Here is a 134,403-nt window from a genome sequence, read left to right as displayed (position 1 = left end):
GGCAGTACTAAGGATAAACCTGGAGTACCTTACCACAACCCAGGGGTGCTCTACCACTGAACTACATATCCCCAACCTGTTTTTTTTTTTTATTTTGAGATAGGTCTTGCTAAGTTACCAAGACTGGCCTTGAACTTGCCCAGGCTGGCCTCAAACTTGTGATTCTCCTGCCTCAGTCTCCCAAGTCACTGGAACTACAGGCATACATTACCACATCCAGCATGTTAGATGATTTTTCCCAACTGTAGGCTAACATAGTGTTCTAAACACATATAAGGTAGACTAGGCTAAGCTATTGACATTCAGTAGGTTTCAACTGAATAGTATTTCCAACATATGATGAGTTTATCAGGATGTAACCCTAATCATAAGTCAAGAAACCTCTGTACAGAGTTCCCCCTTAACTATGGATGATGTGTTAGAAGACTCCCAGTAATACTGGAAACCATAGATAGTACCAAACTCTGAATATATTATGTCCTTTCCTATACACACATAGATAAATGTAATATCTTTTTTCATCTTATCACACTATAGCCTTAACTTTTGCTGTTTGATATGCAGTGGCAAAACTGCCATGAATTTCTTTGTCCTTGTTTGTCTTTATAATTTCACAGATAGAAGATTCATTCTGGGGCTGGGGATGTAGCCAGATGCTGATCAAGAAAGTTCTTAGAATGATCCCCAGCACAACAAAACAACCACAAGATTCATTCTTCCGTAGGATCTTAGCCTCAGCATAAGATTTTTTTGCTGTTTTTAACTAAGTTAACAACTTTTATCTTTTCACATAAAGAAAACAGTTCACTGCTACTCTGTCATTTTCAAATTTCCAGCCAAACCTTTTCGCTTTGGGACATCATTAAGTAAACTAAGAGTTACATGAAGATAAGCACTGCAGCACCATGACAGTCAATCTGATAACCAAGATGACAATTAATTGCCTAACAGGTCAATAGTGGATACAGTATAGATGCACTGGACAAAGGGATGATTCATTTTCCATGTGGGATGAAAGGGAACAATGGGAGCTTTCATCATGCTACTCAGAACAGCATGCAATTTTTAAATGTATTAATTGTTTCTGAAATTTTCTACTAAAAATTTTTGAACTGCAATTGACCATGAGTCATTGAAACCAAAGAAAGGGAAACATCAGGTAAGGAGATGGTAGTTTTACTATAGTCTTACTACTAGTAGATGTCCCACATCCCTAATCAGAACTTGGTATTTTTCAATTTTCAGATTTTAGCCATTCTCTTGAAAAGTTAATACAATATATTGAAATTGCATCATCATTTTAGTTTTTATTTTCCTGATGTTTAACAATAAATGATTTTTCATGTTTGTTGGCCTTTTGGATACCCTATTCCTTGAAATGCCAGTTCAGATCTTTTGCTAAATTTCTATTTTATTGACCTGTCTTTTTTGTTGTTCTCTATAGTTTTTTTTTTATACGGAATATGAGTCTGTTGTTGAGTATAGATGTTAAGAATGGCTTTTTCCCTCTATGGCTTGTTTTTTCACTTTTTTATGCAGTTCTGTTTATCAGATGTTTTCCTTCATGGTTCACTTATTTTGTGTGTATTCAGTTTAACATATTTTGCTGACTCCAGAGTTATAAGGGTATTCTGTTTTCTTATGAAAATTTTATTGCTTTACTGTTTACATTTAGATTTACAATTCATCTGGTGTTGACTTTCGTGTATGGTGAAAAGTAGAAATTGGATTTTGAGTTTTCCAATTCCTGCACCACTGTGATTTAGAGATGGGTTGAATATAGAAAGTGGTGAAAATGAATGCTAAAAGGCATATCTAGCAGAGTTAGGTGTTGTTTTTACACCATGAAACACATAGCTTCAGTCTGCAGATGTAACTTAGGGATAAAGCCCTTGCTTAGAATGTGTGAGGCCCTGGGCTTGATCCCTGGCATGGGGGGTGTGTGGAGTAGCTCCAATTTGTGAATTTTTTCCCCCTTCAGTTTGGGGACAGAAACCAGGGCCTTAGTACGTGCAAGGCAAATACTCTACCACTGAGCTATACTCTCAACCCTGTTATCTTTTTTCCAAATGTGATCTCCTAATACCCAGGTGCTATGGTATATGCCTGTAATCCCTATGATTTGGGAGGCTAAGGCAGAAGGATTACAAGTTTGAGGCCAGCCTCATCAACTAATTAAGACCCTCAGCAACTTACCAAGACCCTACCTCAAAATATAGAAAAGAAAAAAGGGCTGGAGACATAGCTCAGTGATAAGCACCATGGGGTTCAATCCTCTGTATCAAAAATAAAAATTGTTCTCTTCTGTGATTCTCACATTGCATACTGGCACTAGTTCACCTCCTGCAGCTGCTTTGCCTCTTCTTTCTTATCCAGCCTCTTAGAATGTCATCAGTGCTGCCCAGAGCACTGTGTTCTTTTTTAGAAGTTATGGCAAGAATTTATCTACTTTCAAATAAATTAAAGGAAGATCAGGGTTAGAGTTGGAAGAAAAGTGTGAATGTCAGAATACTTTTAAAGAAATGTAGCTGTGGGCAGAGGGTATAGCTCAGTAGCACAGTGCTTGCCTGGCATACTCCAGGCTTTGGGTTTAATACCCAGTACCGCAAAAACAAAAGAAATGTAGACTTTATTACCTCTTCTAAGAAAGTAAATACAAGGCATTGTTTTTAAAGGTTTGAAAAAAAGTTGGCTCTCCTAAATGAATGAAATAAACTCATCATCCTGCTTATCACCACTTATAGGCATAACTGCCCCCTGTAGGGGTTTTTCCCCCTTGCGAAACAATTGATGTCTTCTCAATCTTATAAGAGAAGCTATGCAAAGGAGGAGGTTTTGAAACAACTTCCTAGCTTCAATACAACCAGATTTTCCCCCAAAGGGTCCTCTAGAAATTATGAGGAGCCTACTAAGACAATAAAATGTATCTGGAGTAAAGTTATTAACCACCTTGCGCCTGAATCCCTGCTCTTTCCTTTGACATTTAGATATATCCTTTGATTCCCTAATAATAATAGCTGAAGTGGGTTGTGAAATATGACTTTTTTATTATCCAACTCAGTTTCTATTTCATGTCCCCATATCTCTGGGCCATTAGGAAGTCATTTCAGGGTATATTTATAAGTTGTATCACATAGTTTTAGGAGTTTATTGCCAAGGACCTGGAATGGGGCAGGCATCTTAGTCCTTAATTGGTTTATGATGATATGGCCAAAACTGATATACATTGTAGAATTCCCATGGCCCCTTTGTAGGCAGGGCCTTATATTGTTTGGGGGTTACTAGAAGTGTAACCATCTGCACAGCCCTTAGCATCTTGCCAATTCCTACTTGCCAGACAGTGTATCATTACTCTATGTTCATTGTCTTATTTAATCCACATAATAACCCTATATTATAGTTGCTGTTATTATTCACATTTTATAGATGAGGACATTTAGGTTAGGTAATATAGCCAAAGCCCTCGTATCTCATTAGCGGTGAATCTTTCGCTGTGGGTTGATTCTCTTAACTCTTTTGTGTGAATGCTCATTAATAATCCATTCGTCCACCCTTGCTCTGCCTCTCAGATTTTATACAAACCTCTTATAATCATCTCAAAGAATTCACCTTTGCAAAGATCCATTACACGAAGGCATGTCATCTTAGTTAATCTTTTTCAATCTATGAATCAAATATTTCTGGGCACTGGGTATACATTCTATACAAGTTCTGATGGCTGAATGGGATAGGGAGAAAAAGAAGTACAAGAATCATAGGAAACACAAAAGTTAATTTTTCTAAGTTCTCTCTCTTATTCTAATGGAATTTAAATTGATTATAGAAAGCTGAGTCTTTCTGTCACTCACCCATTGATTTGATGCTCAGATATATGAAAACCTATTTTTGTTTTTGATGGCCCTTTCTTTTGGGTCACCTCCTAAAGTGTCATAAGTTTCCTTTTACACTCATCTAAAGGCTACCAAATCCAAAAAAGGGCCCATCTGCTACCACTGGTGTTCAATAGGTCTCAAGATTTAATTTTCCTTTTTGCTAAAACACTCAAGGCTTCTACTTCCAAGATGAAATCTTGAGAAATTTGGAAATGCTATTTAAAAGTAAATATAGCCTTAAAGAGTTTATGAACCCCTGTACTTAGCCTCTACATGTAGTTTTTGTAGAAAAATTTTTCTACTTCTAAAAAAAAAATGGAACTCAATCTGGATACAAAACTTAGTTAAGAAACATGTTTCAAATTCCTTGCATTTCTTGTGTCTTAATCATTATTAACCTGGTCACTTAAAAGTAGAACTTCTGATTTATATTTTCTATAGTCTTTACTCTTTCAGACTGCAGCAGATGTTTCTGTCCTAACACCTGTTCTTAATTTGAACAAATATGTGCTTCTAGTCAGTCCAGGACAGAGAGAGCTCTCTGGTAGGGATTAAGACTTCAACAGCAGTGTTTTATCAAGTTCTAACTACCCTTAAAAAAAAAATCTGAAATCTCCTAAAAATTAACCCCTAATTGGCTGAAGGTAAGATGATCAATTATGGGAGCTAGTTTTCCTGAAATTTATCTTAGATTTCGATGACTATGACTTTAGTCCTAAAGAAGGGAAAACCAGAACCATTTTCTCCACTCTTTCGGGTATGTCTGGCCAAACACTTCATGATCCTGAAGGAAAGCAGAATGTCAAGGCTTCAAAAGAAAAGAAAAGGAAAAACAACAACAACAACATTGAATTCCTAACTCCAGAGAGTGGTAAGTTCATCTTGTTGCTTCCCTTCTAGGTTAAGAGTCATTTCAATAGGATGAGTTTCCTGTACACCTTACCTGTTGGAAAGGAAGAGTATTGAAATGAAAGATAACTGTATACTTTGTCTTGAGCAATTTTAAAACCTCCATCCACCATGGTTTTGTTATCTGTAAATGGGGTCATAGTACCTATTTAACAAGGCTGTTGTAAAAGCACATGAGATATGTGAAAGTGCTTTATAAATTTAAAGCTATACAACATTAAAGATTTTTGAAAATTTATTTTTATGTTTCCTTTGCTTTTTAACCTAGAATGTACCTGACCAACCATAATGACTACATTATATTTTAAAACCATTACTAGCCTGGCATGGTGGTCCACATCTATAATCCCAGCCACTTAGAGGCTGAAGCAAGATGATTGCAAGTTCAAGGCTAGCCCTCAGCAACATGGCAAGACCCTGTCTGAAAATTTTAAAAAATAAAAATGACTTGGGATGTAGTTCAGTGGTAAACAGTCCCCGGATTCAATCACTAGTACCTAAAAATAAAAAATAAAACCATCACTAAATCTCAGTGGTAGTGATATAATAGTCACAATAGAAAAAGAAAAAAAAAAACAGGAGGTTGGAGTGAGGTGTGTTTATGTCCATGCCATATACCAATTTTTCTATATGCCCCAAGGGGTTTGTGAAGGCTGCCCAGCGTTCAGAAGGAAAGGAGCACAGATCAGCTGGGGAATCTACCCAAGTGTCAAAGAATCCATATTAATCTTACTGCCAAAATAGCTGTCCATCCCAACCAAGTAATTTCATTATTTCTTTAAAAATAACCATTGGCTGGGCATATAGCTTAGTGGTAGATCATGTGCTTAGCATGTGTGAGGCCCTGGTTTGATCCTAAGCACTATTTTTTTTTTTTTTTGCAGTGCTAGGGATTGAACCCAAAGCCTCAAGTAATGTTAGACAAGTGCTGTACTACTAAGCTATACCCCCAGACAGCCCAGCACCACCAAAATAAAACAAAGCAAACCAAGTTTATATTGCTAATACTTTTCAAAGATTTTTTTTAGTTGTTGATGGACCTTTATTTTATTCATTTATTTATATGTGGTGCTGAGAATTGAACCCAGTGTCTCACACATGTGAGGCAAGCACTCTACCACTGAGCCACAACCCCAGCCCCATTTTTCAAAGAGTTTTAGAGATTTTTTTCTCTCTTCTGTAAAAGTAGTTAAGATTTCTTAAGGTAGCTGCTAAGTCAAGAATTTGAGATAGCTTTGTCTTAAGAGACAAGGTCAATTCCAATTTGGAAATAATAATGACCTAGAACAGATGCCCTTTTCCATTTTCACTCCAACAAAATCTTTAGGCTGGACTCCACCTCTTAAAAAAGAATTTTTTTTAAAAAGCCAGGATATGTATGGACTCAGGAAGGGTGGAGAAAGGAAATGGAGAGTGACTCACTCCAGTTTGTAGAAGGATTAAGCATACACCCCCACAAGCCTGATGCTGGGAACTCCCACTTTAGAAGATGAGGCAGATCTTGACATGAAAGCAGTTTACAGTGTCTCAACCTAGAAAAGAAGCTAAATTCATTGTTAGCTTCTAGATTGCATAGTTAAAATGCAAGAACATGCACACCCATGCTTACTTGCTTACAGCAGCACTATTCACAATGGCTAAAATGTGGAATCAACCCAGATGCCCATCAATGGATGAATGGATAAAGAAAATATGGCATATATACACAATGGAATATTATTCATCCATAAAGAAGAATAAATATCCCATCATTTTCAGCAAATGGATGAAACTGAAGGGCATTAATTAAGTGAAATAAGTTAGACAGAAAAACAAGTACCCCATGTTCTCTGTCAAATGTAGAAGCTAAAAATTGTGGACTTGAATGTAGAATAGTGATTACTACAGCTTGGGGTTGGGGGAGAATGGATAAAGGAAAGCTGAATTTGATTAATTCATGAAGTATACATGTGTTGAGGCTAAGCTCTTTTAATATGTATGATTCATACATGTTAATAAAAATATTAAATAATAATAAAATAAGGTGTAAAAACAGCAAGTGCCCAGTATTTTCAAAGACCTTAACAATGCGTGCATAGCAGGAGCTATGTGGTGTGGTTCAGTAATAAAGCACTTGCCTAGCATGCATGAGGCCCTGGATTTCAACCCCAGTACTGCAAAAAACAAAAAAATAAAATAAAAAGCACATATTGAGCAGGAATGTAGCTCAGTGGTAGAGTACCTGCATAGCATGCCCAAGGCACTGGGTTTGATCTCTAACACTAGGGGAAAAGTATTTATATCATTTCAATTTTATAACTCTATTCTTAGGAAGCATTTAGGCATGTATACAAAGATTGAACTACTAAGCAGATCATCCGAGCTGTGTTCATCCTACAGAAACAATAAAAGTAACCTAAGTGTTGAAAAATAAGAGCTTAATTAAATACATACATACAGTGATATATAATATAATATATGATATGATATAAAATGTATATATAAAATATATATAAAATATATATAATATAAATGATATGATAAAATATCATATCATTGTATGTATGTATTTAATATATATGTAAATGTTTATTAATGTGATAGGATATCTAAAATGTATTAAAGACAAACAGATGGTCAATCAATATGTGCTCAATGATTCCCTTTTAGTAAAGTAAATATGTGTGCATGTGTATGCATGCTCTTCTAAAAGCTCTTAAAGGGCTTTGGGCTCAAGATGATAAATTCAATTCATACTTTTAAATCCCCCTTTAAGGGCTGGGGATGTAGCTCAATTGGTAGAATGCCTCACATGCATAAGGCCCTGGGTTCAATCGCCAGCACCACAAAAAAAAAAAAAAAAAAGAAAGAAAGAAAGGAAAAATCCCTGTTTACTCTCCAAATCCCTCTAAAATGATTTAAAACACACATATAAACAGTCACAAAGAATATAATTATAAAAGTGCAAAAAGAAATTCCCCTAAGTTCACCCCACCCTATCTCTGGGTCTTGACTTCATCTCTGGATGTGGGAAGAATGCTGAGGAGTAAGAATGGGGAAAAAAGATTTTTACTTTTTATTTTAGATTTTTATGCTATAATATTCCCCCCTTATCAGCAGAAGATATGTCCCAAGACCCTTAGTAAATGCCCCAAACCTCAGATAGTACCAAACACTGTATACTATGTTCATTCCTATATACACATGCATATACAAATTTAGTGCCTTTTTAAAATTATTTTTTAAATTATTAACTTTTTAAATTAAATTATTAACTACTATGATAATTTATAAATTAGGCACAGTAAGAGATTAACAACATAACTATAAAGTAGAACAATTATAATAATACTATACTAAAGTTACTAAAAACTTGTGAATTCTTTATTTTTGAAACTTTCCATTTAATATTTTTAGAACTCATTTGACCATGGATAACTGGAACCTCAGGAAGTAAAATCACAGTTAAGGGACAACTACTGTATTTGAATGTTCTCATTCAGACTATGTATTTTTCAAACTTTAAAAGTTATTAGTGAGACATTTAAATTAAAATATAAATTAAAATTTAATTTTAAAAATTAAAATGGGCTGGGGCTGCATCTCAGTGTTAAAAGTGCACCTGGGTTTAATCTCCAGTGTGGAGGAAAAAGGTATTGAAGGCTAGATACAAAAGTAGGAATAGAGTAGCAGTACACTATTTTGCATTTAGCTTAAGTAGGATTCAAGTTAACGTGGACAGGATAAAAGGCAAATGAGAAAGAATAAGGGAAAGAGAAAAAGAAGAGAAAAAAGAAAAAGAACAGGAGAGCAAAAGAGGACATTTGAGTGGTATGATGAGTCCTGTTTTACCTCTCCTTAAATTAACATGAACTTAGCCAAAAATAAATCTGAAAGGAATGATGTAAATATGATCCATTTCTGGCCCCATGTGCTTTTCATATTTCAAATATCTGCTCATGCTGAGTGTGACTCTAGTCTTAACAGAATCTTTTTTGTTTGTTGTAAATGTTTGTTAATAATTAAATAAAATGGCTTATAATTACAATTTTTCTTTATTGCTTAACACACAAAACAACATTCTATTTTGACACTAAGTGATTTGAGGTATTTTAGAGGGTGATTCTTAGTGCCCTCTTTTGAACCTAGGGCCTTGCACATCTTAGACCATAGCTCTACCACCAAAATACATCCCCATCCTATATTCTCCTCTTACTTTAGAAATTAAGTCCCAAGGAGATGGAAAACCAGTGCAGAAATTAATAATCCTTGGTAGTATTGAGGTGTTTTTTACTCTCTCTGTGTCATCAATTTTCTATTTGGATAATGAGGAAGTGTTCGTTTTGTTACAAGAAAACTCTATATTGAGTATCCCTTATCTAAATGCTTGAGACCACAAGTATTTCAGATTTCACAATTTTTTAGACTTTGGAATATTTGTACAAACTTCACCAGTTGAACATCCCTAAATCAAAAATCTGAAATCCAGAATTTAGATTTTGGAGCATTTCAGATTTCAGATTTTTTGATTAGTCGGGTTCAAACTGCATTAAAGGGAGAAGTAAAAAGACAACATGTTGAAACAGTAGCTGCAGCTCTCAGTTTACCTTCCTCTGGCCTGTGTGCACCCAGCAAATCTCAGTTTCCTTCTGCCGTCCCAAATGGAGCACTTTTTAGTGACAAAACACCACAGCATCACAATTTTGCACCAACTATTCACCCAGATACAAAACTCAATCTCACTCTGTGCCAAATAGTATTTGTCACTAGCCCCTCAATTGTTTTTCTCTTTTTTCTTGTATAAATGCTTCATGAATTAGAAACGTTAAATAGGCTACACTTTTATCATATAAATTAAAAAACTATCCAAGAAACTTTAGATGGTATAGAAGAAGAACTCACATATGGATGATTAATATGTGACTCTGCCTACAAAATTGAGCAATCAGGGTTGGGCTGCCCCCAAACAACAACTCTGAATTCCTGAAAGACGATCAGTCATTTCTCTCAGAAGCCTGTGGGTAAAACAGATCCTCTGGATCTTTTTGAAGACAAGGGGTAAGAAGCAGCTAAGTCTTTCCCACTTGTAGGGGGACCAAGCCCTGCAGAAATCTGTCCAATCTGGGAGCCTGACCAGGTTGTGAGATTAATAGTCCCAATCAGTATTAAGTAAAAGGGCAAGACTGTATGTTCTCTGTGGAAGATTGACACTTGGATAGATGCATAGTTATAAGCAAGGGACCCAGTTTTAATACGTTTAATCTCATATGTTCTTTTAATTTTATATATTTAGAGTGGAAATAATACTGTTTATTCTGCAAATTAAATGAGAGGTTCCCTTTGGGCATATATAAGGAGTATGTTATGGTTCTAATGTGTAAGAAAGGATTTAAAACAGTATTAAGAAAGAAAAAACCCAGGCACAGAGTCACATGCCTATAATCCTAGTGGCTTGGTAGACTGAGGCAAGAGGTCATAAATTCAAAGCCAGCCTCAGCAATGGTGAGGCGCTTAGCACTTGGTGAGGCCCTGTCTCTAAATAAAATACAAAATAGGGCTGGGGATGTGGCTCAGTGGTCAAGCGCCCCTGGGTTCAATCCCCAGCACCTCCTCCCCCATCCCACTCCCCACAAAAAAAAGAAAGAAAGGATAAAACATAACGTATCCATAGCATAGTTGTTAGTCCTTTTAGTGTAGGAGTAGTGTCAAATAGTTGCCACTTGCCCAGTTTGAAGCCTAAAAACATCTTCATGTTCCCCTTTAGCATTTTGCAACTTGTTAAATTAATACCTTGGCAACAAGAATAGCTTTTTTTTTTTTTCAAGAAATTCATCTCTAAGAAAACACACACTTGGAAGCTGTCAAAGACAATAAGCTTGCCTAGCTGGAGTGAGTCCATTGGCAGAGTTGGCATGGATCAGCCTTAATCCTTTCTCAGAGCACTGAAGCAAAGTACACAAGAGAGTACCTGTCAGGGGTTCCCAAGTGAATTCCATTCTGCCTGACCATCCATAGAAGACCATAACCACTTCCCCTCTCATCTGTCACCCTTAGGACTGCTAAGACTTTTGTAGTAGGCCCTGAAAAAACAATTTAGAAGATCTCAAACTTTGGAATATTTGTACAATATTCCAAAGCACAGGTCCAGATAAAAACTCTGAAAATATTTCAGATTCACTGAGGTGCCTCACAACACCCCTCCCTAGGTCTCTTTCTTTATCACCTCCAAGATTTGAAACTTGCTGCTAAGCCACCACAGCAACCTCCTTCCCTGATTTCACATTCACATTCTCAAACTCAACACATCTTCTCTAGAACTTTCTTCTGTCCATTGCACCATTTTATCCAAAACTCTTAGGTACACTAAAATTTCCTTCCAGCTTGGATTGTGCTTGACAATTCCAGTGCCAGCCCTACCCCTACCAAGCCTGCTGGGTTGGATCTATCCTGAATCTCCACACCACCCTCACCTAGTCCACTCTATCCCACTGTCTTCTTCACTTGCAGAAAGCCAAAGTATAAATACTGCCATTCTACACCACTTTTTTGGTCTTTAATCAAATATTATAGAATTTTGACATGTCTCTTAGAGTTTACAATATTTTTAATGATAAAAGAGGTAATTGAGGGCATAATTTATGCTCCTTCTGCCTCTTTATTCCTTCCCTTTCACTACTTCCAAGATAAGTATTAACTGGAGAGTTACCAAAATGATCTGGAAAGAATGAACTAGATGTACTTAGATTATGGAACCTGGCCTCAGTGGGGAAGAATTGGAGTCCTAATCCACCAGTCTAACTGTGATGTCCAATTTTATGTGTTAAGCATTGAAAATAAGGACAGTTATGAAAATACCAATCTCTTCGTGAGAGTCAGATCAAATGCAATCATGGATAGAAAAGCGCTTTGCCAACTCTAAACTATTTTTAAAGCAATCAATCATGTTAACAATCATTATAATGATTCTTTTCAGAGATGTAGCCAAGACTTCAATGAATGGAAAAGTCTGTAATCTACACTTCCTGCTGCTTCTCCTACATCCTACCCCTAAAGCCTGACACTTAACTGCCTTCTACCAAATCCAAATCTACTTCCCCTTCCTTACCCTACATTTCCTTATGGTGGAAACTTCTGTTAATCTCATTATCAGATCATAGAAATTCACAATAATGTGTGAATGAGGATTCATTGTCTGGAATATAAATTTTAAAACTTGTTAATTGAAAGGATTTTATATTGATGGAATGTTGCATAGAGAGAAAAAGGAAATTGATTTTTTAAATTTCAGGTTTATCTTTCATAGTCTAAATGAACATATAGTAGAGTCAGCAAAAATGATACAAAATGTACAAAGTGTTCATAGGTGCATTATTCATAATAGTGTAACCAAATGTGATAGGTTTGCTTTTGATGAGTGCAAAGCCAAAAAGCACACCAGGAGGTAAGAGAGTGGAGATAGTTTATTGCCTGCATCAAGTAAGAAAAGCACTGGGGTTATCTGAAAGCAGTGCTCTCCTCAAACAAAGGAAGCATGAGGATTTTGTTTGGGGAATCTATACATATTCATATAGGAAAGTACATGTGGTGGGGGACAACAGTTCTGGGCATGCTCAGTTCAAGGTCCTACAGCACATGTTTAAGAAGGAAAAATTACTGGACAGGAATGTTTCTGAGTATGCTTAGCTTAGTATAGACTGAGCCAAGTTTAATATAGGTTGCCTAAAAGAGTGAGTCAGTGTAACTGAGTGACCTTGGCTGGTTCTTCCTAAGTTTTTCCAAAGAGTTTTTGCTGCAACAAAAACAACTTTGAAGGGTCATTAACAGTCTTTTAAAGAAGTGGCAGTTTTCTCCTCTATAAGTGTAAAAGTGCCTGCCTTGCTTATCAGCTAACAATAGCCCCCAAACCAGAAAAAATCTGAATGTCTATCAGCATTAGAATAGACATTATGTGATCTACTCAGATAATGGAACACTACAAAGCAAAGGGAATGAAAGAACAGAATTTTATGTAACCATATACATTAATGATAGCCATGATAGCCAGACACAAAAGAGAACACACTATGAATCCATGATGCTGCAAGGCAGGATAGTGTTTAATAAAGGAAGGTGGTTAGAGTGACAAGGAAAGAGCCACAAAAGCACTTTGGTTTAGGTTCTATTCCTTGATTTGGGTCTTAGATACATGGTATGTTAATTTTGTGGAAATGCATTAATCTTTAAACTTCTATACTTTTCTGCATGCATGTTATACTTAAAAAGTTTACTAAAATTAGTAACATATTTATTGTAGAAAACAATAGGTATTTCCTAGAATATAAGAAATACTTAGTATTAAAGAATGATTCTCAAAATAAGGCAAAATTATTACTACAGAGAAATATAAAATAAATACATCAAATTTTTTATTTAAGACATTAATTAATGAGGGAATCACTAATATGCTAAAATCAATGGGAATTTGATTTATGAAGATTTATATTATCTACTAGACAAAATTAATTTGTGTTGGCATCACAGAAACAGAAATCATAGCTATGGACAGGAAGCATTTGTATTATTATCAATTTTCTATATATTAACCTTTTCTCTATGAAGTTGCAACATAGTCTAATCAAGGACTAATTAAAGACATCGAAAACAGAGCACAACCAGAGGAATGTTAGTCAGAACATGCACTAAATTTCAAAAACTTTTTTTTTTCAGTGCTGGAAATGAAACCTGGCATATGCCTGCAAGAACCCTACCACTAAGCTATAATCCCAACCCCTCAAAGACATAAATTTTATACAATAAGTAAAATTAAAACAATTATAATTCTATTCAGGGATACCTATACATACACAATTTTGTGGCATATTTTTAAATATTATGTAAGAATTGGCTTATATGTGTATCAAAACTTATTTAATTAAACTTAAAAAAATTTAACTGCTTTTATGCTGAATAGTGATATTTTCTTTGTTTCAAAAGTTTCTGTTCACATTTCTGGTTATTTCCTCAACATACTTTTAGAGGAAAATTACTAAATCAAAACACAATCATTTTTAAGATTTGTAGTACTTATTGCCAAATATTTTAGGAATACTTTGGAGCACACAATTGGGTTGGAGGGCAGGAGGAAGGAAAACAAGCTGCTTGCTTTCTTCAGGAATTATTCCCACCCATAAAATTTCCTCAAGTAGAATTAATGTATACATTCTTGCAACTACCCACCATCTGTCTTCTTCTCTTCTTTTGCTTTGGACTTCAAGCAAAAATCCAGTCCATGTGTGAGGGAAAAGCGAGGGTTAGCACAGCAAACCACAAAAATCTCAAATTCAAACCAATCCAAGGGTACAAGAGATCTCTCTGCACTCATGGTTTCAATCTATCAGGTTATAAGTCCCTTAAGGAATTTTCCAGAACCTAACTCAAGACTCACTTTCTCTATAGGATTTCCTATGATTATACATATTTTCTGATCTATTTTGCCAGTCTTGATTTAAAGTATTCTATAAGCCACATATATTTTACTATGATAGCTGACTTATTCAGTTATTCAATAGTATTTATCAATTTCCTACTAAGTGCCAGGTGCTGTGGTATAGTAGGCCTGAGGTAAATTGTGTGCAAAACAATCTTATTCCTGTCCTGTAGGTTCAGAAAGTATGATTTTCATATAATACTGTATATAAAATATACCCATACACATGGAATGAACATCATATATTTTAATGTCAGGCTGTTAATTATTTTGTTGTATTGGTTGACAGTTCTTAGTAGGTAGGTCTCTTTCCAAGTAGATAAGATGATCCTTGAAGGCAGGAGATATGTCTTCAATTCTCTGGCATCCTCCAATGCGCTGAGTGCTTAATAGGCACCCAATAGAGAGCAACCCAGTTGAAACATTGGTGCCTCCCTCATATGCACATGATTCAAGCCTTCCTTGTAGCTCCTCAGTTACTCTTAGAATCTCTGTGAGAATAAGTAACAAATGATTGTAAAACATGAAATGACATGTCTGTGATAAGGTTACATTTTATATCATCACCAATAGGTGGCACCATCATTTTTCAATTATATTTTATATTGTTATGGCCCCAAATTATAAGTATTTATGGTGTTCATTCATTAGATTTTTTTAAGAGAGAGTGAGAGGAGAGAGAGAGAGAGAATTTTTAATATTTATTTTCTAGTTCTCGGCGGACACAACATCTTTGTTGGTATGTGGTGCTGAGGTTCGAACCCGGGTCGCACGCATGCCAGGCGAGCGCGCTACCGCTTGAGCCACATCCCCAGCCCCATTAGATGTTTATTGGACTCCTTTTGTGTGGAAGTTGCTCAACTGACTGCCACTAATGGTATTTCCACTTTCAGGTTAATCCTTATGTTAAAAAACAACAACTAAACCTCGATTTATGATTCAAAAACAATTTCACAATTGTGTGTATATGTTCTCACACATGCCAATGCAGCCTAAAATCTGATTTTAAAAGGGAGAGAAATGTGATGGCATACGCCTATAATTCCAGCAACTCAGGAGCCTGAAGAAGAGGATCACAAGTTCAAGGCTAGCCTCAACAATTTAGAAAGACTCTGTCTCAAAATAAAATGAAAAGGGTTGGGGATATAGCTTAGTGGTAGAATACCCCTGAGTCCAATCCCCAATACTAGGGGGAGGGAAAGGTGGATCAGGTGGGGAGGATACAAAATTAAATAAAAAGCACATCATAAAAATCTGGATTTTGGAGGGTCTATTGGTGGAATTTAATCTAAGTTGGTTTAAATTAGTTAACACAAAATTTACTATTTCTCAATGAAAGAAATTTAGTTCCCTTTGGGAAGATAACAGAAGTTTGATCCAGGCAGAGCAGAAATATTTCAACAGCTTCCAAGCCTGTACAATCCCATCTGGAGATAATAAAAAGTCCTGTTCCTCTGTGTTTATTTCAAGAAGTTCATTCACTGGAACAAGCTAAGGTTACAAAAGTAGAGTACTTGCTAGCTGAAGAGGGATGCCACTTGAGTATTACTCAAGAAGTCTACACTGCCCTAGAGAACTCCTGAGATTTCTTAGACTAGGAAGAGGGAGTCCCCTTTGCCCTTCGTTAGAACATACCCTTTTCCATAGGCTGAGAGTATGAGGGCAAAAAGAGATGGAGAGTGCTGGGGCAATGGAGCTATAGTATTTGTATCAAATACCATATAAAAGACACCAATTTACTCAGTAAGGAGAAAAAAAGAATTTTTAATGAACTCTCTCCCTTTTCTCAGAACTTTAAAGTGACCTGGGTGTGGTGGCGCATACCTATAATCCCAACAACTGGGGAGACTGAGGCAGCAGGATCACAAGTTGAAGGCCTGCCTTGGCAACAGAGCAAGACTCTCAAAATAAAAAGAAGGGATGCTGGGTATGTAATTCCATGATAAAAAGCACCTGGGTTCAGTTCCCAGTGCCATAAAACCTACAAACAAAAACTTCTTTAAAGTATAATGGATGGCATTAGGAATCAGGGTTATTACCATCCAGGAGCTTCCTGTCTAATAAACCAAAATAGTGTCTCATGCAGTAGTAGTTAGAAGTCTGAACTCTGGAGGCTGACTGCTAGTTCTCAGTGGACACAACACCTTTGTTGGTATGTGGTGCTGAGGATCGAACCCGGGCCACACGCATGCCAGGCGAGCACGCTACCGCTTAAGCCACATCCCCAGCCCGTGGAGATTATTAAAACTAGAGCTGAAATCGATGAAATTGAAACAAAAGAAACAACTGAAAAAATTGATAAAAACCAAAAATTAGTCTTTGAACAAATAAATAAAATTGATAAATCCTTAGCCATGCTCATAAAGAGAAAGAGAAAGAAAACTCAAATTACTAACATCTGTGATAAAAAAGGAAATATCACATATAAATAATTAGAAATTATTTTGAAAATTTGTACTCCAATAAATAGAAAATATCAAAGGCATTGACAAATTTCTAGAGTCCTATGATTTGCCCAAACTGAATCAGAATTATATACACAAGTTAAACAGATCAATTTCAAGCAATGAAATAGAAGACTCCATCAGAAGCCTATCAACCAAGAAAAGGCCCAGGACCAGATGAATACACAACTCTACAAGACCTTCAAAGAAGAACTAATACCATACTCCTCAAATTATTTCATGAAATAGAAAAAGAGGAAAAACTTCGAAACTCATTCTATGAGGCAATATCACTGTGATTCCAAAACCAGGCACAGACACATAAAGAAAACTTTAGACCAATATCTCAAATGAACATAGATGCAAAAATTCTCAATAAAATTCTGACAAATCAAATACAAAAACATATCAAAAAGATAGTTTACCACAATCAAGTGGGGTTCATTCCAGGGATGTAAGGTTGGTTCAACATACTGATTTCAATAAATGTAATTCATCACATCAATAGACTTAAAGATAAAAATTATATGATCATCTCAATTGGTGCAGAAAAGGCATTTGACAAAATACAGCACCTCTTCATGTTCAAAACACTATAAAAACTCAGGATAACAGGAACATACCTCAACATTGTAAGTTTTCTATGCTAAGCCCAAAGCCAACATCATTCTAAATGGAGAAAAATTGAAAGAATTTCCTCTAAAAACTGGAACAAGACAGGGATGCCTTCTTTCACTACTTCTATTAAATATAGTTCTTGAAACTCTAGCCAGAACAATTAGACAGATGAAACAAATTAAAGGGATATGGATATTTGCTGAAGCCATGATTCTATACCTAGAGGATCCAAAAAAATCTCACCAGAAAACTTCTAATACGTTAATTCAGCAAAGTAGCAGGATACAAAATCAACACCCATAAATCAAAGGCATTTCTGTATATCAGTAACAAATCCTCTGAAAGAGAAACTAGGAAAACTACCCCAATTACAATAACCTCAAAATAAAATAAAATACTTGGGATTCAAAGAGGTGAAAAAGACCTCTACAATGAAAATTACAGAACACTAAAGAAAAAAGAAAGAAAGAAGACCTTAGAAGATAGAAAGATCTCCCTTGTTCTTGGATAGACAGAATTAATACTGTCAAAATGACCATACTACCAAAAGCACTATACAGATTTAATACAATTCCAATCAAAATTTCAATGACATTCCTCAGAGAAATAGAAAAAGAAATCATGAAATTCATCTGGAAAAATAAGAGACCCAAAATACCAAAGCAATCCTTGGCAAGAAGAGTAAAGTAGGTGGCATCACTATATCAGACCTCAAACTCTACTACAGAGCAATAGTAACAAAAACAGCATGATACTGGCACCAAAACAGACTTGTAGACCAATGGTACAGAATAGAGGACACAGAGACAAACCCACATAAATAGAGTTATCTCATACTAGATAAAGGCATCAAAAACATATATTGGAGAAAAGATAGTCTCTTCAACAAATGGTGCTGGGAAAACTGGAAACCATATGCAGCAAAATGAAATTAAACCCCTATCTGTCACCAGCACAAAACTCAATTCAAAGTGGATCAAGGACCTAGGAATTAAGCCAGAAACCCTGTGCCTAATGGAAGAAAAAGTAGGCCCAAATCTTCATCATGTCAGATTAAGCCCTGACTTCCTTAATAAGACTCCTATAGTGCAAGAAATAAAATCAAGAGTCAATAAATGGGATGGATTCAAACTAAAAAGCTTCTTCTCAGAAAAAGAAACAATCAGTGAGGTGAAGAGAGAGCCTATAGAATGGGGGCAAGTTTTTACCACATGTACAACAGATGGAGCACTAATGTCTAGTATACATAAAAATCTCAAAAACTAAACACCAAAAAAAAAAAAAAGCAAATGGGCCAAGGAACTGAATAGACATGATATACAATCAATCAACAAATGTATGAAAAAATGTTCAACATCTCTAGCAATTAGAGAAATGCAAATCAAAATTACTGTAAGATTTCATCTCACTCCAGTAAGAATGGCAGCTATTAAGGATACAAACAACAATAAGTGTTGGTGAGGATGTGGGGGAAAAGGCACATTCATACATTGCTGGTGGGACTGCAAATTGGTACAACCAATTTGGAAAGCAGTATGAAGATTCCTTGGAAAACCTGGAATGGAACCACCATTTGACCCAACTATCCCATTCCTCAGTTTATGCCAAAGGACTTAAAAACAGCATACTACAGTGATTCAGACACATCAGTATTTATAGCAGCACAATTCACAATACCTAAATAGTGGAATCAATATAGATGCCCTTCAATGATGAGTTGATAAAGAAACTGTGGTATACATACACAATGGAATATTATTCAGCATTAAAAGAGAATAAAATCATGGAATTTGCAGGTAAATGGATGGAGTTGGAGAATATCATGCTAGGTGAAATAATCCAATCCCCCAAACCCAAAGGCTAAATGTTTTCTCTGATATGTGGATGCTGATCCATAATGGGGATGGAGTGGGGAGAAGCATGGGAGGAATGAAGGAATTTTGATTGGGCAAAGGGGTGGAAGGGGAAGTGAGGGGCATGGGGGATGAAAAGATGGTGGAATGAGATGGTGTGACTCTACTTTGTGTACAACCAGAGACATGAAAAATTGTGCTCTATATGTGTACTATGAATTGAAATGCATTCCGCTGTCATGTGTAACAAATTAGAATAAATTTAAAATTTAAAAAATGATAATTACATATTTTATGACCAATTACTATTAGATTCAAGTAATTTTTAAAAATCTGTGTACAGATTAAAAAAAGGGGGGGTTATGGATACTGCTCATTGGTAGAGCACCCCTGGATTCAAAACCCAGTACCACCCTCCACTGAAAAAAAAAAGATACACATTCAATTAAATAGAGAAGAATGGTTGCTTCTGGTAAAAAGGAAGTAATTTGGAAGGAGGGACAAATACTAGATAGATAGATAAATAGATAAATAGATAGATAGGTAGATAGATAATAGATAAAATAAGAGAGGGGCCTTGAAGAGACTAAAGAGGAGGCGTACTTTGGAATAAGGAGTATAATTAATTCAATCTCCCAAACTTGAAGTTAAAAAAAAATTTTAAAGGCTGGGGACTTGGCTGGGGTGAGGCTCAGTGGTAGAGCACTTGTCTAGTATGAATGAGGTCTGGGTTCCATCCCTACCACTGCAAAAAAAAAAAAAATGGAAAGGAAGAAAAAATATTTTAAGTATGCAGAATGGGTTAAAACTGTGAATCTATGGGCTGGGGTTGTGGCTTAGTGGTAGAGCGCTTGCCCTAGCATGCGTGAGGCACTGGGTTCAATCACCCTGCCCTCTGGCACCACATAAAAAATAAAGAAATAAAATAAAGGTATTGTTTCCATCTACAACTAAAAAAGTTTAAAAAAAATTAAAAAATAAACTGTGAATCTACCAGGAGCAGAGAAAAGACATAAGCCCATCTGTTTGGCTATCTAGAATGTCAATTGTTGCAGAAGACTTTCAATTCCTTCTTTTTATATATATATTTTATTAGTTGTAGATGGACACAATACCTTTATTTTTTATTTTTATGTGCTGCTGAGGATCAAACCCAGTCCCTTCCACATATGAGGCAAACACTCTAACACAGAGCTACAACCCCAGCCCTCTCAGTTCCTTCTTAAGAATCAAGCGTACCAACTTGTCAGCCAGGGTCCTTGGTCTTGGAAGTTCTCAGGGAGCAGTCCACCACCTGTGATCTGGATCTCTGATTCAGAAGTGGATGAATTCTTGGGAAGGATGTTGGAGAGAAGTCCCATGCCGGCACAGCCCAGAGGAGTCTTTACACACACACACACACACACACACACACACACACAAATTGGTTAAATGATTTATACTGTATCACTGCACTGGGGTGAGACACACAAAAAAGAGCAATCATATCTATATGTATTAATGTATATCATCAAGATATATTCCTAAGTGAAAAAAGCAGATTGCAGGAGCTGGAAATTTAGCTTAGTGGTAAAGTGCCTAGGATATAGAGGCCTTGGTTTGATCCCCAGAACTGCAAAAAGAAAAAAAAAAATTGTAAAAGTGTGTGTGTGTGTGTGTGTGTGTGTGTGTGTGTGTTTTCAGATAGCAAAATAGGGCTGGAGGTGTATAGGTTAGTGATAAAGTACTTGCTTGCCTAGCATGCATAAGGTTCTGGGTTAGATCCCTGGCACCCCAGGGTGGGGGGTGCAGGGGGAACTATTGCCCTCTGGTGTTGTAGTTCAGTGGTAGAGTGCTTGCCTTGCAGGTGTGAGGTACTGGGTTTGATTCTCAGCACCACATAAAAATCAATAAAATAAAGGTATTGTGTCCATCTGCAAGAAAAAAAAGTATTTGAAAAAACTATTGCAAACTAATATATATGGCATGCTATATTAATATTTTTAGAAAGAAATGGATCACATATGCACTTGCATACACAGTTGTTTGTCACCTACAACATATTTGTTATATATATATATATATAAATATGTTGTATTTATCTTGTATATATCTCTATGGATATTTATATATATAAATATTCATATATACAAGAAGATATATACAAGAAGCTGGAACTAGTGGTTATTTCTGTTGAGCAGACCTGGAGGATGGAAGGTCATGACATTCATTCACAAACATTTAATGTTTGTGGTGGGTGTTATGAGCTATACAAAACTAAAGATATTGCTATCATTTCTTCCGTCAAGAACATATGAAGGGGAGAAAGACATACATGGTTAACTACATCACAAGGCAAAAGCTGATTAGTGTTATGCAAAAACTGTACATACCTTTTTGTACTTTAAAATTTACTATAATCAGCACAAAATAATTTCATGATTAAAAAAACCAACTTTATATTAGAAAGCAACAGTTAAAAACAACTAAAGTAGGGCTGGGGATGCAGTCAAGTGGAAGTAGCATGCATGAGGCCCCAGCACTGTCAAACAAATAAATACAGCTAAAGTATCTTTGTACTTAAGGTTACCAATTTTCATCACAATAATGAAAATACTTATAGGAAGTGTACTAATGCCTTCTTTTCCTGAAGAGTAGTGACATTTATCTGAAGGTTATGTAACAACAACACTTACCAGAGTTCAGCAGGATGGGAGTTTTGAGATTTCATTCAGTTATGATGTCAGATTTCCTGTTGTATTCGTGGCTCTTCATTCATCCTCTGTGACCAGTGGCCCAAGTCTGCATGACCATTGAGCAAGATTCTCTGCCACGAGTCAAAAGTCAGCTAACTGGTCCCAAAGAGGGGAGTCTTTGTTAATGGAGGAATGAAGTGCCTGGTTCTCCCTAGGGATCCTACCCACTGGCTGTGTTAGAATAAAGCCTTATCCAGGGAGAGGTGATGACCAGGCTTGTAGTAAAGGTAATTTGAAGCCCCAGGCCTGTGTCTCTAACCAGGTCTGCACAAAGAGAGTGTAGTTTCTGTCTGCATGTGCAGCTTCCAGGGTTGCAGTGAGGTTTCAGTCTCTGGGTACAGTCAATGGTTCCAACTGCTCTGGTGGTTTGAGTAGCAAATGTGTATGTATGCTGAAACCATTTGGGGAATGTGTGTAGCAATAAGCAAACAGGCAAAACCTACTGCTTTGAGATGTTTTGTAACAGCTGTGTGCTCCCTACAGAACAGACTTTCCTTATTACCTAGGTCCAGAGCATCCCCTGAGTTCTCCCTATTAGAATGCCGGGGCCCACAGAGAGTTTGAGATGAAGAGGGACTAGTACAAGTGGCCAACTAGATCAGGCAAGAAAAAGGCTCAGCAGCTGAGATGAAGTAGTGCAGAGTACCCACGCAGGTATCAACTCCAGGTGAGAGATTCCTCCAGCTTTTTAGGTGAATGTGCTTCCGCTGTGCAAGTCAGTCAGACTTGAATGTCATCGTGACTTGTGCTTATGACATCTTTGCCCAAGAGGAGAACTTTTATGTTCTTTGTAATATGGAAGGAAAGATATTGACTGAGCCATTCCTTCATGCTTTGAGACATCTCATCTATATGTATATGCATACATACATAATACGTATAACTTCTATTACAGCAATATGTTCTATAATTATTATTTATTATAGTATGGTGTTAGGATAGGGTAGATAGGCTACATCAACACAAAGCCCTCAAAATATTATGGACTTGACATGATGAAAGTTTCTCATGCATCACAATCTAGTGTAAACTGGGAGCTTTCCCGGGTGACACCTCCAAATGGTGACCTGGGAATTCAAGCCCCATTGATCTTAAAAGGCCAACATCTTCAACACTGACACAGGGGAAGAATAGAGTGTATATATAAGACCTCACAGCAGGATCTGTGGCTAAGTCTGCAAGCACCACCCATTATTACTTCTGCTATATCCTGTCAGCCAGAATCCAATAATATGGCTCTATCCTAACTTTGCAACAAAGGCTGGAAAATGTCCTTTTTGTATGCCAGGAAGAGTAAATGAAACTGAAAAATATCTGATCAGCCTTTGCTACAAGTTCCTACAGGTTGGAATTAACTAGTATTTTTCTTCTAATTATGTTTGGCATTTGGTACTATTATGTAGGCTGCCTTGCTGCCTCAAACAGTACTCTGTGACATCCCTTTCCTCACTACACAACTGAGTTGTCAGGAGAGGTTTTATTATCCACATTTTATGGGTGAGGATCTTGAGACTCAGGGTAGTTTCATGACTTGTCCAAAGTCACCCTCTATGTGACAGAAATTTGCTTCTATCATTCTCAATTAGTAATCTTTCCACTACACCATGAGGCCATCCCCAGAAGTTCAAACCAGATGCAAAGATTTCAGTGTACAAACTCAAGTATGCAAGAAATATTTACTTATTCCTTTGTCAATCAACCTAATGTATGTTTCAAGTCTGATTTTGGAGGAGGCACCAACCAAGATGTCTATGGTTTTTTCTAGTCCTTCTTTACTGACAGTGTTAAGTCTGTGCCTCTTTTCAGTTCACAGTAATGTTCAACAGCTCCCTGCTACCTTGGGGCCCACTCCAGGTGTTTGGAAATTCTGTAGGCCATCAGCACACAGCCATTTTTCTCCCTAGGCTTGCTACCTCCTCTTAAAGTGAGGTAGTAGGGAAGGACCTACTCATGCTTTTATCCTCTGGCTTTTCATCCATCTTTCCTCCCATTAGCAGAGGGAAGTGTTTCTAATCTTTCAGGAAAACACTACTCTCCTCACACCTTTTTCCCCCAGAATACTTTGGCTGTACTTCAAATCCTGTCTAGACCTCAGAGAGGTTTTTTAACATAACATACAACTCACAAAAGTTGTGTTATTCTTGTTTTGCTTTTTATCCTAATATATCATTCCCCCACCTTGAGGCAATGCAACAAGGGCCTGCTGTCCAAGGTATGGAGGCAGGGAGGAGGGGCAGGGGAATACCAGGAAAAAAAACATTTCTCAGTCACATGTGTATCACATGTAACTTCACCAGGTCCTCCTTGTGAGGCAAATATCTGTGTCATTGTTCTGAATCTAACAGTGAAGAGAAGCACCGATGAGAGTTATTCCATTTGGAAACTAACAGATTAGGCTTCTTCTGCTGGATGCATCTTTAAATGCCCAGCTCCGTGCACAAACCTAAACCCCTATGGCTCCATCCTTCATGGCTTGATCCTACCACCTTGGTGATCAAGTTTTCAGTTAAGAATTGGGACCTGAAGACACAACCACAACCATGAAAGTCTGTTCATGGACAACTGACTCTTCTTTCTCCTCCTTCTTTTTTTTTTTTTTTTTTTGCAGTGCTAGGAATTGAACCCAGGGCCACCATGCACATGATAGACAAAGTGCTCTACCACTGAGCTACATCCCAGCCCTAATTAGTCCTCTAAATGTGAAAACAATGATTTGTTTCTCTGGCTATTTAGCTGTTTATCACCTCCCCTTACTCAGTTGTGAGCACATGCTCTGGGGAAAGTCAATGGAGTAAGCATGTTGGCGTGGAAAGACATCCACACTGATGAAGGGACAAGAGACAAGGAGGCATTAATGCCTCAGATGAGAGATCACACTGCTTATTAAAGCTGAAGGAACTTACACCAATTTATAGGCAAAGAGATACTTCCTTAAAGCAAAACCTTGTTTAAAAACAACAAAAACTGACTTTAAAAAAATCTAGTTTGTACCAAACCTTATAAAATGGATTTTTAAGATCATTTAAAAGCACACTAGGCTTTCAAAAGATGTTTGTTTTAAAGAGTACAGTTGGCTTTTAGTCAAAACTGAAGTTTCGGTAATGCACAGTAACAATTGTAATATAATTATTGGCCACAAATGCCAGGTGCCCAACCAAGCTTTTTCTACCATGTAAAGAGCCAAGCCAAGTAAAAATGCCCTGCCTAGCCATACCCAGAAGTTCAAAAGCTCATTCTTTGTCATCAGTGAGGAATTAATTCAAAAAGCAAAGCCATTATTAGGAACAGCCAGGCATTCTGTTGTAAACACCTTTTGTTAATTCAAGTTGAGAACTGAACTTTCTCACATTTGAAAGAGGTTAGCTTGAGAGGGAGAGTTTAAGCCAAGCCAAGTTCAAAGCTCTTTTCTCTTTTAAATTTCTGACATGACATCTGGGATCCACACAGTTGGAAGAACTGGCCTTGGAGTCAGCAGAGTCTCCCTAGCCATCATTTGATTTAAGGACTATAGTGTCCCCTGTTGAACAGATTATTTTATCATCAAGGGTATAAACTGGAAAAGATTAAACATAGGAACGTTATAGGGAACAAAAATATAGAGACCTAAAAATGCACTTCCTCATTATATGTAAGAGAGTTATTTCCTAGAATCCTTGAGCTATAAAAACCCCAAGAGCCTTTGCTTAAGTTAATAAATTTTATTTACTTAGATGAAAATACTACAGCAAGTCTTTTGTTTCCACTCTTTTTTATTGCTTCCTGTTAGTTATTGAGAGAAATCTATTGTAACTTTTTTTGTACTCTGATAATGACAAGCCTGTCATATTTGTGTGAGCTTCACAATGCTTATGCATTGTATGTGCATACAGTTAAGTTGTATAAGATGCGGTTCCTATAAAGATGGGGCCCAACAGTAGAGCAAGATCGCAGGATAAAAGACATTTCTTGTGCTTTGCAACTGATTGTCTGAACTGGGAAAAGGGATGAAATTTCAGTTCTTCAAACTACCTGAAAAACCTGTGGTATAAACCTATTCTTTCTTCACCTGGGATGAAGTTTACTAAGGTAACCAGATTTTGTTGGTTTGTCCATGTCTTCTATCCTAGTAGAGTTAGGCCCTCCTAGGTTCAGTTGATGAAGTCTAAAGATCCTGTATGCTTCTTCACTAGTAATGATGGTGGTGTCCATATAGCCAATGAGTGAGCAGGGACTGTGTGCCAGGGACTGTCTGACCACCTTCTATATCTTCTCTCACTTAGTCCTCCTAAGATTGGTATCTATCTACATTTCATACAGGAGGAAACCAAGAGAAGAAAGCTGGTTATCAGGCTGAACCATGTAGAATTGCTATTTTTGCAGATTGAAAAGGTCAAATATCAGTAAATTCATATGATTTAACCAACTACTTGCCCACTGTCATAAAGTTAGTAGGCGTTGATTCCTAGAGTTGAACTCTCAACTTCACCAGAATGATAGCTGCTTATTTGTATTTTTAGATGACAGACACAGGCTAGGAGCAAATGTATAAAAAAAAAAAAATAAGAGTGCTATCAATAGACTACTTCCTTTCTTCTGCAATCTCTGGTTTCAACTGCTGACTTTATTCAGGTCAGAGTGTGAAAGCTGGCTCAAGTTAGACAAGACCGCCCTGCCTGTGGTCTTTTCTTTCCCTGCTGCTGAAACCAGCCCATCAAACCAAACCAAATTTCCTGGTCTGGCTGCCCCCAAACCTGCCTGCCTAAGACTATCTTCCTCTTGGAGTGGCACAGAGCCACATACCCCATCCCCAGCAGAACTTCTCACCAGGAGAGCCACTTAGCTATGACCACATCCTTCCTCCCTGAGCCATTATTGAAATGCAGCTGTAAACCTATCAACCTCTCTCTCCCATTAAGTTTATCAGGTTATATGGACTTGGACTCAGGACTTGGAGCAAATGAATTTTCTCCAGGAGATAGGCTGTAGGTGGGCAAGGTCAGGAGCCTGAGAACAAATCACAGACTCACAGATATGATAGTAACCTTAGAAACTATGTCAGCCAATCCTAATAGATACAGCCAATCTTATTTTATAGATTAGAAAACTGATATTCAGGTGCCAAAGCCTAGGTACTTTGATTTTAGGGTGACTGGCCATCCTAGTTTGCCTGGGACTGGGGGGTTTTCTGGGGTATGGGAATTTCAGTGTTCAAACTAGGAAAGTTCCTGATAAACCAAAACAAGTTAACCACCCTGTTGGACTGGCAGCTAAAAACTCTTTTGCCTCTCTGAACAGGTCAGGTTTCAGCAGACCCTTGCATTGAAGTCCCCAAACTGCTTGGTACAAAAATTCTGGATAGGAAAATGACCATTAAAATGGTTTTGCTAAGCTGGTTCCCCTAAATAGTCAGTCTTAAGGCATAGACTTATATGGCACATGGAAACATTGTATTGGGTCTGACTTAAGACAGACCAAACTCTCATCCTCTCAGGCCACAGAAATTGGGAGAGCTAGTTACATAGAGTCAATCTCAGAAAATAAGGCTGTGGTCTGGTGTATTCATTTCATGGAGATAAAGCCTTTAGGGAGAGGGGGCTGGGGATGTGGCTCAAGCGGTATCGCGCTCGCCTGGCATGCATGCGACCCAGGTTCGATCCTCAGCACCACATACCAACAAAGATGTTGTGTCCGCCGAGAACTAAAAAATAAATATTAAAAAAAAAAATTCTCTCTCTCTCTCTCTCTCTCTCTCTCTCTCTCTCCTCTCTCACTCTCTCTTTAAAAAAAAATTAAAAAAAATAAAGCCTTTAGGGAGAGCGTTGTTGCTGTCTCTGCTATGTATGGTGGCATAAAAGCTAGGAATGGAGAAGTACTTGGGAAGGAAACATATCAGCAGGGTACCACGTGCTACCCTTACTTCCTTTTTCAGAAGTTTTGTCATATTAATCCTGCAATAAGCAATCATCCTTGACTAACTCTGGACTTTTTTCCTTAAACGTCAAGCACCTAATTTTTAAAAATTTCTTGGTTTTACTTCTCCTCCTGGGCTACTTTGCCTCCAGTACTCGGTTGCTTAGCAGTTGTTCCCTCCACAGCCTCTTCTGCTTTCTGTACTGTGGGATCCAGGCTCCAAGTCATGCTCTACACCAAAGAATACCAAGACTCCAGCAAGGCAAAACTGTCAGAAATGTTAATATTTTTTTCAGTATTCTTTTTCCTGCATGCATTCCTTTAAGCTACCCTGAACATCCCCACCTCCACCCCACCCTTACACATACCTTACAACATTTAATTTTTTCAATAATTCACCCTTGTTTTCAGCCACCACTGAAATGTCCTTAGTGCTAAAGTAACAAATTTACTGATCTGATTAATTAATCTCTGCAAATGGGGGTTAAAATTAAAATTCAGTTGGAAGTGAATCTCAGCTGTGACCAGTAGAATTAACACCCCTCCTGGGCTATCTTAAAACTTTTCTGCGGGTTGGGGATGTGACTCAAGCGGCAGCGTGCTCACCTGGCATGCGTGTGGCCCGGGTTCGATCCTCAGCACCACATATAAAGATGTTGTGTCTGCCAAAAACTAAAAAATAAATATTAAAAAAACTCTCTCTCTCTAAAAAAAAAAATAACTTTAAACTTTTCTGAAATTAATTCTGGGGGAGAAATTTTGGAGTTGGGGGAAAGGGAGGTAGCTGCAGGGAGCATAGTAGAGGATTATTTTGGGAAGTGCTTTATGACAGGGATTGACAAACTTAGCAAAGAAAAATACAGGAGGACCCGTCAACTTCAAGTTTCAGATAAACAACCGTTTGTTTATCTTATTTGATTTATATGGCACATGGAAACACCATATTGTTGTTTATCTGAAATTAAAATGTAACTGAGGGTTCTGTATTTTGTCTGCCAACCTCTCTGTAATCCATGATATCTCCCAAAAATGTAATCTACGAATAGAGAGCCAGGATTGCTATGGAGTTTGGAACAGTTTCCAAACTTCTGGCAGAAAAAGAATGAGCCTATCAGGGAAAGCATCAAGTGGTAACATCAGGTGAAATCACTAACCCCAAAACCAGGTGTGTTGATGCAAGGGGGCATCTGAGGTAGGACTGAAAGGATCACTCTTGGAGACTGGCCAAAGTGCCAGGGAAGTGGGTGTGTTCTGCTGGATCCTTCCCAGAAGATATAGTGTCTGGTACCTGGGCTGAAAATTGAGCCATGTGATATCCATCCCACTAAAACATAATTTTTAGGTCTGAGGAAAGAGTGAAAAGGTTTTTAAAATAAGGTAATAAATAGAGGGGAAATTATGTTCAAGACGCTCAATCCTAAAAGGGAGTTCAGGTTCAGGAAATGCCATTTAGGCCTGCTGACATCAGATCAGAAAAATGCTGATACCAGCAAGTTGCTATGCAAAATGTTCAAGATCATATAATTTTCTTTCATTTTCTCCCCAATAAACAAAAGTAATGCCATTAACTTCAAGAAGATTACTTTTGCCACCCATAACAATCTTTTTGTTTTCAATTAATGAAGAGAGAAGTTGTCTTGTTTTCTGTTACTGGCATCTATACTGGATATATTCTGTCTGTGCCTCCAGATCTACTCCTTTACCCTTCCCTGTCCTACCCTGGGCTCTAGGAAGCTGACTATTAGGAACTCCCTTTCCCTCTGGTTTCTGGTTAGGACCAGCTGTTGGAGACATGAACAAGGGATTGAAGGGCCAGAGAACAGAAAGGTCAAAATAATAGAATATTGTTGAGGGTATTTATTTAAAATGTTCATAATTTCAAGGACCTGATAGCAAGCACTCAGTAAAACAGGAACAGATGAATACTTCTTTAACATGATAAAACACACTTAGCCAGAGTTCTGCTTGATGGAGAAATGCTACAGACTGAAGTTGGAAATAAGACAAGAGTGCTCACTGTCACTATTATTAGTAAAATTTTACTGAATGTTCTAGAAATCATAACAAGACACGATAAAAACTTCAATGGAACTGGGGGGTGGAGCTCAGTGGTAGAGCCACACTTAGCATGCACAAATCCATGGGTTCAATGTGAAGGAGAAGAAGAAAGAAGAGTAGGAGGAGGGAGAAGGAGGAGGAGAAGGAGGAGAAGAAAAAGATTTCAAGTACAAAGTGGGAAAGGAAGAAAAATACTTCTGTTATTTACAGATGATATGACTATGTTTTTTCAACCCAAGACTCAACTGGAAAATTATCATAATAAGACAATTCAGTAAAATAAAAAGATACAAAATTAATATAAAGAAACTGATAAATCTCATATATACAAACAATAACCTCCTGGAAGATAAAAAGATGAAGGACCTTATTAATGTAGCAAGAAAAAAAAGGAAAATACTTAGAAATAAATTGAACAAAATATGTACCAGCTCTGTATGTAGAAAACCTTAAAACTGGGGCTGGAGTTGTGGCTCAGTGGTAGAATGCTTGCCTAGCATACATGAGGCACTGGGTTCAATCCTCAGCACCACATAAATGTAAAATAAAGATATTGTGTCCACCTAAACTTAAGAGGTAGGACATTTATTTAAAAAAAAAAAAGGAAAGAAAGAAAAGAAAGCTTTAAAACAAACACCCCAGAATTCAAATAATTTTTGAATGAGCAGAAAGACATACCAGGTCTGAAATTTTCAAATTATTAAAAATCACATCTTTAAGTTGATTTAATATTTTTACTCAATCTCAATTTTTAAATATTTTTTTTTGTAGTCAGACACAATACCTTTGTTTTATTTATTTTTATGTGGTGCTGAAGATCGAACCCAGGGCCCCACATGTGCTAGCCACAATCCCAGCCCTCAATCCTAATTTTCAAAAAAATCAATTTATTTTCCTTTTAAACTTGATAATTCTCAAATATATATTGAGGTCAGAGGAAGAATACCCAGGAAATGTCTGAAAAGGAGAGAAATATATATGTCTGTGTGGGAGAAAGTGGACTTCTTAGTCCTATCAGATATTAAAACACAATAAAAAGTCTCAAGAGGGGACATGCCTATAATTCCAGCAACTCCAGAGGCTTAGGTAGGAAGATCACAAATTTGAGGCTAGACTCAGCAATTTAGTGAGGCCCTCAGCAACTTTGCAAGACTCTGTCTCAAAATAAAATATAAAAATGGCTGAGATGTGACTCAATGGTAAAGCATTCCTGGGTTCAATCTCCAGTACAAAAAAAAAAAAAAGCCTCAGTAATTAAAACAATGTAGAACTGGCCCATAAATGTCCACAGAGATCAACAAAACAGATGAAATTGTAGACCCAGATGCATACAGGATTTTAAAAAAGTGACATTGAAAATTACCAGGTATAACAGAGGACTATTAAAGACATGGTACAGGTGTAACTGGGTAGCCATCTGGAATAAAACTGGATGTATGCTTTATACTGTATACTAAATTACGAAGACATCATACCTTTAAATACAAAAACTAAATAACTAAAATTAGTAGAAGAAAACTACGAGAAAATTTCTTAATAACCTGGAAAGTTCTTATAATTGTGACTCAAAATCGAAAATTTTTCTTGTGGGGGATAACAAAGGAGAAAGAGAGAAAAAGAAAAAAGAAACTTCACCATAATAAAAATCAGAAGATAAATGACAAACTGGGAAAAGTACTTTCAACTCATATCACATATATTAATATCTTTTATATACAAAGCATTACCAGAAATATGTAAGATTTAAAAACCCCAAAAACAAAAAGAAAAATAGACAATGAATATGAAGGTGGTCATTTATATTTTCCAAAATTTAAAAGTTTGATAGTTTATCTTATAAATTTATAAATGGGTAAAACTTTAACAGGACAATTTGGCAAGATCTGTCAATCTGATAAGTGTACCCATCTTTGACCCACAAACCCTTTTTAAATTAATATATCGAATGAAATGTACTTGACACATACAATGCCCTGGTAAGCAGCTGGATTAAATAATTCCACAATGTTTACAAGTATTGTGATATCACATTATACCCATAAATATATGTGATTATTATCTGTTAAAAATAAAATTAAAAATTAAAAACTGACCTAGGTACAAGGTTATTCATTGCAGCATTACTTGCAATATCAAGAGTGGAAACAACCCAATGTTTATTAATATGAAATGAGTTAAATAAATAGTGATTCATCCATGCAGTAGAATATTATGTGGCCTTAAAAAAATTTGCATAGGAAGAGAATGAGAATATACTATGTACCGTATTGATATAGAAAAATCTCCAAGATATTTTTAATGAAAAATACAAGGTTTAGAGAAATATATATTATGTGGTACCTTTTATGTGTAAAAGGAAAAAATAGAATATATATTAGTATTTTCTATATGTATTTGTCTGAAATGACTCCAAGAACTCAGTAATAGTGAATTGGGGGAAGAAAACAGAGGAGACCTATGAATGGAAAATAGTGTAGAGAGAGACTTTTTAATTTATTAATTATTATTGTAATTATATATATTTATGGGTACAGTTTGATAATTTGATACATGTATACAATTTGTAATGGTAAAATCCAGATAGCATCTCCACTTCCTTAATTTTTCTTACCTTTTATATTTTTAAAATGTTTGAATAATATGTATTTTAGCTTTTCACCACTGTGAACAAAAAAAATCTGACAAGAACAATTTTATAGAAGGAAAAATTTATTTGATGCTCACAGTTTCAGTGGTCTCAATCCATAGACAGTGTACTCCATTAGCTCAGGGACCACAGTGAGGCAGAACATCATGGCAGATAGTATGGCAAAGGAAAGCAGCTCAGGACCTGGTACCAAGAAGGAGAGAGAAAGGGGGGCGGGGGGTGGAGATGGCACTTCACTCACCAGGGACAAAGTATAAACCCCAAAGGCAGCCTCAATGACCTACCTCCTCCAGATACATTCTTTCTTGCCTACAGTTATTTTCAGATAATCAGTGGATTAGGCCATTGATTAGGTTATACCTCTTATAACCTAATCATTTCACCTCTGAAGTTTCTCGCATTGTCTCACACATGAGCTTTTGAAGGATACCACATATCCAAACCATAACAGTAAGTATTATTATTAAAATATTAAATGTATAAAAAGTCATATTAAATAATCAAGTAATACACTAATATATAAGGTAGGAAGTAATGTCCCATAACCCTAAATCTACCACTCAAGAAAATCAATGCCAATAGTCTGCTATATACCTTAAGGGATTTAATCATTGAAAAGCAGATAAGAACTTTAACATTAAAATTATTAGGCAGAGAATGTACTGTCTTCTGGGTCCCTAAAATCATGTTCTGGCATTGACAAATACACTTAAAGACAAGAAGCTGAGATAAATGATCTTCCTCAGGCTTAGAGTCAGTCACTAAGCTTATATAACATATCCTGTCTACATTGTCTATATGTCTATATTGAATGGGTTTAATTTTATGTAAAGTTTGAATAGGAAAATAATTCTGAATTATGTAGCAGTTTGAAAGTGAATTGTAGAGGTCATTAGCTCTAATGGGTTAAGTATTTTGTAGATTTGAAATTAAGACATTAGCATTCCAACAAATGAAAATGTTTATGCTGTCTGCTAATTATTGGCAGTAGTACCACAGAATTCAGCCAGCAAGCCTCCTTAGTTACAAACATAAAGAATTATTCCTTGTTTTCCACTGCCATTATTAAAAATATTTTTTAAATGGAGCCTTATATTCCATGAGTTACATTACAGAGATCTTCTTCTGGTCAAGTTCCTGCAAGTTGGAAAATTCCTCAGTAGGTAGAAAATGAGTGTTAAAAATATTTATCAACAAAAAGATATACAAGAAGAAATATTCAGCCTCCCCATTTCAATATAAATACCAAAGTCTCTTGCTAAACCAGTACTTGATATTTTCATACATATGTCTTAATGAAGCACAACAAAACAATCAACCATCATCTCATAGCAGAGTGTTGATGTTAAAAGAAACCTTAGAAATCAGCACATTTACTCAAGCAATCATTCTGTCAACTAATTAAACTTTATTGTTTATGGAGTGTCTCTGCATAGATAAAGTTAAAAGTAATAGGACTGAGAAGACGAATACAGTCTCCAGCTCTTAAGAAGCTGAAGTCTAAGCCAACTCCTTTATTTTTATCTTGAAGAATCTCTCAGTGTCTCAATTTCAGACCAGTATTTCTTTTCATTATGTCAAATATGCATTTATAAAAAGAACTAAATATTTTGTATTCGTAGATTGCCCATTATTATATCAGCATTATTCACAGTTTTTATTTTCAGATAATTGATTCAAAGGCTCTAATTACTCCTCATCTTCATAAGTAACTTTAAATACATTATACCAGTTAGCCTCACAATGACCCTTGGACTAGGAAGAGTGAGTAAACAACTTTCCTAGGTTGTGTGATGTACTTGGAGCTAGTAAATAACTGTACCCAGATCTGCCCATCTCTAAGGCTTACAACCCCCATACACTAATACACAGCAGGACTTATCAAAATGTAGGCTAGAGAAACTATAATTTGTATTAATATGGTAGGAGTATGTGATGGTCATTTGATTAAAAAAAACTCAATTACTTCACAGAAAATTTCTTGGAGATAATCAAACTAAGTGTAAACAATGTATTTCTGCAAACACAACCTGTTTTTCTGAGGATCATGAAAACCAAGACGACAATGGTAGCTAAGTTTTATTCCTTGCTTTAATAGGATCAATGTATAGGTGAAGTTACTGTTTTTTCTCATTGTATTTCTTTGGTTTTTCATCTTCAAACCTTCCTATAAGCTTACCTTTTGTTTGAACTGCTTTGCTGTATGTCTTTTGACTATCCATTTCAAGTCTTTTATCTTTAAAGATATCGCAGTATTTTTACATTAATTATTTTTTTAAAAAGTTATCTTGCCTTTCTACTTTCAGACATATTATTGTAGCTGTCCTCATGATACACTCTCTTCTATTTAAGCCTCTGGGAAGCAAGGTATTCACTCTTCAGTGAATGAAGAATGCATAACTCTCTTAGAGAAGGGTACAACTTTTTTAAATTATGAAGGTGATCTATAGTAAAATAATAATAATAATAATTTGAGTAAGGTCCCATGATTCAATCTAGTACTGATTGGCAGTTAACTATGAAAACCTTGGACCATGGAATCAGACCATAAAATTTGAATCATGTTCCTTAAGAGTAATATTCTTTAAGTTCACCCATGAACTACTAGCAATAATATATAGGTCATATGCTTCTTGGGGCCCTTATAATTTCTCCTTTATGCATTTACAGATTCAGTCAATGGTAGAGGGTTAATGGTAAGCAGCAAGGTGGAAAAAAGAAAGCATTTGCCTCAAGCTTTTCTAATATAATTTTCTCTGGTCTCTGGTAGATCTCCCCTTACTATGCTTAGAACCACTTACAACCACAAAAAATACAAAGATGCCATTTGCAGAAAAGGTAAAGAAAAATAAACATATGGATATCTTAAATTAAATGTGAAAATTATAGCATAGTTTATATAGCTTTATTATATCCCAATAGCATAAAATTATGCTTCACCCTTCAAATTATGTCATATACTTAAGTGAGATCAGTGACAAAAATTATAGTGTAGATCATGATTCCTACAATGTTTAATTATTCACAAACCATTGGGAGGTATTTTGTGGCCTAGTTTTGTCCAGTGAAAAGAGCAAAGGTTTCTGCAATGAGCTAAAGCCAGGATTTCACATGCATTCTGCCATGGAACCTTAGCTAAGTTACTGAATCATGGCGCTATGTAACTTTGGCCAAGTTCCTGAGTCAGTGAACTAGACTTTATCACCTATAAAATGGTTATTGTAAAGATTGGTAATGACATATATAAAGTATCTGGAAGTAGAGCTTTGTATATAGTCTGTGCTCAATAAACTCATTTCACAAGAGACACTTCACATAGTACACAAAATTTTTTAAAAAAATGAATTGATAATAAGATCAAGTGTTGGTATTATCTGACCTTCCAATTGGAATAAGCAATTGAAAAGACATATTTACTGCTGCTGCCAATGCAGTACTTAACTCCAGGAGGCTATAGGATTTAAGCTTCAGCAAGAACTATTTCTATAATGTTCCTTTATGGAAAAGTCTTTAGTGAAACAAAACAAAAACCAAAACCAAATTTCTTCTACCTTATGAATCAGTATTGTCACAAAACACCTACTGCAATGAACTCATCAGGGTATTTATAGATGATTTTGGACAATTTAATTTAAAATGTTTATAGTAACAACTAGGATTTCAAAGGAAGAACAATTGAGGAAGAAAAAGAAACAGGTAATGGCTTTTGCTTCTCAGTGCAGTCTGGGAAACATGAATGGGTCCATCAGTGCATGGTAGCAGAGGAAATTCTTTTTATTTTTTTCTTGCTAAGGATTGAACCTAAGACTCGGAACATGCTAGCACATGCTATACCACTGAATTACACTCCCCAGCTGCAGAGGAAATTCTGAGATACCAGTTGAAAATAAAAACTTAGTATTTTATACTTTCTGTTTTTAAGAACTCAAATTTTCATGAAGCTGCATATTTTATATTTTCTGAATATTTTGTCATCTTACCATTAGCTAATGATATTTTCTTACCATAATTCCTCTTTGATTATCTAATAGCAAAGTTGTTAACAGTCAAGCTTATTGTAGAGATACAACTTCTCCTCTCAGACAATGTATAGAAAATATTACATTATACATTAAAATCATGGTGCCATAAAAAGATAACCAGCATCCTTAGTCATTAGGAAAATGCAAATTAAAGCCACAATTCTGTATGTATATGTGTATATGTATGTATATATGTAACTAGAATCTGTATAATATTGGAGATATATGTGTGTGTGTGTATGTATATATAATTGAAACAACTATGCCAGCTTGTTTTAGAAATGTTGGGGAGGATCTTGAACTCCAATAGACTGTTGATGGGAATGTTAAATGTTATAACCAACTTAAGAAAAGGGTCTGGCAAATTCTCATAAAGTCAAACATATGCTTATCACATGACCTAGCCATTTACTTCAAAGAGAAAATAAATGTTTGTTCATATGTACATGGGTGGTGCATGCCTGTAATTCCAGTTACTCAAGAGGCTGATACAGGAAGATCACAAGTTTGAGACCAGCCATAAGACCCTGACTCAAAATAAAAAATAAAAAAATATAAAAGGAGTGGGGATACAGCATCCCTGGGTTAAATCCCCAGTACCCCCCCCCAACACAGAGAGAGTGAGAGAGAGAGAGAGAGAGAGAGAGAGAGAGTGCAAAAGAGACCTGTGCATGAATGTTGAAAGCATTACTTGTAATAGCTAGAAAATGGCAACAATTAAGTGTCCATCAACAAGTGCACGAATAAACAAGTTCTGATTCATTCACACAACGTAATACTATTTAATGAAGAGGAATGAAATATTGAGATATATATATAAATATATATATATATAAAATAATGTAGATAAATCTCTATTATGCTGAATGAAAGAAGCCCGATAAAAGAGTCTTTATTATAAGATTCCATTCATTATTAGAATATCAAACAATTCATATTACAGAAAGTTGATCAATAGTTGTCTGGTGATAGAAACCAAGGTTCTTCTTCCTAGAAGCGGAATTAAAATTGAGGCAAAAGCAAACTTCCGGCATGATGAATTTATGCATTATCTTGATTTTGATGATGGCTTCATGAATGTGTGTATGTGAATTTATGAAACTCTATACTTTAAATATGTGTCATTTATTGTATGTCACTTATACCTCAAAAAATCTGAGATTTTTTTCTGTTTCCTTAAAGAAAAATTGCCTAGTAAGTGTGAAGCACTGGTTTCAATCCCCAGCACCAAAAAGAAAGAAAGAAATATAAGAAAAAGTAATAAAAGAAAAAGAAAATTGTGTCAATTTTGCATAAAAGCTTAAAAAGAGAAAACTCTAGTCCTCTGCCAATATGCTGAATAGATCAACTGTCTTCATCTTTGTTACTTCCTTAAGATAGTCCATTATGATGTTTTATTACTGGACTGTAAGGACCTTGAAAACAGAATGTGTATTTAACTCAACTTGGTCTTCATTGAATCTCCAACATAGTGCCCCTAAGTATTCAACTATTGTTTTTTTTAAATGAATAATAAAATGTCTGGATTTGGGGGGGAGGCACTATTTTAAATACTTCTGCCCAAATATTCTAATTAACCTTGTATTTTTTGGAAACATACCTTAGACATGGCACATTTTTAAGAACTTTAAAGTCAGTGACTGTTCAGCTACTTATCATTGGCTTGCCCATAGATAAATTATCTAGTATATTTGGACCTCAGTTTTCTCATTTCTAAGGTGGGGGTAATAATGTACCTGGACCTTTGGTTTTCTGAAACAATTAAATGAACAAACTTATGCAAATATTTGTTGTATTTGTTTCGGTTGTTGTTGCTATTCAAAGACCTAATATGTCATAGAGAAGTAAAAATCTGAAAATTAAGGTTGGGATACAGAGTAAGCATATAATAAGTGTTAGCAGAAAAAAAGGCAAGTAAATCAATATATTATTCAATACAAATTTTTAAAGTTTATGAACTCCTGAAATTGAAATATTCTATCTTTCATCAGGAGAAAGAAAATGTGATGAATAGTTGCCTGAGTCCTCCCTGAAGTGAGGGATAACTCTAAACTGACGTTAAAGTTAACCTGTAGGTTAGGCTTTTTAGATGCACACAACTAGAGGAATTTAATCTATTGGAAGAATTGCAAGGGTTGCAATAGCTTATAGTCTTGTCAGTATATTGTATGCCTTATTATTAGACCTTTTCATTAAAAGATAAAAATAGAATCCTTGCCATTAAGTGAAGGGGCTCAGGTTGCAAACAACCCTCCCAGCATTCATTTGGAAGTTTTTAAATTCAGAAATCCTGTTCCTGTATTTGTTTGCAAGTTTTCTCTCTAGTGAAAAATACATTATCATTCTGTCCACAGGGAATTAATTAAACAGAATGTGGAAAAATGTAATCTTTAGGGAGCTTTGCTACAAGTACTCTCTGCAAATACAGCACAAGCCAAGAGACTATCTAATGATACCTGACATGGAATGGACTAAGCCTGGGCTTTGGATCCAGTGATTTTCAGATAATAATTTTCTTGAGCTTTAAGCAAGCCATTTTATTGTTTTGTCACTATCTGATTTATAATATTGGACCAAATTACATCACTTTGATTTGCAGGGAATATGAAATATATACAAAAATAATAATTATTGTTAATAACTTGGATTATTAATCCCTTTCAAAACCAATGTGCCAATTTACACTTTAGGTATGTCTCGATATCAGATTTGTCTGCAAAAGTCCAATTCAATTTGTTGTGTGAGAAGAATGTAAAACTAGGAGTCAGGAAACATTATTCTACTTCTGGTTCCAGCAATAGCTAGTTCTGTTACCATTGGTAACCACTTGACCTCTCAGTTCCCTCAAATTAAGAAATAGTAGCTTAGATTAGAGTAGGGAGTAAAAATACCCGATAAGTGCCACCAATCCCGTACAATCCTGTAACTCTGTGCCCATGGTAGACATTGTTATTCAAACATTGACATTTTCTACCAAATTGGGAAACTGCTTCTGAATACTTCTCAGCAAAGCCTCATAGGCAGCTACTACCTATAGATCAGAGTTATCAATCCAAACAAAAATTACTTGCCATATCTGGGTCAGAAATCTTAAGTTTCCTTTTGATTCTAACATTATTCAAAGGGCAAATCAAAAGTCCATGGAAATAAAAAAAATTAATTGTAGATGATAAATATCTTGGTGAATCTTATTTCTCTTTTCACTTCTCAGCCTCCAAGCATGTTATAAACTTTGTCTGCAAGGCTGGTTTATGAGGATGTTTTGCTCTTTTTTGTTTTTTAAACTTTTTTTAGTTGTTGATGGACATTTATTTTAATCATTTATTTATATGCAGTGCTGAGAGTTAAACCCAGTGCCTCACATCTGCAAGGCAAGCACTCTACCACTGAGCCACAACCCCAGCCCTGTTCTGCTCTTTTGTTCATTGCAATTTTTTTTAGAATTTATTTATTTTTAATGTTTTTTTAGAACCAATTAAATTTAGTTGGTTCTTTCTACATGACAGTAGAATCTATTTTGATCTATTTATACAAGCATGGGATATATCTCATTCTAATTAGGATCCCATTCATTGCATTCTGCTTTTTGTTTGTTCCAAATGAAGTTTTTCTTCCCCTTAATTCTTTTATGTGCGAGGAAGGGGGGAGTGCTGAGGATTGAATGTAGATCTTCACACATGCTAGAAAAGTGTGTGGATTCACAATTGAGCCACACTCCAGTCCCTTTTCCCACTAATTTAAAAGTACTTTCTGTAAAAGATTTAAACAATTAAGAAAAATACAAAGATGAAAGTGAAAAATATTTAATATTCTACTCCCAACACTAATATTCACAAATCAACCTTACAGACATAGTTCTATACCCAAGCATTTTTCTGTTTTGTTTATTCTCCCTATAATGGCAGTGTTATATATGGAAAACTTTGCATATAATTATGAAGCTGCAGTTCTTAGTTTCTACTCATAAAATTTCTTCTTTGTCTGGGAACTCCTATTCTGAGTGAAACTTTGCATATAATGGCAGTAAATTGGAAGAGGAAAGAATTTTCATACCCTTAACATAACTAAAATTAAAGGTGTGGATGAAATCTCTAGGCTCCACTCTAATAAATACAAGATGGAAAGATCTGCAAAGCATGTGAATGAAATTCAATTTGAAAATAAAATAGATCCAGTGGTTTGGGGGGAAAGACAAGTATTCCTTTCCCACCCCTGCACCTTATCTCCATGATGCTGCTGCTGCTGGTGATGTTTAAAATAATACATGTTTATTTAGTAAAATACAGACAGGCAAAAAATTATCAATTTATAACTAATTAGATTAATAAATAATTACCACTTGTGGTACAGACAGCATTTTTCTTATGCAAAAATATTTATATTTTTTATTACCACTTGGGGGTACAGACAGCATTTTTCTTATGCAAAAATATTTATATTATATCAACACACATAATTCAAAATAACTCTTTTAAACCTCCATTTCTTTTTTCCTTTACTCACTGCATTGCAGTTCCTGAAGGGCACTGTTTCTATTATGAACAGGAAACTACACCAGTTAAAACTGGCTTTGTAGATATGCAGCTCTTTATAGCTATAGTTTGCATAGTGAGGTGTGCAAAGTTTACACATAAATTACTTTGGACTCTACTATACTGGAGTTCAGTTTATTCAATGGGCAGTTTTCTCCTGAAGTTCAAATTCCCTCAGCAGATAGTCAGCAAGAATGTTATATAACTGGTGTAAATGAAGTCATATCAGGGTCAGAACCTTAATATGCATTTATATAAAAAATCTACTTAATTGGTGGAATGTCTGTATTCTTTAAGTGTATTTTAATAAGGAGAATATCTCACCATCACCTATCTAATGGTATAAAACTGATGTGTGGTGTGATGAGGTCATTTGCTTTGTATGTAGCAAAAAGTATGTATTATGGGAAAGACAACATCCTCATTGCCAGGGAAGTCAATTCTTTTCTACTGACCTGAGATGTTATTAAATCATCTTTAAACATGCTCACAGAATGCTTAACAAATATAAAGCAGGCTGGAGACATCCTGCTTTTCTATTCAATATTTACTACTTTTGTTTTCTAATGCTATGAAGTAAGCCATCTCGAAACAATTTATTATACTCCTGCACAGTTCTTTGGGTAGATTGGGCTCAGCCAGTCTTCCACTGCTTGCAGTTTCTCATAAGTGGTTGCAGTCTGACATTAGCAGGGCTGGAGTTCTGTTTCCCGACTAGGTGGGCTAGAAAGTCCAAGATGCAGGGAGTGTGGGGGGGGTGTGTGTGTGGGGTTGTGGGTCAGCAGTAGAGCGCTCACCTAGCACGTGCAAGGTGTTGGGTTCAATCCTCAGCACCACATAAAAATAAGTAAAATAAAGGTATGGTGTCCAACTACTATATATATATATATATATATATATGAAAAAAAGAAAGTCCAAGACATTCAAATATCAGGTCCTTGCGTTCACATAGCCTCTCTCTCCACTGGGAGTTTCATCCTGTGTGGCTTCTCCTTCATAAAGGTAGTCAGATTTCTAACATGATGACTAAATTCCAAGAGTATAAAATTGAAAGCTGTCAGGCTTTATTCAGGCTTAGGCTGGGACCTGGCATAGTGGAACTCCTGGCCTCCAATAACTTAAAGCAAACCCCAGGGCCATCCTTGATTCAACGTAGGGGTACTACTCATGTGCTTCAATATTGGGAGGGGTCGTTTTTTGGGGTATCATTTTTGGAAATTTACTTCCAATATGCTGTATGAAGTAAAATTTCAATTATAACTCCAAGAGAGTATGAATATTTTTTGGTTCCAACAAGGGGTATAACTGAGGAGGAATGATAGAAGCAGCAGCCTTGGTTCTTTCTTGGGTCTCGGAACTTGACAAGATGAGAGCAAGAGAAGCAGGTGGAACAATGGGTCACTGCATCACCGTTATCCAAACTTTGTGCACTCAGAAGGCTTCCTTCTTGATGCTTACCTTTTGTGAGATTTGGGGGCAAGGTATCACAGTTCTGACACTTCTCAAGCATGTGTGGAGAGCTGTCTGTCTTTTCAAAGACAGTAAAGAATTAATGAAAATTTACAGGGATCAGTAGAATGTGATACCAATTGGGGGAAAAATAGTAGGACTAGGGGTGTAGCTCAGTGGTAGAATGCTTGCTTAGCATGCAGAGGTTCTGGGTTGGATCCCAACACCACACACACACACACACACACACACACACACACACACACATGCGCACACTCATGTAATTAAGAGCTTGGCAGTATATTGGCTCTCATGGACACCAGAAAAGGAAAGAAATAAAAGAACCTCTTTTTTCTTGCTCCCCTGGTGCTTCTCAACATGTAGTTATCTGTGCCCCCATAGCACAGAGTGCAAGTTTAGAGGGCAAGGAGGGCTGGGGTTCTCCTTGGCCTTCTTTGAGGAGACAAGAGGACAACTGTATTTCAATATTTTCAAAGACTGGGAACCTCCTTGGCATGGTGGTCTGAGACTCAGATTTCCTTTTCTAGAGCTGAACCACCATTCAATGTCAAACAGATTTTCGTGTTTTATTTTTTTCTTTGGCATGTTCAAACTTATCATATTCCTCTCCTCCTTTTGAAAATATGTACTCTTCAGGTGCCTGAAATAATATACTCCCAGCAAATTGTAGTTTTGTAAAGGTAATGGTTATTTCATTCAGTCTAAACTCAGTGGAAATGTTGCTTAACAAGGAAGTACCAAAGACTTTACGAATGCCTTCAGGATAGCCACTGAGCATCTCCTACCTCCTGGTTAGCTGTCCACCATCTCTGATGTAGTAGTTTTAATAAGTGACCTGAATGGTTAACAATGTACTGTTGTTTCCTTTGACCCCAAAATTTTACTACGATGTCTGCCATCTTCGTATGAGGTTTTTGTAAATAATTTCTCCCAAACTTGTTTTCATTGTGGGGATCATTTTGCAGGATTTTTAACCCAACAGCTGAGGTTTAATTCAAGTTGGAGAAGCCTGCTTCAATTACAAGTAATTACACTTCACTTATCTAAAAGAATATTTGAACATGTAACCTACATGTAATTGCTGAGTGTGTCAAATTATGCAACCAAGGGAAAGTAAGCTCTTGCAGGGTTCTTTTTTTTTTGGGGGGGGAACTAGGGGGCGGGGCGGGCGCAGGGCAGGCGTTGATCTGCTACAGTCAGGTTTTTGAATGAAATAGTAAAACCTCTGTTGGTACTATCTGCTTCACCTGGTTTTAAATAATTCTGAGAAGCTAGAAACTGCAAAGTAGGCTTGCTCCAGAGTTCGTGTGTTGATGTGTAAGAGAAAAAAGCCCAAACCATCTAGCCTCTTTTAAAACTTGTAGGAGTTCACACTATTCTTGTTTTCAAATACTTTGTTATCTGTAGGTAATGATTAATTTTAAATGTTTTAAATGTAAAGACGTAATACAGATTCACAGTAGAAAAAGACATTTAAAGCAAAGAGAAAGAAAAATAATTCATTATTTTACAACTATTTATACATAAGTTACCATTCTTCATCCCTAGGCACAGGTTTTTACAAAACAGGTCTATACTATATCAATCATTTTTTTTAAAAAAATGTAGTTGTAGGTGAACAGCATGCCTTTATTTTATGTGATGTTAAAGCTTCCACCCAGTTCCTCACCCATGCTAGGCAAGCACTCTGCCACTGAGCTACAACCCCAGCCCCTCAATCATTTTATAACTTTATATTTTTTTAACTATATCGCGAGTACTTGAAAATTTCTAAAATTTTGGCGTGTTGTCCTGTTGAAGAACGCCATCTGTGGTTTGTGCGTGCTTTGGAGGGAAGAGAAAGGTCTTCGCGTTCCCGCTCAGCTCTTGGTGGCAACCCCAACCCACCCAAACACCCTTCCTTTGCCCTCGGCGACCAGAACTCAGAGAGTGCGAGCGCAAGGGAGTAAATCCAGGGCGTTCAGGGTGACTCGAGCACGAGCTCGCAGCGTGGCCCACACCTCCCCAGGGCAGGGCTCTGGCTCCAGCTCCGGAGGGGACCGAGGGCCAGAGGGCAGTTGGCGGTACGCACCGCCGCGGTCCAAATCCTCGGCCCCCGCCTCTAGGCTGGCGCCACATTTGGGCGGTGGGGTGAGATAAAACGGGCAAGGTTCTGCAACTCCAAATCAGCGAGGCGCAGCTCCGATACCGGCGCCTTTACAGGGGCTCCGGGCGTGTTTGTTCCAACTGTTTAAACTGTTTCATGCCAGAGCCCAAGCCACCTTGGTCAAACAACTCTTAATCTCTCGGGCAAGAGGGCCGCCCTTCTATGCGGGGAAGGGCAAATTGAGCGCGGGGACCCGGGGTCGAACACTACCTCTCCTCAGGCCGCTCCAAAGGACCCCAGCCCGCCGCCCCTTCGCGCCCCCGGACACCGAGCTTCTTGCGTCAGCCGGGGCGGGGGTGGGGGATTTTCGGCAGCCGGGCCGCCGGGGAAGGAAGGGCCCGGGATCTTGCCCCGCCCTCAGGGGGCGGGAGGCGGAGCGGGCCAGAGGGCTGGCCGGCAACTCGGGACGAGTAGCCGAACGGGGAGTGCCGGGGGCCCCAGGAGCTGCCGCTGCCGCCAGTGCTGCCCTGTCCGCGCCGCGCTTTGGCAGCCGGGACAGGGTCGCCGTCGAGGAGCCCCAACGCAGTCTCCAGCTCAGCATGATGGACATGGAGTTGCCGCCGCCAGGACTGCCGTCCCAGCAGGTGCTCCCTGGCCCCAGGGCTCCACGTTGGTGTCGGGACTGGGGCTGGGGCGCGAGGGAACCACGGCTTGGGAGGGACAGCCAGAGCCTGGACTGCAGCGGCCGGACACTGGAGCCGATGCGCGACCCTTGAGGCAGTGAAGGGTGTGGGGACGTCGCCAGACGGTCAGACCGTCAACGTACCTGCGGCCCCTGAGGATGGCGGGGTGGAAGTGTGGGGAGAGGTTCGGGGGCTGTGCCAGCGTGTGTGGGGAGAGGAAGCGTCTATGTCCGCTCCCTGGCCCTCGAAGCTGGGACCCCGAACCCTGGCCTGGTCCTCGAGTTTGGGCAGCCCAAGAGGCTGCGGGGCAGGAGGGGGCGGATGCTGGCAGTCTGAGCCGGCGCGGCCCGGCCCTTTCCGGGGCTGCGCGGCTCCCCAGACTCGGAGCCGGCAAAAATGTGCCTAGTCACGGGGCCGCTCTCGGGGGAGCTGAGGTCTCCTGCTGGCCTAGGCCCGGAGCCCCTCCTCTCCCGCCGCGTCCCTCCACCCCCGGCCCCCACCACTGAGGCGGGTACGGGCTGTGGCACCGCGCACTCACCCCGCTGGGCCGTCTGTGGGCGCTACTTTGCCAAGTAACCTAACCAGTGGATCCACGGGATCACGCGTTGGAAGCTCTGATCTAGAAAACCCAATCCCCGGAGGTGGGGGGGAGTCACGGAGTGCCCTGCGCGCTGGAATCCCTCGACGTGCGGCCGACGGCCGGGAGGGGTGCCGCGCGCGTTTCTGCGCGCTCTTTTGGGTCAGGGGAGAGGTTTGGGCTGGAACTCAGGGTTGGCCCCTTGCACCGCAGCAGAACGTGAGGGCCAGTCCGCGGACTGTGAGGTTTAAGTGGGCAGTGACCAGGATTTCTTGTTCGGGGCGCGGTGCCTCTCTGTGTCGATCCTAGCATTCGTGGCCTTGGCCTCAGTGACAGTGGCCGGTTGGCTGTCACGGCGGCCCTCAGTTGGCCCTTTCCTGCTTTATAGCGTGCAAACCTCGCCGCGCTGAGGCCAAGGGACAAGTTGGAGCTGTTGATCTGTTGCGCAATTGTTATTTTCCCCTGGGTGGCTTTGTCTTTGGATTTAGCGTTTTAAAATTGCAATTTCAAAATGTGTAAGACAAGGTATTCTGTTCTGTGCTGTCAAGGGTAAGAGTTGTGAGTGTAGATTAGAATTTCTATTGCTTTTAGCCTGTTACTAAATTTTTATTCCTTTCAGCTATTTATCCCATGAATCCTTTATATTTTTTATTTGAGAATTTGCCTCCTCAGTTTCTTATCGTGTTACCTTTTCTTTGTAAGGGCAGAGGATGGGATACTGGTGTTTCATAATATTTTGATATTGTTTCGTTCATTATTATAAAAGTTAAAAAAGTTTCTGTTCATACTTTGTAGGAACTTTTAAAAGAAGATTGTTCTTTTGTCAATGGTGGGGATAATTGAGTTTGTAGGGGGAAAAATTTATAGGACAGTAAATATGTTTATGCTCTTAAATGTAGAGTTTGAGACTGATCCCGAAGAGGTAATGTAAGCTTTTAGGTTACTGACAGCATATTAATTGTACATTTTTTTTCCCTTTTAAAATTATTTGTCTTGAACTTTTCCTCCCAGAAATGGTTGCGATCGTATTCTCCTGGTTCTGGTTATTAGGAAGAAGTATATTGTACTTTATGATTTTTTGTTGTTCGTTAGTAATCAGTAGGAATGTTTGAGGAAAAGATAGATGATGTAAATGAATTTTGGTTTTTAATATTTTTTCTTTACTGTGTAGTATTGCATTCCATATACAGAAGTGCATAAAATATGTATTCCTTTCTCATAAGTACAATTTTTCAGTTATGTTTGCAAAGATGGAAAATTGGTTATTTTTATCAAACACATCATTTTGCATATTTGAAAACAATGAAAAAAATGAAGTAAAATTGAGAATCAGTTTCATGTTTATAATTGTGATTCATATTAAAATCATTGCAGTAAGAAAGGTTTGAAGAGTCAAAGATTTGAACAAAAGGTCAAAGAAACTATCCAGGTGTGAAGTGAGTATTAGGTATTAATGGTATTACAGGTTTTTACTCTGCAAAGGATGTGTTGAGAAACAAAATAGTAAGAAGAGCCAGACTGATATTCTGTATCTTCATTAAGTAGAGAGAACCATCAGTTATTTTTCAAGAGTGTCTTGGAAAGATAAAGCACTTTTGTAGATGAGGGATGAAGTTGATCTTGGGTTAGACTGATAAGATTATTTTTAAAAGTCAAGCATAAAAACAAGACAAGCTTCTCATCTCTTGAATGAATGTTAAGCAAAGAACAGTCTGACTTTAGATATGTGGAAAATCTCTTGGGACATGTGGAAGCCCACAGGTAGGAGGATAACTGCACAACTCACATCAGTCTCTCTGCATTAAACATAATAAGGGCCATTTAAAAATATCACTTATTAACTTGGGTCATTAAAAACATTGCTGGGAGGTCTGGGGATATAGATCAGTTGGTAGAGTGCTTGCCTTGCATGCATGAGGCCCTGGGTTCTAATCTTCGGTATGGGGGAAAAAAAAAAAAACCCAAACATTGCTGGGAAACCAACAGCAACAGGAGAACTCCCAGTCTTTTTTTAGGGCTATGGAAGCATTGTAAGCCAAATGCATCATTTTTCTTAATATTTATTTTTATTCAAGATGACTTACACTTAACAAAGCTGCATGAGAAAGGAGTCTGTGACTACAGAACAGATGCTTTTTTTTTTTTTTTAGCATATCCTTCGTTCTGACTGAAAACAATTATAGGGAGTTTTATATATATATATATCTTGTTCACTTTTTCTTTAAGCCAGGTTAACCTTTCCGTGTTTAGGAAGAATTTGGCACTAAGATGATAACAGATTAAGTTATTGGACACCTCTGTGTGCTAGGCAATATGATAATTGACTCATAAATAATTTCACAGTGACTTCATGGGAAATACTGTTATCTCCAGTTTCCAGGTTAGGAAAGAGGCACAGAGAAAGGTCCAGTATTCTAAAGTGACCCAACTGTTGAGTGGTCCAGAGAGGATTCAAATCTATGTAGTCTGACACAGAGCTCAGAATCCCCACTTTCAATTCGAACAAAGAGGAGTTAACCTTGAAGCAGGAGGAAAAGCCCACCCTTTAACAAATTGATAGATTAAGAAAAACTAGCAGAAGAGCCTAGAATGAAAGATTCATATTTACATCTTTCCCACTTACCATGGAGCGAGGTGGATCTTGTTAATTTCAGTGAGTGTGAGTATAAGCCATCAATGAAATTGCAGCCTGTGGTCTTTTTCAGAAACAAACCTAGGTAGATTTCATTACAGAGGCAGGACTGTTTTAATATACTAATGGTTTTATAAGGCAGTTTCAACAGTGTTTGAGATTCTGCCTTACGTTTTTCAGTGACTGTTTTCCTTTTTTCTTAATCTCAGCCTTTGCCTTTGTTGGTTGGTATATTCTCCTATTCCATTGACTCTTTTGTTTTGAAATAGTGATCAAAAATAAGTTTGGGGGGCTGGGGTTGTGGCTCAGTGGCAGAGCGTATGCCTGACATGTGTGAGGCACTGGGTTCAATTCTCAGCACCGCATATAAATAAATGAATAAAATAAAAGGTTCATCGATATATAAAATTTTTTTTTAAAGTTTGGTAGTGAGGATGGTGAAAAATGTGATTGACAGAGTTAAATCAGGTTTAAGGAAAGTGGGTAGATGGGGCAGGGGGTAGGAATTTGAGTTGAAAACAGCTAGCAGAAACCTGCTGGCTCAAACACTAATTCCCTGTTTTGGCACTTCTGAATTGAAGCAAGCATAAGGGCTCAAGTCTGTTTAGTTGAAGTTTACCTAGAGCTTTGAGAACAGTACATTTTAAAATTAAACACTTTATTTCCTAGTCCTTATTGTTAAGCAAAGTGTTTTCAGAATTATGACTTGATTTGCCTGAATCAAGAATGCTGCAGAACTTATGATCCATGAATGATTTATTTGTCTAAAAGTTGATGGGGGCGAGTCCCAGGGTGTTTACCTGGCCCAGCCACTTCTGAAAGTTGATTGAAATGTGTTGGACATCAGGGTAGAGGAAGCAGGTTTATTAGATTCAGTAATTAGCTTGTCTTTGTCTATGACTGTAAAAATGCATCTGCATTTCAGGTTTACTATAAAGTGAGGAATAGAGGTTGTGGTGTGTGTGTGTGTGTGTGTGTGTGTGTGTGTGTGTGTGTGTTTATTTTTTGATACTGGGGACTAAACCAGAGGCACTTTACCACTGAACTACATCCTCAGCCCTTGTAGTTTTGAAACAGGTCTCACTAAGTTTTGCAGGCTGGCCTCAAACTTGTGGTATTCCTGCCTCAGCATCCTGGATCACGGAGATTGCAAGTGTGCAACACTATACCTGGCTATAGTTTATGTTTTGATGATCTGATTTCTAGAAATTACTGAAATTTTTTTGCTACTTACTTTTAAATAAGTATCAGCAAATATTTATTTAAAAGACTGAGATATAGGCCAAGCCTTCTTCAGTTGATAATGGTATGTTTTCTGGATATAAAAGCAAAAATATATTCCAGTATATAATATTTATATTCCCAAACAGTGTTGGAAAATACAAATACTATTCTTACATAACACCCCTACAAAACAAAATAAGACTGTTAAACAAAATCCCGCCTTGTCTAAAATTGGATTTTGCTGTTTGAGTGAGCCCCTGCCACAATAAACACCTTTTAGCTATTTGTATTAATTTTAAGAACTCTTGAGGGTAGGAATCCCTTTCAGTTCATTGTTTTCACAGCATGTATACCATAATACCTAGGTGTTACAAAGCTTCATATTTGGAAATTTTTGTATACTTTAGCACGTGAGTTTGCCTGAGACTATTGTAATGGTGAAAGACATATCCAGGATATAAGTCAGATTTGGATCACCAAGTAAGTCTTTCAAAGTACCTTTGGATTGTTGACTCTTGAATGTTTTTATAGTCCATCAACAGTTTGCATTCTGAAGAATTTGTAAAAAAAAAAAAAAAAAAAAAAAAATTCCTTGGCAATGCTGAGTGGTCATTCCTTTTTCGTAAGTTTGGTGAGACTTTGGACCTGTAGTATCCCTAGTATACTAAAAAGATCTGACCTCTTTGAATAAAAGAAAAATGATTGGGTAGGAAAAGAAAAACATCAGATTGCTTTGACTTTGATGCCTCATGAGTGTAGCTCTTTTTTTTTCCGTATTATTTGGGCAGTTCTTTTTAATGGCCTTTGAAAATCTTTCTTGATACTTGTCTTACCTGTGTATCTAGGATTTTTTATTTCTCTACAGCTGGATTTTAATCTCCTTGAGAGGTGGAAACACAATTTAAGTGAGGGATCATTCACATGCCTTATGATTCACCTACTTAAGCTAATTCAGTGGTTTAGTATATTCATAAAGTTATGGAATCATCACTATAATTTTTATCATCAAAAGAAAACCCTATACTCATCAGCATTCACTTCCCATTTTCTCCAAAGTCCCTTAGCCCCGGGTAACCACTCACTTATTATTTTTTTCTCTATGGATTGCCTAGTCTAGATGTTTCATATGAATGGAAACTTACAACATTGGTGATATCTGCCCTTTGTGTATGGCTTCCTTCACTTAGCATAATGTTTCCAAGGTTCAGCCATGTTGTAACATATATCAGTGAGTCTTTCTTTTTATTGTTGAAGATTTCATTGTATGGATAAACCATATTTTAGTTACCTATTCATTTTAGGTGATGGACGTTTTAGTGATTTCCACTTTTTTGTATTTCTTTTTGCTTCCTTATAATAGTGGTTCTTAAGCTTTGCCATATTAGATTTACCATTAGTATTCAAGTACTGATGCCCAGACTGTGTACCACATTGTTGGATTCCCTGGGGGTTAACTTGGGCATTGCTGTTTTAAAGTTTTCCATGGGATTCCAAGGTGCAGTCGGGTTCTAAAGCCAGTGCTTTAGAGAACCTAGCTTAGGACTTGGTACCCATATATAATATCTATATAGTAACTTAGCAAAGCTGATGCCTTACTTAAATCACGAAAATAAGTATTTTTATAGTTGGTCACTGGCCTTCACAACTTTATGATTGCTGCCTAAATCTGGGAGCTGTATTTCAAGGTGCTTGGTGAATGTTTGAAATTCAGTAGATATAACTTGAGCTCTTTAAATTCCTCGGGAAGATTTCAGTGATAATCTTATTATAAAAAGGTTTTCCCCCAAGTGAGTCAGTAGAATTTTTCCTTATTTTCTTGGGAATGTGGCCTGTGGGTAGATTACTTGGGGATAGCATATAGAAAAGATTGGATGGAATACTCAGAGACTGGGATTGGGTGTTGTCTGGAGGCCAGGCCAGGGCACTGCCTACCCTAGGGCTCTGCATTCCTGGGCTTCCTTATTGTCATCCTCTATTGCAGACAAAACCTGTAAATCTCCTAGGCAACTTTTAGCAACTCCAGTTTTTGGAGTTTTATCTGCCAAACAAAGTCCAGCTTTATAGCCTCATCACAGTAACTATTACTTGTACTTACCTGTATAGTTTTTGAGCTTACATATTTGGAACTGGGGGTTAACCTCCAAATTGTGTGCATATTGTATGTATTGGAGGCTTGGTACAGCACAGTAGTTTTGCTTGGGTGTGGTGTGTTACCTTCTGAAGCTGACTTAGCCCCTGCCCTGTATACTGTCTTTGTAACCACCCCCCCCACCACCACCACCAGGTTGCCAGAAGAGCTTTTGAGACCCAACTGTCATCTTCTCCATCACCCTTTGGTGGGGTGTGTGTGGTCACCTCAGAAAGCTGCTGAGCTTTTAAAAATTCTACTGGCAGTAGTTTGAAATTCTTTTAATATGACCTTTTGTTTCTTTAATATTTCAAAACTATGTTATTCTTTTATTTGTTCTTGTGACTTTTGTATCAAATGATTTATGTAGTAGGTGTTTAAAGGTCCTCAGGACAGAAAGATTTCATTGTTAACATTTATTCTTATGCAGTGCAGACTTATATTTTCTTGAATAATTTTTTCCATTAAATGCCTTTTCCTTTCTTGTCAGGAATATAACTGGCAGTAGAGGTGGGTTAGTGCCTCCAATGTCTCTGAGAGAAATGACCTGAATTTGAGGTCTGTATTGACTGTGTGTACAAGGGGACTGGCCCACTGATAAAGGTGTATGGAATTGTCCTTTGTTTCAGATCTGACAGTTCTTTCTCTGCTCTGCTTAAGCATAGAATTAAACTATTACTCGTGGATGCAGAATCCAACCCATTACTTGCCTAAGAGCTTAGAACAGAAGGGGAAATGAATACAGTGCTTTGTTGCTTCCTTTGTGTAGGACAGGCACAGGGGTGTGACTGCTACTTTGGGCTCTCAAGAGTTTTCAAAGAGTTGTACTCTTTGTTGGTTTGTTTTGTAGCCAGGGACCTTTGCTGCTGTGACTAGAGAGTGTTGAAGAACTATGGATTTTTTTTCTTTAACCTAGTCCCCCTCCTGCCCTTTTTGACCATTAAAATCCTGGTAATGAAAATCATGAAGAATAAAAATTATTATATTTTACTTGTGATAGAAAAAATTACCAAGTTTGGAAGAAAGTGTTTTTGTTCTTTGTAGTCCTCAATGAAACATAACAAGATATACAATCTCAAAGGACTGGGATGGGATGAGTTAGTTTCTGCTGCTGGGTAGGCCCCACTGACAATTCATATGATGTTGTTCTCTTGCTGATTCCCAGATTGAGAATGGCCTATGGGTCCAGGGTCATCATTCTTCAGACAAGAGTTTCGTACTCTCTAGAAACTTCTTTACCAGGCTCTATGTTTGGGGAATTCTCAGGTAGTGGCTTCCCAGCTGTGATGTAGGGACTGCCCCGCCCCTTGCACAGGTCGGGTGAGGCATCCTAAGGAAAGTGGGGCAACCTCATATCTCTTCTCATTGACCCTGACAAGTAAAGTCTGATCTCCAGAGAGGACTGTGGTATCCAGCTGCCCGTGGCTTTTATGTCCCTCAGGTTTCCAAAGTTCACTTAATAATGGTATAATTGTGCTATAAATTATAGCTCAGTGATTGTATGTGCTACAAAATATAATGGAGGTTAAGGAAACAATTATGATTTTATTTTGGTTCATGTTACCAACTCACTGCCTGTGTTGTGAAGAGAACCCTTTCCATGTTAAAAGCTATCAGACATTGTCTCATTGGTTCCAGGACCCCCTTGCAGACACTGAAATCAAGTCTGTTGTATAAGATACCATATATTTGCACAAAATCTATTTACATAGTCCTTTGTACTTTAAATCATCTCTAGATTATTCTTAATACTAACAAATGCAAATATTATGTAAGTAGTTGTTGTTCTATATTTAGAGAATAATAACAAGGAAAAAGAAGAGTAAGTATTCAGTACAGAGGCAGTTTTTTGTTTGTTTGTTTGTTTTTTGTTTTTTAAATTCAATTTGGGCTGCTTGAGTCCATAGACGTAGATTCTAGGGATATGGAGGGCTGACTATACAGCAGAATTGGCAATTCATGGGAAAGAAAAATGAACATTTACTGACAACCTGTTAATAGTATATTAGGCCCTAGACATGTTCTCTTACTTGATCTTGACAATAAGTTTATGGAGGTTTCTCCATTTTATGGATGACAAAACCTATTCAAAGAGGTTAAGTCATTTGTTCAAGGCCACCACTGGGGATGGTAGAATAGGAATTTTGAATGTCCATAATCTTTACTCTGCCTTGCCTGTTTTACTGCTCCTCCTCAAGTTCTTGTCTAAAGACTATGGCAGTTTATTAGATGCTAAAGAAAAGGGGCTCCTTTTTAAAGAATAGTAAGATAGCGCTCTGTTTGTGTTTACCAAAGTGGGGGCTATGGGTTGAAGTGGAGGGCTGTCCCACATTACAGAATACTTAGCATCATTGTCATTACCAGAAAGCATCCCATCCAGCCTCCATATATTTCAAGATACTCCTAGGTGGTGGTTTCTGTCCTAGCAGAATGCCATGGTGTATTTACTTCTAGAGACCCTTTGAAGCCTGGGTTTCACTGCATTGTCAGGGAGGGGAGATCATAGAAGAGAGATCATAGATAGTAGAGAAAATTCTAGACACCAGAGGGACTGCTTACCTTTTTTTTATACAGGTAGTGACTTGCCCAGATCCCTCCATACCACACGGAAAATAATATCAGTTGATATGGTCATTGTGACACAGATAACTCAGGTCTACAACTATAAGGAATTAGTCCTGAAAAGATACATTAAACACAACTATTTTAATTTTCAAGGAGATGAAGTTAAAAATCATAGCCAGGTGCAGTGTCACGTGCCTTTGATCCCAGTAGTTTGGGAGGCTGAGGCAGGGAGATTGCAAGTTCAAAGCCAGCTTCAGCAACTTAGCTAGACCCCGTCTCTAAAAATATAAAATAAGGACTGGGGATTTGGCTCAGTGGTTAAGCGCTTCTGGGTTCAATCCCCAGTACCGCCCCCCCCCAAAAAAGCTATATTTCTGTTTTTGTTTTTTTGTTTGTTTGTTTGTTTGTTTTGGTACAGTACTGAGGATTGAATTCTGGGGCACTTGACCACTGAGCCACGTCTCCAGCCCTATTTTATTAGACATGTCTCACTGAGTTGCTTAGTACCTCTCCATTGCTGAGGCTGGCTTTGAACTCATGATTCTTCTGTCTCAGCTTCCCGAGACATTGGGATTACAGGCGTGTACCACTGCGCCCGAATTTTCTCTGGGTCTTAACAACCTTTTCACTGGATACTTTTTGAAGAAGTCTGAGTATTGAGGTAAGAAAATAAGGGAAGCTGTATAATAGCTGAGTAGGCGGAGATGACATGGTAATAGCTTGATGCTTTAGGAAAAAAGTAGTTTATAGGAGCAAAATGAGTTTCCCTACTTGTCTTTTTCTGACCACTAACCTAAGGAAAATACCTAGTATCTTCTAGGAATATATGCATAATCAGCAATTATATTGATTTATTATATTACCTAGATTGCATAATTCTTTTTTAAACTTTTTAAATTGTAGATGGACACAATATCTTTATTAATTTTTATGTGGTGCTGAGGATGGAACCCAGTGCCTCCCACTTGCAAGGCAAGCACTCTACTACTCAGCTCCAACTCCCAGCCCCTGCATAATTCTTTTAATGGACATTTCAAGACACATTTGTTCTCTTAAAACATCGATTTTATTGTTACCTTGAAAGGGGTATGTGGAAAGGGTATGAGATAATAATTCTTAAGATCTAATACTTGAGTAGAGTACCTACAGGCTAATTTTGAAGTACTCTCACTGGGAGTGAGGTTAAATAATTTTTCTACAACTAATAGTTAGGTCATAAAGCATATAAAACATGGTACCTTCAGTTCTTAAGTAATTTGAAGTATTTAACTGAAGACACCTTAGGTATATATGAAAATACTGAATTCAGAACCAAAATAATGTACACTTATTCATTCCACAAATATTTATTAAATATCTGTACATTTTAGGAAACTTTTAGGGCATGAAATTGTTGGGTTTAAAAAAAAAAAAAGAAAAACGGTACTATGGATTGAACCCAAGAATACTTTGCCACTGAGCTACAACCCCAGTCCTTTTTTGAGACAGTCTCACCAGGTTGTAGAGGCCAGCTTCAAATTTGCAGTCCTCCTTCCTCAGCCTCCTAAGTCACCGATTTTACAAGTGTGCATCACAACACATGGCATTAAGTCATTTTAACCTCCTAGGATAACAGCAGATACTCTTCAATCAAGGAAGTGTATTTGTTTTTCAATTGCCTAATTAATCTATCGCTTTGACTCTTTGCGCACATGAATTATAGGGTATTTTTTATTTCATAAATAGTATAAATTAGTTAATGTCTCTATCACCTCAGCCTAGGGTATGAATTCTTTTAGGGTAGAGACCGTATTTTACTCTTTTTGGTACCTCCGACATCTAGTACCTTGCCTGTTTACTTAATAGTTCCTTAATAAGCATGAGAGTGAGTCTGCTAACTGCCCACTAGGAGGTTGGTACTTAATAAATACAAGCTAGTATATGATATATGACAGGGCCATGACAGTGCTATATGAGAAAATGTCACCTCCACCTGACTTACAGAGGACATCCTAGAGGAGGTCACATTTTCACTAGATTTTATTTTTTTAAACGGTGATTATTTATTTATTTCTCTTATATTTTTATGTGGTGCCGAGGATGGAACCCAGTGCCTTACATATGTGAGGCGGGCACTCTACTACTGAGCTACAGCCCCAGCCCTCACTAGACTTAATTTTTAAGCCAATAGCTATCTTTTGGCTCAGACTTAGAGATTTAAGTGAAGCCCCAGGAATAGGAGAGGCATGAGCCAGAAGGTAGGCTGAAAAGGATGGCTCAGGGGTGTCTGGAAGGCCTTTGGGGAGCATGTGCAGTGTTTCAAATTTATGCAAGGTGTCTGGAAGCCATCAGAGGGTTTGGAAAGTTTATGGTGAGTAGGAAAATGAATGTGGTGGTGGTGGGGGGTCCTGCTATGTAGGAGTGAGTATTCTTATGGCTTAGAGGGCTTGACATCAGCGTGTGTATTGAGAATCTGCCATTGTAAATAAGTTTCACCTCTGCTGGCCATTAAAAGGGATCTTTTAAAGGAGTGAAATGTATTTTCTCCTTTTGGTCCCACCATAAAATCACTTATGCTCAGCCTTCCATGTTCCACTGTTGCTATATTTGAGCAGGAACTTATCTGCCAATGTATTCATTCCATTGATGGAAGAAGAGAAAAAGGCAGCTTGAAGTTGCTGTTCTGCTTCAGAAGATTCTTTTCTTCCCCAAGATAGTGCACAGGAACTCTTTTTGCCCTTCTCTAAGATCAAATTACTATCTTCAGTCCACTGTAACAGTCTTTTCTTGGTTTCCAGTCCCAATAATTATCACTGTTCACCCAAGGAAAGAAAAAAAAAAACAGACAAGTGTCCTTTATCCTGTGGGTTCTGTCTGTGAGCCTCAAGCAAGCAGATGTGGAGTCTGCCAGTGGTGACCATGGGAGCTGCATGCTAAGTACTTTAACCATTTTTGTCCTATGCAGTCCTGTGCAGGTAAGGAGCATCTTCCTGTTTTCTAGGTGAAGAACTGAGGCCTGGGGAGGTTATGTACATATTACTGTGGGTTGTGTTTAGTATCAGCACCTTTCTTTTTTTTTCTTTTTTTTTTTTTTTTAAAGAGAGAGTGAGAGAGGAGAGAGAGTGAGAGAGAGAGAATTTTTTAACATTTATTTTTTAGTTCTTGGCAGACACAACATCTTTGTTGGTATGTGGTGCTGAGGATCGAACCCGGGCCGCACGCATGCCAGGCGAGCGTGCTACCGCTTGAGCCACATCCCCAGCCCCAAGTATCAGCACCTTTCGATTATGGATATCTATGCACAGTGTTCTTCAAATTAAGAAAGATAAAAACTTGGCATGGGATCTAGCACAAGGTACTAGTGCTTGTATTCAGCAAATGGTAGCTGTGATTATTCTTACTATTATATTCCTTCTTTTTCAGGGATTTTTGAGCTTTCCACAGCCCACTTGAAAAATATCCCTTCTCAAATTCTAGCTGTACTATGGCATAAACATCCATGCCCTGTTTTGCTCTTTGTTATATGCTTCTCATTCTCCTGTGGTCTTCCCTACACACATCCTGGCCTGATGAGAGGGTCTATATCTGAAGCTGGGCCTCCTGAAACAGAAAACCAACTCCTGGCCAAGCCTTACACATACCCCAGCTGAGCAGAGGCCCTACCCACAGCCCAGGCTCTTCCAGGGTCACTATAAGCCCATACACTGGATTCCCTGTCTTTGTGAGGATTGTTAAACCATCTCATAGAACCCTTTCCCAGACCCATTCCTTACTTACGGCAAAATTTCTTTCTCTGGGGTTCTGGGCCTAGAAACCCAGTGTCCATAGGCAATTTATGTTGACTGAAGTTATATGGACAGGAGTTTGGGAACTGGCAGTTCATTCGCAGAAGGCTAAATCCAAATCTGTCTTCTTATCTTCCCCCACCCATCCATCCATTCATTCTTTAAAGGCTTTAAAATATTTTGTGATAACTACCTCAGAATAGCTTTAACCTTAAAAACCAGGCAGAGCAGTGAAGGGAAAGAGAAAACCCAAGACCCTTGAGGAGATGACATAGCTGGAAGGTTTTTACATTTACAACCCTTTGTCACCATTGCAAATTCTGGTACATAAACAAATTAAGATCTCATCTTCTATTTTTTATGTAGTGGCTAGACCCAGAAACTTTAAAAGTAGATATTTCTCAGGGTCATTTGGGAGATGCAATGGGAGATGGATTTATTAATAGCATTACTACCTTACCCTGTGGTTGTCCTTTATGTTTTTAAGAGGCATTCATATACTTTTTCAAATGAAAAACTATTCTGTGAGGACTGATATTGTCTTGGCTTCCACTGTGGGGACTACAGTGAGGTTAGGTGGTAGCCATAGGCATCTTATATAGCTGGTTAGCAGCAGAGGCCCCATGTGGCACTCATATCTCTGGCAGCCTTCTTAGAGACCTAAGCTATTCTGAAGGAAAAGCAAAGCCTGTGTTACTGGAGTGGATCAGAACTCTGGTTCTGTAAAATAACAGTGCCTGCATTGGATGTCATTGTCACTAAGACGGAGGTCTTCAGGTACAAGCACCACACCCCTTTCCTTTCTTTGGAATGTCAGTGATGGAAATGCTGCACACCTGGGTGGACTGGTGTGCATATACAAGGGTTTTGGAATAGTGTTGAGCACATACAAAGTATGTGATAAATTGGTGGTCATTACCATTATTATCTGGACTCAGAATTTTGACACTGTGATCCTTTATTCTCAGATCTCAACGTGAAGCCTTAGTAGATAAGTTCCCTACATAATTAATGAGTTAATTGAAAAGATTACCATTAAGGAAAAGATTTCTACATTAATTTTAATAGAATAATATGTGTGTGTGTGTGTGTGTGTGTGTGTGTGTGTGTGTGTGTGTGTATCAATGATAATCTTTTTAAGAGGTACACTTTGCTTCTGGTGATGAGCAATAACAGTATAAGGTATTGTGCATTTTCAAATATATACATCTTAAAGTAGTTGAAACTCAAGTTAATTTTCATATCTAGCAGAAATAAATACTAAGTACCTGAGGCTCTATTTCTATCCATCTTCAGATGACCTTTGTAGTAATCTTTCCTTCCTTTTCCTTTCCTATCATTCTGGTTCTAGGGATCAAACCCACAGGCAGAGGCTCTATCACTGAGTTACATCTCTGACTCTAACCTTTGTTATAATCTTGTTAATTGTGTGATATTTGGATCTAACATTGCTGAATAACATAAAAACACTCTGCTTAATCATTATGAGCCAGCCTCATACCAGCTTTTAAAGTCAGGGAGGTAGCTTTTTCAAATTGTTAGCAGTGTAAATACTACCCAGTGTAGTTTGGAAGGGCTAATGTTTCTAGGATATTCATTGTATCCTTAGGAAGTAATTTGCCAAGCAAAAGAGTTTGGTTCAGTAGAATTCATTCCTATAGTGTGTGGAGGGCTCATTTTGTAGGGTGTTGCAGAATTGCACTGTCCAACAATGTAGTCACAACTAGCCATATGTTGCTTTGGAGTGCTATGTGGACAGTGCCACTGAAGAACTGAATTTTTGGTACCAGGGATTGAACCCAGAGGAGTTTTACCATTGAGTCACATCCCCACCCCTTATTTATTTATTTGTTTGTTTATATTTTGAGACTAGATCTCACTAAGTTGAGATCCTGAGGCTGTCTTTGAACTTGTGATCCTCCTGCCTTAGCCTCCCGAGCCACTGAGCTGCTGAGGTTACAGGTGTGCTGCTATGAGCCTTGCTAAAATTTAAATTACTATTTATTGATTGATTGATTGATTGCAGTACTGGGAATTGAGCCCAGGAGCAGGAGTACTCTACCACTGAGCATCCCCAGCAATTTTTATTCTTTATTTTGAAACAGGGTCTCTCTAATGCCCAGGCTGACCTTAAACTTGTGATCTCCTGCCTCAGCCTCCCCAGGAGCTGGGATAACAAAATTTGTATCACTACACCTAGCTAGTATAATTTTTTTTTCTGTTAAATATGCCTTTATTGTTTTGGTGGGACTATATTTCATGCTGTCACATTAGGTAAGATTTGTTGTTATATGTGTTGAGTGTGTCACTTATAGTATCTCAACAATTTTTATAATTTTGGTTACATGTTAAAATAAATTTTTGAATATATTGGGTTAAATATGTTATTAATATTAAATTCAATTTTTGTTTTTTAGCTAGGCTATTAAGAGTGAAATTAGGTATGTGGTTTGCATTATATTTCTATTAGTGCTGCTTTAGAGCATCTTACAAGTAGCTGAAGTTAGCCCTTTTTTTTTTTAATATTTATTTTTTAGTTTTCAGCGGACACAACATCTTTGTATGTGGTGCTGAGGATTGAACCCGGGCCGCGCGCACGCCAGGCGAGCTCGCTACCGCATGAACCACATCCCCAGTCCCAAGTTAGCCCTTTTTTAAAAAACAAATTCAAAGTTAGTTTTTAGATTTATATTTTGGGCATCATAGAATCAGAAGAATTTAGAAGGCAACACTTTAAGGATCACTGAATGAATCTAGCCCCAACCTTTTGGAGATGAGGAAACCTAGGCCAAAGTTTATTTATAAAATGATATGACCTAGTCTCAGGTAGGTTTTCTTGATAGCTTATTGCTTTGAATCCTGGATTTACTTGACACTGGAATCCTAGTACTGCAAATAATTTAAACTACTACTAGGTCCAAGCTGAAGAAAGTTTCTTTAAAAAGAAAATTGTCCTGGAGCTGGAGAATAACATGCTAAGCGAAATAATCCAATCCCTCAAAACTAAGGGCTGAATGTTTTCTCTGATATGCAGATGCTAATTCACAGTTAGGGTGTGGGTGGACCAATGGAAGAATGAAGTTGTTTTAGGTAGAGAGGAGTGAAGGGAGGAGAGGGGCTACATGGGAAGGAAGGATAGTAAAATGAATCAGACATTATTACCCCATGTACATATATAACTATATGACTGGTGGGATTCTACATCATGTACAAGCAGAAGAATGAGAAATTATACTCCACCTATATATGATGTATCAAAGTGCATTCTACTGTCATATATAACTAATTAGAATAAAATTTATCCTAGATGAGCTGGATGCAGTGGTGCACCACTGTAATCCCAGCAACTCAGGAGACTGAGACAGGAAGATCACCAGTTCAAGGCCAGCCTCAGCAACTTAGCAAGGTCGTAAGCAACTTAGGTGAGACCCTGCCTCAAAAATTTAAAAAAAAATTTAAAAGGGCTGGGATGTGGCTTAGTGGTGAAGTGCCTCTGCATTCAATTTCTAATACCAAAAAATAAGAAATCATAGGTGGTAAGAAATTTATTGGGTGGTATCCCACATCTCACAGTGGATAGACAGTATGATGAGTTAGGTGTTATGTATATTTTCGGGGGCAGTTGAAGGATAGTATAATGGCATTTTTATGAGGAATGGCAAATAAATTCAATATTCCCACATTTGTCTGAACATTTACTTGAGAAAACTCCATACAACTTGTTTTCATACAAGTCATAGATTTTTAGTTAGACTCATGGCTTTTGTCCTAAAGGAAAGAGACTGAGATTTCTAATTCATGTGTTTGTTTATTTACTTATTTATTTGGGGATACCAGGGATTGAATTTGGGGTCATTTAACCACTGAGACACATCCCTAGTCCTTTTTCATATTTTATTAGAGACAGAGTCTCAGTGATTGCTTAGCACTTCGCTGTTGCTGAGGCTGACTTTAAACTCACGATCCTCCTGCCTCAGCCTCCTGAGCTGCTAGGATTACAGGTGTTTACAGGTGTGCACCACTGCACCCAGCTCATGTGTTTATTTTTTATTTAGGGCTGTCTGAGATCATTTGAAAGGGTGGGCCTGTTTTTATGATATTGTTTTCAAAACTGGTTTTAATGAATAGTCCATCCACAACTACAATGAACAAACTTTAGAGCAGACTGGAATTTAATTATTTTGGGGGGCACAGGGAGGAAAGGGAGGTGTTAGGATTCACTGAATGGTGAAATGATTTACATGGGTATGTTCCTCAGTTTGGAGAGGATCTGTGACTGCTGCAAATGGCAGCTGATGAGCCAGGAAACCTTTGACACTTTACCTTCCTTATCTTGGCTTCCTCACACATGGTTGTGTGAAGATTAAATGATATAATGATACAAGTGAAAGTGTTTTGTGACCTTAAATCACTGCAGATGTCAGGCTGTCTTTCTCACAGAAGCTGAGAACTGTTGCTTGATTCAGAGCAAGTCTTGGGGAGCCCTTGGATGTGATCCTATCTGGTGGTTCTCAAGGATCTACACGCATTTGGGGCCACGCATTTGGGGCTCTTGGTAGGGAAAGCTGCCAGCTTGGCAGTGGAGATGACTTGCAGGGTTTAGGACTTGGGAGTCTCTTAGTCCTGTTGTGTTAAGCAGAGCCACAGTCTTTGAAAACCAAACTGTATTCACAGCTTGTGGATGGGGGAAGAATAGTTTTGTTTGGAAGAGTGCAGGTCAGACATCAGACATTGGGTGGTTTTCTGATAACAGGGTTTCATGGGCCATTAATTTGGCTCTTAAGGTTAAATTCCACATAATATTTTTAAGGTCTGTTTTCAGAAAGATCAGTGGATTAGAGGGAAGGAAACAGGAAGGGGAGGAGAGGTAGACAAGGGAAAGAACTGGGGATTGAATTAGAGTAATTTATATTCCATGCTTTTGTAATTTTGTCAGAATGTAAACTAATTTTATATATAAGTAAAAAGAACTATTAAAAAAATAAAAAAGTATATTTTTAGAATACTTCCTAATAGTTAAATGAGTACTAGAAATTATAATTTTAAAATAAAAGTCTAGATTGAAATCTGGCTTATGTTAGATAGCTAGATGAACCCTCCTGGGGTCTGTTCGGGCAGATGAGACCTCTAGCTGGTTGCCTACTTAACTGGCTATTTTTATAAACCTGGACTGTAGTCTCCAAAATCACTGTTGGCTCTTTTTATAATCAGTTATGTGTTCTAAATGTAATTTAATGGCCAACAGACACCTATTTCTGAGACATATTCTTAGAAAGAATGCCTTCTTTTTTCCTTAAGTTTATCTTGTATATTAGTAAGACTGAGGTTGCTGATTGGACTGTTGTGCTTGAGTGTTCTACCTGTTGGGACTTTGTCCCACCTGCCTTATCTCTGTATGTCATAGGCTTTGTTTCTTACTTTTGTAAGTAAGCTGCCAGCTCAGAAAACACAAACCAAGGTTAGCTGGCTGGACTATGGCTAGGCATAGATTGGTGGTTAAAGAAGTGCTGTTTGCAAGCCGACATTTCTGCAGGGGAAGTTTATTCTTGTCTTTGGCCTCCATTTTGTTGTTAAAAGATACTGGGAATGGTCCAGTTTTGAAATGATTATGGAACATAGGAGACCTGTACATTAATTTTTTTTATTTTAATGCTGGGGATTGAACTTGAGGCCTTGTGCATGCTAAGCATGTGCTCTACCACAGAGTGGTACCCTGCCCAAATATGTATTTATTGAGTGGGTACCACAGGCCAGTATGATGTAAGATGTAAAGGGCACTTGAATTGGAAAAGGTAGGGAAATGGACACTCCACATTACCAGTAGGAGTGTAAAAGGCACAACCTTTGTATAGAGCTGTTTGGTATTTGATAGATACTTCTGTCATAATTTAAAATGCATGTACTATTTGACCTAGCATTTCCACTTATATTAATCTCACAGATATCCTCAAACACATATGAAGTCATTTATGTACAAGGATATTCATTATGGCATTATCTGTAATAACAAAAAGATTAAAAGCTGAGCACAATGGCACATACCTGTGATATCTGTAATCCTAGGAACTCTGGAGGCTGAGGGAGGCAGATGGTAGGTTTGAGGCCAGCCTGGACAACTTACAGGGACCCTGTCTCACAATAAAATAAAAAGGACTAAGGATGTGGCTCAGTGATAGAGCACTTGCCTAGCATGTACCCTGGGTTCAATGTCCAATACCATGTCCTGCCCTCTCCCAAAAGAAACAAAAGTTGAATGGGGGGACTGATTGTTACACTATTGAGTCATTTGTTATTATGGTACATTATATGACAAAATGCTGACTATTGTAAGTAATGGGATAACTCTATGACCTGAACGATCTCTGGAATATATTAAATAGGAGGGCAGGGTAAACAGAACCTTGTGATTGTAGGCTCTTTTATATGTCTATGTGGACATATAATGGCATGTTTCCCTAAGGAAACACAAAATACAAGTGGTTGCTTTTGAGGAGGGTAACTTGGAGATTACTTTTTTGATCTTTCTTCTTTTTAAATGTTATACCTATACATGTATTTTTCCTTTTCAAATATAGTCATGCCCAAAAGGAATTTAGTCTAATCAGAGTATTGTAATAAAACTGTTGATAAGAAATATAAATAGTATAGGGTAAATATTGGCTTTATAGAAGATCGTTTCAGTGCTGAACTTCCTGTGAGTTGGTCTGATCTAAGACTCCTGGGTCAGTAAGGTCCAGGGGTTCAGAGGGCTGACTTCCACATCTTAATTTCCTGCCTGGGGGATGGAGGTATGGGGCTAAAACTAGAGTTTCCAGACCTTGTTCTGCTGGGGTGTGAATGCCTTGGAGCCCGAGTATGGGAAGAACTCCCTTAGACTCTGAATCTGAAGTTTGGAGTTGGAGTCCTAGTTGTGGCTGCTTGCTAAACACGTGTTTGGGGCAAGTAGCTCCAACCCCAGAGCCTCAACATGCTCATGTAGAAATGAAGATTTTACGATATTGATCTCATTCCCTCACACTAACACTCCTGTAAACCATGAAGTGCATTTAAAAGCAAAAGTGAAGCAAAGGTGTATCTTTTTCTCTCTGACAAATAATTTGGTAGGAGTTGTAAAATTAGAGAATCAGAAAAAGGATAGTGTGAGAAAAAATCCTCTGATGTTGGACTGTGTGTAAGTTATTTTACCCTCTAAACCTGTTTTCCTGTTCACAAAATGAGAGGGGCTATTTGGATGATTCCTATGGTCCCTTCCAGAAGCGTTCCTTGACTATGTGGCATAAACGGTAATTCCCATGCCCCATGCCGGCTGAGATGAGTCATACTGACAGAAAAGTTCAAGTGCATGGAGGAAGTCTGTGAGTCTGAGAATTTCCCTTGCGCTGGAGAATCTGAGCCTCGGGTGGGGGTGTCAGTGGGGGAAAACATTACCACCACCAAGGGAAACAAGAACACAGAAACAGTGTGGAGATGTGTTTATTTTTATGTGTTCTCATCACCTCTGTAGCCTCCTTTTCTTTCAAATGGGTAGGAATGTTCATGTAGTCAGGACTGATGTACTTTATGGCAGCTGTCATCTCTGTGAGGCCTTTCTGTGCAGGGTTAATGGTACTTCCTCTCTGCTACCTGGGCTGCTTGTGTATTTTATCCTGTTGTCTCATAATAAGATCAGAGACTGTCTCTTATTTATCTTTATATCCCTGGCACCTAGCATGGTTCCTGGCACCTTAGAGGTGGCCTGTAAGTGTGTAAGAGAGGTGGGTAGATGGATTAAGGTAGGTGCAGTAATCTTGTTGATCTTGACCATCACCTTTTGTAACTACCACCATTGTGGAAAACTGAGGTTTTTAACCATTGATTACTATTTTAAGAAATATTTTATACTCAGAAAGTTTACATTAAAAAAGTAAAGTGTTTTAATGACATCTTTAAAATGAAAGCTAGGGCTGGGGATGTGGCTCAGCGGTAGCGCGCTCGCCTGGCATGCGTGCGGCCCGGGTTTGATCCTCAGCACCGCATACCAACAAAGATGTTGTGTCCGCCGAGAACTAAAAAATAAATATTAAAAATTCTCTCTCTCTCTCTCTCTCTCTCTCTCCTCTCTCCCTCTCTCTTTAAAAAAAAAAGAAGAAAAAAAAATTAAAAAAATAAAATGAAAGCTAAGTGTTAGCCTATAATTATTAACATATAATATGGTAAAATATATATATATATATATGTATCAATAAAATTCATCACTCCCATCAGTGTCCCTAACCACTGCCACGTCAAACAAGGTCTCTGACTGGCATGACATTGAGTGCTCGGCCCCCAATCCTGAGTAACCGTCCTGTTTATTACTTTTTAGCTAATATTAAGTAGTTAAATATGAAAAGGATAGACCCTGAAGGGTGGGGGTTTTGTTGTTATTGTTTTACAAACGCAGGACCTCAAAATAGGGTAAGGGTGACTTTGGGAAATTTAGAAGTGGTGGAAGTTTCTGTAAAGAGTCCCTTTGGTTTGAGTTTTTCTTTATGGAGACACCCCTGTAGGAGAACCCAGGAGACAAGCAACACAGCTGCTTGGCCTCCATTAGAGCTGCCTGGGTGGTCCATGTCCAATTAATTTCCATGTAGGTTAGATGAAGTAGGTTAGGGCGTTGGATGTAATGTTCTCCAAGGTTGTTGGTAACATGGGGTATACGTGTGTGTTTTCCTGTAGGATCATTCAGATAGTAGTGGAACATCTATCCAAGTGTGCCTTTCATACATGGAGGAGAGACTTCCAAAACTGAATGCTCAGTATAGCTCACTCAAAATATCCTCAAAGTTCTTTGTCAGTTCAAGCCATTCTCTTGGCAAAGAAGTGACAATCTTTGTATAACCCCTAAGAAGCCTAGCAGCAGGATCTTGCTCCAATACAAATACCAAAACCAGCCCTATTGGAACTCAGCTGTGAAACCTCTCACAGAAAAGCTGGAGCTGTGCAGATTTTTTAGCAGATGGGGTCACCTACTATTTTGGAAATTAACTCTTCTGATTTCTTTTTGACTAAACTATATATGTTCCTCTTGAGAAAAACCACTTTTCAGTTTTGCTTTATCTTTGCATCATGCTTTAGAGTTTATAGACAAGGGTAATGGGTGAGAGTTCCAGTAAGCTGCTTGGATCATATTTCTTAGATTGAGTCATTGCTGAGAAACTTGTTTGTGAACAGGAAGCAGGCACATGAAAATGTCCGTGTATAGTAACCTGCCAGTCTGAGGAAACTGGACCACTCTAGTTGAAAGACACAAGAGGAGAAAGATAGTAATGGCTCTACAATCCAGGGAGTGGCACACAGTGACCTTGCCTTTTAACTTATTGAATAATCTATCTCTTGGTGTGAATTCGGGAATTTTTATGTGGGTAAAATATCCCTAGCTAGCTGTTGAAGACTGAGGAAGAATTCCTGAGTAAGATTTCTTTACAAGGAAAATTTGGTTTAGTGGTAACTCTTAAGACCTATTAAGAATTCTGCTGATGTATTACAACTGGTTGCTAGATCAGTATTTTTTATAATTGTGCTATAATTAGAAATAAACAGAGCAACATTTCTACCTAGCTTAGATAGCTTTTTGTCTCCAACATTCTCTTAATCTATATTTATAATCATTTTATAATTTTAATTATCTACAATTATTGTAGCAACACAAGCAAGAATTAGCAAATCAGTCTTGTAAAAACTCAAAAGTACTTGAATGTGGACAAACTACAAAGAATGACCTACCATCTGTACTTTATCTTTTTGGATATTTTGGATGATCTAGAATTCTCACTAAGAAAACAATTAGCACTGCACTGTGTATCTTGTAATGTCATGAAGGACAGAAGCCCTAGAAAAGTATATAGGTACATAAATATTCATGAAATATAATAGTCTTCAAAAGAAGCATTTTAAAACCACTTCTGCTTAGTATCATTTTAATAAGCATTAGGACTGTAAAGTAGAACCTTGTAAATTAGGATCTTTTTTGTGGTTTAATGAATTCCTCAAAATTCAGGCTTGCCCTAAATTTTCTTTGGGTGGGGTGGGACAGGTACCAGGGATTGAACTCAGGGGCACTCACCCACTGAGCCATATACCCAGCCCTATTTTGTGTTTTATTTAGAGACAGGGTCTCACTCAGTTGCTTAGTGCTTTTGCTGAGGCAGGCTTTGAACTCATGATCCTCTTGTCTCAGCCGGCCCCCCGGCCACTGGGGCCCTCAATTGTTTTTGTGTAATTCATTCATACAAGAGAGTATGATCCATGTTCTGTCTAGTTTTGTTTAAAAAATAATTTGGGCAGTGTCTATGGGAAGAAAATACTAAATCAGATTTAACTTTTAGGTGAATATTCACCTGGGCATAATATAAAAAAATGAAGTGTGTGAAAGAAAAAACAAAGAGTAACTGAAGATGCTATCTAAATTCTGCTTTTAAAGTTAGCAGTAAGGATCTGTTTTCATTGTGTTTACTACATAATATGTACTTTTTTTAGCACTTTATTAGTGAAATTCATTTTTTTGTTTTGGTACTAGAGATTGAACATAGTGGTGCTTAACCACTGAGCAATATCACCAGCCCTTTTAGTTATTTGAGACAGGGTCTCACTGAGTTGCTGAGACTGGACTCACAACCCTCCTGAGTAGCTGGGATTACAGATCACATGCATTTATTTTTAGAAGAAAAGAGTGCCACCACTTTCAGTCAATTCTCCAAAGGAAATAGGATGTGAGCTTCATTTACACATGTGTAAAACATACCATTTTAGTTTTCAAATACCATTCCAGAGTTTCAGTTTATTGAATAGTTTTATTTAAGGATGGTGATCATGTTATTTGTGCCTTATCTTTTCTCATATTTTGGATGACCTGAACATGATAAATGCTGATTTGTTCAAAGTACTAAAATTGGCTTGCAGAAAACATTTTATGTGGATTCTGTATTCAAGGCCTTTCTTATTTGTTTATCCCAGTACAAAATAATTTCCCATAAAACCTGTGAAAGATTATACAGATGGCAAATGATGATGAATACATTTTAAACATGAATATTTCCATTAGGCCAGATGGTGATTTACCATAAATTGTCCAACAATTGTGTTTCTTATTGTCTTCTTTTATGTAAGCCACACTTGCAACATAATTTACAACACACTCAAATTCACAAAAGAACAACAAAAATTCAGACTCTTTAAGTGGCAGCAGGATTTGCTCCATATGCCACATGAAGGCTCATAGCCAGCACTTCTGTGGCCCTTGGGAAGCTTTTTCATCAGTTTTAAGGAAATAACACCGTGGCTATCCTCCTCTGGGCCTTGTTAGGAGGTCAGGCACTTGTACTTCTTCAATCTTAGGCTTCTGTGCAGAAGAGCAATTTCAGTTCTTCCTCAGTCCTCGTTAGTTACGGGCTCCACCCTGACAATTATTTCCTTTTAGACGATGTGCAAGTTTTGCAGAGATGGGTCGTTTGTGCAGTTAGTCATGTGCCTGGTCACACAGCTTCTCACAGGAAATGCTCACTGCCTGATTGGTCAGCACAGAGCACAGCACTGAGCCTGTGTGTCTTCCCAGTAGCAGTGTGGGCTAATAAACTCCTGTTCTTATTCAATGTAAAACTTTCAATGTTTCATGCAATAGCAAATCTACAAGCATTTTCCTTCTGAAACGTGTGAAAATTAGAGTAACAGCATGACGTATTAAGGATGGGAGGAGAAAATCATTGTTGCTGCATTCTAAACTTGGTTAGAACATCTGTTTTTAGGAAACCAAAAGTAATTGCTTTAAAATTAAGCTTTATTTTTTTTCTTCTTCTAGAGACCTCTCATAGCATAACTACAAAGTTAAAAAACACAAAGGAAAATCTCTTATAACACTTTGATGACATCTGTGTGGGTGCCATTATAATCCCTACCCTAATGAACATAATGTTTGTACTTTGAAAACCTTTTGGTTGCCTTCATAGTGGAGATGGAAAGCTAGGACTATGAGAGCTGCTCAGCCTCCCAGGATCTACCACTGTTTCAGATCATTGCCCGCGACAGGATGTTCTAAAGCTGATCCAAATGATGCTTTCTGTTGTATTTTTCCTGTTGATAAGCATCCATCAAGTTGTCCTTTTCTGAATGTGTATGGGAAATTAAAAATAAAAGCATACTGAATAAATTTGGAGTGCACTGAAAGGTAGTCATAGCAGGAATTGAGTGGCAGAATTGTTTGTGAAAAAGGTATATATAAATGTACATGGGGTCCCCACTACCCAACACCAGAGTCACCAAAAATAACATTCACCAACACATCATCATCCAATTTGCCTCATATTAAGATGCCTCCATCATTTTTACTTACATGTTGCACATGTTTAGTAATCAATTTCAGACCTGCCCTGAGGAAGGATCAAACAGCTTCACTGCTTCAAAGATACTATACATAGTTTTGGGAAAAGTTAAATTGTTCATTTTGTCCATTTAGACAGCCCTAATGTTATTCCAGGCTCCCATTAGATAGGTCCCCAGCTTCATTAGTATCTATTGACCTGGAGTCCAAAGTAGTAGAGCCCATTGCTATCAACATATATAACAACATTTGTACATTTTACACTTTAATGCATGATAAAATAATATTAATCATAACTAAAACCATTTGAAACTTGTAGGCATCTGGTAGAAGGGTGAAGTGGGCAAAAGAAATAATAGGGGGGTAAATCAATTCTTGGTGTCATCGCCACTGTGCTGTCTCCAGGTCAGGTGACCTGATCCTGCAGTGTGGGGTAAAAATAGTCTCAAGTGTTCACTGAGGAAGCAGCCATGTTATATTTTTGTCCTTTCAAGTAGAGTAGAGCTCTAGACCTCTACTGGGCAGGCAAGCTGACACAGCCAGCCCTAAGCAGAACTGAGGCCTTTAGGGCCCCAGTTCCTATTGCTCAGGGCTTCACTTTTCCATTCTCAATTTCACTTTGATATAGGTAATTCATTAAATGAAACTGCTATAAATTTTCTGTTTGGACATTTTCCCCAAACTAAAGTTATAAATCAGAAAAACTGCTTTTTATACATTTTTCATTAGGAAAAAGTGTGTTACTAATTCAAAATAACTATCCCATTTGTAAGATTGTTCCCAGTCTTAAAACTTATTCATTGTAACAACAAACCCCACTAGTGTGTACAACTATAATATACCAATAACAAAAATGTGGGAGAAAAAAGGTACCATCAATCTTTCTTGTAGAGCAGTATTTTTTTGCTTTGTTTCTTAAAGTTAATTAGGGGTTGAGTGGTAGAACATATGCTTATTAGTATGTACAAGATCCAGGGTTCACTCCCTAGCCACCACCCCCACCACACACAGTATTTAGAATTTCTCAAGAAGGAGGCTAGTAGGGAGTCAATACCCCTTTCCCAACTTTTTTGTAGGCAAAAGGTAACCCTTTCCCCTTTAGTTCTCTCTACACCTTACCAGTGATTCAACCTGTCATTAGATGGCATAAGTTGGTTGTTTTAGTGAATAGGTTCATTGAGTCAAAAGTAACTGCTTTCCTAGAACACTGAATCTTGTATTCACACTTGAGTTTTGTAATCTCCCCCACCATCAACCATGGCATACTGTGAATTAATCTATGTGGACCATCTTAACCATGATCTCTCCTTTTCTGCTTTAAACATAGGACATGGATTTGATTGACATCCTTTGGAGGCAAGATATAGATCTTGGGGTAAGTCGAGAAGTATTTGACTTCAGTCAGCGACAGAAGGAGTATGAGCTGGAAAAACAGAAAAAACTTGAAAAGGAAAGACAAGAACAACTCCAAAAGGAGCAAGAGAAGGCCTTTTTTGCTCAGTTACAACTAGATGAAGAGACAGGTGAATTTCTCCCAATTCAGCCAGCCCAGCACACCCAGTCAGAAACCAGTGGATCTGCAAACTACTCCCAGGTACACAGTACTCAAGTTTGGGGGAAAGTATATGGCAGGGTTTAAGGGAAGAAACATTACTGAGGAATGAAAATATTTGGATTTGAGTTCCAGCTCTGCCTTTATGTTTTTGTGACCATGTCATATTAACTTTCAAACCACAGCCTTCTGATAAATTCAATACTTAACCTGTTGTAAGATTAGTAGGACATAAATCACATGAAAGAACTTTGTACATAAAGAAACATCCCCCTAGGGTCAAATAACAATGGAAGTACTGGCAGTACTAAAACTAGCCATAGTCATTGCTTATGGTATTAGGGCAAATAATGTTCTATATAAGTGAAGAATATTCACATTTTTATCTGAAGCTCAAAAAAGGTTAAACATTTGCCTAGATCACTTAAAACATTAGGGGAAGGCTAAGGGTGTAATCAGTGGTAGGGTGCCTGTCTAGCATTTGGGAGGCCCTGGGTTCAATCCCTATCACCACTACCAAAAACAAAACAAAAATGAGGGAGTTAAGATTTGAATCCAGGTAGTCTGGTTTGAGTCTGTGTATCAAACTGATTTCTGAACTAAGCAATTAACTAGACTGTAAACATTTTATGAACATTATGAATATTTAGCTTGACAATGGAACATTTAACAATTTTTTTCTTCCTTTATGCCTTTCCGTTTTTAATCCAGGTTGCCCACATTCCCAAACCAGATGCTCTGTACTTCGATGACTGTATGCAGCTTTTGGCAGAGACATTCCCATTTGTAGATGACAATGAGGTATAAAACGTTTGGTTAACAGCAAAATTCATAAATAAGTCCTTTCAATGTGTATTCATTTAAAAGAAATAATAAAATTGGGGTCAGAAGTTGGTAAATAGAAGTACAGAACTGCAGCTCAGCTCATTCTATTTGTATGATAGTGCCTCGGAGACTGCTTATCCACTGTTGGTGACATACTCATGTAGATAAATAAATGCTTTGTCAATTTTAGGTTTCTTCAGCTACATTTCAGTCACTTGTTCCTGATATTCCCAGCCACATCGAGAGCCCAGTCTTCAATGCTCCTCCTCAGGCCCAGTCACCTGAAACTTCTCTTGATGGAGCCATGGCTGATTTAAACAACATCCAACAGGATATTGAGCAAGTTTGGCAGGAGCTATTTTCCATTCCAGAATTACAGGTAACTAAGATACAATGCAGTACTGAAGATGTACCATTAAATTAGTCATTCTGATTATTATTTATATGCCATCTATTCATAGGAAGGATTTGAAAATGCTTTTCAGTTAGTCATAAGAACTTCCCAGGTTCACTTAACATGCACTTTGTTAATGGGCTGTTATAGATCAGATCTATAACTCTTGAAAATAATACATACGCTTAGGTGTATACGTCTATTGAAAATGGACATTAATCTCTGGATTATAGAATGGAAGTTGAGGTAATCTGGGCATGGTGGTGCAAGCCTTTAATTCCAGTGATTTCAGGAAGCTGAGTCTGGAGGATCACAAGTTTGAGGCCAACTTGGTCAACTTGGTGAGATCCAGTCTCAAAACAGATTTTAAAAGGGGCTGGAATGTAACTCAGTGATAGCATGCTTACACAGCATGTGCAAGGCCCCGGGGTCAAACTGGAAAAAAACTTAATACTGGTTCATATAGTGTAAACTTCTTTTCCATGCAGTGTCTTAATATTGAAAATGATAAGCTGGTTGAGACTACCACCGTTCCAAGCCCAGAAGCCAAGCTGACAGAAATCGACAACAATTATTTCTACCCATCCATCCCCTCACTGGAGAAAGAAGTAGGGAACTGCAGTCCACATTTTCTGAATGCTTTTGAGGATTCCTTCAGCAGCATCCTCTCCACAGAAGATCCCAATCAGTTGACAGTGAATTCATTAAATTCAGATGCCACATTAAACACAGATTTTGGTGATGAATTTTATTCTGCTTTCATAGCAGAACCTAGTACCAGCAATAGCATGCCCTCCTCTGCTACTGTCAGTCAGTCACTCTCTGAACTTTTGTATGGTTCTGACCTTTCACTCTGTAAAGCTTTCAACCAAAATCATCCTGAAAGCACAGCAGAATTCAATGATTCTGACTCTGGCATTTCACTGAACACAAGTCCTAGCATGGCATCACCAGAACATTCAGTGGAGTCTTCCATCTATGGAGACCCACCACCTGGCTTCAGTGATTCTGAAATGGAAGAGTTAGATAATGCCCCTGGAAGTGTTAAACAGAATGTTCCCAAAACACAGCCAATACATTCTGGGGATACAGTGCAACCTCTGTCACCATCTCAAGTGCACAGTGCACCTGTGCATGATGCCTACAGTGAAAACACACCAAAGAAAGAAATGCCTTTAAGTCCTGGTCATAGAAAAACCCCATTCACAAAAGACAAACATTCAAGTCGCTTGGAGGCTCATCTCACCAGAGATGAGCTTAGGGCAAAAGCTCTCCATATCCCATTCCCTGTGGAAAAAATCATTAACCTTCCTGTTGATGACTTCAATGAAATGATGTCCAAAGAACAATTCAATGAAGCCCAACTTGCATTAATTCGAGATATACGTAGGAGGGGTAAAAATAAAGTGGCTGCTCAAAATTGCAGAAAAAGAAAACTGGAAAATATAGTAGAACTGGAGCAGGATTTAGGTCATTTAAAAGATGAAAAAGAAAAATTACTTAAAGAAAAAGGAGAAAATGACAAAAGCCTCCATCTACTGAAAAAACAACTCAGCACTTTGTATCTTGAAGTCTTTAGCATGTTACGGGATGAAGATGGAAAACCTTATTCTCCTAGTGAATACTCTCTGCAACAAACAAGAGATGGCAATGTATTCCTTGTTCCCAAAAGTAAGAAGCCAGATGTTAAGAAAAACTAGGTTTGGGAGAATTTGACATTTTCTGAGCTAGTTTTTTTTTTTTTTTTTTTTTTGTAATACTAAAAGCTCCTACTGTGATGTGAAATGCAGAAATATACTTTATAATTCTATGCAAAATTATAGCCAAAGCTAGTATAGAAGATAATATGAAATTTAAAAGCATTAAAATATCAGTACATTGAATCAGTGATTTCACTTTTAACTATAATTTCTTAGAACACCATTTGGACTAGATTCTGCATAAGTGTAAATACTACAAAACTTATTTATACTGTTCTTATCTCATTTGTTACATTCATAGATTTATATGATGATATGACATCTGGATAAAAGTAAATCGTTGCAAAACTAACCACTATGTACTTTTTTTTTTTTTTTACAAATACTGTATGAACGAAAAAATGCATTTTTTATATTCAATTGTTTAGCTCTGGCAAAAAGCAACTTTTAAGAGCTGATACTAATAAAGGAATATTATGACTGTTAAACAATTTGAGTTTATTCACAACATTTTCCATAAGACAATCATCTGATACACTTGGACGTTCTGTTTTTTCATGACTTCAAAAAAATGTGGTACTAGGGTTATCAAGATAATGGCAGTTCAACAGCAGCTGTATCTTTTTTTTTTTAGAGTGATAGAGGGAGAGATAATTTTTTTTTAATATTTTAGTTATTGGCGGACACAACATCGTTGTTTGTGGTGCTGAGGATCGAACCCAGGCCGCATGCACACCAAAGGAGCGTGCTACCGCTTGAGCCACATCCCTAGCCCCAGCAGCTGTATCTCAAACAAGGGAAATGTTAAGTCAAAATTCCTGTACTAGAATTTGCATTCTAGTATAGGAAGGATAGCAAACATAATTTATTATCTTAGAAAATAAAGGTAACATAAAATAAAGGTCCTGCTATCCAGTGATAGCCTGAGACAGGAGGATCACAAATTCAAGGCCAACCTGGGAAAAAACCTTGGGAATGTCAGCATTTGTGTTGCAACCTAAAACTACCTTGAGGTTGCAACATTTGAAGGTGTGGAAAAGCAAGAATTTTTGATAAAAGATGGAAAACATGGAGTGAGTCTAAAGGTCAAGAACTTGGGAGAGAACACATTGTGGCAGGAGAGGATGAGGGATGGAACACAAGCCTTGTAAGCCCTCACTTCGGCCTAAGAGCTTATTGGCCACAATAAGCAGGAATATATTCAAGCACTGATTGTGCCAACATCCTCTTAAGAGCAACTAAGTACTAGACTAGATTCTGCATTTCAAAAAAAACTAGAGAGGAAAGGACTTTATTATAAATGGTATTGCCCAGAAATGGAGTAAACTAGAACACAGGTAAATGGGAACTGGCTCCCATTTGGACACCTTGGAATATTAGACGTGGAGGCCTTACCAAGTCCTTTTAAAAATGCATTTTCAAATCATTCATGGCTTCCATTCAGTTCATCTAAGCAACTGTAATGTGATGTTAAGTATTTTGGACTCAGGACACTCAAAGCAAGCATTAAATATCAATTACTCATTTAAAAGTTCTATTAATCCAGTCACATGTGGTGGTACACACCAGTGGTTCCAAGTTCAAAGTCAGAGGCATTAAGCAACTCTGGTGAGATCCCTCTCTAAACCAAATATAAAATAGGGCTGGGGTTGTGGCTCAGCGGTTGGGTACCCCTGCGTTGAATCCCCAGTACCCAAATGAGTGAGTGCGAGTTCTATTAATCCACCAGGAACAAGATAGTGTTCTACCACCTCTGGAACCAGATAATCCGAGTTGCTATTAGTTCCTGTAATGACCTCTAGCCAACTTTCTTCAGCACTCAGGCTTGTTTTTATCAGTTTGGGCTCACATTAAGCATATTATAGCTGGTGTTTTGAATACTTTTCTGATTCAGATGACTTAAGATCAAGATTGAAAATGACTTCAAGGAACAACAGATCTGGGATTCAAATACTGTGTCCTGAATATTGTGCTGTCAAGTAATTTCCTCTGGTGGTGATAGCAGTGGTGACTGAGGACGCCTAGGAGACTTTTCCAACCTCAGAACAGTATTCATTCTCACTTGAAATTAAGTGGGGGTTCATGGCAAGAATGTTAGCAGCAGACCCATTTGGAGCGCCTGTAGTTAGTTGGTACTTAGTAATGACTGTCTTCTTCCACTTAGCTGCATCCACTGAGTTCCAAAATACTTTCCCAGCTCATACAATATAACCATATTATACTACCAAAATTATTTTAAGTACTAATTCGATTGCAATTCTCACTTAAAATTTCTAGAACAAATCCTAAAACTTACTTGAACTATTCCTAAGTTCCATTCTGTAGTTTGAGAATGTATACCTTCTGAGGCATTAATGCCAATCATTGTTCTAGACATACTAGTTGCTTAACTTCATGTAAATGCCCTTTTCGTTCTGAGATTTCTGAAGCCTGTTTCACTGATGTGCTAGGTGGGAGTGTGTTCAAATATATCTCCTATGCCTCTATTTTTGCAATCAGGTCTTGGAACATAGGAATTCTTCCTATTTGAAGATACTGTCAGATCAGTTTGTTGATATAAATTAGTACTACTGAAGAACTGAGGAAAAACAAAATTTTCAATCTCACATGAAAAAAAGATGTCTTAGACACTGGCATACCTAGTCACCCATGAAAATTTCAGGCATGCTCAGTACAGATATATAGTTAAGACAGGGTCAAGCCAAGTGGCCAAGACTGTGGCTTAAATGCTCCTGCCTCAGCCTCTGTTGCTGAGACTCCAAGTGTACAACACCACACCTGGACAGAAAACACTTAGAATTGACAAAACCACAACATTCTTACAAACCAAAAGATAGACACTAGTTAAGCTCTTTAAGATCATTTTCATGTCATGATATTTCAGGATCAGTGTTATATTCCTTTTACATTAAAAAAAAAGCGCAGCAGTATATGAACACCCAAATAATTTCTCTAAGCTCACAATACTATTTAAAATCTGATAAGCAAAACTTTATGTAAAAAATAAGACCAAAAACCCACTTACAACACCTACTAAACACAGATTAACTTCAAGTATGCAGCCCATCAAACATTTACATTTGAAGGACATAAGGTTATACAAATGCAATGCATTAAAGATTGAAATTACCAAATTAAAAAAAAAACTACCTGTGCTGTAGCCTTCAGGTAGCCAGTTAACATTTGACAAAATTTTTGACAAATCCTTTAACAATTAAAATGAATGTAATGGCTATAATCGTTTTTTTTTTTTTTGCAAAACACCAGTCTTCAGAAAATAACAGTGATAGAAGATCCAAATGTTATCTCCTGAATGTTTTGCAGTTAATAAAATTTAATCTTATTGAGAAAATACATTGTTGAATGTTATTTAGGGACTCAAGTATTAACATGAAATAAGGTACACAATTTTTTAAATTACTTAACTGCAGAGAATATTAAACCATTGCACATGCTAGGAAACCATTGTGAACACAAGCAAAATGTGTTATAATTCTACTAATGGCCACAAATCCTCATCGGATTTCTATTTACAAGGTATTTTACTTAAAAATGTACTGAGAAAATATCAACAGCTGTTAAAGCTAGAAAACCAAATTTGCAATGCTACTAAAAAAATTGTGAAAACCCTATCCCATATTATCAAGCCATACATAACCACATCCATTTCACTTTAACTCGGGTTAAAACTGCAGGAGTGTAGTTCAACACCAATTTTAAGTAAGGTTCTTTCCCCAACTTGCCCTCACCAGATATATTCAACTTACCAACTTCAAGAAACAGACACTTCTAACATCTGGGAATATTTCTGCTGCACCCAACCCCCTTTTCTCCCAGTTTGTTTGTTCATTGATTTACTTACTTAATTAATCCTTTCTTCTCCCCCAGGTTTAGATTTCTCACATCAACTTAAGTATCTCACTGTGACTTAAGTGAAGCAGCAAGAATTGTGGCAATACACTTTTAACGTTTTAAGAATACTTTCTTATATATCTACTTCCCAGTTATATTCCATTTAATAAAAATACACATCTTTGGGGCTGGGGATATGGCTCAGTTGGTAGAGTGCTTACCTTGTTACATGCATAAGGCCCTATGATCAATCCCCAGCACCACACACACACACCAACAAAAAAACCCACATTTTTTAAAACAACTTTATATAAAAGGCTCATTTCATGTTTACTGTTTTATTACTAAAGTTATAACATTCACCTATAGCATTTAAGTTACAAGAACATCATGAAGTGACGAAACACACACATTTCTAAAAATATTTTAATGAAAAATTTCTTTCTGTAAACATTTCATTATACTACAAATTAAACAGTTGAATCCATTACAGACCACCTCTGAAGTCTTAAAAATCAGAAAACATTGAAGCTTCAAAAGTAATTGTGAATATTTAGGTAAGCTAACAATCCTTACATTACCCCTGCACATTAGCATGCTTAATCACTACTTTGTGACATCAGTTACTGGAACTGCAAGAGATACTGTCATTAATTAGAAATATTCCTAATTGTGACTTTTACCAGAACTCTAACCAAATTTATTTCTATTTAGTCCCTGAACAAACGGATTTTACCAAATATATTCCCATAGGACACAAGTTTAAGTAACCTCAGCTTTTAAGAAAGGAATAATCTGCAAGTTTAATATCAGTGTGAAGTTTGCCTCAACCATTTCCCATTTCCTTACTTTGTTTATTGGTGTTACAAGTTAAAGACAACATGGAGAGGCTGGGGTGTAGCTCGGTGGTAAAGCTCTTACCTATCATGCAGAAAAAAAGGCCCTGGGTTCCAACCCCAGCAACACCAAAAAAAAAAGAGACAGACAATATGGAATTTTCAGAAATGACAGTGGAACTACATTTTTAAAAAATTCCTTTTATTTCATAAATGAACTGGAAAGAATGCTTTTAAAATGTTTCCTATCTTATTAAATTTGTTCTACTAAACCATGTTGTGAAGGAATTTTATCATTAAGAGGCTGTTAACCTTTAACTCAATTCTATGAATTATTCGGTCCTAATTTAGATAAGAGCTAACCTTTTTCCTTAAACCTTATGGCAAACTCACTACTCTCATTCATGAAGGAAATAAACTCACATCTTAGAAACTAGTGTTTTGAGCAACTGTCCCCCTGAAATTGTTATTCTATTAAAAAGTAAATTAAACCTCAAGTTTTAACAAGCCCTATTGTGGCAGCAAAAATAGCCCTTATGTACAATCAGCAACTGATCTGAATAGTAACCAAATAATTCTTTGGGAAAAGAGGTAATTTCATTTGTTTAATTAGGCCTCCATTGCTTCTAGCTAAGAGTAGCGAGAATGAACAAAACCAAGCTTATCCTATTTGTTCAAATAATTCCCTGAATTTATATGCAAGAGAACTTATACATGAGGCCACCTGAATGAAGAAAACCATACCACCTGGTAATGCTGTAAATTCATTTGAAGGTATTTTTCCTGGCGTGAGGATTGACAGCTTAACGCATCAGTCATGTATGTTACAAAAACTGTTTCCACAGAAGTATTTTCCCTTACCCAAAACTGACTTGAACCTGAAGATATTAATGAATTGTATACATGAAGGGGCCACATCTGCATCAAGATGAACACTTGTGGCCATTTCAGAATTTTAAAAATTGTCCTAGGTTTAACACATGTTGAACGTGGTACCAAGTTTTCAGCTTTATAATTTTGCCAATGTACCTACTAGAAAGGGGATGAAATTCCAAAATATGTAATATAGATTTGTAGGGAAATAAATGGTGTCATCAATTTTTACTGTGAGCTACAAACCTTACCCAGCCAGAAACCTTCGTATTTAAGATGGTAGGAAAGACATTCCTCATTTAGGCAAGTAGGGTTCTCATTCAACCTGCAAATCAAAAAGATTACTCTTACCTTGCTTTACAAAAAATTACTCTTTAATTAGTGAAAAAATTCAAATTCAAGCCTTACCTAATCCTTATTGCCCTTCCTTGCAGGTCTAAATGCTAGACCTAGTGACTGTGGCAACTATCTCTCATTGATGTTCCAAAAGGCGAAGAGCTCCTTCCTGCTACTTTCTTCGATATTTCAGTTGTAATAAGCAGATTTAACTAGCTTTTGGAAAGTTGCTTACTATCATCATAGTATCTTATGCCTTCACTTCTCAGTAGTTGAAGCTCTTGCTGCTGCCTTGTCATTCTTTATTTATGCTGACTTGTCCATACTCAAAAGGCTGCTGAAGTCCTGTCTTAGTCAGTTTCCTTTGATCCACACTGTGCTTAAAAAGCACATCTTAGGTCCTTTAAAGCTGGTTAAATCGCTCTCCTCATGGCTTACTTTTCCACACTGTTCACAAAAACTAAGCTAATACAACTTATAAACAGGTCACATACACAGATTTCACCTGCTTATAGGTTGCAAACATTGACTTACTGAAAATGTATTCACTATTGAACTAGTTCCAGAACATACAAAGTTCATTAACAGTACAATTAACCTCATATGCCATTAAAGGATACTGTCAAGGTTGTGTCAAACAATTTTTCACAAACATAAAAACAGAAAATGTTAATCTCCCCCATTCTTTCAACCTTTATTATGTGAATAAAAAAACTTGAGACAATTTAGCTCAATTTTAATAAAATGTTTCCCAAGCATTAGTTTGACCAGGTACCCAAGGTTTTAAGTTATGAACATTGACAGTGTCCATTTATATAACCACACTTGAAGTTATTAAGGACTTAACCATTTTCTAATATTAGCCTATTTTCTACACTGCTTATTCACATATGCCCATTAACAAATGGAATGTTGTCTGTTACATTTATTGGTTTGTGAGTGTTTTCTGGAAAACTGCAGTATCTGTGAAGACCGATTTCCATGCTGGCATTGCATGCATCCAAATATTAATAATGCACAGAGGCACAGAATTAGAGCAACAAGAGAGCATATTCAAACACTAGCACGCCCCATTCCCCTTTTTATTGCTTGTTTTGCTTAGTACTTTTAAAACCAAGTAAAAATCTTGAATTCAATGTTCAACTACCAAAGAAAGAAAGAATAACAGCAGGGCACATACTTAGGGCTTGAATGAAATTTTAAGCACTAGCTGGCGCAAAACAGTAAACATTGGTTTTTGTATATATGACCTTGTTATCATCTATAACTCTTCTCAATCATGGTCTTCCAAACAAATTGATAACTCACACCAACATAATTTAGGTTGAAATATACATAAAGAATAACAATGTGTTCTTTGGGAATTTAAGAAAAAACTCAGGCTATCCAAATTTGGAATTCAGGTCTTTGGGAAGTGAGAAGCTTGTACTAAGCAACTGTGCTACATTTCTGCTGCATTGAGTTATTTTCAACAATTATACCTAAACTATCCTTGGTTTTATTCAGCAAAATGTATAGGGCAAAATCAGGAAAGCATGCCAGCCAGTTGAGGGTTCAGTAGCATGATTTTTATTCTCTTGCTATGAAAGCTTTATCAAGGGGGGGAAAATTAAACCAAGGAAAATAAATCAAGATATATGGGCCTCATGTGCTTTAAAAAGAAAACAAAACAGATACCCACTTATTTACTCCAATGTAGCAGGCTCAGTGGACCTTATCTTAAAAAAGTTAACAATGTTTTTTTAAGCTGGGAGGGGGAGAACATCCACTACCCTTTTTCCGAATTTAAATAGAGGGCAGCAGACATCCTTTACACCCAAAAACTATGGCAGCAGTTTAAATGTGACCAAGGTAAATGTAGAACGGAGATGTTCTAAACACAGCTAGGACTCGGCAAATCTAACACACTAAAATCATGATTACATTGTGAAAGAAAATGCACAAAAACCAAATAGGAATTTTGAGATATTTCATTTGAAGATAATCTTAGTGCTATTAAATTCACAAATACGCTAATTTAAATACCCAATCCTATTTATCTAAAACACACATTTCAAACATACAAATATCTATTCTCTCCACATGTCAGCGCCCATTCATATCATGGTTTGGAAATGGGGAGAATAGATTCCCCTTAAACTGCAAGTCAGCAGGTGTTTCTTTACAGTTAACTTTAGCAAAATTCATACAAAATAGTAATTAACAATGATCTTCTTTACTGTTAACTCACAAGGAAACACCTTCAAAACTGCATTTTGTTAAAGTTTCTGTACTAAAATGTAGAAAAACTGAACTACACAAATATTGAAAAGTTAAAAATTCCTTAATTTTTTATTCCTGGTACCACTACCACAATTTACAGGGCAATATACCTGATGTAATGAAAAGAAAAAGAAAAAGACAAAGCTACAACAGATAAAAGACCTCAGGAATGTACATCTAATTGACACTACATTGCATTAATCAATAGCTGCACTTTTTGCAAACTGTGGCTATGACAGTCCTGAACAAGAAGGGTTTCCTGTTTAAGCTGCAGTAACTTTTCTGACTATGGATCATCGTTCCTTCTGTGGCAGATTTTTACAGTTCCTCTAATGCATTTGGGACGACTGTCTCAAAGTAACCTGCAGCTTTCCTGACAACTCCTCGCTCTCTCTCCTGCTAAGAACTGTAGCCTGTTGAATAATACAGGATAAAAAAATTATTACACTCAGTGAACAGTTCCACATATTCTTTATCATCATGATAAAAACTTAAAGATACCTACCCTTTTCTGCTGTTTTTAAAACCTTCTGCTACCATATCCACCACTTCCACCACCAGATCCATAACCACCTGAAAATACACATGTAGAGTTTTCAAATATATGTAAAATTTTAAATTAAAATAGTTCTGAAAAGAGTTTTTTATATAAAGTATATTTACCACCATAGGGACTGCCAGAGCTTCTTCCACCAAAACTGCCCCCCTTCATGGGTCCATAATTTGATTGCTGTTGTCCACTGTAATTTCCAAAGTCATTATAGTTCCCACCACCACCATAGTTACCTGAAATCACAAAAGATTTTTATTGGTGGCTTACCTATACAATAATTATTTCCCCATTTTAATTTATGTAACTCATCTTGACAATCATGGTAGCCCTCTCTGCAACTCACATCCAACTCTTACATCCAAAGAGATTTTATAGAGCTACCAGACTATCTCTACTAGTCTCCTAGCAAACCCTCAGATCTAGATAGCAGGGCATGTTTCTAAATAAACTGCCAAATGTCAGACTATTACAGGAATGTCTACTTAGATTCTATACATATTCTCTCATTCATATATTCAACATCATCAAAACTTTCATTGTTCCAAACTCACTGTGATTCTGATAAAGTATATAACTTTTAAAATGACACAAATACCTTCTATCAGAACTCACTTTCACTAGTAAATTCCAAAACACTGCATTTCTAACAAAGTTATAGTACCATGGAACGATGATTCAAACTTACTACATTACGCATTCATAACATCACGATTCAAAGTACTTTTGCTAAACTATACCCAAAACCGCATCTTGAGTCTGGGAGTATTCAATTTGCAGATCCCATTTGACCAATTCAAAAGTGCCTGAGAGTTAAATGGGATGGAATACAGTTCACCAATATACTAATAGCCAGCAAAGTTAAGGAAACTATCTACCTATTGATTATTTTCCAATATTACAGTTAATCAAATGTGTTTATCACTTTTTTGAAACATCTGTAATGAAACTATGTAACTGACATGAGTATTTACATACAAGTTAACTTACCACCACCAAAATTTCCTCCTTCATTGTAACCATCATATCCTCCTCCACCACCATATCCACCACCTTGGTTTCCATATCCTGGTCCACCTCCACCATAACCTCCTCTACTACTATAACCAGGACCACCACCATAGTTGCCACCTAAAAAGATAAAATAAGGCCACACAAAATAATCACAATTGATGGTCAAGGTATTGAATTCAGGTTTTTCATTACAATTAAGTCACTGGCCAACAAAGCAATGAATAAACACTAAAACCTGGCAATACCTGGTTAATAGTGCAGCAACAATCTGGGCTAGTAAGAATTAATACTTAATTACTTCTTGAAATGAAAACTGTTTTCATTTTTTAAAATTTCACTTAAAAAAATTTCAAGGAAAAGTTTCACTAAAATTTGATCTCAACTGTCAAGTACAATATATCTTACTGGCCAAAAGGAACATAATGTTTAATCTCCAAGAAAAAATGTTTTTCTATGGCACTAGTCTAAAAATACAATTTAATAATCAATCCACTTAAGTCATGACTAAAATTACACAGTATAACATTTTAAATACATTTTAAAGAAGGTAGAGAAACAAAATCAAGATATTAGACATTAAAAGACAAATAAAAACTTACCATCACCTCCAAATCCATTATATCCACCATCACCTCCTCCGTAACTACCTCTGCTGCCACCACCTCCACCACCATAGCCTCCTGAGGAAATGTAAGATTTGACTTAAATTATGTATTTAATTTCTATTAAATTTCAGATACAGATGTAATTAATGTTAGTAAGTATACCCTTACCTCTTCCACCAAAGTTTCCACCACGGCCAAAGTTACCTCCACCACCTCCAAAGTTTCCTCCACGACCCATAAAGTTGCCAGATCCACCTCCACGACCTTCAACACAGGCAAAGAAGTTCTTTAAGAACCTAACAAAAACCCCTCACATTTACTGAGTATGTATATATGATCCTACTTACCTCTTTGTGATCCAGCAGACTGCATCTCTTGTTTAGAAAGGGCCTTTTTCACTTCACAATTATGCCCATTAATAGTGTGGTATTTCTGAACTAATTTTTTAATCAAACAAACAAAAAAAGTTATTTTATGTTTGGCAAATCATATGTAAACGATATCCTGTGTCATTTTGTAATTCATTAAAACATTGCCAAGAAGGTAGTTGACTGAGTGGGGATGAGGGAGCATTCTGGGATGTAAAAATAGTTCTTGATTATCATGCTTGTTACACAAGTGTAGGTGCTTCATGAAAAGTGAACTGTACATCTCATAGGCTATTCAACACAAGATTACAGCAATTTAGCAAAGTTAGTTCACAGAAGAAAACCATTCGTTTCCTCAAATTCCAATAAATTGTTACTTACCAACAATTTTGTCAACTGTATCATGATCATCAAAAGTTACAAAAGCAAATCCTCTCTTTTTTCCACTCTGCCTGTCTTCCATAACTTCTATGGTTTCAATCTTGCCATACTTTTCAAAGTAATCTCTCAAATTATATTCTTCTGTATCTTCTTTAATACCACCAACAAAAATTTTCTTCACTGTTAGATGGGCACCAGGCTTTACAGAATCCTACAAATAAAATAATAGGTTGAGTCAAAAAAACCAAACTTTCACAACTTCACATATTACAAAACATGTTATTATTAAAATACCTCTCTAGAAACAGCTCTCTTTGGTTCCACTACTCGCCCATCAACCTTGTGTGGCCGAGCACACATTGCTGCATCCACCTCTTCAACACAAGAGTAAGTCACAAAACCAAAGCCCCTGGAACGTTTTGTTTGGGGGTCTCTCATTACCTACAAAATAAAAATTTGAAAACATTGAAATATACCTTCACAGGCCCTCCACCCTCCCTTTCCTAAACCTTTGTTTCCCTAGTAACTTACCACACAATCTGTGAGTGTGCCCCATTTCTCAAAATGTTCTCTTAAACTATCATCTGTAGTTTCAAAGCTCAGACCACCAATAAACAGCTTCCTCAATTGCTCTGGTTCCTTTGGATCGTGGCCCTGAGAAAGTCAATATTTTAATTATTTCTTGCAAAAAGCTAATTTTTTAAAAGTTCAAATCTTTAATCTACAAAGTAGTAAAAACAAACACCTGTAATATTTGGTTCAGTTAAAAAGTCTGACTAAAATGATAGCAAGGAAATCAGCCTTTCAAATACAAAATCACTTCAACTAAATTAAATCATGAAGTCCAAGACGACAAATCCAGAACCCAAAATTCCTTAACTTTAAGCTACAACTGTTAGGTTATTTAGGAGTTGCTAATGAGAAGTCATTTTCTGTAAACCTGAAGTGTTGGAGAAATTGTCCAATCTATGCCATTTCAAATATTCAGTCAGCACAACAAGAAGCATTTAATTTTTAACCACAAAACTGTGTAATACAACTTTGAAAGTTGCAAGCGGCAATTTAGAGAAAGTCATCTGTTTCATGAAAATCGGTTATTAAAACAGACACTTCCCAAAACCTTAGGAAAAAAACCCACCACATTTCTTTCTGCAACCAGTTTGTTATACAGTGCAAAAACTATGCATTTGCATCATCACATCAATAAATAATTTTTAAAAAAAATCTTTATAGAGTGACAACAAACTGTCAAGTGGGACTTACGGTAAGTATATAAACTGGAGCACAAAACATACTGAGGGTTTAAAGAACAAATTAAGATGTGGCCCGACTTTGTTTTAAAGACTTAAGGAATTACACGAAATGTCATTTAACGCATGCACTCACAATCACATCCTAATGTTTTCTAGAAGACAAGGTATTTTAACCTGAAGAGGTTGTCACATGCTAAAAAAAAAAAGTTAAGTGACTAATAGGCTAATGCACTAATTTACTGACAATTTTCTCAAGTCTTTACATTTGATTTGATAAACATATTAAGTCCACAATAAATCAAAACTCAAATAACCGAAAACACATGAACTTAACTGCACTTGCAGTCCTCTAAAACAAAAACTCAGAAAAACTATAACTAGAATCAACCCAAAGAGAAAAACGGATATCAAAAAATGTAAATTCCTATTTAACATCTACTCTCAAATCCTCCAAAGTACTGCATCCACATGGCGATTTAAGTAGTTATACTTTATACTTTGTTTAGCAAAATTAGCCTATTGAAAAGAATTTTAAAGCAGCGAACTTTTCAGATATCTCGTTATCTCCAATTTGATACTGCGAAGAACAGGCCAGAGAATTAATAAACTCTCGTCACCGAAGAGGACCTGTAAAAGCCTAGAAAATTGCCGGCAGAAGTTCAGCGAAAGCACTGCGCCCCGAACCTCGAAGCCATCTGCGGCCATCTACCGGGCCGCCTCCTGACTGCTCCTCCAATCCCGCGCTCCTTCTCAGCGGCGCAGCGAGGCGGCGGCCATTGCGGGCCAATGCGCCATTTCGTAACGCGGCAGCGGATCAATGTCAATGTGGCCGCCGCCCGCCTGCTCGCTCGCCCGGATGTGCGGGCTCGTCCCCTCCCCCCACCGCCTCCTCCCAACCGCTCCTGCTGAGGCCCGCCATGCCGCTCTCGGCCTCGAATCCGAGGCCGCGCAGCCGGCGGACCGGTCGCTCGCCCGAGGTCCCCCCAGCCACGCCTCGCCTCCGAGGGCCTCCACTTGTGCGGCCGAGTGAGGGCGAGGTAGGCGAGGGGCCCCGAGGAGGCTCCCAGGCCCGCTCCCCTCCCCCTCCCACCGCTCGTCTCAACGCAGAGCGCGGGACGGCCAACCTGGTCCACCCGGCCTCCCCGCTCCCATCGAGCCAGGCCCCCCCATGCCGGCCACTACCCGTCAACCCCCCACTCTCCCCCTAATACCTCCTCCCCCCGGCGGCGGCGGCGACGGCCGGAGTCGGGCTGGGGGCGACCGGGCGGCGGTTTTACCTCCATTTTGAGACCGGACTCGCCTCTTCCAACTCGAGTTCAATATGGGACCGAGAGGAAGAGGCGGGGCCAGCCGTCACGTGACGCCCTTTCCGCGCGCCGCCGGCTTGGTGGGGGAGGGGCGGCGTAAGAAAGGGGCGGGGCTAAGCGGGAGAGAAGGGGGACTGGAGCAGAGGGTTGGCGGGAGGAGGGCGGGGGCGGAGGCTCGGCGGAACGCGGGAGCGCGCGCGCCTTGCTAACTTCCAATGCAGCACAGCCCTTGCCGCCGTTCGCGCCCTGGCGATTGCCGGCACGTCAGCTCGGGCTGGGCCAATGGCGAGCGCCCACGTCGGGAGAATGCCTCATGACCGCGCGTCACCGGAGAGAAAGGCCTTTTCCTTTCTTCTTGCGCCTCTTTCCCCTCCCCCATGCAGGCTTCTCGGTCTCCATTTCCGAATTCATTCCAGTCCTGTGCCTGAACTAAAACCACTTGTTTCTATCCTACAATTTTAAGGTTTCAAGAAAGGCTCGACCCCTCGAATCATTTTTCCAGCTTCCAAATGCTAGGGACCAATGTATATGACTGGCGACGCCCACATGAGAGGGCCTGTACTGAAAATCCATGCGACACTGACATGCATGAATCATGGGGCACCTTGGACAGGCCTCAAAATGCGGCTGATTTACTGAATTTTTATCCTTAACGACCTGAGTCAGGACTAATGGAGGTCAGTTCATTAGGTGCTCACTGATCTCAAGAATTGTCAGGCCTATTTTTTAATGTTTTTCTAGTTATCCAGGAAAGAACTGAAGCATGTGTTTTAAGGGACAGAATTTAGGGGCTTGTGAATGGCTTAAAAATTTCTAAAGGGGCACATTCACCAGACGTGCTACCTCTTGGCGAGTAATTATTTTACTTTCATGTAGTCACATTACCAATTCTGTTATTCAGTGTAATGAATGAATTGAATTAGAGAGAAAACCAGAGATCTAATCCTTTTTCTGCCTAGCCAAGGGATTTTTAAATCATTTGATCTTAGCTTTAGTTTTCTTTTTTTAATACTTATTTTTTAGTTGTATTTGAACACAAAACTTTATTTATTTATTTTTATGTGGTGCTGAGAATCAAACACAGGGCCTCACACATGCTAGGGGAGCTCCGCTCTACTGCTGAGCCATAACCCCAGCTTTAGTTTAGTTTTTTGACTGAAAAAAAAGCTTTAGCTTTAGTTTTTTGACTGAAAATAGGGATAGGATTGGGTGATCTCCCAACATCCATGACAGCCATAAATTAAAAATAATAATATTTAAACAAAATTACAATTGACAAACCTCCCTTCCCTGCTAGGACATGCTTTATATTTTAATTCAGCAACCCACATGAACAACTCCTTTAGAATTGATCTGTCTCTCCCTTGAAAGATTAGAAGTCTAATCAGATATATTGAGAATTATTTGAAAAGAAAATTTGTGTTAAATGGGGAGTGGTCAGCTTGGAGTGTGGAAAAGAGACATGAAAAGTGAAGAATTTATTGATATTTAGCATTGCCAAAGGAGGACATGCCTCGTATTTGGGAAACAAAGTTTATGTTGTGGGGCAAAAACCAGTCAGCAGACCTAAATGTAACTTGGATGAAATAACCCCCAAGTGGCCTCCTCCTGTTGCTCTGATTTCAGAATTACAAGCAAACTTGTTTAAGTACAAGTACTCAGGTACTTCAGTAGCCAACAACAGCCTTGATGCATTGTAAAAATTTATAGTGTCTGGTTAATTCCAAGATTTTGTGAATTTCGTTACTATGAAATAATCTTGATAGCCTGATCAATTCCAGGTATGTAGAAAAATGCACTGTTAAAGACCATAGGAAATGGCACAGTGGAAAGCTGAAGTAGGAGGATCACAAGTTCCAGGCCAGCCTGGGCAACTTGGCAAGACCATTCTTGAAATAAAAAGGGGCTGGGGATGTAACTCAGTGGTAGAGTGCCTCTGGATTCAATCCCCAGTACCTACCAAAAAAAAAAAAATTATAAAATGATGGAAGATGTTATCCACACTGAGCAATTCTATGAGACATTACAAGGGTGATAAAGGAGAATATTTACCTGGCTTTGCTATAGGGCATGGGTGTCTGTATAGTGTAAGTTATTTCTAAACAATGTTGTATTTTTTTTTTAAGAGAGAGTGAAAGAGAGAATTTTTTAATATTTATTTTTTAGTTCTCGGCGGACACAACATCTTCGTTGGTATGTGGTGCTGAGGATCAAACCCGGGCCGCACGCATGCCAGGCGAGCGCGCTACCGCTTGAGCCACATCCCCAGCCCCAACAATGTTGTATGTTAACTTGAGAAACAGGATTACTAAATCATTCCATCTAGGAATATTGTATGTTAGTCCATTTATTCAGGTGTTTGTCCTTTAATAAATGTGAATTTTTCCCTTTGGAATTATCCTAATTTATTATTCTTTTGGGGCAATGGATTGAACTCGGGCAGTCGGCCACTGAAAAACATCCCCAACCCTATTTTGTATTTTATTTAGAGACGAGTCTCAGTGAGTTGCTTAGTGCCTTACTTTTGCTGAGGCTGGCTCTGAATTTTTGGCTCTTGCATCAGCCTCCCTAACTGCTGGGATTACAGGCTTGCGCCACCACACCCTGCCAGATTTATTATTATTATTAACTTTAGGTGATTTTTAGGCACTGACTATTTTTTATGCTTTAAGCCTGCCCTCTAGCTCTAAGATCATGTGGCATACAACTATCCATGGTCCAGTTCTTGATGCTGTAATACACAAACTTGAACCTTGGCTGCTATGTACCCTTGTATCCCTAGCTATGTTTGAAATGAAAGAGACAGAAATGAGGTTCCTGGGGTGGGATGGGTGGCAGAGGGCCTTATAATCTAGATCAAGGCCTCTCAACTTCTTTCATATGACACAGAAAATGATCATTTTTGTACAGCACACTAGGGTAAACTGAAAGAGATTTGGAGCCACCTAAATGATGGTTAAATTTATAACATTTTCTTTAAAGTTTATAATTTTGATAAAAAATGAAATACATAGTATTAGGGGAGATATTAAATATAGAATTGGCATAATACTTTAAAATAACGATTTCCATGTTTTTTAATGATGGATTTGAACTTGTTCCTGTGAATACATTTTGATATTAGGTTTTATGGCTGAAATGGCTTTATGCAGTTTTTGATCCAGACTTTTATACTGAACTTCTCATATTCTGAATAGTCATTATCATTGAGGGACTCTGATCACATAAGTACGCAATAAAATATTTAAAACCATTTTATACAACCATTCAAAATTTACAATTATAATTATATTTAAAGGATGTAGCAACTCTTCTTTTATTGACAAATGTAATTTCATGTGATAATCAAATGGATTTCAAACCCAATAATATATTTTTATATCAAGATTTCTACATTGAAGCTTTAGCTTGCAGAAATGTATGCATAGAAAACAGCTAGCTTGAATGCCATTAAAAGGACACTGCCTGCAAAGGTATAGAAATATTAAAGGCATTACCTAGAGCTGAACCCACCAGAAACTGTTCTCTGCTCAAGCTCCTCTCTCATGCCTTGACAGACTACCCTCTGGGCTGTGTGTGTTATATACCTTTAGCAACTAGATTATAAACTCATACATGGATAAGAGTTTCTGGTCCAAGATAGGCAGTAGGGTACTTTGCATATAATTGCCCACATGGCAGATACTGCTCACAGACAATCAGAACTGCAAGTGCCGATTATTGACCATGGTGGCTATTGCTTACTTGGCACACACCCCAGACCACCCTGCATAAAATGCCCTGGGGAGTCCTAAATAAGGCAGTTCATGACCAGAGGTACTGACCCCAGGGGCCCTGGCTGCTTCTGACCTCCTTTGACTGCCCCATTGCAGGAAGGGTCAATTTCTCATATCCATTCAGGACATAAGCATGCCAAGGTCTGCTGGTTGAGAAACATTGTCTGGCTTGTGTGACTCATTTTATGAATGATGAATCTGTTATACGGAGAAAGGAAGGAGTTGATTTTTCCAAGATATGGCAGAGTCAGAACAAAGAATGGTAATTGAATGAAATTATTTTGGACTGGAAGAAAGTAATTCTTAGAAAGGAAGAATTGTAATAAATCATAAACTTTGTTTTCTGCCTCTATATTCAAGATATGCCAACTGCTTTATTTTCTAAAATCTTGGTTTTTGAAAAGGAGTATGTAAAGTAAACAAACAAACAAAACACACAAAATAAAGATCTCTCCCCCTTACATCCTATTACAAAGATTTGAGCTCTGTCAAAAACTGAAGTACATTTTCAGCCTATTCAATGTGTTAAGTATGTATTGTAAAAGGGGTCTGGAGAAAGAGACCACACAAGAGACTGGCTCCATGCAATTGGCAAAAGGGGATTTATTGGGGATCCATTCCAGCGCGCTGGGGCTCCGTGCTCACTCAAGAAGGGAGAGCAGCCCAGAGCCCAGAGCAGAGGTCAAGCAGAGCTTAAGTACACTTTTTGGAGGGGTCGGTGGGCTTTGCATACATCAGAACAAATCATCATGAGGCGCGGGAAAATTGAACAACAACTCTGAGACGGGATTAGTACATTCATTGGCGGGAACAATCTGGGCAGGGGTGATTGGTCATTCCTAAGCGGGGTACACATTTAAACTGATTGGTTTTGGAGCCTAGATGCTTACGTGCCAAATTACCTGGAGCCCTTAGCTATTAAACAACCAGGGAATCAATGGAGATATTTACTGGGCAGTTCCCGCATTGTCCTAACAACTTACAGAGATTACAGGTTCCGGGGGTAGCAGAGGAATTGTAACAATACCTAGTCTTTACATTTTAGCCCAGGCCTTGCCATTTAGAAGCTTTACAATGCCCAGTCTTTTACACTTTAACTCAAGCTTTTGCAGCTTAGAATCAGCTTAGAAATTTTACCTTTACAGTATGAAACACATTTGTTTCATTTTTAAGTGAAAAAATCCACATCTAAAATTACCTTTTTTCTCCACCCTAAGTGATGGTAGGTGCTTGAAATTCATGATAGTCACTCACATTTTGAATACTACCATGTGCCCTGTACTGTGCTGACCATCTTATGTTCCTGATTTCATTTAATTCCCCTAACAACTTTAACAGGTAGGACCTATTATTATTTAGCTAAGAAAACTAGAGCTTAGGAAAGTTGAGTAAATTGACAAAGGTCATAAAGGTCCTATGACTAAGGCACTGAATTAAAATATGTCATTTTAATATTCTTGAGGGTTGGTCACAACCTTTCCTTAAAAGACTTTCTGTCATGCCTCTGTCTTGCTTACTACTTAAAAAAAAAAAAAAAAAAATCCTGTTTCCAGAGACGTCTACAGTGCCTGGCTATATAATAGGCAATTATTATGTTGTGAAGCTCATTTAAATGAATGAATGCGAAATGAAAAATTTCAGTTCCCCTACAGAGCCCTAGAGAGCCTACTGCATAATTTGTAAAGCATAGTACAAAAGGAAAATTCAAGACCCCTGTTCAAAATTAAGAATTTCAAGACTGATATCAGAGGATTATTCCTGAAGTCAAGGCCCTGTGTGTCTACAAAGGTCACAAGCCCATGGAGCCAGCAGCAGTTTCCTTTCTAGTGCCCTGTCTAAAGCAGACTCTTAGTCTCTTGAGCAATTTATTCATTTACCATTTGGTGATTTACCTCTACTTCTTCATCAGAGACTCATTTCTTAAGTATTCATAATCTAGTTTCTGCCCTAGGCTGCAGAAATTCTTTCTTCAAGGTCACAAATGATTATCTAATTGTCAAATAAATTTGTTGAGAGCCACAGCCAGTAGGGGTGGCGCCTGGCATTTTGCTGGAGGGAGTGGTTGAGAGGTGACGCCAGGGATGATGATAATTAAGTTAAGCTGTGTATAATTGCTGTGACTGGATGATGCTGGATTGGGCAGGCTATGTATTCAGTTGTATACGGATCCCTGCTGTCCGGCAATAGGGCTGCTCCTGCTGCCTTGGGTGCCCGCTACTTTTGAGTTCTCCAGGAATTCCCTGTTGAGTTCTTGCGGAGTCCGGTTGAGGGCAGAGAGAGTTCCCAGGGAGAGCATGTGGAGTGCTGGTGAGAGTTCGGGCATAAAGTAGTTCCTGTGTGAATCTACAATAGCCTCCTGGGGACTTGGGTTATTTGTGCCCAGCCAGACTGCGGCATAAATTTTCCTATTTTCAACGTTAATCCTTTCAAATTCAGGGATTAGTATTACTACCTGTCCCTCCTTTATGATGTTTTCCTCCCTTTAGTAAGAAAAATTATTCTCCCCTTCTGTGCTGTCTGCTTCCTTCTGGATCCTTCCCTCTTTGATTTTCTTTCCCCTGTTTTCCTAAGATTTTGTAATAATGAAAATAGACATTGTGAAATGCATGGATTGTTCTCTCAGGGGTGGCTATTTACCCTGGGAGAGAAGGTATATAGTGATGTCCACACCTGAAAACCCTCCTGGAATGTGTCCATTCCTCCCAGGAGAATGAAGTAGTGATTAGTGTGTGGAGATGATGTGATAGAGCATTGCTTCCATCTAACACACACACACACCGCAGGCTGATGATTGAGAGGATGAGGAGGTAATTTCATGCTAGTATTATTCATGAGACACCCATAATGACTATACTTTCTTTCAGACTCATCCCAGTTTTTTTTTTTTTGTTGTTGTTTGTTTGTTTTTTTTAAGAGAGAGAGAATTTTTTAATTTTTAGTTTTCAGCGGACACAACATCTTTGTATGTGGTGCTGAGGATCGAACCCGGGCCGCACACATGCCAGGCGAGCGCGCTACCACTTGAGCCACATCTCCAGCCCCTTGAACCCACTTATTTACCCTTGGATAAGGATGAACTCTCCGTGCCTCAGTTCCTATGCTATCATTGCCTTAGTTAATTTCCTGGATATGGTATTACTTTACCTCCCATCAATAACTTTCTCTTTAGTACTTAATTTTCCCTAAACAAGGAGGTTTGGGGTTTCTTTTTTTTTAATTCAGCCTTTCCTGTAGACAAAAGTATGAAGGGACACAGCTAACCCTAGGCTCTATATAATGTTATATACAATATGAGAAGGCATATACCTTGTAAACCAATCAAGGATTTAGGCTTAACAGGTTTATATGTGGCTCAGGTCTTCCGTTGGATACATGGAGTCTTTCCCCATTTGAGGTTTCTTTTTATTTCAGAGGCCTATTCACGTAACAGCGCGTTAGGCTGGGGTTGTAGTCCAATTGTATAGCACTTGCCTAGTACGCATGGGGCATAGGTTCAATTCCTGGCAAACCAACAAACAAAAAACAGTTCTCACTATAAAAACACTTTTAATATGAGCTACAAAAACCTTACTTCTTGCCCTCACATCATTAAATATAGATGGAAGATGCCATGTACCCAATAAAGTGGTTTTGTTTTTAATTATTCAGTTGAACAAACAAAATATGCTGGTTTATATTGCAACATATATTAGAAACATCTTCTAATCTTCAAAAGCTTATATAAGAATTAGAAAATAACTTTTCTGCACAGCCATGGAGAATGATAGGTGTCCTTTTGCCATGGTGGCTGGGTGGTGGTAGGGTTTGTGGGCCCATTGCTGGGTTCATTTTATTTTATTTTTAATTTATTTTTTATTTTTTAATATTTATTTTTTAGTTTTCGGCGGACACCACATCTTTGTTTGTATGTGGTGCTGAGGATCGAACCAGGGCTGCACGCATGCCAGGCGAGCGCGCTACCACTTGAGCCACATCCCTAGCCCCCATTGCTGGGTTCTTCAAGGTGCAACATCCAGTGGGTTTTGAAGATGAATGAAGGTCATTGGAATAAATGCTTTTCAAAAACTTGTCATAGAAGATGACCGAAGAAAATTGCTAAGAACACATTTGACATGTAGCATAGTACCATGGTAGCTGTCAATGAGTGCTCCAGTTCTTTGGCTGTGGTATTTAAAAATACATCCTTGCCTCAACCATGTGGCATGCAACATTGTGGGAGGAAAAAAAGAAAAATTTATCAAGAAAACAAATAGAAACAAATTATGAAAATTTTATTTGATATTGATAAACAAATTATGTGGTAAAATACATGCTTGACTATTTTTAGTTGCTCTGTGAAATAAATTGTTTTCTTATAACAAAAGAAATTAAAAAATAACATAAAAATAAATAGGTATAGATTATTAAAAGGCTGTAGGGTAAGCATTATTCCCTCTATTCTACTATTAGACTTTTTTTCTGTCATTTAAAAATTATTTTGTGAAAAATATAATATATAAAACAATATATAATTTTAAGCATTTCTAAATGTACAGTTCAATGTCATTAGTTACATTCATAATGAAGTGGCACCCCCTTTCTCCACAGAAAAGCCCTCTTCACCATGGCTGATTTTAGGACTATCAGCAAAAGAGTCCATTGTAGATAAACTTCCTATTTTCGTGTCACCCTGTTTACTTGGCCACTGGCTGAGAAGATACCAGCACTCCAGATGCTGGACACCCCCTTACTAAGTTTTCACAAAGGAATCCAGTATAGTACTTTGAAGAAATGTACAAACAAGGCCTCTGGCCTTGAGCTGGGCTTCAAAGAGATGTTTACATTTTTAAGATAAGTTACAAATGGGCTCCATGGTAACAGCTGGTAGTGGGAGGATACTAAGAAGAGAAGAGGCTCTCCCCTTCTCAGGTGTTGTCCTTGAAGAGTTAACATGCCCAGAACAGTTAAAGAAAAAGCTGCTTTTATGTGAATTTCTGCAGACTGTGAACTTCTGAGCCCTCCCCTTACATGCTGGGTATAAAACTCTGAAACACCCTGAACTCGGGGTTCAGGGGGATTGATTGATTTCAGCAAAGGCTGTACCCTCTGAACCTGGCTGCAGCCAAATAAAACTGTTTCCTGCTATCTTCAGTGCCTTGCCTCCTTTGTCCCTACAACAATAATATTATGTAATAATCACTGCTATCTGTTACTAAAATTTTTTTCTATCAGCACGAACAAAACCTCTGTACCCACTAAACAGTATTGCCCCATCTCTCTTTCTCCCAGCACTGGTAGCCTCTAATCTCCTTTTTTTTATAAAAAAAAGTCACGTTTTTGATATATTTTTTTAAAAAAGTCATGTTTTTGATATATTTTTGAGTTGTAGGTGGACACAATACCTTTATTTTATTTTTATGTGGTGCTGAGGATTGAACTCAGTGCCTCATGCATGCTAAGCAAGTGCTCTACCACTGAGCCGCCAAATCAGCCCCTCTACTCTACTTTTTTTTAAAAAAATGAACTTAGGTGGCTAAATGAATGGGAAATAGCTTTTTTTTTTTTTTTTTTTTGAGAGAGAGAGGAGAGAGAAAATTTTTTAGTCATCAGCGGACACAACATCTTTGTTTGTATGTGGTGCTGAGGATCAAACCCAGGCTGCACGCATGCCAGGCGAGCACGCTACCGCTTGAGCCACATCCCCAGCCCAAGCCACATCCCCAGCCCGGGAAATAGCTTAAGGGATGCAAAGGAATGAGACCCAGCTCTTATCCTTCAGATGGCTGTAAAGAAGTAAGGTTTGGGGGCTGGGGATGTGGCTCAAGCAGTAGCACGTTCGCCAGGCATGTATGCAGCCCAGGTTCAATCCTCAGCATCATATATAAAGATGTTGTGTCTGCTGATAACTTAAAAAATAAAATATTAAAATTCTCTCTCTCTTAAAAAAAAAGTAAGGTTTGAAAACATTTATGTGACATTCTCCTTTGCTTTTCACAGAACACAATCTACTCTCATTGATAGAGGTGTTGATATGTTAGCAAAAGTGGGAAATTTGGTTTTTAGATTGAAAGTATAAAAGAAAAAAGGCTATGTGCTATCAGCTTCTGAGAGCAAAGTCGTATTATGCATGAGTATCCTTGTAAGCAGAGTTTTTAACCTAAGGAAGAATTTTTCCAAATTCATTTTCTATTTTATCATGGGCCCAATTAGGAGGTGCCATAAGGTCCTCTGGTATAAAGAGGAGGCTCTTCTTTCTATATTAGAAAAGCCACAAGTCCTGCTGGTCAATAGATGAAAGGCGGGAGTAGTTAGGGTCAGTATGGCTACCAGTAACACAATTATTCCAGATAATAGAGCTTTAACAAGGTAGAAGTTTGTTTCCCTCTCATACTCCAGAAATCTTTTTGGTGCATGAAGTTGTCAGTACAACTCTAGGAATGACATGCCATTCCTATTTCTATCTTGCTGTCTGCTGTGCTTCATACCAGAGATTAAATCTACATTCCAGCCAGCAGAAAATGTGGGAGAAGAGTACATCACCTCCTTTAAGAACACTTCTGTGAACTGGGCAAGCAATGTAGTAAATAAATAAATACATGTAGTAAATAAATAAACAAACGTAGTAAATAAAGCAAATAGTAAGGGGGAAAGATTTCTTTATGGGCTGGGGATGTGGCTCAAGTGGTAGCGCGCTCACCTGGCATGCGTGTGGCCCGGGTTCGATCCTCAGCACCACATACAAACAAACATGTTGTATCAGCCGAAAACTAAAAAAAATAAATAAATATTAAAATTCTAAAAAAAAAAAAGATTTCTTTATTCACCCATGGCTAGATTCATGGCCAACGCACCTAAGACAAAAGATAGATTAAAGAGAAAAGCATAAAAACTTAAGTTTTACATAATACATAAGACCTCATAAGGAAATAAACATCCAAAGAAACAAGTATACTCATGTAATTTATGTTTGATGAAAAATTATATATTCCTGGAGAAGTGTGATTGGACAAGAGGAACATGAGCTAATGGTAATAAAGTGTGGGGAATTTAGCAAGGCCCCTTTGTTCAGATTCTTCAGAGATGCTGATGTTTCCTTCCTCCAAGTATAGGAAGGGTGCTTCTCAAATGAGGAGGACCTTATGCCTGCTTTAGAAGAGAAGGTGAGAGTATTGTCATTTCTGCAGTTTTCTCAAATACCAAAGGAATGACATCACTTGGGATAATGTGTCCTGAACTCTATCAGTGTGTTTATATGCCATTGGGAAAAACTTGATCACATGCCCATAACTAACTTCAGGGAGACAGCAAATGGGACCTCTATCATTATGGAAGAAGGGACTATACAGATATTGAAGAATAACTGGCACTTTTTACCACAGGAAAAAAAATAGGCAGTTTAGAGAATGAGACTTTAAGAGGAAGAGCAAAATGACTTATTCCTTCATAAGATGAGTCCTAAGAGGGAAGGAACCTGATGGTTATCTCTTGTCATCATGTGACCTGAAAGTGTTAGATGTAGGGTTAAGGGGAGTCAAGAAAGGCTTTAACAACACCTTTTAATATGGGCCTTGGACCTGTGTCCTGCTGAGGGATCTGCCTCTAGTGAGGAGCAGCAAGTTGAAGGGGGTGTACTTTGGGATGTACAAACTCTATCTTGTTTAAGCTCTATTACCGATACTGTGTCCTCAGTTTTAGAGAGGACTGCTTTGCTCTGGCCTTCAATTTATGTTACACAGGTACAGGCACTACATAATAATATAATGAGTGGTTAACAGTAAGAATTTAGCATCTAGACAGTGCACTTTGAACACTTTGAATCTGCACTACCCCTTGCTAATAATTGAGAGAAAATAATAATATTAGTTTCTTTCTTGTGCCATTGGACTAAATTTATAAGCAAGACCAGACATTGTAAAGCTCAACATGGCTTGTCCTACCAAATGGACATTGTTAGCCTGGGCCTTACATCAACAATGACGTATCTATCTATGTATGTGTGTGTGTGTATGCATACAATTATATATATAATTCTATTTGCTTTGTCCCTATAGATCTGTAACAGGAGTTCACTTGATGCTTTGACTATATTCTTTGTGGCTTTGAAACTTACATTTTTTTCTCTTTTTCTCAATCTTCTTTCTCTAAACTTCTCCCTGAGTTTCTTTTCCCTAAACTTCTTCTTCCTGATCTCTCCTCCCTAATCTCATTTTCTCTGAATCACCTCTATTAAAAAAAACCCTATTTCTGCTGATGGGCAGAATCACAGCCTTTGGGACTGTGTCTCTCCTTTTCTAGCAAAGCAATAAACTTTATTTTTCTTTTTTCTCAAGATCTTGTCTTCGTTATTGGATTGGTGTCAAGGATGAAGACTGAGCTTTTGATTACAGATCTGTATATTGTATCTCTTAATTTGTCAGATTTCAACTGACTGGTTCTATTTTGGGTTATTTATTTATTTGGTACTTGTTTTTTTTTTTAATTTTTAAAAGATCCTTATAAGGAATAAGTTACTTACAACATGACACAGTAAAATCTCAAAAAAATTTAGGCATGCTTTATTATTATTATTAATTCAGCATGAAATGGAGAAAATGGAACCATGTGGAGTCTACTTAGGCTCAGAAAATAGGCATTTAATGATTCTTTGTCCATGTGGGTGTAGCATGATGTAAATGGTGATAACCTATAGTTCTTCCAAAAGATCATGGATGAATAAATATGCCTAGTTTTAGCTGTGTTTTCAGTTCATGCAATGGAATATCCTAAATCTACAGAAATGATAGATGCAAATGGGGAAGAGGCTGAGTGAAGTAATATTATTATTTTTTTGAATTTGGATTTTAATTATGTATATAAATAGTGACATGAGAAAGAGGAATTCTAAGGGTTTTACAATATCTTTAGATGAAAAGATTTTAGCTTAGTCCACTTGTAAAATGATATCACTTAAGATAATGAAAAGGCCTACTAGAGATTTTCTTGAAGAAAAGTCCAGTTTACTATATTCAATATTGACTTCTCTGCCATTTTTCTGTAGAAATTCTGATGTACTGTCTGGAGTTTCCATTGTTTACCTGCAACTGATTAAAATGGGCAGAATGTGCAGTTTTCTACTTATTTCCAGGTGAATTCTTCACATTTCCTGGCTTATAATGCAAAAGTGAGAGCTTCTGAAAGTTCTCCTTCTGCAAATCTTTTATGACTATGTAGCCTCATAAACCCCAGTCATAAGTTCTCCCCAGTGACCTGGGCAAATGCAATGGCTTGTTGTGGGTAATAGATAGAGGCAGCTAATCCCATGAAACCAGGTGCATACATAAGCTTCTTTATTTTTGAACCTCTACTGAAAAGGAGTCCAACAAGGCCAGCAAAACCAATAACACCAAGTCTTGGAAAGAATCCAGGGGGTACATTTTGGAGATATTTATAGCTGTCTAGCCCCCATTGAATCAAACTTAACATTTGGGCTTAGTTTGGGAGTATGTTTCCTGACACCAACTTTATATGGCTTACAATGATGTTGAAGCTGTGAGATGCTTTCTTGAGTTGAGTCCTTGGCTCCTCCATATAATGTAAATACATGGACTCTTCAGAGCTGTATAGAATGAAAGCTCATCAACTTTCATAGCATTTTTGTGAGGTGCGTCCTTTTTGGTGTTGCATAGACTCTGAAGGTGAGCAGGCTCAGGCTGGCTGGCCCCAAGGACCTCCAAATTACCTGAGCCTGTGCTTTCAGACTATGTCCTGTGCTTTCAGCTTTCAGCTGCAGGGCAATTTTTTTTTCTTCTTTGCGATCTATTGTTCAACTTTTTGAACAAGTCTCTGCCGGTGGCTCCGGCAGGTGAGTTGAGTAATATTACATCCAAACAATGTTATTCTGTTGATCTGTGTTTTTAGTTAGTCTCTTATAGCAATTATGACAATCTCAAAAACTCACTTGAAGCTTTGGGTTGGATCCCCAGCATGGCAAAACACCAAACCAAACCAAACTAAAACATAAAGTGCAATTCAGATTGTTATTGGAAGTATACATAAGAAAACAAAATAGAATCACTGATAAGAAATCTGACATAATAAGAGAGACAAAAAAAAAAAAAAAGGATTGTGGCAGCCTTGTGTATGGTGCACACTGTGATCCCAGCTATTTGGGATGCTGAGGCATGAGGATCTCAAAATCAAGGCCAGCCTGGGAAATTTAGCAAGACCATATATCAAAAGAAAAAGTTTAAAAGGGCTGGGGATGTAGCTCAGTAGTGAAGCACCCTTGGGTTTAGACCCCAGTACCTAAACAGACAGACAAACAGAGCTGGGGATGTGGCTCAAGTGGTAGCACGCTCAACTGGCATGCGTGTGGCCCGGGTTCGATCACCACATACAAACAAAGATGTTGTGTCACTGAAAACTAAGAAGAAATAAATAACAAACAAAACCCCAAAGGGGTTTTAGAAACAAACTAAATAGCACTGTCTTTTTCTCTCTTTTTTTCCTCTTGTTTTTTTTTTAAAGATACAGGCAAACAATCTCCACTTGGCAGGATTAACCATGTTGAATTTAGAATGATAATATATTTTTGTCTTGTTTACATCCTTTATATTATTCAGAGTATGCTAATATATGCTGTTGTTTACTTCAAGCTTATAATGTCAACTATGAATTCTGTTAAATTCAAATTCTACGATAGTATCTTCAACACTGTTTATTAGGTGTACTACGAAACTTAGGAAAATATTTAGAATTTTTCAAAAGGATCAAACACTCATTAAGAATCATATGAGTATTTTAGAGCTTTCTAGGCTATTTACCTCAATTCCATCCTTCTATGAAAGAGTACATAGAACCACAGATAAGGCAAGTAAGTGATAAAGTGATTAAAGTTCTTCCAGTTCACTGGGGATGAAGCTCAACTTCACTTCCTATCACTGGTTTTGTAAATTCACACAGTTCTAAAGAACACCATTTAGCAAATAGCTCACTTTAACAGAAAGGATATATAAAATGCAGTATGTTTATTTAAAGTGTTTTCTTTCTTGATATTTGACAATTTTTACGAATCTTTATTAGATTAACCTGCAACCTTGAGTGTGTTGTTAACTTTCTCTAGGAATCTCAGTTAATTTGAGTTACTATAACTCCTTTTACAATAATGAAGTTTTATGTAAATTCAAACCCATTCAAGAAGAATTACCTTCTTGGATTACTGGAAAGGATTCTATACCATCAATGTTTCAATTAATTCATTGTTGCTATGATGGTGTTTTTCTCCTTTATATATGAAATTGAATTACAGTTGAATTAAGAATATTAGATCTGAAAGAAACCTTAGAAAGTATGTAACTCAACTCCCTCATTAATTTATTTTAGGGGGCATACAGATGAGTATGGTGGGAACAACAAAGTTAAGAGAATAATTCTATGAATGGGCCTATTGTGCTGATTCCCACATGCCTTCTTTTCTTTTTTTTTTTTTGTTTTGTTTTTAATATTTATTTTTTAGTTTTCGGCGGACACAACATCTTTGTTTTGTATGTGGTGCTGAGGATCGAACCCAGGCCGCACGTATGCCAGGCAAGCGCGCTACGGCTTGAGCAACATCCCCAGCCCCACATGCTTTCTTTTCCAAGAAGCAATTTACCTGCAGCCCTGCATGGCCTAAGTGAACAGGACAGGTCACACTGCTCAGCAAACTAACTGTTAATTGCAGCAGAAATGCAGGCTTGAGATAATGTTGATGGGAGGAACCCGGGAGACTTTTGTGGCTTGATCCTGAAAGTCTGGGAGATAAGGATAGTTCCTGTAACCATAAAATCTGTAAAAATGTATGGTTAAGAATCCAGTTAGAGCTGGGAGCCGTGTTGCATACCTGTAATCCCAGTGGCTCTGAAAGCTGAGGCAGAGGATCACGAGTTCAAAGCCAGCTTCAGCAATTTAGTGAGGCCCTCAATAATTCAGTGAAACCCTCTCTCTAAAAATATATATATATATATTTTATATATATATAATTATATTATTTTGTATATATATAATTATATATATATAATTATGGCTGGGAATATAGCTCATTGTTTAAGTGTCCCTGGGTTCAATCCCTAGTACAAAAAAGAAAAAAAAATACAATTAGAAGTGGTCAGCATGGGCCAATGTGACCTAGAATTGCCATGACAATGAAAGTCTGATGCCATCTTGCTATTAGTCAAAAGTCAAGAGGTGGACCTGGATTGGACTCTCTGGAAACTTCTCTGAGATTTCAAATAAATCTGGAGTGCAGGAGAGGCACACTGTCCCTCTCTTCACTGAAAGGACCCACTTTCTCCCTCAAGAATGTCCCCTTTCCCCTTTGCTGTCCCTTCAATAAACTCATTCCTGTTACTCTGAGTGACATGTCTGAAATCTTTCTGAGTTGGTTGCAAGAATCTGGATTTGAAGGAGAGTCTTTGTGTTGCTTCAGTTTCTCAGAAGGCCCCAGCTCTGTAACAATTTATACCACATTTTATTCATTGAATTATTGATATAATATAGTACTAAAGTTGCAAAAACAAAAACAAAAACAAAAAAAGAAAGAGAGAAAAAGAAAGGAAGTAAAAGAAAAATCTAGGACTAAGAAATGAAATTCATCTTCATCAATTAATCTTTATTCATTTACACTATAATTATTACCTGATTTTTTTTTTTTTTTTTTTGGCACTGGGGATTGAACTCAGGGGCACTTGACCACTGAGCCACACTCCAGCCCTATTTTGTATTTTATTTAGAGACAGGGTCTCACTGAATTGCTTTGTGCCTTGGTTTTGCTGAGGCTGGCTTTGAACCTGCAATTTTCCTGCCTGCGCCTCCCTAGCCACTGTGCCCAGCAATTACCTGAATATTTGTGCAGGAAATATTTTCACTACCTGATCATAATATCACAGATATAAAATAAGTAAAAGTGACCATGTTTATGGTTTCTGACATAGCAAGCAAAACCATCTTGTAGATGACACTCCTATAGTCTCATGGTTTAGTAGAGCATCTATATTTATACATAGACATTAAATATATCATTGATGCTGAGATTTTCCTTTCATAGAAAGTCTTAGTTTTGTACTTTCTCTATTTTATTTGATAATTTTTTTTATTTTTACAATATATTCATTAAATAGTTCCAGTGCTCTCTTGAATAAGGAATTATCTCAGTTATTAGGAATATGTGTTCTAAAATCCTCAAACTAATGTTTTGTGTCTAATACTTCAGTGTTCATATTTTAGTGACCACACACCTTTGAGAACTGAAAAAAGCTTTTCAGCATAGTGCTGTAAAGGAGAGAAACCATTCTATTTTTAGTTGCCAAGAACATCACATTCTAGCCAATACTTTTTTTACATGTACAAGTAAGACCCATGGTGTCATTAAAGCAGTTCTCTCTCTCTCTCTCTCTCTCTCTCTCTCTCTCTCTCCCTGTCTCTCTCTCTCTCTCTCTCTCTCTCTCTCTCTCTCTCTCTCTCTCTCGTTAGTTGTATATGGACACAATGCCTTTACTTCATTTATTTTTATGTGATGCTGAGGATTGAACCCAGTGCCTCACAAGTGCTAGGCAAGAGCTCTACCACTGAGTTACAACTCTGGCCTCTAAAGTATTTTTTACTGTGTGGAGCAAAGAGTGTTTCTAAAAAAAGGTGTTTAAACTGGGTGTGGTGGTGCAATCCCAGCAGCTGGCAAGAATGAGAACAGAGGATGATAAGTTAAAAGCCAGCCTCGGGCTGGGGTTGTGGCTCAGAGGTAGAGCGGCTGCCTGGCATTGGTGAAGCACTGGGTTTGATCCTCAGCACCACATAAAGTAAAATAAAGACATTGTGTCCAACTACACCTAAAAAGTAAATATTAAAAAAAAAAGCCAGCCTCAGCAAAAACAAGGAAGTAAACAACTCAGTGAGACACCGTCTCTAAATAAAATACAAAATAGGGCTGGGGATGTGGCTCAGTGATCGAGTGCCCCTGAGTTCAATCCCTGGTACAAAAAAAAAAAAAAAAATAGATATCTAAAACTGAAAACAAAATTTCCTGCTCATTCCCTTGAGAACCTGTTTTGCTGGAGGCAAGTAATTCTCAGGGAAGATTAGAGCTGCCATCATTACTTCCTGGCTCTCTGTCAATTCCAACATTAGACTCTTGGTTGTTTCCTGTCCTGTGAGTTTGAATTTCTAGGCAAAAAAAAGCAACAAGGTAGGAAGGATGTAGCTTCCCATTTCCACTTATATTTAAAAGGTAGACACTTAAATTAGGAGCCTACTGGTTGTCATAGTGTTTATATACAGTATTTCAGTTAATCCTTTTATTTACCATAGATAGGTCTAGTATCTCCACCTAAGAGACCAGGACACCGAGTGAGAGAAGCTAAGTAATTTGCTTATGATAATATGGCTAATAAAAGACAAGAAGAGAACACTAGAAACAGAGATAGTGTGAGATAAAATCTCACTCTGTAAGCAACTTGCTCAGGTCTTTCTTCTTTGCCTTGCCACCCTGAATCGCAATAGCAGCAGCTTAGGGCATCCCTGGGCCTCTGCAGATGAAGGCAACAGTTTTCTGAAATGAAGGCAATAACTAGCCCAGTGCCCTTTGAGTAAAATGCCATAAAAAATTTAAGGTGTAATATTGAATTCTTTCTTTTATTAGCAGTTTCATAACGAAATTCTCCATATGGGGTTGCTATAGTTTCAGAGGCAGGGCGTTGCTGGGCACTTATACAGGGGCCATTTTCTCCTCAGGTGACCTTACAATCCTTACAGGCTTATAGTTGTGTTTCAGACCTTCCCCCATTTGGTTCTTCCTACTATCGGCAATTTGTTTCTTAAAATGCAGGACTGGCTTTCAGCAAAGATTTTTTTTTTTCCTTTCCAAAATAGTGTGAAATTTAGATGTTAATTGTGTTTTGCTCATCTAATTAGATGTGTGAGTTGAGGAGTATAAAATATATCACTGGTTACTTTCTCACAAGAGACAATAAATCTCTCAGATTAAAAAGCAACATGGCATAGATTGTAATCAAAATAATATATTTTTATGCCAGGAGAATGAAATATTTTCAAGGGCTTTCCCTGAGAGATTAAGTTGGGTGATTGGCTAAATTTTCACATCTTCTCTTTCTGACAACCCCCTCCACCACCAGAAAAACAAAGGAGATATTTCACAATACATAATTTAAAGTACAACTATAGCTGGGTGTGGTAGCACACACCTATAATCCCAGTGATTTTGGAGGCTAAGGCAGGAGGACCAGAAGTTTAAGGACAGTTCCAGCAATTTAGGGAGGCCCTAAGCAACTTAGCAAGACCCTTTCCCAAATAAAAAATAAAAAGGACTGGGGATGTGGCTCAGTTGTTAAGTGCCTGCCCCTGGGTTCAATCCTTGGTACTACTGCTACTACTACTACTAATAATAAATAAAGTGAAGCTATAATTATCACCTAGTAATCTAGCCTCATATAATTCTCAACATATTTACCCCATTCCTCTTTGACATTTCTTTGCTCAAAATAAGCTTTGCAATCTAAGCTATTGAATGTCAATAATCAATTCCTTGGCTACATAATAGAATAATAAAACAAAATGATATATAACAAAGACTTTGATCTCTCATAAGAAATCTATGTAACCGGGCTGGGGATGTGGCTCAAGTGGTAGCGCGCCTGCCTGGCATCCCTGCGGCCCGGGTTCGATTCTCAGCACCACATACAAACAAAGATGTTGTGTACGCCGAAAACTGAAAAATAAATATTGAAATTCTCTCTCTCTCTCTCTCTCAAAAAAAAAAAAATCTATGTAACCATTTACTCCCAAATGCCCATATGTCATCTACAGGTGATAAGCAGTAATAAATAACTCCTAGAAACTCATGAAAAGGAACAGAGCTGAGTCCATAGCTCTCAACTACTTACAACAAGATATACAATTTTGTGATTTTCTTAGGACAACTCTTATAGATGGGACTCTGGTTTTCTGTGATCCCTGAATGCTTTGCTCAAATAGCCTGGAAAACACATCAGAGCCTGTCATATCCCTTCTCTATATCTGTCCTCCCTAAGGTGTACCACTCCTGGTAGTATATCCCTTAACTAAATGGGCTGGAGCATCCACACAAATATTCCAGAGGCCCCTCTGAACAGAAGGTGGAAAGAGAAGGTTGGAGGCAGCCTTTAGTCAGGGCCCCAATTCACTCATGCTTTCATGTCTGGCAAATGTTACCTGTTTCCCTGGATGAGATTAGAATTGGCTTATTCCATTCTCAAAGGGACCTACAGTGAAAGTTGTCATTGAACAGAGAAACTGAACGCTGGAGATGTGGCTCAGCGGTAGCGCGCTCGCCTGGCATGCGTGGGGCCCAGGTTCGATCCTCAGCACCACATACAAAGATGTTGTGTCCGCTGATAACTAAAAAATAAAATATTAAAATTCTTTCTCTCTCCCTCTCTCTTAAAAAAAACAGAGAAACTGAAATGAATTGTCATGGTTCTTTTAAGGAGATATTTGCCAATATTCCACTTGTGGAAGCTGCACATTTAATCATCTGATAAATGTATGTAATTGCCACAGAATATGTTATTTATTTAAGCCTTAGGTTATTTATATATCATGGATTACATGGGATAGAGAGAAGCTAGTTTTCATTGCTCATCCCTATAAGGCATAGCCAGCCAGAAGGAATTTCTTTTTTTTTTTTTAGGTGCTGGGGATTGAACCCAGGGACTTGTGCATGCCTTGTGCATGCAAGGCAAGCACTCTACCAACTAAGCTATATCCTCATCCTCTTTATCTCAGATATACTATAATGCAATTCCATTTAGGTGAATAAAGATTCCTGTTAAATGATCCTAGAACGAAAGCTGGCGAATAGTGGGGAGGCCTCCTCATTTGATTGCTATAGCAAATATATCATGCTGCCTTTGAGAATTCTGAGAAAGAATCCAGAGACAGTGGGGGATAGATGTTTATCCTGTCTTCTGAACCTTATGGTAGGCACTTATATATAATGGAGATGACTTATATACATCCTCAGATTTCCTCTGCCCTTCAGCCCTGGCTCAGTATGTTGGTTCCTCTTTGCTGCTTCTGTGCCAGTCACCCACTTGGAGTTCCTAGCTCCTCTTATCACCTTGGGACTTTGATGAAACAGGATACCAAAGAGCACAGTATCCAGTTTCTCAAATGATTGCCAAAGTATCTGGATGATGCAATGCAAAAGACTGGGGTGTTAACTACACTGGAGCTGTACTTTGACTAGTAGAAATTGGAGTCAGAGGGAATGTGGCAAGTCAATCACCCTCTTTCCTCCTTCCTCATTGACTAGCTGCCCCTATAGCGATTTCTCCTGTGACTTACCTGTGCATTGCTTCCTATCCTTTCTGCCACTCCTTTTTTTTTTTCTTCCTCATTCTCCCTGTTCTGGGTTTACACCTACCATATAAAGCAAGAGCACTCAATCTCCCTTGGACTGTGTTTTTTAGTAAACTAGACTAAAAAGCCCATTGAGATGAACAAGAAAATATAAAGTCTGGGAGGGTATATCAGGTCTTAGAGGTAACTAATCAAGACCTATTTTTATACCAGTATCTTCAAATGGAATGCATAATAAATAATTGTTTCAATATGGTTTTGAATATAATGCTTGGATATAAGTTTCACCTTGAGCTGGATGTTGTGGTACACACCTGTAATTCCAACAAATCTCGAGGCTTGCGATTTTGAGGCCAGCCTTAGCAGTTTAGCTAGACCTATCTCAAAATAGAATAAAAGGAGCTGGGGGTGTGATTCAGTAGTTGAGGATCTCTAGGTTCAATCCTCAGCACCACACACACACACACACACACACACACACACACAAACACACACAAGTAAACATTTGTGCTGGAAAGAAGACTTCTTGATAATCTAGATGAAAATCTAGGAGTGAATAAATAGACACATATTAAATTGAAAGTCATGCTATAATTTACACAAGAGTAAAAAACTGAGATAATTCACTTTAGAGTAATATTGAATTGAAATATCCTAGGAATAAGTGAATTAAGCACACAGGCAAAAGATAATCTGGGTCCTTATTTAACATTCATATATCTAACCTGTACATTTTTGTTGATCTAGGAGTAAAATTAAAGAGTTTAGTTTTATTCAAGTATGGTTTATTGAGAACTCACTATCCAGTATAAAAAGTTCTGCTTGAATTTAAATAATTGAATTCTATAAAATCATGAAATTTAAAAGTAATGTATGAAGGGAAGGAAAATAGAAATTAAGAAAAATTTCTAAAGACTGAAAAAATATTATAAGTTTATATATCCAGATATTATAGGTTGTATATCCAAGTTGTTGGATGTAGGGAAATAAGAAACAGAGGTTTCAAGAGAGAGTTTACAGGAGTCAGCAACTGACTGAATAGAGGTAAAAGTTGGGCTGGGGATGTGGCTCAAGCGGTAGCGCGCTCACCTGGCATGAGTGCGGCCCGGGTTCGATCCTTAGCACCACATACCAACAAAGATGTTGTGTCCGCCGAGAAGTTAAAAATAAATATTAAAAATTCTCTCTCTCTCTCTCTCTCCTCTCTCACTCTCTCTAAAAAAATAAATAAAAAATAAAAAAATAGAGGTAGAAGTTGAGGTTTCTGCAATTGAGTGAATGATGACACCATTAACTCACAAGAGTGCAGAAATAAGAGGGGCAAGGAGGGTGAGGAGCTAGAATGTTTTGAGGCACTGGTTTGAGTTTAAGGCATTGGAAGGATATTCTGCGCATTCTGCCTATGTTTAAATGGTTTATGTTGAGATAAAAGGTCACAATCTTTTTTTTTAATTTGTTTTAGTTGTAGATGTACATAATATCTTTTATTTATTTGTTTGTTTGTTTATTTAATGTGGTGCTGAGGATTGAACCCAGTGCTTCACACATGCTAGGCAAGTGCTCCACCACTGAGCTACAACCCTAGCCCAAAATGTCACAATCTTTTTGATCTGAACCATATGTTGATGTTTTCAGAGGTGTCCTTCTGTAAAAGGTGTCTGGCGGAGCGTCGTCGGAGGGAGAGACCACACAAGAGACTTACTCCATGCAATTGGCAAAAGGGGATTTATTGGGGATCCATTCCAGTGCGCTGGGGCTCTGTGCTCACTCAAGAAGGGAGAGCAGCCCAGAGCCCAGAGCAGAGGTCAAGCAGAGCTTAAGTACACTTTCTGGAGAGGGCGGTGGGCTTTGCATACATCAGAACAAATTGAACAACAACTCTGAGACGTGATTAGCACATTCATTGGTGGGAACAGGTCGGGAGGGGGTGATTGGTCATTCCTAAGCAGGTTACACATTCAAACTGATTGGTTCGGGCCCTGTGACAAACTGCACAGGGCCCTAGGCTAAATGGCCAGTAGGGCGTTATTTTAATCATCTCAGGAATTTCAGGTTCTGGGTGTAACAGAGGAATTTAATAATACCTAATCTTTTACATTCAAGCTTTCTAGCTTAGAAACTTTACCCTTTCACTTCCTTTAAATGGGCTTGTCCACACAGTCTCTTGTGGGCAACCTTAGGAAGACTCAGGAGGCCTTGGCTAGCATCACCATGCTGAGAAAGCACTGTCATGTTTTCAGAAGTAAGAAATTTAATGTTTCTAGAGCTGAGAATATAGCTCAGTGATAGAGTACATGCTTAGCACGTTCAAGGCCCAGCACCAAAAAAAGAAGAAAGAAAAAGAAAAGAAATTAAATATTCCAAGAAGAGGCTAAAGATCTCACCCACTCAACTTGGTTAATATACACTCTTCAGTTTTCTGTTCATAAAAATAACAAAAATTGTCCTTCAAAAAGCAAAAGAAGAAATGTAAACTTTCATTTACATTTAATTATAAAAGCAAAAATAAAACTACTAAACTGTGACCATGCTGATATTTAGTGACGCAGTGCTTCATAACTGTTTGTTATCATTTCCTCCCAAATCAGTCAAAATTAATCTCCTCTTTCTCAGTTGAGTAATTTGACTAAAGTCTAATTGCTAAACATGGGCAAAGTCTAACTTAAAACTCCACATTTACATATCTTATCCCTTTTATCTTTTAAAAATCTTCACAGCAGTTATAAAACAATAAAAGCATTTTCATGAAAGCACTGGCCTTGTAGGGTATTGTTGAATTAGTGATTATCAGTGGATATCCTTGAAGGAGACCACGTCCGGCCCTCCCCATCCTACTTGAACTTTGTTTCAGTAACAGAATATTTGTTTGTGCTTCTTATTTTCCTTCAGTTCATCAGTCTATCAGCTTACAGGTTAAAGAAAGACATATCAGTAGATTATTGTTATGTATCTATATATGTATCATGGCTTCCTCTTCACTCCATTCCCAGACAAATTTCCAGCACTAACCAAGTATCTTTGCAGAGAAAGTTTTTTGTGAATATTTGACTTGTTATTACTAAGTAAAATATAACATTTGAGTTTTTAGATTAATTTCCTTTTTAAAGTAGTCTTTATTTAAAAATAATAACAAAAAAAGAAAACAATTGGCAAACAATGGAGATGTAGCCTTTGATATAAAATGAGCATGCTCCCTTCTGTTTTAAGTTTTTATCAGTTTCCCACAAGCTACTTAAAGGGGTCACTCCAAAAATAAAGACAGTTCCCCACCCCCACTTGGCATTTGTTTAGCTTTAAAAGTCTTCTCCTGAGACTGTTGGTGAAAAGGGTTATTTTAGTCAGCTTTTTTTTTCTTTCCTCTCTTTTGCCTAAAAGATGGATAAGAACAGTTTTAGAGGAGGAATAGTTTATTTAGGGTCTCAGTTTATTGGAGGTCTCAATCCATAGACAGCTGGCTCCATTCTGTGGGGCTTTAGGTGAGGCAGAACATCATGGTGGAGGAATGTGGTGGACGGAAGTGGCTCAGGACATGATCAGGAAGCAGAGAGAGACTCACTATATATAAAATATATACCCCAAAGGCATGCCCCCAATCCCCTCTCATTCAGCCACACCCTACACACTTACCACTTAGTTAATCTCCATCAGGGGATTAATTCATTGATTGGGTTAAGGTTCTCATAACCCAATCATTTCACCTCTGACCATTCTAGCATTGTCTCACACATGAGCTTTTGGGGGACACCTAATATCTAAACCATAATAAGGGTTCAATAAAAATTGGGGTTGGATTCTTTGGGTTTGTGGGCAATTCTACTCTCAAACTTGCTTTGAGATCTTATCATCTGATTTGCTACATGAAAGACCATAGAGAGAGATGGTTGGGAACCTGAATTAGGTTCCTGATTAATCTAGACCGAGCTAGTGCCATGGGAAACTGAAGGAAGATTATGAACTTTAACCAACACAGTGATTCTGCTCAACAGTAAACTTGGCCTAACTTGGGCTCAGAACAATCACTGACATTTATTTCCCTTTGGTGGCTGGGTTGGGTGCAAGCAAAAAGGGAAAGTAGGAGAGAGGCAGAGACCCCAACATTTCTGTACCTAGGGAAACAATATGGTAAGTAGGACAAAGGTGGAAGATTATAGATGACAGTATTGGAAATCAAGTGGAAATGACAAACCTGGATAGGGAGATTCTTGCACATCAGGAGAAGCCCCAGGAAGAGATCTCTGGCACAAGGGAGTGCTGAAGGCAAAAAAACGGGCAGCAAAGACAAATATTACCTAGAATTTAATCTAGAATAGGTTCTGAAATGCTCATTGTTTGTGGCGTAAATAATAGTACCAATTAAGATCTGCTTTATTCCACTGACTTTTAAGTCACTGTACACTTTAATTATAAAATATTCAGGAAACAAAATACAGTATGGATCAAATTACATTTTATTCTACTTGATGCATCTTTTTTTTTTTTTTAAAGAGACAGGATACTGGGATGCTTGACTAAAAATTTATATATATATATTTCTTTATTTATTTTTAGTTGTAGATGGACACAATACCTTTACTTTATTTTTATATGGTGCTGAGGATTGGACCCAGTACCTCCCACATGAGAGGTGAGTGCTCTGCAACTGAGCTACAATCGCAGCCCTTGACTATAAACTTTTAAGGGAGCAATGTAAATGATTTGGGGGATAAAAGAACATTTTTGCATATGGACCAACCAAACAAGTATTTATTGAATTCCTACTCTATGTTAAAAAGGTGGTTATATGGATCAGGCTCCATAGTAATTCTTGCCTCACTAATAACTCTAAGCTAATGATCAATCTTTTTTTTTTTTTTTTTTTTGTGTGTGTGTGAGTGCTCACAAATCATCTATATAACTAATTGCAACTGTTGACCTTTGCCCATGATTGGTATTAAAATCATAGATCTTTGGCATTGATCATTTTTAAATTTTGTTCTCTTCACACTCTTCTGATCTGTCTGCTTTTAATTTCTTTTTATTTAAAGATCTGATTTTAAAGCAATTGACAATGTCTTCTTTTCAAAACCTCCTTGGAAGTTATCTATTGGTCCATTTTTTTCTATTTTAATTTAGGAAAATTAGATTTATTACAAAACCGATATTATTTTAAAAGTGGAATGATATTGTTTGGAAAGTTGAGACTTTAATTTTGGAATTTTCTGATGAATAAAAATGTTCCTAGAAACATCTATGGTACTAGCATAATTTTGAAAAAGTTAAGACATAATTTTTAGGCAATAAAATTTTTCATAAAATGAAGATGTGTAAAAGATTTACTAACTCGGTAATGAGGAACTCAGTAAGGTATTAAGATCAGTTCAAGCTGGGTACAGTGGCCCACACTTGTAATCCCAGCGGCTCAGGAGGCTGAGGCAGGAAGATTGCCACCTCAGCAATAGAGAGGCTCTAAGCAACTCAATGAGACCCTGTCTCTAATTAAAATACAAAATAGGGCTGTGGATGTGGCTCAGTGGTTGAGTGCCCCTGAGTTCAATCCCCAGTAACCAGCCCCCCTCCAAAAAAAAAAAAATCAGGATTGTATTGACTAGTGTGTGTGTGTATATATACATACACATATAAATACATACACACATACCTGTACAAAGATCAGGAATGCCAAAGTGAGTTTGTGAATAGATACAAAACTATTATCAAATAGATACAAAACTATTACCAATAGATACAAAAATAGATAAAATTCTTTAGGGCAATAAAATACCATGTTTTTCCCTAGGTTGTCTACCATGGTACTTCACTCAGATGCAACATCTGACAAGTAGACTCTCCTATGTGTGTTCCCATTGCCTCCTCAACACGCCGTAGGTGGAGCATATATCAGAAGAGCAGGGGCAAACACAGTTTGAACAAAATCTCTCCCCAAGACTTCCTTTCTGTAGTCCCCAAACTAAGAGACACTCCACTAGGAGACTAACTTTCTTTATTCTTGATAATCACTAACTTCTATTCTGTCCCCTCAGAAAAATTTGTTTTTCTTTTCCCTTGTCCCATTTTGGCTGCATTTTATAAGAAGGCAGACTTGCTATTTGATAAAATAAGGTCTCAATTAATATTACATTTCTTAGAAAACATATTGTTGGTTTATCAGGAGCCTTTGTTGCCCTGATCCAAAGAAGTTCAAAGATCAAGTATAGGAATTTCAGACAAGATAGCATATGGTAAAGGAGCTAGGTTTTGACATTCATTTAACAAATGTTTTCTCAGCGTCTGGTAGGTACAAGATCCTGTGTACCAGGTGCTGTGAAAGAAAGTTGCGAAAGACTTTGGTTTTTACTTTCACAATTTGGAAAGTGAAATCAAACATTTACACAGATACCTGTAATGCAAAACATGTCCTCTTTTTACATGTTATTAATTTTTTTTAAAGAGAGAGTGAGGGGGAGAGAGAGAGAGAGAGAGAGAGAGAGAGAGAGAGAGAGAGAGGAGAGAGAGAGAGAGAATGTTAATATTTATTTTTTAGTTATCGGCAGACACAACATCTTTGTTTTGTATGTGGTGCTGAGGATCGAACCCGGGCCTCACGCATGCCAGGCGAGCGCGCTACCGCTTGAGCCACATCCCCAGCCCCATGTTATTAATTTTTTCATAATAAAAATGATGCATGATCAATAAAGAAAATTGTGAACAAGAGAAAAGAAAAAACATTATTAAGAATTTCAGCACCCAAACATAATTATTATTAATATTTTAGAGTAATTTTATTTAGTTCTTTTTTTTTCAGTCTTGGACATAAAATGATCAAACCAAGACTTTGCATGCATAAGCAAGTGTTCTACCACCAAGCTATACCCACACCCCTATTTTTTTAAATGTACACCTTTTACTTTTCTTTTTTAAGCATACTGTCATCCTAGCAAATAAGTAATTTTGCATATTTGCAAATAATATTATAGTATTATATTTTAAGTCCTTTGCATTGACTTCATATATAGCTATTCAGGACAGAAGCTGGGGATATAGCTCAGTGGCAGTACACTTGCTTAGAGTGCACAAGATCCTATGTTGGATCCCCAGCACTGCAACAAAGAAAAAAGAAAAATAGAAAATAAATGCGAGGGGGCTGGGGATGTGGCTCAAGCGGTAGCGCGCTCGCCTGGCATGCATGCGGCCCGGGTTCGATCCTCAGCACCACATACCAACAAAGATGTTGTGTCCACCGAGAACTAAAAAAAAATAAATATTAAAAATTCTCTCTCTCTCTCTCTCCTCTCTCTCACTCTATCTTTAAAAAAAAAAAAAAAGAAAATAAATGCGAAGTGGTTAGGAAAAAAATGATTTCATCCAAGTAGGACTGTACCTGGTTTATCTCGAGCTAATATGAAACAGTCATGTGCAGGGTCAGGTCCTAAAGCTCCACATACCACAGTATGGTTTTGTTTATTTATAGTTTACTGGGAAACTAGACAGGGAAAACTGACCAGGGTTACTTAGGGGCAGTCATGGTGGTTATGACTGAAGATGCTTCAGCCATGTCAAGCTGAATCCATACATTTCACTCCTGCTAACCAGCTCTTAAAATCTCACGGACCTCTCTCCCTACTACCCTAAGACCTGAGCCTGTGAAGGGTTTTAGCACTTTGTAGCATGGCAAGCTGTGAGACCATTTGTGGGACCTGTAAGAAAGTCTTTAGCTGCAGTAGAGGCCCCATGCATGGAAAAAGACAGAACAATTATGCAAATAATAAAAATCTTTGCTACCGGGAGACCCAGAAGTCTAACCAATGGCCTACTATGTTTACTATAGGAGAGACAGGATCAGATAAAGCATTAAGTTGGGTTTTCATATGCGACATAGACATATGACATCTGAGTTGTACATATAACATTTTGTCTTGATAACAGCATGGTTTCTAGGAAAAATAGCAAACAAGAACAATAAAAATCCTGCAGCTACGGATGGAAAAATAAATGTTTAGTTGGGATTTTTTTTTTTAGTTTTTATTTATTTATTTATTTAAGTTGGGATTTATAAAGGAAATTTGTATCATCCAGCTAAACAACACTGGTGGCATCATCCCTGTTAGACAACATGACAGTAGTTGGGGGCTGATGCCATGGAGTATATCACACAGGACAGGATCCATGAGTGATTCTAAAACCAATGGTGCTATGATATGCCAGACCAAGAAGCCACCTGTAACACCTAGAGGTGTTTCCTTTAGCCCACTCAGGTCCTAAGCCATGGCCACTGGTATAGCGTCCAGCAGGATCAACAGGGGCCAATTTAGGAGGGCTGAATTAAACATTTTAGTCCCAACTAAACATTTATTTTTACATTCATTTCTCACATTGTAGTGAGGAACAACCAACCCATTGGGAGGGAACGAGCCACCTGAGCTCCCAGTGGAGCCTTTAGGGCTCACATCTTTTGCTATAATAAGTGGTGCTTTCTCCTCACCAATCTTGTACCTGGTGGTTACATGGCAGATGAATGCTATGATAAAATATGTACTTAGACTCAATCCTAGAAGAGTATACTGTGGAATGGGTGAATGTGCTGGTGGAATGTACAGGTCATTGTTAATCTGGCGTGGGTACCCATACATCACACTTAACTCCTTAGGATCTTTTTTTTTTTTTTTTAAATTTTTAATATTTATTTTCTGATTTTCCACGGACACAACATCTTTGCTTTGTATGTGGTGCTGAGGACCGAACCCGGGCCGCACTCACGCCAGGCTTGAGCCACATCTCCAGCCCCTCTTAGGGATCTTTAATGTTGGGAGTTTCATTAGCTGTCTCTTGCTAGGAAAGGCTTGTGTAATGCTAGTAGACCATTATCTCTCTTGCCGTTGTGCCATATACAAAGTAAATCCTCAGGAGGCTGCTCAATTGTCAATACAAACAACTAGCAGCCTTGAACTCCTACTAGCCATACCGCTGTCATTCTGCCCTCCAGCCAATCTGGTTTTCTGCCTCAAACGAGATAGTATCAATGGTGGAGGCAGCTCTGGTTTTCCGCCTTAAACCAGATTGTATGTGTGGTGGATTGTACTGCAGCAGCTGTCCAGACACTCGAGCTCCCCCTGCTGGGACAATTTGGATACTAAACATTTTCAGATTTAGGACCACCAATCTTGCCCTGAGAGAGAGGCGCTGGGGTAAACACAGAACGTGGTGAGACCGTTTCATAGGTAACTGGGTCTAGCTTGGGAGTCAATAAGTTATTGAAAAGGATGTTGCATTATTGTAAATAAGCATGTCACTTACTTAGAGTAGGGGTCTGTGCTACAGTAATTGAAGTCAATGAAATAGGCGGTCCACCAATCCCTCATAGTTTGGCCGATTTGCACTGTGATGAGTAAAGTCTTGGTCAGTGATTCCACCTGGAGCAGGACATTGTATGCTGCTAGAAACTTTTGTTCTAAAGGGGTGTATCTAGTTTCTGCTCCCTTCCAGTGCCTTGACCAAAAACCTAGAAGTACCTTTTGTCCTTGTTTTTGCCGGAGAGCCCAACTCATGCCATGTGCTGTACTGGTGAAATCTAACTGCATCACATGCCTAGAAAGGAGGTGCCCAGAGCCTGCACATAGGCTATCAAATTCTTTGCTGTATGGGGATGGATATCTGGGCACATATGTCTTGCAATGAGTGCAGAATCAAAAAGGTCTTACTGAACCCCGTCAAAACCTACGAACCTCATGGATGGTCCAAGGCCATGAATCTTGCTGGGGTTGACATCCCCATCTCCTCATGCATAGATGAATGCACAGTCACTTTACTGTGTTCTGTAAGAAAGTATGATTTTCACCAGTTAGCATGATATCATTGCTATAATAGAGCCAGAGGATATCGGTGGGGATTATCTACTGCCTTCTATCCTAAGTGAAGACAAACTTGTTCTGTGAGTCTGCATTCTCCAAGTTGTATCTGGTTATTGAGCAGCCAGACTGGTTACTGAAGGCTCTATGGGAAAATCGAAATATCCTAATCTGCTCTAATGCTTTTATGGTTGCACCAATTCCAGCACCTCCACCTGGAGCTTGTACTACCTGCTATTTTTCACCCATCTAGTGGTGGAAAGTCTAGCAGACTCCTGCAGTGCTTTCCATCCTCACACTTACCAGGTAAGTCAAAATTTCTTCCACAGAGGTCTGTACTGCCTCTTTTTTTTTTTTTAGAGAGAATTTTTTTTTAATATTTATTTTTTAGTTCTCGGCGGACACAACATCTTTGTTTGTATGCGGTGCTGAGGATCGAACCTGGGCCGCACGCATGCCAGGGGAGTGCGCTACCGCTTGAGCCACATCCCAGCCCTGTACTGCCTCTTCTAATAAAATATCAAGGGGCTGGAGTTGTGGCTCAGCGGTAGAGCACTTGCCTAGCATGTGAGGCCCTGGGTTTGATTCTCAGCACCACATAAAATAAAATAAAGATATTGTGTTCATCTACAACTAAAAAATAAATATATAAAAATATTAATTCCTAAAATGTTTTCAGGAACTGTGGAAATTAGTACCAAATAAGGAGTGGCAAGGGGCACTCTCCCAATTCTTAGATATAACAGTAACTGTTTTACCCTGATGGTTTCACCTCCATACCTATCAATAACTGTGCAGGACCCCCAGAAAATATTTTGGGTTGCTGTGGATTAGTGTAGACTCAGACTCATATCTACCAAGGTGATAATCCTCTCCTCTTTCTTGGAGGACCAGTGAATAGTGAGTTTCATGTGAGTCCTCTGGTTCCCCCTATACTTCTCGTTCTGGGGTGACCTTGGCCCCACTCCTAATCTCAAGGAGGAAAGGAAATCCATCCTGCATAACTGGTCATGCAGGAGTGGAGAAATTCCACTTCTTCTCCTATAGGGGGAGCACAGGGGAAAGTTTAGAAATTATTGGGACTTAAATTCCTCCCCTGATGCTACCAAAATTGCATACCATTGTTTATCTAGCTTTTCTCCAGCGGTGCCAGCGCAAAGCAAGTTGTGTCATATCTGCTTTCTTGTTAATCCCACTCAGACCCCTGTTTTCTTCTCTCCTGTTTTTATTTATCCTTTTTTCTTGTCAGGTTTTGTGACAAGGGACACACTTTCTTGACCACATCAGCCTCTCCCCAGTTGGTAATAGCTTTGCCCACATCATAAACATCTGATGACTGGGCTAAGGAAGGAGAGAAAAGGGCTGATCCATTCTCAAGGGGCTTCTGTAATAGTTTATTTCTCATTCCAACTTAAAAATGGTTTTATCAAGTCCTTGGAACACCTGAGTGTAAATGGCCTATTGCATGCTCAATCTTGCAGAATTCCCTGTTTTTTTTTTTTTTACCTACACTTTTCTATGGAGGTACCTATTTTGGCAGATCCTTTTCATTTGGCCAAACTCTTCTCAGGTCCAAGATTATCCAATATATAAGGGAATTATTTACTTGGGTTTGGGGGCCATTAAGTAGACACTGCCCAAAGGCCAGATGAATAGTAATATTACTCATTTTCTCATCTTTATTCCTGCCAGAGAAATGCCATCCCATCTGTGTCCCAGATTCTTGCTACCCAGGCAGACAGACCCTTGTGGGATAGTTATTTAAAACTTTTTGCAACAAACTACCAATTCTATAGCAGTATAATTCCAAACAAAGTTTGTGCATGGTAGGGTTCCCCTCTTGCATCTTGAATGGGAGGGTCCCCCTCGGGCATCTGCATATGCTGAACTTTTGTCTTATATTGCATTAATGGTTGAGCAATAAAACAAGGCTCATAGACAGGGGATCCCCACCCTCTCTCATTTCAGTACCAAGTTCTTCCTCATTCCTGTCCTCCTGGTGAATCGAATTCTTGGCCTCCCAATCTGATCTTGAGATGATAGCTCACACTTGTTCCTTCTTTTAGTTCTTTCACTCTCAGCTGCACAAAATAGCAAGCAAGGGTCTGTAAGCGGTGTCCTGGTCTTTCACTTCCTCTGCCAGGTCAGAGGCTGAGAGGTTGAGAGATGGAACATCTCTTTCAAGTTATAACTCTTCTTCTAACTTCTTTATCTTCCCATCTGCTGTCAGCTGTGCACTGATGGCTAGTTGAACTGCCCACAGCTATGTCTATGCCACTGTCTTGGCAAGATGCCTCTCTTCTTACCACAGTGGGATAAGCAGCATTCACAGTGGGATAAGCTGCTCCAAACCAAGAGGTGATTTGAGGGCATCCTTGGACTCATGTGGTGGGCACTCATTATTTAACATAAGTCCCACCTCTTTCCAAGGTTAGCTGGCTAACGCAGGATTTGCTTCCTTCCCCTTGCTCAGCTTCTTGGTGTCCTGGCAGACTTTTCAGTTGTTCAGGACTGAGCTGGTTTTAGTGAATGAAAACCTGCCCCAGTTACTATGAAATGGAAGAGGCAAGAGGACCCAGGATTCCTAATTTGCTGGGGAACTTACTAATAGAAACATGGCCCTGGGTGACAGCAAGACTAAGTAGACCACTGAGATTTAGTTCAGAAAGGCTAAAACTTACAAAGTGGTTATGACAAAAATGATTTTATCTAAACTGGTTGTACTAGTTTATCTTAAGCTAATATAAAAAAAAATTAGGCATAGGGTCTGGCCACAAAGATCCACATGGTTTGTTTATTTAATGTTTATTGAACAAAACTCTAATGGTTTTGTTTATTTATAGTTTGTTGGGAACATATGCAGGGAGAACTGAACAGGGTTACTCCGGGGCAATCATGATGGCCAAGACTCTGGCTGGCTGCAGTCAGGTCAAGCTGAATCCATACAATGTCTGTTAGTTTTGTTTGTTTCATAGCCTATACTTTGAAAATTGTCTTTCCTTTACTGTAAGTGATTATGGATGGGCAATCCCAGGTCTCAGTTCTCTGGAAATAGAGATTGGTCAAGAACAGACTCTTGACCTAAATGACTAACCAGTTTTAAGAGATTAATATGTATGTTTGAGACACTAAGAGGACTCTGAAAAGCATGAGGCTAAACATGCAGAAATGCAAAAAATCTGCCTAAGAATAAAGCTAAGTAAGAAAGGGAGGGGAGATAGACATGGTGATACATACCTGAAATTCTAGCTTCTAGGGAGGCTGAAGTAGGAGGATCACAAGTTTGAGGTCAGTCTGGGCAACTTAGTGACCCTGTCACCCTGTTTCAAAATAAAAAAATAAAAAGGACTGGAAATGTATCTTAGGGGTAAAAAAGCCCCTGGGTTCAATCTCTAGTTACCCCCTCTCATATATATATATATATATATATATATATATATATATATATATATATATATAGAGAGAGAGAGAGAGAGAGAGAGAGAGAGAGAGAGAGAGAAGTAGAAGAAGAAGGAGGAGGAGGAGGAGGAGGAGGAGGAGGAGGAGGAGAAGGAGAGAGAAAAAGAGAAAGAGAGTGGGAAGAGAAAGTATGTCTGAGGACCCTGTATGCACATCTGAATGCAGCTATACTAGAACCAGCTCAGAACTGGAACTTTGCATACATAGTTTTGTGAGCAAAAGCCAATTTCTTGATTTGCTTAAAAAAATGGAGTGGAGTTTCTGTCACTTGCAACTAAGAGTACTGACAACATACATGGGATTGCATAGTCTTAATAATCATCATTTTAAAATCATTTTGTTTCTATGAAGATACCTTATTTGTAGCAAGGGGGAGAAATTTGGTAGAAAACACTAAAAAAGTTTCCATGCTAGAATCGGTGAAATACTCTTCCATTCACTTTCTATAATATAGTCTCCCTCCTTCCTGCTTTTTATTCTCCTTCCATGTGTTCTCATTAAACAAATGTTTATTCATTGGTTATTTACTATGTGTTAGTCACCAGTGTTAAGTTCTGGGCCTACAATTGTGAGTAAAACAGACTTGGGCCCTGTTTTGTGGATCTTATGATCTCACTGACTTCCCTTTCCTGAATTGTACAGTACTGCATTGGTGGTGTAGAGTTCTTTTATGTTCTATTTTGAGTCATAAATGGAAATGATTTTTCAAACAGCAGATCACATTAATATACCAACACTCTTAAAAAATCTTTTATGATCTCGGGATAATTACAATAATGACTATATAGGCAATAACCAAACAGTGTAAGTCAAATAACTAGAAGCCTTTAAAATTGATGAATGCTATAAATATTTATGATATTATATAACCTGTTGACTTTTTTGCTTTCAAAATATACATGTCTTATATTCCTCTCCTTTCATTGGTGTCTCCTTGACACCAAATTAATTTTCCATATGTTAATCAGTATGACAGTAATAAAATCAGTGTGCAGAGAAACACCACAGGTATAGTGCTCCTGGTGAAGGTACATAAATAAAGAGGACATTACTTATGGACGATTTTCCCATGTTTTTTTGCATTCATCCTTAGAACAATGTATAAACATCTTAACATGTATTGACCAAAATAAAATAAAAAGTATTAACCTTTCTTGATGAAAAATGTGTGGAATGTTTTTAGAATGCAATACAAAAGTGTATGGGTAAGGTGACAACTACGTTTGAAAGGAGCAAGCCTTGGAACAGAAAGCTATTATAGCAAAAATTTCTTTTCTTAGACCCTCAGGCAGTCTGCCTCTCCTTTCCTACTAGAGTGCAGGAGACTTCAGAGAAAACTTGACTTTCCTTCCAGAAGGATGGCCCTCCAATGAGTTCCAGGTTTGGCTCTGCAGGGCAAGAGAAGTGCACTGGCTAGGTATCTTCTTGCCTCCGCTGGTTTGGAAGAAATGGCCTGAAGGGTGCCCTCTAATGGGATTAATGGGACGTAGTCCACTCCCTTAACCAAGGTGGTCAAGGATTCTGAGATGGGCCTGTCCAGTTACAACTAACTTACCATTTTTTTTTTAATAGAGAAAAGCAATCACATCATTTGTTTCTAGCATTAATGATGCTTTTCAGCCTTGACTATACATTGGAACAGCTAGGTAGATTTTAAATGTTCTAATGTCCAGGCTGCACCCCAGACCACTTAGACCAGAACCTTTGGGGGGGATGGAACCCTGACATCAATGTGTTTTTTTGTTTTTTTTTTTAAAGAGAGAGTGAGAGAGGAGAGAGAATTTTTAGTATTTATTTTTTAGTTCTCGGCGGACACAACATCTTTGATGGTATGTGGTGCTGAGGATCGAACCTGGGCCGCACGCATGCCAGGCAAGCACGCTACCGCTTGAGCCACATCCCCAGCGCTGACATCAATGTTTTTGAAAGCTCTCTAGGTGATTTCAAAAAGCAGCCCAAGTTGAGAAATCCTGCATTTGAATCTTGCTGCAGGTAGCTGTGTTGGAGCCAGATTGTGACACTTAAACTTTCTTTTTTAAGCCTGTAGGCTATAATTTCTTAGGGAATGTTTTGGTGATCAAAGAAATAAAGTCTTATTACAGATTTTTGTTTGTTTGTTTTTTGGTGGTGCTCGGGATTGAACCCAGGACTTTGTGCATGTGAGGCAAGCACTCTACCAACTGAGCTGTATCCCCAGCCCAAAGCCTTATTACAAAGTGGCACTTGGAGGATTTCAGATAAGGTCATCATGGGGGATTCTTATAAGAGCTGATTATAGAATTTCAGTTCCTCTTTTCTTGTTTGAATTTGTTCTGAATTTGTTACTTTTCATTATTCTTGGGGCATATTTACACATGGTCACTGGATCACAGTGTGTGTGTGTGTGTGTGTGTGTGTGTGTGTGTGTGTGTGTGAGAGAGAGAGAGAGAGAGAGAGAGAGAGAGAGAGAGAGAGAACGAACCAATTCGTTTTGAGGATTGTTTCTCCAGAAACACCATGGATCACTTCATATTTCTTCCAAAACAGGTATGGAAATAGGAAATTCTCAACTTGAAGTGATCCAGGTTTTTAAATCAACTCTTGAGAAAAGAGTCTATTTGGATCAATTTTCCAGTTGTGAGCTTTTAAACAGAGATACAGGTCAGGCGTGATGGCACATGCCTGTAATCCTGGCTGCTTGGGAGGCTGAGGCAAGTTCACCAGGATCGAAGGTTCAAAGCCAGCCTCAGCAACTTAGTGAGGTCCAAAGCAACTTGGTGAGAACTTGTCTCAAAATAAAAAAAAATAAAAAGGGCTGAGTTTGTGGCTCAGTGGTTAAGCACCTCTCGGTTCAATCCCTGATACAAAAAAAACCCCCAAAACCAAAAACCAAACAAACCCCCAAAACAACAAAAAACAAAAAACAACCAAATACATAAAAAATAAACAGAGATGCACAGTTGGTCAAAGGTTTTACCAAGTGGACTTTATGCCAGATCCCTCAACACTAGGTGAAGAATTAGCTAAAGATCTCTAACACACCTTAACTCATCATGTGCCATCATTCTATATTATAGAGCACCTATAAAAACTTAAATTGAACAATTTTATAGGCATTCTATAAAATTTTATAGGTTTTTATAAGTGTGCTGCATATAGGATAACAGGACATAATGGGTTAAGGCTGCTCTGGGAAGATCTTCACTTTTAAAAAAATTCCTCAGAGAAGGAGCTATTTTGGGGATAGAGTTCAGTAGTAGAGCATGTATAGGCCCTGAGTTAAAAAAAAAAGAGCTATTTAAAGGCAAAATATTTTTATCATTAAGCTAAACACATTTCTTTTAAAACCTCATCTTTAGAACTACCAGGGAATCCAGTATTTCCCTGCTCCCAAATCCAGATAAATTGTTCAATACATGTGGGTTTATCTGTGAAAAGTCACATATTCATGCTGTAAAAATTATACTTATGATTTAGAAGGCCCATGGAGCTTTAGTTAACTATCACTGACACTCATTCTTTTCACAGGACTTGTATTTCAACGCAGAACCCTGGATTTGCATATCATAGGGAAATAGATTTAAATCTCTGCCACTTTTTTCTCAGTGACAGTGGATAATCTATTTACTTTTTGATAACTAAATTTCTTCATTTAAAAATAGGTAGAAAACAATAAGTCTTCTCCATTTTGTTGACTTTAGAGTTAAAAACTAAGTAATATACGTCATATTAGAACACAGGGATTGCTGGAAGATCTGTCCTCACTATCACAATTGTAGGGGCATTTGAAATTTTTGGTATATCATGGACAATCAGTAATTGATAGTGTTTAACGTTTTTTAACATTAAAGTTTTAATATATATGTCTTTAAACCTGTGGGTTTTTCTTCATCTGCTTTAGTAATAATCCATGACCACTGAGTTCCCACTTGATTATAAACTCCCTGAGAGCAGGAATTCCTATTAGCTAGCCCAGTTCCTGCAATTTGGGAGGTGATCAGTAAATATTTGCCAAATGAAATTAGGTGTCTGTTGTATAATGTGTTCAAAATATGTCATGTGAACAAATATCTTTACAGTGATATTTCAGGACACATTCTACTTACATTCTACTTGTAAGACTCCAACCTTATGCTACTCATTGGAAAACATTTAACTTGTTCATCCCAGTTTTGTCTGTTCTTTGGGTTATGCAACAGCACGGTGATAAGACCTCTGAGATTATATTACCTGGCTTCGGAATCCAGACTATGTTACTCACAAACTGCACAGAAATATATTAACCATTCTGTTTCTCAGTGTTCTTACTATAATAATATCAGCCACTGCATGGAGCTATTGCTGAGGGTTAAATGAGATAACATACAAAGTACTTAGGATAGTGTCTTGCACACAACATGCACGTTAACTCTTCTAGCTCCTTCCCTGAGCCTATCTTTCCTGGTTATTCCATCATCCTTCTATTCCTAGGTTTAGGATGAATTGTCTCCCACACAATTCCTGGAGACCTAGGCTTTCCCCTGACTTTGCTCTAGTTCACCAGATTTATCTTCCAGTACTGACACAGCTTTTCCGCCCCCCAGCATATCCTGATCTCCAGCTGCTGGAACTTCTTCCTGTCTTTTCCTATCCTTACTCCTCCTTTCTCGCCTATCCTATTTTAGATCCTCTCTTATGGTTTCTCTTCAGTGTCTTTTTGGACCTTCACAATTCCCTCTCCCTGAGTTCTCAGCAAGCCTCACCTGACCCAGAGGACACATTCTGCTTCCTCTATTCCCTGCCTGCCCTTCTAGGAGTAGTTTTCCTCTCCCTCTCCCAGGCAGGAGAGTCTCAGATTAGTCCTTGTGAGGAATGAGAGGTATTTCAATATTGCCTGGAATGGAAATAAGGAAAAACACAAATAAAACCTCTAGTTTCACTGGCTTTTATCACCAATTTTAGAGGTCACGTAGCAAAGCAATACAATTGGCTTTGCTACAGATAACACCTCTGACATAGGGTCATGAAGGTAATGATTGCTCAAGTTGTTTTTTAGGAACTTGGAGGTAGCTCAAACCAGTTGAAACCAACTGACCCTCCACTGGGGCCTGTGCAAGTGTCCAGTGGGTGACCTTTTGAATGTCAGAGGGCCCAAACTCCACCTTCAGAGGATGCTAATACTGCCATTTTCTGAACATGTGTCTTATGAAGAAACTTGGAGTCTAGTTATGCACTCACAGAACAAATAACAATTTTCCTTACCTGTAATCACTTTTCTCAGGCCTCAGACCACCCTTCTTCTTGATCCAGTTAGTGCCACTAGACTCTATCCTTGGGAGGTGGATTTGAGGCTAGCTCTCTCCACTCTACACACTTGGCAGCCTTGTGAATAAAATCATTCTCTTTTGGGAAACAGGTCATTTCAGTGATTGGTTATACTGTACAGTGGGCAAAATATGCTTGATTCAGTAACAAATGGACCACCCAGCCCTCTGCCACACAAAAGCAAACAAAAAATTTTAATAAATTGAGAGTAAATTGGGGCTCTTGGATGGAAGAACTAATTTCTAGACCATGATGCCTGGCACACAGTCAGTGCTTTACACATGTGTGTGGTAATTGATGCAGGTCTCAGTTGGGTGGAGTTCTAGGAAAGACAGCCAACTGGGGCTCTGGTCTCTACTCTTTTCTTTTGATTTGCTCATGGAAAGACCTGCAAATATTTTGTTGTTGATTCCTAGCATATGTAAGAAAATGATTATTTATTGTTCCCTGAAAAGATAACCTACAATGTGTGTATATATATGTATGTGTGTGTGTGTGTATCTGTATCTATATCTAGATCTAGATATATGTGTATGGCTACGGAGAGCCATGAAAGGAAGAAAGAAATTGAGTGGGTATTTACTAACAAGAAAACAAACACATAAAAAGAGGGGAGATATTGCCAAGAAGTGACAAAAGCTTGGATGCCTCATCAGTCCTTCATCTTTCTGAAGATCATTACCATAAGAGCCTGCCTTGTTTTTGGTGGGCAGCAATGCTCACATGGCATTTGGCTGTCATGTGACTATAGCAGACACTTAGACTTTCTGGGTCTTCTCAGAAACACAAGAGGGAGGGAATTTGCTTTGACCTTATCCCTAGACTCCTTCAAATCACAAGTCCCACATCTTTCCATTCTATGTTGGGGATGGTAAAGCTTGCAATTCCTTAGCTTCTGTACAAATTCCTCATCAAGCTAAATTTGTGAACTCCAAATTTATAGTAACTTTTGGAGGGAGACAATGAAGGAAAGGGAGTGAGGGAGGAAAAGAGAGATTGAGAGAGTTTAAAAGGAGAGAGAAAAAAGTAGGGAAAGGAATAAAGTAATGTCTCATTTATAATTTTACGAGTAAATTTTTAAGAATTAATTTGCACACCTCTTTAAAGTTCCATATAACACTAAATTGAGGAGAAAATATATCTGAAATATATATATTAGGGATTATGGGATGAAGATTAAAGTTTATTTCAATGAGTGGGAGAAATTGTCTACTGCTGGTTACTAAATTCCTCCTGTATATTTTATAAAATTTCTCATTGAATCCTAAGATAAGCCTATGAAAATAGGATTTCTAGATAAACAACAATTTATCAATTTTAGAGATAACCATCAAAGAGTGTCCCTATACAAGGATATCATACTTGTAAATTTTCAAATGATATCTCTAGGGATATGAGCAAGAAGGAAAAGGTTCTGGGTCTGGGCTGAGTGGTTTCAAAGGCCTGCAGCTTGCAAAATCAGATGGTGCACTTCTTTTCCCAACACTGCAGTGAGGGTGACCATGGTGGGAGCATTTACGCTGGGGAAAGCAGCAAACCTCAAACTCTACTCCTTTCAGAGAGCTCCTTGTTATGCATTTACCAGCACACCTCTGGAGCAGATCTGCTTTCCTGGTATTTAAAGGAAATATTTGTGAGAACAGCTTTATAACTACAAAGAAGTGTGAAAATAATGCTTCAATAAGATATTTCCTTTCCAAGTAGAATACATAGTGAACATTATAATTTAAGAATAACTCATTTGGGCTGGGGATGTGGCTCAAGCTGTAGCACACTCGCCTGGCATGCGTGCGGCCCGGGTTTGATCCTCAGCACCATATACAAACAAAGATGTTGTGTCCGCTGAAAACTAAAAAATAAATATTAAAAAAAAGAATAACTCATTTAATATCACTCTTTGTTTTTAGAAACAATATTTACTAAAACTATAATATTACATACCATTAGCTTTCTAATAAATCTATACTGAATGCCAGTTTAAAGTACTTTTAAAATGTTTTAGATATATCAAAAGAAGGAAAAATTCTTGGTTGCCAGCTTGAAGTTTAGTAAATTTAGCTTATTGAATTAATCTCTTAAGTCATTACAGAAATGGATGTGTTCCAGAAAAATGCCACTCCTCTATGTTTTATGGAACAGAAAGCAGTGTTAATATTTAAATTCTTGTTAACATTTTTTTGGGGTTATGGTATTGGAATAATGTATTGATTTATCCCGCATTTTTGTCCCCCAATATTTTTATTTAATTGCTTGCCCTTTTACCTCCTTATAATCACACTTGGAGAACTATATAGTCGAGTATCTGGTCATACAGCATTAACAGTTTAAACATTAGACCACTCTTCTTAGGTTTCCACCCTGTTCCCTTCCCTGCTCCTTTTTAGGCTTGGGGCCAGCCAATTTGGGTCTGTGGTGAGGGCTGTCTTCCTGTTGTGCAGTCATTCAACCTCCTTCTCACTGTTTCCTGAATGTAATGGGGAGTGAGAGGGAGAAACTTTTGTGCCTCTTCCATAAGGGCACTAATTGTATCAAGGCCCCACCCTAGTGACCTGATCTAAATCTAATTATTTCTGTCAAAAGACAAAGTTACAACAAATTCAGTATAAAGATGTAATTGTCTTTTATTAGCGATTCACAAATCAGTGGACATCTCATCTAAAGATTTAGAAAATCTTTAGGTTTGTAGGTTGGGGCTGCATCTCAGTAGTAGAGTGTCTGCCTAGCATGTGTGAGGCCCTATGTTTAATCCTAACATTGAAATAAAGAAAAACAAAACAAAATTCTCCTGGGCATGGCAGACAATTTTTTTTGGCAGTGTGGGAACAATAATAATAATAATAATAATAATAATAATAATAATAATAGATTGCATCATGTTACTTGGGTTACTTTCTTCAGAAGGGTTAAAGCAAAAGGGAGGGAGGGAGTCTTTAATGTGTACAAAGGCACACTGCAGGCTTGTTTTTTGACCTGATAACAAATCCTATCTGAGCCTCTAACAGTGATGATCTCATTAGGTACACAGATTCTGACACTGGGTCCCAATTTCCCAGGACCAAAAAGTCATCATAAGAATTTATTTTGAAAGGAGAAACTAAATCAGTCTCTAACTCCTGCAACTAAGGCTCTCCTTTTTTGAGAGCAAGTTTTCTCTGTAGAGAGGCTTTTCCGCATGTCACACATATTCCAGTTCTACTTTCTACTAATTTTCCAGACTTGTCTGGATGTGTTTGAATTTAAATAGCAGACCCAGTTGAATCCATTGCCAGGGGCCCTCAGGCCTCTGTGAAAGCCTGCCCCACCAGTTCCACACACCTGCCCAGGCAGGCTTCAACCTCAGCAATGGACAACAAGTTTCTAACTATTTAAATAAAGAGAGGAAGCAGGAAAAGAAGAGGTTAAAAAAAAAAAGAGTGAAAGGACAGAGGCTTACTATATCATTGCCTCTCTTGAGTCCTCTTTTTTGATTTTCATTTTTTTTTTAAAGAAAGAGTGAGAGAGAGGGAGAGAGAGAGAGAATTTTAATGTTTATTTTTTTTAGTTTTCGGCAGACACAACATCTTTGTCTGTATGTGGTGCTGAGGATCGAACCCGGGCCACACGCATGCCAGGCGAGCGCGCTACCTCTTGAGCCACATCCCCAGCCCCTTGATTTTCATTTTGATGGTTAATTTTGGTTCAAAAATTGCCTTTCTTCTTTCTACATCTTGAATTGTCAGTATTCTGTGGGTCAAACTCTATTCCTTTCCTGGTCTAAATGTAGTGCTCACTAATAAAGCTTAAAGGCATTTTATGCACACACACACACACACACACACACACACACACACACACACAACATAAAGAATGGTGACCAAAAATGAATTTAGATGGGCTTTTCACTCTGCTTTGAACCAAGTAAACTATGAAAAGAACAGCTTAATTTCTGCAGAGAAACAAGAGTTCTGTGACCAGTTTCAGCCCATCTCTTCAAGACTGTCCTGGGTACTAGATCAAGTGTGGTCTGTGGTCTGTTGGAATTGATCACATTGATCTATTTGTAATTCTGGTCTTTGCAAGAAACAATGAATATACAGCCAAACTCACTGGAATGTAATCCCTAGATTAGGCCAATCTTTCTATCACTATATCTTATATTTCTTATATTATATCCCTATCTCTTATATTGAGATGTAGCAAATAATATAAATTAGATTTTTTGTGGTCTATTTACTTATTTATTTCCATGCTGGGAATCAATCCCAGGGTTTCATACATGCTAGACAAACACTGTGCTCTTGAGCTACAGCCCCAGTCCTTTTGTGGCATTCCTTTAAAAGAAGCCAGACAAACAAGTACATGGAATGAATACAGAGTACCATTTCAAATCATGTTGAAGGTTATACTGAGGACTGTTGTCTCATAATCTTTTACTGAAACCAAGGCAAAACTTGGATAAACTCTCTAGCTTCACCTGCTTTTAGTTACTTGTTTTTCTCACCAATTTTAGAGGTCACGTAGTTAAGCAATACTTTCCCATTGGCTTTGCTACAGATAACACCTTTGACATAGGGGTCATGAAGGTAATGATTGTCCAAGTTGTTTTCAAGGAACTTGGAGGAAGCTTAAACCAGTTCAAACCACTGACCCTTCACTGGGGCCTGTGCAAGTGTCCAAGGGTGACCTTTTGAATGTCAGAGGGCCCAAATTCCATCCTGAAGGCATGAAAATACCTCCATTTTCTGAACACATGTCCTATGAAAATTCTTGAAATCTGATTCTGCATGCACAGACCACAGATTACTTCAGTTTCCTTATCTCCATTCACCTTTCCAAGGCCTCAGACCATCCTACTTCTTTATTCGATAAATACTCTTGGCTCTATCCTGGGGGATGTGGATTTGAGACCAGCTCTCCTATCTCTAATAGGCTTGACTGCTTTGTGAATAAATTCTGTCTTTTCATTTCAGTGATTGGGCTGGGTGCAGTGACACATGCCTGTAATCCCAGCAACTGGGGAGGCTGAGGCAGGAGGATTGAGTTCAAAGCCAGCCTCAGCAGATTAGTGAGGTACTTAGCAACTCAATGAGACCCTGTCTCTAAATAAAACATAAAAAAGTGCTGGGGACATGGCTCAGTGGTTAAGCACCCCTGGGTTCAATCCTTGGTACCAAAAAAAAAAAAATCATTTCAGTGATTGGCATATTACATGATGGGCAAAGTAGGCCTAGTTCAGTAACATTGTCATGGAGATATTGGGGAAGAAAAAGAGTCCCTCCCTAACAACAAAATGTGTTAATTGACCTCAATATCTTCTCATCCTTATTGGTCAATATGCTAAGTACCTCTGTAGTTTTATGAAAAATGGGGTGAGGAAGTGCTGTCCTATCCCTACCATGTTTGTGGGAGCAGTCCTTGAAAGATAAGAGTGGTGGTCCCCTTTTCTCTTTCTCCTCTGAGGTTGTGAAATAGCCCCAAACTTTTGGCTGGCCTTGCCTAGTCTTCATTAGCTCTTTCTCCCTTTCAATTCCAGGTATAACCATGAGCCTAAGTTCTGGTCACAGGTGTCCAGGTGGAAGGGAGACAGCATCTGGGAGCCTTCCTTAAGAGGCACCAAGCCCTCTGCTTCTACATCCACTCCAGCTTGGGCAACAGTGCTATAATTATGGATCAGAAGCATGTGGCCATGCATGGCTAAACAGCAAGACAGAGGAGCTTGGATTTCTAACGCCATGGATCTGTCCTGGTCTTTCTACCCAGACTTTCACGTGAGAAAGAAATTTAATCTGTGTCATAACATAACAAAAGTTTATTTCTTAGTCACATCACACTTCCAATGCTGGTCAGCAGGGAACTCTGCTCATTGTGGGGACTCAGAGACCCAGGCTAACAGCATTTCATGTTAACCAAACTTCCACCATAGCTGAGACAGGCAAAGGGAATGTAGTGAATTGTACATTCCCTGTTAGATGGGTCCAGAAAGTATACAAAAATGACACGTCTTACTTTGCTGATGCATGCAAGGCACATGACCTAATTTTAGAAGGGGTGTAATCAAATTATGTATTCCAAAGGGAGGGAACCAATTAAGTGTATGGTCCTAATACCTAGTACAATTCTATCTTGTGTAAGCCACTGTTACTTTGT

At 38.0% G+C, this 134,403-nt stretch overlaps 3 protein-coding genes, 1 long non-coding RNA gene and 1 pseudogene across 22 annotated transcripts; 2 read left to right on the top strand and 3 right to left on the bottom strand.

The window, feature by feature from the left end:
• Positions 1-12,835: 12,835 nt before the first annotated feature.
• Positions 12,836-45,642, bottom strand: LOC144365575 (uncharacterized). 10 transcript variants are annotated; one of them, XR_013424171.1, is made up of 6 exons: positions 44,851-45,190; positions 32,548-32,653; positions 28,372-28,437; positions 21,817-21,972; positions 20,381-21,054; positions 12,836-14,717 (listed from the first exon to the last, which is right to left on the bottom strand). XR_013424171.1 is itself a non-coding variant. In XM_078017649.1 (3 exons), the coding sequence occupies exons 1-3, from the start codon at positions 45,188-45,190 to the stop codon at positions 14,699-14,701; spliced, it is 465 nt and encodes a 154-aa protein (XP_077873775.1). In that variant the 3' UTR covers positions 12,836-14,698. The 10 variants fall into 10 exon arrangements, 1 of the variants encoding a protein (XP_077873775.1); XR_013424170.1 differs by having other exon boundaries at positions 20,381-20,523; XR_013424174.1 differs by lacking the exon at positions 44,851-45,190 and adding an exon at positions 45,407-45,619 and having other exon boundaries at positions 20,381-21,972.
• Positions 45,091-77,790, top strand: Nfe2l2 (NFE2 like bZIP transcription factor 2). Of its 7 annotated transcripts, none has more exons than XM_005324636.5 (5): positions 45,091-45,224; positions 71,815-72,081; positions 72,751-72,840; positions 73,055-73,243; positions 73,747-77,790. In XM_005324636.5, the coding sequence occupies exons 1-5, from the start codon at positions 45,180-45,182 to the stop codon at positions 74,956-74,958; spliced, it is 1,803 nt and encodes a 600-aa protein (XP_005324693.1). In that variant the 5' UTR covers positions 45,091-45,179; the 3' UTR covers positions 74,959-77,790. The 7 variants fall into 7 exon arrangements, with proteins under 7 accessions (XP_005324693.1, XP_013213754.1, XP_021581613.1 ...); XM_021725938.3 differs by lacking the exon at positions 45,091-45,224 and adding an exon at positions 45,640-45,774; XM_013358299.4 differs by lacking the exon at positions 45,091-45,224 and adding an exon at positions 45,700-45,835.
• A 1,428-nt stretch (positions 77,791-79,218) lies between these two features.
• Positions 79,219-88,702, bottom strand: Hnrnpa3 (heterogeneous nuclear ribonucleoprotein A3). 4 transcript variants are annotated; one of them, XM_078017648.1, is made up of 11 exons: positions 88,500-88,660; positions 86,567-86,689; positions 86,330-86,476; positions 86,036-86,246; positions 85,634-85,723; positions 85,455-85,550; positions 85,281-85,361; positions 84,658-84,798; positions 83,781-83,903; positions 83,623-83,690; positions 79,219-80,844 (listed from the first exon to the last, which is right to left on the bottom strand). In XM_078017648.1, exons 1-10 carry the CDS (start codon positions 88,569-88,571, stop codon positions 83,638-83,640), a joined length of 1,137 nt encoding a protein of 378 aa, XP_077873774.1. In that variant the 5' UTR covers positions 88,572-88,660; the 3' UTR covers positions 79,219-80,844; positions 83,623-83,637. The 4 variants fall into 4 exon arrangements, with proteins under 4 accessions (XP_077873774.1, XP_005324699.1, XP_005324697.1 ...); XM_005324642.5 differs by lacking the exon at positions 79,219-80,844 and adding an exon at positions 81,575-83,530 and having other exon boundaries at positions 88,566-88,702; XM_005324640.5 differs by lacking the exon at positions 79,219-80,844 and adding an exon at positions 81,575-83,530.
• Positions 88,165-97,495, top strand: LOC144365576 (uncharacterized). Its single transcript, XR_013424178.1, has 2 exons — positions 88,165-88,325; positions 96,249-97,495. It is a non-coding gene; the product is annotated as an uncharacterized LOC144365576 (long non-coding RNA).
• Positions 97,496-101,382: 3,887 nt separating this feature from the next.
• On the bottom strand, positions 101,383-101,991 carry LOC101964846 (MICOS complex subunit MIC26 pseudogene; annotated as a pseudogene).
• Positions 101,992-134,403: the final 32,412 nt, after the last annotated feature.

Source organism: Ictidomys tridecemlineatus, chromosome 7 (assembly GCF_052094955.1).
Source record: "Ictidomys tridecemlineatus isolate mIctTri1 chromosome 7, mIctTri1.hap1, whole genome shotgun sequence".
Classification (NCBI taxonomy): domain Eukaryota; kingdom Metazoa; phylum Chordata; class Mammalia; order Rodentia; family Sciuridae; genus Ictidomys; species Ictidomys tridecemlineatus.
The sequence above is the reverse complement of the archived record's forward strand: the minus strand, read 5'-3'. Positions and strand labels throughout refer to the sequence as shown.

Coding starts and splice junctions, on each gene's coding strand:
- Nfe2l2 (XM_005324636.5), top strand. CDS start 45,180: ATGATGGACATGGAGTTGCCGCCGCCAGGACTGCCGTCCCAGCAG. Junction 45,225..71,814: donor CAGGACTGCCGTCCCAGCAG/GTGCTCCCTGGC, acceptor CTTTAAACATAG/GACATGGATTTGATTGACAT. Junction 73,244..73,746: donor TTTCCATTCCAGAATTACAG/GTAACTAAGATA, acceptor TTTTCCATGCAG/TGTCTTAATATTGAAAATGA.
- LOC144365575 (XM_078017649.1), bottom strand. CDS start 45,190: ATGTCCATCATGCTGAGCTGGAGACTGCGTTGGGGCTCCTCGACGGCG. Junction 32,654..44,850: donor TTGGAGCGGCCTGAGGAGAG/GTAGTGTTCGAC, acceptor TCTTGGTACCAG/GTCCTGAGCTGCTTTCCTTT.
- Hnrnpa3 (XM_078017648.1), bottom strand. CDS start 88,571: ATGGAGGTAAAACCGCCGCCCGGTCGCCCCCAGCCCGACTCCGGCCGT. Junction 85,724..86,035: donor TACAGTTGACAAAATTGTTG/GTAAGTAACAAT, acceptor TTAAAAAATTAG/TTCAGAAATACCACACTATT. Junction 85,551..85,633: donor GTCTGCTGGATCACAAAGAG/GTAAGTAGGATC, acceptor CCTGTGTTGAAG/GTCGTGGAGGTGGATCTGGC.